Here is a 102921-nt window from a genome sequence, read left to right as displayed (position 1 = left end):
AACTTTTCAGAGCTAAAGCAAGATTTGAGCCTTGAGATTATCAGTGCCTACCAAGTACCCAGTAAGATTGATGAAAAGAGACTCACTCTTAGACACATCTTGGTGAAATTTTGGAATGCCAGTGATAAAGAGAAAATCATAAAGGCTTCCAGAGAGAGAAAATAAGTAACCTACAAAGGAGCAAGAATCAGATTGACAGCAGATTCATCACTGGCTACACTAGATGTTAGTGTACCCAGTGCAGAAAAATCTTTTTCCTTCAGTATTTTCATGGGGCAATATCCTGAAAGTTCTGCAGGAAAAAGATTTTAAACATAGAATCCTATACCCAGCCAAAATGGCATTCAATTTTGAGGGTAAACAAAGATATTTTTGGATATCAAAGAATTCAGGAAATTTATTTCTTACATATGCTTTGCAAGAATTACTGGCAGATATATTATAGCATTCCAACATGACTACAAATACAGACATACAAAATCTTTTCCTCCCAACACACACATCCAAAATCAACAGATAAAACTGGAAAATAAAACACCACATCTCTACCCAGGAAATGTAGATGTACAGCTAAAAACATACTTGGGGCTGAGGGAAAAGGAAGGTTATAAGTGCTATCTGGATGTTGGTAAAGTTAAAGAGTATATTAAGAAATGTAATGGGTAACCATCACAGGTTGTATAGGGGTAAACTTTCTATAGCCACAGAGGAGAAGGGAAAATGTGTTAGTATAACCATAGAACAGGAAAATACAGAGGGAAAGAGATAGAAAAGCAAAGGAAAAAAGATGGCAAGATAAGTAGTAGCAAATGTAAAAAGTTGAAATTCTATCAAAAGAAGAATATTTCATAAATTATCATTTATCATGGTGTATATTTTGATTCTTTGCATTTTTTCCTTTGAATATGTCTAATCTGCTTATTGATAAAATTTTCTGTTTTGCATCTTCTAAAAATAAAGATATCCTTTAAGATTCTACCTTGAAAAAGAAAACTGTTAAAGGTTTGACAGTTTTGGTTGAAACAATATTTGGTTTCTGATTTAATTAAAGTGGAGGAAAAGACTTAGCTTTTTCAAAAGTGAATTTTGTCTTTAAATAACTAAGGATACACCAACGTTAACACAAACACATAAAGTTATTTTGAGCAAACATCGACTCTTTGCTCTTTACAGTCACTACTTAAGGAAAACTTTTTACTAAAGATGGAATAATAATACAAGAAAACTTTGTCACTTCAACACAAAACTAAGTTACAGGTTTGCATTAGTGTATATAGAACCATCAAACTTTTCTTAACCTTTCCATGAACCTTCTACAACTTTCTATATCCATTCAGGGTTTGTCCTACATTTTCCTCTTTCTGTAACAATCATTCATTGTTTTAAGACAAAACAGCACTCCTTTTCCTTTCTTTTTTTTCTTTTCCTTTTAATTAAAAAAGACAGCCGACATTCTTTATATCCTTCATACTTAAGTTACCAAAATAATTTTGGAAACTGTCTCCAAGCAAACATTTCACAACATCCAATTACCATTAAAATAAAACTTGCTGTAATACACTGAATGCATTTTGAAACAGTAACAATGCTGCTATTTGCCACTTAGTTTGTGCTTACTGTTCTTTACGTTTTGGTCTGGGTTTACATCTCGGTGGGCAGCACTAAAAGTATGGCCTGGATTCTTTCTGGTGATGAAAAGAATGTTTTTTTCTTGTCCCCTGGGGTGAGGGCAAACTTGAGGCAAATAACTCTTTCAAGGAAATTTGACTTTTAGAAGGTGCAAATAGAAACTGAGAATTTGGGTGTTTAGCTCTGTAGAAGTAAGCTTTCAGGTTTTTGCTTTGGCAAACAGCCTATTATTTGGATTTGAGCACTTAATGCCTTTACTATATACCTTCCTAGAAGTAGGGTGGGATGCTCTGGTATTATTAGAAATTAATGATTAAAAGAATACTATCAATTTGGCAGGGTAGAAGTGGGGTGAAGGCTCGAGCCTGAGACTTCCATTTACTTCCTTAGGGGAGAGGGCCAGAGTGAGAGGTCGAGACAGAATATATGGCTCTTGTATTAATTTAAAAAGTAATGGCCTTTCCTGCCATGTCAAAGGGTTACCTGAGGCTTGTAGAGATGGACGTTCATTGCTGAAGCCCAAGGAGTTATTGGCCTCGGGCTGCTTTAGCCTTGAGCAGGGCTCTTGGAGAGGCCTCACTCCCCCTTGAGGGCTCCACGCACTCCTGGGCCCAGTGTGCAGCTCTTTAGCATTTGGGGCAGGGCCCTGGGGGCTTTCCTCATCATTGGACTTCTTTTGTCATTGGGGGCATGGTCACTTCCAGTGCCCTGACTCTCCTCACTGATGGCAGGTTCTAGGCGTCTTCTGACCAGAGTGTCCCTGAGGTGGCTGCTTGCCATTCACAGTTAAAGATTTGCCTTATTCCGTTCTCTGCTTGCTTTCTCTTCCTCTGCAGTCCTGTCCTGGTTATCAAAGGCAGAAAAGGCAGTATTCATAAGGTTATTCAAAGGTGTTTGGGGCCTGAAGACATCTTTTGCAGTTTTTTTCCTTTATATTTGAGGCTGACTGGCCTATAAAGTAGGTTTTAACTTAATTTGTTCTTTTTTTTTTAGAGTCTGGATTTACACTGGTATCCTCTTATAGTTTCTACTAGCTTCCCTTGAAACAGAGCATGTTTTCCCTTAATTATGCTCTGTAGAATGTTGTTATTGACAGGATTGATAATACTGTTTTTTTCCACACCTTTTATAAAGCAAGTGACTAAATGGTTCCGTCTTGCAACACTTGACAGACTGGCTTACAGAGAATGAAAAGAAAGCAGGTGGAAAAATAAAACAGGTGGAGATAGCAAACTTTTGCATCCAGCAGATCACTATCCCCTGGTAAAGGAATTGCTGAATGTATTCGGGAGGATCTGGTAAAACTGGTTGGGGGAGGGTCTGCAAGGTGTGGCGGCAGGTAAAGAAAGAGTTCTCTGAGAGTTTACCAGTGCAGCGGTGGAGAGGTACAAATGGCACTCCTGAAGAGATGGAGAAAGCTAAAGAAAGCAGGAAGGAGAGGGATGCTGGAGAAGGGCAGCCCCGATATAAGGGGGAGGACAAGGAAGGTGAAGTAAGGGAAAGAAGTGGAACGGAGGAGAGAGAGAAGAAGAAGTGGGGTAATGGGAGCAGGGGCCATGCAGGGAGAGCAGTGGGGATTTCTTTGGCTTCTCCCAATAACTTTTACCAAAGGTGGCTTCAGCCTGTGGCCAGCACAAAGAGCTGGGGCTCAGTTTCAGCTTTGCACCCTGTACCTCTCCAGCTACCCGGGGCAAACAAAAGCCAAGCAGGGAAAGAGCAGGAGGGGTCTTGACCAGGCACCACTTACAGGATAGAGGTCTGTGGTCCCACAGAAGCAGTGGCTGGGGAGGTCCCATAGCAGGCACCGTCTCCAGCATCAGATGTATGCACCACACCATCGTGCACACACTGGCAGAGGCTGGGGCATCTACTTTGTCCCTTTAAATGTTGGATGCACTGCCTATATTTTGAAAAGGAGAGAATGAGAGTGATGGAGCAATACTCACTCACTGTGGCCTGGCATTGCATATATCCATCAGCTAAGTATATCTCTGCAACACCTTCTCACCCTGGGCATCCCCATGAGGGAGAAAATTTTAGACTTCCGAAATGGGTTGCCTGGTTATACCCCTTGATTCCCAAGCCATACTCCTTACCCCAGCAGCTCTGAGCTGAATCTCTGCTCCTTTTTTCTTGGAGGAGTGATTAGATGGTTAGGCTAATGAGGGGTTGTTCCAGGTCACCTGCAAAGGAAGAGGTGTGAGAGAAGTAACAAGTCAGAGAAGCTGTTAGAAAGGCCAGGAGGGAAGGACAGAGAACATGGAGATTTTTGAGGTGGGTGGTAAGACCAGGTGCCATAGTACCTGGACCCTTCTCAAAATCTCCCTCAGACCAGACTAGAGTCACGTGAGAAGCCAAAGGCATTCTGCAAAATCTGCCCTTCAGAGCTATACCAAGGAACCACCATTGGCAAAGAAGTTGTAGAGGCAGAGATTTCATTTGGCTAAGACCTGATTTTTCCTTAGGGGTCAGAAAATGGATGAGGTTCAAGATGAACAAAGGAGCTTGTCGAGTGTGGCCAAGAGGTCAGTTGCAAAGAAGAAGGTGTGCGAGGACTCCTTGAAGGATGGTAGCCAGATAAAAGTGAAGAAATAGGACTGGGCAGAGCCAGGTTAACAAACCCAACAAAAAGTGGAGAGGGAGGAGATTGAACAGCAAAGGAGCCCGGCAAAAAGTTGCTGAGATCCGGGAGCAGAGAGGATAGGAAGAAGAGAAGGATAGAAGTGCAGAGGTTTCTTGTGAGTCTCTGTCTGGAGTTAGGGCCATGGGCAGTATGGGAGATCTAATTCATACAGTGTGGAGTGAGCCAAATGCCAGCTGGCACACAAAAGGCAATGAGGAAAGCCAGGTTGAGTATAATAGAGGCAAGTAAGAGGAGGATAAGAAGCAAGGACTGGCGTCTTATGTGAAAGATGCTCCTGAAAACTCCTGATTGCTCTTGGAAGCTCCTGTAATCTTCTCCTGGTTGGCTCACCAGAATATGTAGCTTCTGACAATGGTGCCACCTGAGCTCCATTCCAGGTTCATTAGTTCTGACACTAAAAGAGTTTAGAGACAAGAGGGTCAGCAAGAATAAATTGTTTACTTTATGAAAGAGAAAGAGAGGGAATATCATTAAATGCCCAAGGGAGGGACATACACTGAGTGGGAGTGGGTTAGCTTGCTTTATAAGAAAGTTTTATTGGTGGTAGGTTTCCATAGTAACCTTTGAACATTAGGAACTTACATGCTTTGTATTAGTCAGGTGTTTACAGGGTGAGCATTGTTTCAGGAAGAAATAACTATTGATGCTTGTGACCAGCCCATCACAGATCCAAAATTTTTCTTTGGGTAGATGTTTAACAATCTTTACAACCCCAGGCTTTCTGTTATTAACTAAGAGTTTGCTTCAGGCCCATGATTTTACAGGGGAGGTTTCAGGGCTTTAGGGGAAATTTTTGTCCCAGGAAGTTTTCAGTTGAAGTTTGCATTTTACATTAGTTCCTTTGGAGCTAGATAAGAAAGCTAAGACCATAAAATTTTTAGAAGAAAATGTAGGGAAATATCTTATAAAACTTGTAAGAGAAGGTGGTTTCTTAGATGTTACACCCAAAGCATGAGCATTGAAGAAAGAAATAGATAAATGGGAACACCTCAAAATTAAATACTTTTGTGCATCAAAGAACTTTGCCAAGAAAGTAAAAAATGCAGCCTATCCAATGGGAGACAATATTTGGAAACCACATATCAAATAAAGGTTTAGTATCTAGAATATATAAAGAGATTGTTCAACTCAACAGCAAAAAGACAAACAACCCAATTAAAAATGGGCAAAAGACATGAACAGACAGTTCTCAGAAGAAAAAATACAAATGGCTAAAAGGCACATGAAAAGATATTCAACTTCCCTGGCTATTAGGGAAATGCAAATCAAAACCTCAATGAGATATCATCTCACACCCACTACAATGGCCATTATCAATAAAACAGAAAATGACAAGTTGGAGAGGATGTGGAGAAAGAGGTACACTTATCCACTGTCAGTTGGAATGTAAAATGGTACAACCTCTGTGGAAGACAGTTTGGTGGTTTCTCAGGAAGCTAAGTATAGAACCGTCATATGATCCAGCAATCCCATTGGTAGGTATCTACTCAGAGAACATGCGGGCAAGGACACAAACAGACATTTGCAACCAATGTTTATAGCAGCATTATTTACAATTTCCAAGAGATTGAAACAGCCCAAATGTCCATCAACAGATGAGTGACTAAACAAGCAGTGGTATGTACATATGATGCCATATTTACACAGCTGTGAGACAGAATAAAGTCATGAAGCATGTAACAACATGGATGGATCTTGAGGACATGGTGCTAAGTGTGATTAGCCAGACACAAAAGGACAAATACTTTAAGGTCTCACTGATCTGAACCAACATTAATGAGTGAACTTGGAGAATTGAAGTTAAGAACACAGGTTATCAGGAGATAGAAATAGGGTAGAGATTGGGTAATTGGTGCCGAAGGAATACAGATTGTACAACAGAACTGACTGTAAAAATTCAGAAATGGATAGCACAATACTACCTGATTATAGCACAACAACATAAATACACTGAATAAAGCTGAATGTGAGTATGGTTGAAGGAGAAGGTCTGGGAGCACATATGAAACCAGAAGGAAAGACAGGATAAAGACTGAATGGCATAATTTAGGAATGCCAAGAGTAACAATGATGGTGATTAAATACACAAATTAAAAAATGCTTTTGCATGAGGAAGAACAAAGAAATGTCAGTATTGCAGGGTGTTGAAAATAGACAGTATATGGGAAAAAGTACAATCAATGCAAGCTAGAGTCTATAGTAAATGGTAACATTATAATATGCTTCCCATGAATGTAACAAAGGCATTAGGCAAAAACTAAATGTTAACAGGTGGAGGGACTGTGAAAGGGGTATGGATTCTTTGTGGAAGGAAAGGAAATATCTTCAGAGTATGGTGGCAAAGGTATGTCTATACACTTGGGCTGGATTATATGATATGTGAATAAAACTATTTAAAAATGAACAGAGAGAAACAAATGCTGGAGAAAATGTGGAGAAAAAGATGTACCTATTCTCTCTTGATAAAGAAATGAGACGTGCAGCCCCTTGGAGGGCAGTGTGGTGGTTCCACAGAAGGCTAGGGGTGGGGTTACCATATGATCCTGAAACCCGTATACCTGGAGGAACTGAGTGTGGGGACAAGAATGGATGTTTGCACACTGGTGTTTATTGTGGCAGTGTTCCTGATCCACAATGGATGGAGGTGGCCCAAGGGTACAGCAACTGAGGACTGGAAGGGGGAACTATGGTGTATACATACAATGGACTACTGAGTGGCCAAGAAGGAATGAAGCCATAAGGCAAGCAACTGGGTGAGTGAACCTTAAGAGCTGTATGTTAAATGAAATGTCAGAAACAAAAAGAAAAATATTATCATGCCTCAATCATATGGGACTAACTATTGTCAAGTTTATTTTCAGGTCTCAAAAATAAACTTGACAACTATAGTATAAAAACTCAATGAACTAAAGTCAAGAGCATGGGATATCAGGTTGGGACCTATCGCAATGGGTACTAGATTGTAAGTTCTTACAGCAGTCGCATATATTCAGAAGTTTTATCTGTTAATTCTAAATTCTGAGACACTGAGCTGTTTGTATATAACATGGTCTTTCCTGGAAACTTTGGGTATTTATGTGACACTTGAGACTCAGAGTTAGAGCTCTGAAGCTATGAAAGTCAGCAGTACCCCATACAGGAACTGTATAAAAAGTTGAAATAGTGATCAGACATTGAGTAGAGATATGAATGAAACTGATCTGGATAGGAGTAAGGTATATCAGACAACTGGGTAAAGGATGATATCATATTTTAAAACTTCAACTGCTATGTGAGACTAAAGGGACAGATGTTTATCTGGGGCAAAATTTATATTTTGGGTAGTGCCTTTCCTAATTTAACTTGCATGATCAGCTTAATTGAACACCACAATTACATGGACTCTTGAATAGGGCATGAGAACCTTGTAGTTTTTACAGGTTAGCATAATGTCATGATATATCCCCGAGTAATTTGGGCAGAGAATAAAAAAGTATTTGCAAAGTTCCCTTGGGGGACTGGGGAGAAAAGAGAAAGTATTCAACTTCCCTATTTGGAGAATTCCTGATATTCTTACAAGCAGTGGTCATAACCAATTTAATAGGCTGAGTCCCTATGAAACTTATTCCTGCAAAGGAGAAGCTAAAACTATTTGAAACTGTGCCTAAGAGTCACCCCCAGAGAACCTCTTTTGTCGCTCAGGTGTGGCCTCTCTCTCTAAGCCAACTCAACAGGTGAACTCACTGCCCTCCTACCTATGTGGGACATGACTCCCAGGGGCGTGAACAACCCTGGCAACGTGGGACAGAAATCCTGGGATAAACCAGGACCAGCCTTCAAGGGATTGAGAAAACTTTCTCCACCAAAAGGGGGGAAAAAGAAATGAAACAAAATAAAGTTTCAGTGTTTGAGAGATTTCAGAGTCAAGAGATTGTCCTGGAGGTTTTTCTTATGCATTGTATAGGTATCCCTTTTTAGTTTATGATGTATTGGAGTGGCTAGAGGGAAATACCTGAAACTGTAGAGCTGTGTTCCAGTAGCCATATTTCTTGAAGATGATAGTATAATGCTATAGCTTTCACAATGTGACTGTGTGATTGTAAAAACCTTGTGTCTGATGCTTCTTTTATCTAGGGTATGGACAGATGAGTAAAACATATAGAACATAAACAAATACTAGGGGGGATAAAGGTTAAAATAAATTGAGTAGATTGAAATACTAGTGGTCAATGAGACAGAGGCATGAGGGGTATATTATGTATGAGTTTCTTCTTTTTTCTTTTTATTTCTTTTGCTGGAGAGATGAAATGTTCAAAAAATGATCATGGTGATGAATATACGACTATGTGATGATATTGTGAGCTACTGATTGTACACCATGTATGGAATGTTTGTGTATCAAGAATGTTTTGTATGTTTGTATGTTGTTTTTATAATAAAATATTTTTTAAAAAAAAAAGAAACAAGGGATTTGCAGTTATTCTATTTTATCCTGCTTCAATACTCCTACCCTTCTTGTCAAAGAATTAAAATTTCAACTCTACTTTTTCCCATCACTACTCCAAACCTGTCAACCCCATTCTTTCTCACCTGTCCCTGTCCCCAGGCCTTGTCCTAGACCATGACCCAATCCAGTGCCTCATACCTTCCTCTCCTCCTAAGACAAAGCTTATCTGTTAAAAGTTTCTTTTAGCCTCGAAGGATTTATTTTTTAAATGGAATTCTTAGGTTTCCTTTAATGACTCAACTTTATATGCCTTGTTTATAGCTGGGGGGACAGGCCACTTATTTGGATCTAGGTCTTTTTAAGGAATTAAAGTTTACTCAACACTCCAGTTCTGGGATCCCTAATTTCAAAATTATTTTAATACAAGTATTATTAAGTATAAGGATGGTTTCCACCTGAAAGATAACTCAGGGATCTATCAAGTTAGATAAATCATACTCACAAAAGGAAAATCCATCAGAAATAGTAGAAATTGCAGAAACAAATTAGAGTTGAAGCAGCAAACCAGTGTAGACAGCTATCTGGGAAGAACTAGGTGCAGGAAAGATGAGGGAAGTGTGAGTTTAGCTTAGAATTCTTTCTACTGAGCCTGGAAATTAAGAGTGATAAGGACAGGGGAATGTTGAGGAAGGGACCATGTTTTGCATAGTTTGTCTTGTAATATCCCAATTTACAATATTTTTTTTTCCTAGTAATACCTTTACAATGTTACCATTGTATTTTTATAATAGATATATAGTAAGTGTTAGGCAAGTGTTTAAACTGGTAATTTGCAAGTCAGGCCTTTGCATTGTTCAATTGCTCCTAATAGGATTCTGGTTACTAAAATGTTTTGAAATGGGAAATTCTAAGGCTGATAGCATTTCTGAATGCAGCTGTTGGGGTATATTTGGAAAACCTGAAAACTTTTAGTTAAGAGCTTATGAAAACCAAAAAAAATGTTTTATTTCTGAAACACTGTTTGACGTCAATATAATTTAGAAGCCCAAAGAGAAAGAAAATGGCCTGGAAATGGATCTATAAATATAAATACTGTATTAATAGTTTTACTTCTGTTATAAAAGGGGAGGAAAATCCCCTTTAAGTCTTTGTATCAGAATAAGAATTTGCAGGAAAGGGTACAAAGTTATGGTTCAAACTAGAGAGTTTCCTATTTCTGTGTTCCTGCATTTGCTGTGTCTGACTTTCTATTTATATCTGTCTGTTTGATATATCTGTACTTATCTTTGGGTGTAACACAAAATTAACAAATCAAAATTCTTAGCAGAACTCTATTCAAATTGGTTAAAGATAAATAGCTGCTTATTTACATAAATTCGTACTCCTGGAGTCCCAGAAACTGGGGAGGCTGAGATTCTGGTGCTCTTTATGCCTATCCTTCCCAGCTCTGTGTCCTGTTTAGCTGAGCTCCCCTTCTATATTGATTCCCAAATCCTACTGAAGACTCAAAAAAGAAATTCCCTAAAACTTCTGGAAGACAGCAACAGCCCCCTCCTGAGTGCCCTTGACCCGTAAGGAAGCAAAGTGACTCTCAGGATAACTGCTGGGGCTGCCTCAGAAAGCTGCAGAGACTTTTCCAATTGTCTGGGTCCTTCTTTAGGCAAAATAGATCTGATAATTGGATACAAAATAAGAGCATGCAAATTCTATTCAATACAAGAGCCACTGTTATTGTTATTTATATTAAAACATTTATAACAATTAATTGAATAAAATCCAATGTCCAAAATTTGAAAGCTCCAGTAAGTAAAGAAAGTGTCTTTGAAAGCTATGGAATGGGCTTCCCAGATTATGCTTATGAGAAATTTAAAAATTGTAGTATATTATTTTCCAGAGCCTGATAATCAGTATGCTTTCAAAGCTTTTCATACTTTTAAGATACTTTAGAAACCAAGAGGTTTTTAACTTCCACAGAAGGAAAATAAAATACATTTCTTGCATTAAAAAATTACCAAATACACAACTATTACCAAAGGTTTCAGCTATAACTAAAATTCCTGGTCATTCTTAAGCAAATTTGGCAGAAAGCTCTGGTAGATACAGCTGCTAAAATTGCAGCAATAAATTCTAGTCCTATTCTTGATTCCATAATAAGTTTTGTTTCAAACAACTCTATTGAAAAGAAAAAAAAATAGAAAAATGCTAGCTACTTTTACAAGCCTGCAATTAAATCATGGCTTTAGACCAGCTCTCCACACTGAAACTGCCACATACTAACTCACTGAATAGCCCCTCCCTTACTAATTTGTTAAAGCTTTCACTTCCCTCTTTTATGATTAATGAGGGACTTTTCTAACCCCAGGACAAGGTCTTGTTTTCTTCTTTCTCCACAGAACTGGCTAAAACTAATGAAGCATGCACTGAAGGAGTAAGCCTTAAATTAAAGTTACCCTGGAACATAAAAATACCTTGTAAACAGAAACAACAGGAAAGAGAAACACCGGACCCAAAATGGAAGTGAAAAGTCCAACCATTACAAGATATCACAAGCCCGCTCATCAAAATAGAGGGCAAACAGCAATACTAGCTTACTTGCAATCCCTAATTTGAATGTATGATTGGCCAATGGTAAACCTAACTTGCAATTCTTAATTTGAATGTTTACTAATTCATCACCATGTGGTAACATCTCTATTATCTTTATCTCCACCTCCCTTTGTCTAATCTAATAAAAACCTCTCACCACTCCAGCTCAAGGAGACAGACCTGAATACTTCCCTCCCATCTCTACTGGGGTGGCCTTTGATGATTAACCCTTTTTTTCCCTCGAAATTTTGGTATCACTGAATTGACTTCTCTGCACTTCGGGCAAGAACTCACTTGAGCAGGTCCAATCTGGTGACCCAGATGGGAGCAGGGTCTTAAAGACCCCTGCCCTAGGCTCCACGGCTCCCGCAGGATGAATATTTTCAGCCACTGACCCTGTGTGGCTAACACATAGATGACTGAGACTCAACTTCGATTCCATCAGCATCATCAGCCTACAACACAGTTTCATTTCAAGAGAAGAAACAGTACTGGGAACAGGCATCTTCTGGATGAGGAACTTTACATACTGTTACTATTCTTTTGCCAAAGTCTGTTACTGGTTTGGTTTGTAGACTAGCATAAGGGACTGAAGAGTAAGATTGTGGGTTCAAAGTTCACCTTAATAGAGCCTCTCTTGTTTACTGAGTGCAGAACTTGAAGCTTAAAATTGTTAGTCCCCCAAAGTCCTCTCGTTGGTTTTGGTTTCCCATTCATTTTCTTGGATTTTGGTTTGTTTTCTTTTTATAATACTTTTTGTTAAGATGCTGGAAAGAGAAGATTGTAACCTTGGGGAATGCTAACAGTCTTGTCAACTATGGCTACAGCCCCTTAAATTGTATTATTGATAATTGGTCAACATTTGGATATGAGCCTAGAAAAAAGAAAGGAAAAATATTCCAATATAAACTAGAATTTGGAGACCAAGCCTCAAGGAAGGATTATTTAGTCATAATACCATTTTATAATAAAAATTATTTTATAAAAGAGAAGAAAAATGGGATGAAATGCCTTACGTTTGATATTTTATGTATTTATGTGAAAATAAGAATCTACAAAAGAAATGTTATATTATGATTCAAAAGGATCATAATTTTCATGACCTGACTGCTAAGAAGGAATATATGAAGGGCTCAGGGAAGTTTCAATTTGAACAAGTATTACCTGATTCAAATCCAGAGAGAGACCTCTCATTCCTACAAATTGAATTTCCCTCTGCTCCTCTACCTCCCTATGCCGGTTTGCCTTAGAGCAGGTCCTCACTGAGCCCTTCATCCTCTGGTTAGGAAGTAATGGTTTCCCCACCCCATTCATCGGGGCACACAATTTGGCTGGGAGCCTACTCAATTCCAGGCAGGGCAATCCCCACTGAGACAAGTTCCAACTGGGACTGGCGATAAAAGATACACGAAAAGATTTATATATGTGCACTGTCTTTTTTCTACTTCTTATTTATTTAATTGAAAGAATAATATGCCTTCTTACTGGAAAGACCCCAAAAGATGGAGGATCTTTTTGCTTCTATTTTTGCTACATGCAATCCAATTTGGGCAGATATTCAGACCTTATTAAACATTCTTCTCACCTTAGAGGGACGTAGGATGGTTCTTGAAAAAGCTAAATGAGAAGCTGATAGGTTACATAACTTGCAGTCAAACAACCCTATTTATGTTCAAGAAACATTAGTCATCCCATTTACAGAGCCCCATTGGAAACCAAATGAAGAAGAAGATCAGGCTACATTAGATCGTTGTAAAGGATGTATATTATTAGAATGCAGAAAGGGGCCCCAAAGCCTAAAAGCTTAAAGAAGGTGCAAGAAATTCAACCAGGACCCCAGGAAAACCTCTCTGCTTTTCTTGAACAGTTATTTGAGGCATATAGACAATATACTGATTAAAATCTTGAACATCCAGATAACATGAGGTTGATCAATATGACTTTTATTAGTCAGAGTTCTCCAGATACACGATGAAAGCCATCACAATTGAAGGGTGGATTAGGAATGCCTATGTCACAACTGGCTGAGATTGTATTTAAGGTTTTTGGTAATTGAGAAAAACTTCAAGAGAAACAGATGAAACATTAGACCACCTTGCTAGGAGCACCCATGAGTGAAGGTTTATCCGGGCCAAGAAGAGATTGGCCAACCAAAGGAGAAGAGGGATGAAGGGTAAGATCCCAGAGCCCACAACAAAAACCCCTAAGTTCACTTGCCCTTTAGGGCCATAGCACTGCACCTGTTGCAAGGAGGAATGCCACTGGAGTTGCCCAAGCCATCCTCAGAGGAGGGAGACTCAAACATCTTGCAAACTCATTTAGCAAATGCCTCAGCTTGTACGGGATGAAGTGCCCAAGAATGACAGTATCCCAGGGGCACCTTCTAGCTTCAACCATTATGTCACCATTTCTATATTAGTGGGAAAAGATTATTAGAATTTTTAATAGATAATGGAGCCACTAACCCATCTTAAATAAGAAACAAGGAATTTTTTCCTCAAAATTGTTCTTAGTAATTGGAGTATCTAGAACCATGGATGCTAAGCCATTCTTAGAACTTCTCCAATGGCAACTAGGGAATACTCATTTAAAGCACAGCTTTCTACGTATCCCTGTATGTCCTATGCCTTTACTAGGATGAAACCTGTTAGCTGAATTAAATGCACAAATACCCTTTCAGCAGATAGGCTGAATGTTGAAGTTCCCCCTGACCAGGCTTGCCTTTCAAGCAGTCCTACTGCACCTAAAGGAAAAAGCTTTAAGTGAAATACCTGAAGATATCCTTATAAAGTAAAGCCAGAGGTTTGGGGGCTAATGGGATGCAGGGAAGAGACAGGACTGTGGAAACAATTCAGGTAAAAATCTGACCCAATGCAAACATTCCTAATCTTACACAGTATCCTTTAAAGAAGGAAGCCCAGGAAGGCATAGGCCCAGTAATAGACTTTTTCTTAAATATCATATAATATGATCATGCCAATCTCAAAACAACATTCCTACCTTATTGTCCTAACACAAGTGGCAAAAAAAAGAATATTGATTTGTGCAAGATCTAAGGGCCATTAAATAGTGGAGGACATTCATCCAGTGTGAAACTACCTGTATGTGTTACTAACCACCCTGTCCAGGAAACTCTCCTGCTTTAGATTTAAAAGATACCTTTACTGTACTAGATTTAAAAGATACCTTTTACTGGTGCCATTAAACTCTGAATCTCAGGAACTATTTGCCTTTCAATGGGAAAATCACTGAACCAATATAAACCAGAAATATTGTTAGACTGTATTTCCTCAGGGTTTTAAAAATACCCCTACATTTTTTGGAGAGACTTTACTTAAAGACTTGAGGGAATTGCAACTCCAAGATGGAATGCTTTTGCAATATGATCTCAATCCACAGGAAAAGCTGAAAAAATGAGTTATGCCGCCAAGCGAACTTGAGCTAAAATATGTCAAGAAACCATCCAACCTGGGGTAAAACCTTACCACTTGCCCTGCTTGGAATACGAATAGCCCCCAGAAGTGGACTTGGATTAAGTCCTTACAAAATGACCTATGGGAGACCCTTTCTTTAAAACTGTGTTTGCCCAGTAAATGACATTATTAAATTAGAGACAGTAAAATATATGAAGTCTTTAGAAGCCACTATTTCAGCTATCCTTAACTGTGCTTCTGACAAGTTCTTTTTTCCTACTGATGCTCCCCTACATTATCTAAAATCTAGGAGTTGGGTAATTGCTTGAAAACTAGAAATCCCAATATCCCAACATTCAATTGAAAGTCCAATAGGAGGGCCTTTTCTTGTTTTACTTGTCACTCATTCTTCTGTAGAGTAACAGGGCATCAAACTATGTATCTATCAATCAAGACTGAAACTTCTCATCTTCCAAGAAGGAGGTACTCCTTGAATACAAAAGAAAATAGGAGGTCCACCTTCTCTGTCTCCAGAGTTCTCAACTCTTGAGTGCACCTGTTAACCAGTTACTGCCCTTAAACCTCTTCTCAGGAGAAAACTTTCAGGTGAACTTTAAATAGTATCAGCTGATCTGTTTACCTTTTATATATGCTTTTATATACATCATACTATATTTGTACAAGATTCTTATCCTATTGATTAAATCCTTTTCTTTTCAACTAAGGACTAAAATAGGAAAATCTCTACTTTATTATTTTTCAAATTATCCCTTCAATATTTTGATTATAATTTAACTCAAGATAGTAATCATAATGTTTTTCTCCAATGGACACACTCTTATGCTTCCTCTTACAACTGGTCAAATTGTTGGGTTTGTGGCCAGCTCTCATTGTCTCACTCTTATGATTTACATTGCAGGTTTTCGCCACTCCAAGGAATAGACTGGTTCTCTTTAAAAACTCTGCAATAGGAGCAACAAAAACAGGCAACAATACTTAACACAAATGGCATAACCAACATGGACCCTAGTCCAACAGTTTAGATAAAACTGTTCCAGGGCATAAAATTAAGTTCTGGAGAGAACTAATAGAACAAATAGTCAGAAAGTGAGAAGCCATTCATTTAACCTTACTCACTCTACTGTCAGGGAAAAAGAAGGATGTGTACATATTTGGTTATGCTTAATACACATTTATATCAAAAGGCTCCTTTGTGTTGGGAACAAAGGAACCATTCTAAACAACAAAATCCATTCCTAACTAGAAAAATAAGTTGGCTATCATCTGAACAATGCCAACAAACCATTATATTGAAAGAAAGTGATGGGTTTGGAACAGAGCAGTCTGGAAGACTGGACATTGACTGGATAGCTCCTAAGGGAACTCAGTGGACACGTGGTACCAATTTTTGGCCATGGTTTCCCCAGGATGCTTAGGGCATTGTACTCTAGGCTTGTCTTGGACTCAAGGAAATGTTCTTACTGTTTCACCTTCTACTGCAAAGTTACTCCTCTTAAAAGCATGATAGGTGCAATCAATCTTTCACTGGCATGATCAACTTACTGCAACATTTATTCCCTCACTTGGCATGAAACATGTTATAATGAAAATTAAAGCTTTCAATAAGTTCACTGAGCAAGCTCTAAATGTCAGTCTAACCAGTATATCTTTACTGCATACTGAAGTTACTTTTATACATAAAGAAGTTCTCCAAAACCCTTTGGCACAGATATTGTCACTGCTTTCTGAGGTGGAGCTTGTGCTATGATAAAAAGTAAATCTTGGGGGGTGCAAGGGTAGTTCAGTGGTAGAATTCTCACCTGCCATGTGGGAAACCTGGGTTTGATTCTCAGCCCATGCACATCCCAAAACAAACAAACAAAACAAAACAAATAAAAATGCAACAAATAGTGCTGCAATAACGCCATGCTCACATGGAAAAAGAATGAAATGTGACCCCACCATACAGCATACAAAAAAAAAGTGAATGTTGTGCCTATATACCTGATGAATCTCCAATATTACACTACCTTTTTAGTTCACATGAAAAATCAAAGTAAAATTATTGATATTCTCCATTTACATTCAATTTTTAAAAGTTGGCTTTCTGTAGGAATTGGTTCTTTGTTTAGGACTATATTATAAACAGGCATGTCAATTCTTATCTTCCCTATCCTTAGCATCCTTGTATTTAAACTGCTTTTCTATATCCCATAAATTTTGAAAATATAAAAAATAATAAAATAATGTCCCAACTAAATTTTAGAAGCTATCCTGATGATCAAACCCCAGATTACCCACCTTTTATAGAAGATACAAAAGACAGCCCTAACACTGGAGAAATTACTCCTCAACCTGATACCCAAAGAATATCTTCAATATCATGCTAAACTATTCCATTCCTTAACCCCTGATCAAAGAGCAGGAAGTAGCTTGAGTGGTGTATTAGTTAGGGTTCTCTAGATAAACAGAATCAACAGGGAACACTTGCAAATATAAAATTTATAAAAGTGTCTCACGTGACCGCAGGAACGCAGAGTCCAAATCCACAGGGCAGGCTGTGAAGCCGACGACTCCATAGAGGGTCTGGATGAACTCCGCAGGAGAAGCTCACCAGCCGAAGCAGGAATGGGGCATATCTCCTCTGAGTCCTCCTTAAAAGGCTTCGGGTGATTAGATTTAGCATCTCTAATTGTAGATGACACTCCCCTTTGGCTGATTACAAATGGAATCAGCTGTGTATGCAGCTGAAGTGATCATGACCTAATCCAATGAAATGTCCTCATTGCAACAGATAGGCCAGTACTTGCCCAATCAGATAAACAGCTACCACAACTTGGCTGAGTTGACACATGTCCCTAACCATGACAAGTGGCTTTCACCCTTTATCCCTTAGGATTGAGGTATATAACAACAAAAAGGGGGGACTGAAACTGCTATGTACTAACTCGGTAGAATAGTCCCTAACTTGTTAAACTTTTCACTTCCCTCTTTTACGACTGAGACACTTGTTTAACTCCAGGACAAGTACTTGTTTTCTACTTCCCCACAGAACTGGTTAAAATGATGCATTTTATGCATCATTTAATGGCACATGCAATAAGAAGAAGCTTGAACTTAAAGTCACCCTGGAACATAAAAATACCCTGTGAGCAGAATAAAAGTAGCAGGAACAATAGGAAAGAGAAACACCAGACCCAAAAATGAAGTGAAAAGTCCAACCATTACAATTCTAGCAATGTTTCAAGCCCACTCATCACAATAAAGGACCAATCAGCAGTAATAGTCAATTTGCAATCCCAGATTTGAATGTTTAAATAGCCAATGACAATAGCCAACCTGTAATCCCTAATTTGAATGCTTGCTAGCCAATCACCATTTGCCAACATCCCTAATATCTTTATCTCTACCTCCCTTTGTCCAATCAATAAAAATCCCTCACCACTCCAGCTCAGGGAGATAGATCTAAGGACTTTCCTCTTGAGTAGCTGGGCTGGCCTTAGCTAATAAACTTTTTTTGAAATCCTGGTATTGCTGAAATGGCTTCTCTGCACATCAGTCAAGAACTCACTTGAGTAGTTTCCAATACTTACTTCCAGAAAATTATTTCAGAAATTATACCTATTATATCTTACTAGAGTGCTGATAAAATGTAAACTGAAGAAAGCCACATTTCCAGAAACCATCCCCTGAAAATAGCTATCCTCTGAGATGTCACTAAGTACAATACAAACACATAATTTTATTCGACTTGGGAATATTCTCCCTAGATTTATCCAAGTTTACTAATAAAATAAACTAGCACTATATCTGTTAGATCTTTAAGATGATGAAAAATGTTTGTGCTTAATGAAATTAAGTTATAACTTTAACAATTTTATTTTAATAATTATTATGTTTTGTAGAATGTATAAAGACAGTGCCAAAAATTACTTTGTTGACTTATGATATGAAGGTGTGTAATGTAGACAGGGTATGCTCTGATAAAGAAAAAAGATGAAGGTTTGTTCTAAAGTAAAATAACTGGTTTTCCAAGAATAAGAAGCAGGACTGTGTAAGACAAAATCTAGGCAGATATAGAAGGCTTTAAAAAGTTTATAGAAATGGGGCAGTGTGATGGTGGCACAGTGCAGAATTCTTGCCTGCCATGTCAGAGACCTGGGTTTGGTTCGTGGTGCCTGTCCATGTAAAAAAAAAAAAAAGAGTTTATGGAAATGAATTTTATTTGCCTGCCATGTCAGAGACCTGGGTTTGGTTCGTGGTGCCTGTCCATGTAAAAAAAAAAAAGAGTTTATGGAAATGAATTTTATTTGCCATGGGTTATGCTGACTAAATTTTTTTTAATTTTTTATTGTGAAAAATAAGATATATACAAAAATGCAATAAATTTTGAAGCACACCATAACTATTAGTTATAGAACAGATTTCAAAGTTCAGTACAGAAACAGTTCTACAATTTTAGGTATTTCCTTCTAGCTGCTCCCAAACACTGGAAACTAAAAGAAATATCAGTATAATGATTCAGCAGCCATACTTGTTTGTTAAATCCTATCTTCACTATTATAACTCCACCATCTCCATTGATCTTTCTCCCAATCTTTAGGGTTATTTGGGCTATACCTCTTCCAACTTCATATTGGAAAGGGATGTTGATAATATGGGATAAGGGGATGGAAGTAGTTGATACTCTGGAGAAGCTGGCCCCTCTAGGTTTAAGAACTTATCTTGCTTAGGAACCAATCTGGAGGTTGTAGATTTCTGGAAAGTAATAATGGTGCATGGAACCTTTGTAGGAACTCAGATAGAACCCCACATGTTCTTTAGGGTTGGAACGAATGGTTTTGGTTGGGGTTTGGCAAGCCATAGTAAATAGCCATATCCAGCTGAAGCTTACATAAGAGTAGACTCCAGAATAGCTTCCCAACTCTATTTTACCTCACTTAGCCATTGATTCCTTATTTTGTTATAATTCTTTTCCCTCTTTTGGTCAGGAAAATATTGTCAAGTCCATAGTGCCAGGGCCAGGCTCATCCCTGGGAGTCATGTCCCATGTTGCCAAGTAGACTTTTGCCCCTGAATGTCATGTCCCACATAAGGGGCGAGTAATGATTTTACTTAAAGAGTTTGGCTTAGAGAAAGAGAGAGAGAAAGAGGACACATCTGAGCAACAAAAGAGGTCCTCTGAAAGTAACTCTTAGGCATTACTATAAGTAGGCTAAGTTTCTCCACCACCTACATAAGCTTCACAAGAGCAAGCCTCAAGATCAAAGGCTTGGCTCGTTGACTTGGGCAGTCCCTAATGCTTGAGACAGCATCTTGAGGTTTTCTGCTGATAAAGTGTAATGGGTCCATAATGTTTTCTTTCATCCCTCAGGGGACTTTACCAATACTTTTTGATTTTCTGCTCAATATATTCAGGGATATATCCAGGCATTACATTTAGTTATACATTATTACAAGCCCTCATTCCCATTCTGGCTCAGTGTTTCGGTTGGTTGAATGACCTATCCAGACAGATTGAGTTAGAGTATATGTTACAGAAAATTTAGGTTTGGGACAAAATAAACCTCTCTTCTTTTGGTCTCATACAGTAGGTGAAGTTCTAAAATAAATCTCCTCCTTACCCCTGTTTTCTGATTTACCTTAGTCCTGACCTGATCAGCTTCATTCTTATCTCTAATTGAAAACTGATCTCTTTTCAACAGTTGTTGTATGTGGCAATGCTGACTTTCAGAGCTGCAGAACTCCATCCTAGGGGGTTAGCAGTATTTTCACTGTCCATAATATGTCCTAATACTGATATGCATGATATTAGACAACAGTATAGTGTTTGTCATGGCTTTAGCTCTTCTTTAAAAATGTTAGCTGTCACAAAACCACCAGATTTCCTTATCAATTACACTATTTTATTCTGATGCTTCTCTTAAAATGTCTATTATCAGCTGAAGGACAGAATTTCATCTTCAGCAAAAAGGAACTTCAAAAGAGAAGCAAAGAGAACTTCCAGGAAGAAGGTGGAATAAGGAATGGTGGAGCTCACTCTTTCATCAAAAAAAAAAATACCTAGAGGAAAGACAGAAAATGTCCAAAGCAGCTGTCCTGGGGCTTGGGAGACCAGGAAAGCATTGTGCAACATCCAGGGAAGAGAGGGACAAAGAGACAGAAAATGTGAGGGAATAACTGTGGTGAGTGGCTCCATCAGTCATGGTTCCCCAGGCAAACAGCTCTGGCCAGCCCGGTTCCTCCCCAGTGGGATGCTGTGGACTGGGAGAACCAGGGAAGCCCTCCCTCCCAGGAACAGAGGGGATAGGGCACAGTTCTGATCCAACTGCTGGCTGGTAGCCTTGGTCCTTTTTGGATAGGTGCCTATGGCATCATTGCTTACATCTGTCTCAGAAGGAGAGCGGACGGAAGGCTAATAATAACCTGACTTTGTAAGGCCATGAGGCATAGATTGCTGAAGACTCCCATCTGCCAGGAAGGCTGGGAAGTGAAGCCTTGGGAAGCTGCTTTACTGACCCCCTTCCCTGCATGCATCCCCAGCCCTGTTTTGGCTAGGAAATACTGATGAACCAAGTGACAAAGAAGAGCTTTTACACAAACCAAATTGACAACAAAATCCTAGACAAGAAAAAAAAATGACCTTCAGAATGATTTCATTAATATAATCAGATGGCCAGATACCAGCAAAAAATTATAATACATAGTAAGAAATAGGAAAATACAGCCTAAAGGAACAAATTAACAAGGTGGAGGAGATACAGAATTTGGAACAACTAATCAAAGATGTTCAAACAAAATCTCCTAGCCCAATTCAAGGAATTGAAAGAAAATATGACTAAAGAGATAAAAGATATTAAGATGCTGGCCAAGCAGAAAGAAGAAATTGAAAGCATTCAAAGAAAAATAATAGAGCTTATGGGAATGAAAAGCATAATACATGAGGTTAGAAATATGCTAGATTGCCTTGTCAATAATCAACTGACCATATATTGAAAATGGGTAGTATACAGAAAAAAGTACAATCAATGCAAACTAGGGTCTGTAGTCAAACAGTAATATTGTAATATGTTTCCACAGAATGTAACAAAAGCATTATGCCAAAACTGAATGTCAACAGGTGGGGGCATCGGGGAGGGGTATGGATTCTTTGCAGAAGAAAAGGAAATGTCTTCATTTTGATTATGGTGGTGAAAGTAAGTCTATTTACTTAAGTTGGATTGTATGGCACGCAAATAAAACTGTTTAAAAGTGAACAGAGAGAAACAAGTCTTAGAGAAAATGCAGAGAAAGAGATGCACCTATTCATTGGCAGTAGGGAAGCTGAGAGGTGCAGCCCCTTGGAGGGCAGTGTAGTGGATCCACAGGAGGCTAGTGGTGGGGTTGCCATATGATTCCAAAACCTCATTGCTCAGTATATGCCTGGAGGAGCTGAGTGTGGGGACAGGTAAGGACATCTGGACACTGGTGTTTATGGCAGCAGTGTTAGTCATTCACAATGAATGGAGGTGGCCTAAGGGTACAACAAATGAGAAATAGAATGGGGAACTGATGAATACATACAATGAACAACCGAGTGGATGCAAGAAGGAATGAAGTTGTGAGGCATGCAATTAGGTGAATGAACCCTAAGGTATGTTGAATGAAATGTCAGAAACAAAAAGACAAATATTATTGTGTCCCACTCATATGGACTAACTATAAAATAAAGACTCAGTAAAATGATTTTGAGAGAATGGGTTATCAGGATGGGGCCTATTGTAAAGGGTTTTAGATTGTAAGCTCTTAGAGCAATCACATATATACAGAAGTTGTATCTGTTACTTCTAAATTCTGAGATACTGAGCTGTTTGTATATAACGTGGTCATTCTGAGAAACTTTCGTATTTATGTGACACCTGAAACTCAAAGTTAGAGCTCTGAAGCTATGAAAGTTAGCAGTGCCCCATACAGGAACTGTTTAAAGAATTGAGGAAAAGATTAGACTTTGACTAGACATATGAATGAAGCTGACCTGCATAGGACTGGGGTAGATCAGAGAACAGGGTTAAGAATGATATGATCCATATTTTAAAACTTCAACTTCTGTGTGAGACCAATGGAAGAGATGTTTATTTGGTGCAAAATTCTTATTTTTGGTAGTACATTACTTAATTTAACTTGTATAATCAGTTTAGTTGAATACCATAAGTACGTGGAATCTTGAATAAGGAGTGAGATCTTGTTGGTTTGTCCAGATTAGTGTGATGCCCCAATATATCCTAGAGTAATTTGGACAGCAGATAGAGAAGTATTTGTAAAGTCCCCTTGGGAAAATGGGGAGAAAGGAGGAAATATGCAACTTCCCCATTTGGAGAATTTCTGATATTTTTGCAAGCAGTGGGGACAACCAACTCAATAGGCTGAGCCCTCAGTCTTGGGGCTTGCCCCTGTAAAGCTTATTCCTGCAAAAAAAGAAGCTGAGTCTACTGCTATTTATGCCTAAGAGTCACCCCCAGAGAACCTCTTTTGTTGCTCATATGTAGCCTCTATCTCTGAGCCAACTCACTGTCTTTCCCTTTACATGGGATTTGACTCCCAAGGGGTGTAAATCTCCCTGGCGACATGAGACAAAACTTCCAGGATTTGCCAGGGCCAAGTATCATGGGATTGAGAAAACCTTCTTGACCAAAAGGAGGCTGAGAGAAATTAGACAAAATAAAGTCTCAGTGGATGAGAGATTTTAAACAGAAAATGTTATCCTGGAGATTATTCTTATGCATTATATAGATACCTCTTTTTATTTTATAGTGCATTAGAGTGACTGGAAGGAAGTACCTGAAACTACTGAGCTGTATTCCAGTAGCCTTGATTCTTGAAGATGATTGTATAAAGACATAACTTTCACAATGTGCCTGTGTGATTGTCAAAAACTTGTTTCTGTTGCCTCTTTTATCCAGGGTATGGACAGATGAGTAAAAAAATATGTATTAAAAAATAAATAAGTAATAGGGGGGATAAGGGGTAAAATAAATTGGGTAGGTGGAAATACTAGTGGTCAGTGAGAGGGAGAAGTAAGGGGTATGGGATGTATGATTTTCCCTCTTCCATTGAAGATTCCCTCTTCCTTAATCCCACCACCTGACAATGATAAGTATGAGTGTTTTCTCTTTATTTCTTTTTTTGGAATGATGCAGATATTCTAAAAAATGATCATGGTGATGAATACATAGCTATGTGATGAAACTGTGGGCCACTGATTGTGTGCCATGTATGGACTGTAAGTGTGTGAAGGTTTGTCAATAAAAATATTAAAAAAAAAAAAACAGAAAGGAAGGCAGGTTATAAAGGTCCATTATAGTTTGTTTTTCTCCTAACTTCTCACTTTTTCTCACCTACTCCCTCCTCTTCTCTCCCCATCACTGCTGTCAGTGATTCCATGAGGTGGGTGGTGGTGATGGGATAAAGGAAGAGGGAAAATATTAACAAACAAGAGTAATATACAACAAATATAAACAATAGTAACGCAGGTAATGGTGGAGAATAAGGGTGGATTCCTGACATCAAGGAGTTTATATCAGAACAGGGTAAAAAAGGTATGTATATTTATATATACATATATAACTAATAGCTGAACCAGGGTACTAGGTTCAAAGAGGGTAACCTTAATCCCACCACCTGACAATGATAAACTTCTTCTCTAATCCTTTTATCTTATCATACTTCACAAACTCTGTAAGGTACTTGCCCCAGGTCTTTTTTGTTAAAATGGTGGCCTTTTGGAATGGAAAAAAAAAGGATTGTCCTGGTTTATTGATCTCTTTCCACCAAGTTATCATGTTAACTATTTAATGAGCCTTGTCACATTAAAAATATAATAGACTTTTTGAAAAAAATCAATTGACCATAACAGTGCAGGTCGAATTTTGAACTTGCAATTTGGTTCCATTGATCAATATGTCTATCTTTATGCCAGGACCAGGCTGTTTTGACCACTGTAGCTTTGTAACATGCTTTAAAGTGTGAGTCTTCCTTCTTCAAAATATTTTTTATTTTCCTTCCAAATAAACTTCATGATTGGCTTTTCCATTTCTTCAAAGTAGTCCATTTGAATTTTGATTGGGATTGCACTGAATCTGGAAATCAATTTGGGTAGAACTGACATCTTAACTAGAATGCCCTTTCATTGATTTAGTTCTTCTTCACTTTCTTTTAACAATGCTTTATATATGTCTGTTCAGGTACTTTATATTCTTGGTTAGGTTTATTCCTAGATGTTGAATTATTTTAGTTCTTATTCTAAATGGAATAAAAAAAAAGTTCCTCTTGAGCATGCTCATTACTAGTGTATAAAAATGCTACTTATTTTTGCATATTGATCTTGCATTCTTTCATTCTGCTAAATTTGTACATTAGTTCTAGTAGCTTTATTATGGATTTTTAGGGAACTTTGAAATATAGGATCATGTCATCTGCAAATAATGAAAGTTTTACTTCTTTCGTTCCTATTTGGATACTTTTATTTGTCTTACCTAATTGCTCTAGCTAGGACTTCTAGCATGATGTTGAATAACAGTAGTGATAATGGGTATCCTTGTCTGGTTTCTGATCTTAGAAGCAAAGCTTTCAGTCTTTCACCACTGAATATGATTTTAGTGTGGGTTTTTCACATATGCCCTTTATCATGTTGAAGAAGTTTCCCCTCTATTCACATCTTTCAAAGTGTTTTTATCAAGAAAGGATGCTTGATTTAGTCAAATGCATTTTCTGGTTACTTTGATTTGTTAATGTGGTTTGTTATAATAAGTGATTTTCTTGTGTTGAACCACCTTGCATACCTGGAATGAAACCCACTTGATCATGGCATATAATTCCTTTAATGTGTTAGTGGATTCAATTTGCAAGTATTTTTTTGAGGATTTTTGTATCTACATTCATTAGAGAGATTAGCGTGTAATTTTATCTTGCATTATCTTTGTCTAACTTGGTATTTGGTATTCACCGAATGACTTAGGTACTGTTCCCTCCTCCTCAATTTTTGGGATACATTTAGCAGGATTGGTATTCATTTTCTTGAAATTATTGGTAGAGTTCACTCTTGAAGCCATCTTTATATGTAACCTAAATAATCGTTTTATGTAATGTTTTCTTTTTTTAGGAACAAAAATGTTATAAAATTGATTGTGGTAATGGATGCCCAACTATATGATGATACTGTCAACCATTGATTGTATACTTTGAATGGATTGCATGGTGTGTGTGCCAATTTGAAACTATCATGTAACTTAGAAAAGCCATGCCCTTTAATCCTCATTCAGTATTGCTGGGTGGAATTTATTTTTATTGTTTCCATGGAGATATGATGCCCCGATTATGGGTGGTAACTTTTGATTAGATAGTTTCCATGGAGATGTGTCTCCACCAATTTAAGGTGGTTTGCTTACTGGAAACCTTTAAGGGGGAACCATTTTGGAAAAAGCTTTAGAGCCACCAGAACCAACAGAGCCAATAAAACGGACAGAGCCCTGGGGAAGCCATTGGAGAAGACTGGAGAGAAAGCTAGCAGACATCGCCATGTGCCTTTCCAGTTGAGAGAGAAACTCCAAACATCATCATCCTTCTTGAACCAAAGTATTTTTCCTTGAATGCCTTAATTTGGACATTTCTATAGCTTTGTCTTAATTTGGACATATTCATGGCCTCAGAACTGTAAACCTGCAACATATTAAATTCTCATTTTAAAAAGCTGTTCCATTTCTGGTATATCACATTCCAGAAGTTTACAAACTAATAGAGTGTGAGACTATATCTCAATAAAACTGCTAAAAAAGAAGCAAATTAGGTATATAAATTAAGTTCTACCTGTAAATTAACATAACCCGAGTAAAAATGTAAAAGAGAAACAGAAAAAAATTCCTGCTATAGACTGTGGTAAATTAATATTAAATGCCTTGTTTCTAGAAATATCTTCATTTAGAAAATGCTCATAAAAGAATTAGCGCCTATGTTGTAAGCTGTTGCTGCAGTCACATTTGTTCCTAGGTTTTGTTATTTTCTAAATTTTAAGGTGCTTTGTTCTTTATGTGTAAACTGGTAACTCTATGGAACTTTAAGTGTCTGTGTGACACCTGAGACTCAGAACTGGAGTTCTCTCACTCTGGAGGTACAGGAGCTACATTAATTCTAGAAGATGACTCATGCAGCAAGCATTGAAAAAGCTGACGAGGGGATCAGACTTCAATAGGTAATGTGAGTGGGTCCGATCTAGTTAAGAGTAAGGTGAATGAAAATTACAGGGTACAGGATGATCTAGCTTGTATTTTGGGACTTTAATTTCTATGGAGAACGAAAGGAGGAAAAGTTTAAACTTCCTATGGCACGTGATCTCATGTAACCTGTCTGATCAGTTATTTTAAACAACCTAACTCAGTTTTATCTGACATAAATCCTAAAAGATAGGGAATGAGATCTTATTATTCTGAACAAGCTAATATAATACCCAGATACTTTTCAGTGTTTTAAGCATGAAATGAAAAAAAATGTTCAAAATATTCCTTGACACATTTAGTCCGGAGTGCTAATTGTTATTTCTGGATTTTGAGAGGCTGTATTATATATGTATACCTGGTATTTAGAGGTAAGAATTAAGCTGACCAGGTCAGGATTAAGGTAATTCAGAATACAAGGGTAAGGAAGATATTGCCTATATTTTAGAACTTCACCTACTCTTTGAGACCAAAGGAAGAAAGGTTCATTTTTTCCAGACCTAAATTTTCTGTGGCACATAATCTAACTTAACCTGTCAGGATGGATCATTTAAACAATCCAAGCACAGGGAGCGCAGAGTAATAATCCTGTATAGCTTAATGGAATGTCTGGATACATTCCAGAATATAATAAGCAGATAACCAAAAAGTATTAGCAAAGTCCCTTGAGGGATGGGAGAAAAAACATGGAACTATTAAACTTTACCACAGGGGAAACGCTGATACTGTGTCAAACATTAGGGACACCCAAATCAATAGGCCAAGACCTTGATCTTGAGGCTTGCTCTTGTGAAGCTTATGTAGGTAGTGTAGAAGCTTATCTACCTATAGTTATTCCTAAGAGTTGCCTCTGGAGGACCTCTTTTGTTGTGCAGATGTGGTTTCTCTCTCTCTAAGCCCAACTCTGCAAGTGAAACCATAGCCCTCCCTACTACCTGGGACATGACATCCAGGGGTGAAAGTTTCCCTGTTGGCATGGGAGATGACTCCCAGGGATGAGTCTGGCCCTAGAACCATGAGATCTACAATGTCATCCTGACCAAAAGAGGAAAAAGAAGCATAACAAATCAGGTATCAGTAGCTGAGAGAGTTCAAATAGAGTCGAGAAGCTGCTCTAGAGGTCACTCTTATGCAAGCTTCAGCTAGACCTTGCTACTTATCATAACTTGCCAAACTCCAACCAAAACCATTCCTGCCAATCCTAAAGAATACCTACAAAGGTTATATGAACTGGGATAATTTTCCAGAAACTTACAACCTCCAGATGGGTCCCTGGACCAGATAAGTCCTGAAATGTAGAGGGCAGCCTCTCCAAAACATCAGTTAGTTCCATCTCCTTATCCCATATTATCAACAGCCCCTTCCAACATGAAAAAGCTAGACTGGGCAGAAAGACCAAAGGGGATAGTCGAGATGTACAGAGAAGGATGGGTTTAACAAATGCGTATGAGTACTGAATCATTATACTGATATTTCTTTTAGCCTCCAGTACCTTAGAGTAGCTAAAAATAAAAACCTGAAAGTGTGGAATTGCAACCCATACCAAACTCTGAAATCTCTGAAACTGCTTTTGTGCATATATGTTATTTTTTAAAAAAGGAAAAAAATGAGAAGGAGAAATATAACAGAGAAGATAGATTTTAACAAATGAGTATGGCTGCTGAATCATTATATTGATATTTCTTTTGTTCTCCAATGTCTTGGAGCAGCTAGAAGAAAAAATGAAAAATTGTGGAACTGCAACCCCTACCAAACTTTTAAATCTGTTCATAACTACTTGTTAAAATATAATTGGGGATTTATTGCTTTTTTGTATACATGATATATTTCACAATTTAAAAATTTATATCTGTTTAGCAATTCTGGAATGAATGCATGGAATTCTTAAACTTCTCCTTGAGAGATATTCCTGCTCTGCTCTTTTCTCAAGCCATAAACACTTCCAATTTACTGAAACTTTTAAAGTCTAAATGTTAGAGCCACTTTTTTGGGATAACATAAGTTATCCCCCATTTAATATAGGGAAACTTGAGAAATAGGGAAATAATAGGGAAATTTGTGATAAGGAACTATAGAATAAATGAATCTTGCCTCAAAATAAGAAATATGCTAATAGGACAAGCCCTAGATTGTAAGGCTTGTACTTGTAACACTTATTTTTGTGAGGACAAAACTAAGCCAGTATTTATTTATTTTTAAGATAATGTACATAAAGTCATTAACCCAGTGCTTAGCAGAAAGCACATATTTAATACATGTTGTTATTTCTGTGAACCCATGATCACAGGGAGGCTAACACAACCCACAGCCAAAATTGTTCCCTAAACTATCTTACTAGACAAAGCTGATTAAAACCAAAAGTGGCCAGCCTGACATGCACAGTAGTTTAAATCTTAACCTATAGGTGACCTATACCGTATTATAATACTAAAAATCATACCCACCATCATGTTAAGGCCACCATCTTCCTACATACCTTCTGTGATGAGGCATTTAATCAATCTGTGCATGCTCAATAATTAGACTATATCTAACTTTGTCATCTTGAGCCACTGTACTCGTATCCTAAACCTGCCTAACTTTGAGTTCTATAAAATGCTCAGAATTACCACAATTTGTGGAGACAGATCTAAGGCTCCTAGTCTTTCAGTTTAAATTGTTTTGTGCTTTGCAATAAAATTCTTTCTCTCTCTTTGAAACCCTGGTGTCATAGATTGGCTATTTTGTGCATTGGGCAGAGAACCTCCACATTGATTGACATCACTGACAGGCAACCTGTCTTCTTACTCCCAGGACATTTCTCTTTGGAGACGAGAAAGTGGGAGTTTGGGTCTCTGACTTGGAGGCAATGGCACCTGACAAATTGGAAAAAATATTCATTGATTCGTCCTTTTATTCCTCAAGCCCATAAGGAATACACATTGTCGTTCAGCAGATATTTATTTAGCATCTACTGTGTGTCATAAGTATCTTTGGCATTGACGATACAACTCTGGAAACATTTCAGAAGTGTCCTGTCCTCGAGCAACTTACAGTCTAGAAGGAGAGACAGATAATAAACAAATAAAAGGACAAGAATATGTCAGATATATAAATGCTATGAAGAAAACAAAATGAGGTGATGTGATAGGGAGGGAATGAGAGACTTCTTCAGATTATGTGAAAGGGCAGCTTGTCTAAGGCTCTGCATTAGATATTTGTTATTTAACATCTGGTATATGAGCCGTGATGTGAATGGAGAGGGGACCCCTTTGTAGAATCTGAGAGAAGAATGTTCCAAGCAAAGGGGAGTTCCCTGAGGCTGAAACAAGCTTGATGTATTCAGGTACCGAAAAGAGGCCAGTGTGGCTGAAGTTCAGGGTAGAGAATCTCAAAAGAAGTAAGCCTTGAAAGCGAATGTTGGTGTCCAGGACCAAAAGGGCAGGCATGGCCTTCTAAAAGAAGGAAAGTTCTAGTCAAGGGCCACCAGTCAGAAAACAATGGGCAGTTATCCTTCCCTGTACTCATTTTCCATGACTTTCATTGACTCAGTGGGGAGCAAATAACCCTTCTGGAGATAGCATTTTTCAGGTTGGGAGCCAGGGGAGGAAAGCAGCAGCTCCGGAATTTCATGGAAAGAAGAACGGAGAAGAATTCCTCCGAGGAAAACCAGGGCTATGGAGAAGTGGGATGGATACTGGATGCACAGAAATTCCAATACCCACCCTCACGCTTACAGTTACTGTCTCTTTCAGAGTCTATCCAGCGTGGATGGACTGGACGTGTGTGAAGATTTCGAAAAAAAAAAAGACTAGAAGTTCCTGGGGATCAGCCAATGCCCAGTGTTTAGGCACGTGGTGGGTGTTTAGCACTTTATTCTTGAGCAAGTGAGAGAGTGGAAGGGACGAATGAACGAAATTGCCGCTCTTGGTGAGAGTTCCCTATTACCAACTGAGTCTTGCCAACGACTCGCAACCACAGACACTGCTGGACGCCTGGGTCACAGCAAGTCCTCTTGCCCTAAATTGCAGCGAGTGCAGGCCCGGGTGGGACAGCCCTTCTCATCTAATTTACAGACGAGGAAGCAGAATCAGAAAAACAGCGCAATTTACCCAACCAAGTAGCATAGCAAGCGAGTGCCGTCCTTGACCTTGATGGAGGCTGTTTCCGCTCTACCTCCCCACCCCCACCCCTCAGCCTTCTGCCTGACCTTCGCAGCGCCCTCGTCTGGAGCGCAGCCAGCCTCCAGCCTTAGCTGGACTGGCTTCGGACTGGTGCGGGTGCGGCTCCACCTCCCTCTCCGCCCAGGGCCCAGCGGACTTAAGTCTCCAGTAGTGAGAGTCCCGCGGCTCACAGAGATCCAAAGAGCTGCAGTCATCGTCCAGCGCTCCCTGCCAACCACAGCGCTTTGCGCCTCGGAACCGCGCTGGTGAGTCCCCACGCTTTTGCGCTCTCCGCAGCTCCCCCGGGAAGGAAGGATTTTTCCGCCTGGCGGTTTCGGAAGCGCCCGCGCTCGGGTCCCGCAGCGAGAGGGCAGCCGGACGCTCGGTCTCAGCCTCTGGGTCTCGGGGTATCAGGGTCGCGGGTTGTCTCTGGAGCAGCCGAGCTCCAAACTGGCCAAAGGTTCTCAGGGCCGAAGGAACCCGGACGCGGGCGCTGGGTGCGCAGAGCCATCGGGCTGCGTTCCAGGAGCTGTACCAGGCACTTTTCAAGAACACACGCCTACCTACCTCCGCGCGGGTGTAGGAATTATCTGTCCTAGTTACACTAGAGAAAAAAGAGGCTGGAAGAAAGGAGCAAGCGGAAGGTCAGTGGGATGGCCAGTGGCGGAGGGACAGACCCTTGGCCGCCTGTCCTTTCCTAAGCCCCTTGCCTCATTCTCAGGACTGTGCAAGGGCTCCCTGGTTGGCCAAATCTGGGGGTTTGGCCCCAGGGCCTCCTGTGATTGGAAAAGTGGGTCGTTCCAGAGACGCCATTGTTCCGGGCAGGCATCCCAGCTCTCCTGCTGGTGCTCCCTTAGACACTGAACTTGGGAAGCGGCCCTCCACTGGATCCTGCCAGATCCTGCTCCCCACAAGGGGGTTCCTGGGATCCAGCTACTAAGAACCCCTACCCCCAGAGCACATGTCCAGGCCCCTCTGTCACAAGTGTCTAGCAGAGGCGGGTCCTGCCGGTCTTCTAGGTGCCCTCAGAGGCCAAATTCCACAAGTATTTTTAGACTCGGGATTATGAGGCATGGGCTCTGGTGCCCCTACTCCTATTTCAGTCTTACTCCCCCATGTCTTTGTGACTTTTTAACTCAGGAGAGGAGGTAGCCTTGTTGAGAAAACCAGGTATTTGCTGGAAAGGCAGGACTTCTAGTCTGACCTTTACCCCCAGCCTTAGAGCTGCATTCCTTCTGCTGTTTCTGCATAACTGGGCCCAGCTGGGGGGGGGGGGGGGGATGGTGGTGAGGGTGGCCAGGGCCTGGGGGGCAAAGCTTGAGCTGGGGGCTTGGGCAGGAGGCCTCTCTAGCAGCCCCACAGCCTCCCACACACACCTTCCAGGGTCCAGGACACCAAGTGATGCCAACTCCACCAAGAGGAGGAAGAGACTGGGCAGCTTCCACATCAACTCACCTGGGCTTCTACAGGAGCTTCACTCCTCCTCCCTCCCTTCTCCCCCTCCCTGGCTCCTGCTATTTCTCTTGCCAAAGACCAAGATTGGCTCAGGCTCCTCCTACTGCTTTTGTTGAGCTCAGTTTTCCCCTGAACTGAGGGCACAGCTGCCTCCTACCTGCAGCCAAAGAAAGTTTTTTGTGCACCTTTATTTATTTATGTTTTTATATATTTTTTGTAAACTGTAACAAACAAACATACAAACATTCTTGACATACAAGCATTCTATACATAGTATGCAATCAGTGGCTCACAATATCATCACATAGTTGTGTATTCATCACCATGATCATCTTTCTGCATTTGCATTTCTCCAGAAAAAGAAAAATTCATATATACCATCCTCCACTCCTCCCTCACACCGACTACTAGTATTTCAAGCCACTCAACTTATTTTAATGTTTGTTCCCGCTACTATTTGTTTATTTTTTTAGCCATAATTTTTACTCATCTGACCATACGCTAGATAAAAGGAGCATCAGACACAAGGTTTTCACAATCACACAGTCACACTTTGAAAGCTATATCATTATACAATCATCTTCAAGAAACATGACTACTGGAACACAGCTCTACATTTTCAGGCACTTCCCTCTAGCCTCTCTAATACACCATGAACTAAAAAAGGGGATATCTATATAATGCATAAGAATAACCTCCAGGATAACCTCTCGACTCTGTTTGAAATCTTTCAGCCACTGACGCTTTATTTTGTCTCATTTCTCTCTTCCCCCTTTTGGTCGAGAAGGATTTTCTCACTCCCGTAATGCCTAGGATTTCCCAGGATTTCTATCCCACATTGCCAGGAAGGTCCACACCCCTGGGAATCATGTCCCACGTAGAGAGGGGGAGGGCAGTGAGTTTGCTTGCCGTGTTGGCTTAGAGAAGAGAGGCCACATCTAAGCAACAAAAGAAGTTTTCTGGGGGTGACTCTTAGGCCTAATTTTAAGTAAGCTTAGCCTATCCTTTGCAGGAGTAAGTTTCATAAGAAGGAACCCAAGACCAAGGGCTCAGCCTATTGATTTGGTTGTCTCCACTGCTTGCAAGAATAACAGGAATTTTCCAAATGGGGAAGTTGAATTTTTTCCCCTTTTCTCCCCATTCCCCCAAGCGAACTTTGTGCGTCTTTATTTTGTCCACAAAGAGTACATGCTCATTATAGGAAAAAAATAGAACACTGTTGTAAAATAATTATAGTCATCATCAACAACAAAAAAAATCAAAAAAGCAAAAACCTCTTCACCATGATCATCGTTTTAAGATATTTTGTTATAAATCCTTCCAGGTTTTTATGTTGCAAATACACACACACATGCAAACATGCCTTAATTATAATGGTTTGTTACCTGCTGGAGTCTTTTGACTTATATATTCCTGGGCAAGAGACAGAGAAAATGCTGCCATATCTAAGAGCTGCTCTGCTGATGTAATGTGGATGCACCATCATTTTTATTTGCTTGTCCAAACATTATAACTTAGAAGTGAAATTGGTGAGTTAGAGGAAATGAACCGTTTGAAAGGAGATTGATTTTTATTGCTAAATTTCCCTCCAGAGAGTTGGTTCCAGTTTATTGTCCTGTCAGTGGTATATGTGAATGCCCATTTTCCCATACCTAGCCAACACTGGATATTCACATTGCTTAAAATATCTGCCAATTTTCAAGGAGAAAAATAGTCCCTTATTTTATTTTTTGTTTATTTGTTTGTTTGTTTATCTATTTATTTTGGTATGGGCAGGCTCCAGGAATTGAGCCCGGGTCTTCGGCATGGCAGGGGAGAATTCTGCCACTGAGCCACTGTGCACTGCCCATCCCTTGCTGTATTTTGCATTTCTTTGATTATTTGTGGCTTAAACAATTTTTTTAATCTACTGGCTGTAAGTATTTTCTCTTTTGACAAATTTCTGCAGAGTTAGGTGAGATCTTCATGTATAAAAATGTATCAAACACTTCACTTTATTTTTCTTCTTTAGTGTTGAGCTTATAAAGCTCAGTATTTACTAATATCTTCTAATATTTTTAATGTTTTTTCTTCTATTTGATTTTATATATTTTTTAATCCAATTGGACTGTATTTTGGAGTAAAAAGTAAGCTGTGGAACTTGATTTATTTGTTTATATTTATCTTTTGGAAATTGTTAGCCAATTTTCTAGCACTGATTTGAATATGCCAATTTAGCATATGAAATGTTCCCCTCTCATTTTTTGTCTCTCTCTATATATGTGTACGAAAACACATACATTTTGAATACATATAGTTAAGAAAATTGCCAACTTTCCTCTGCTGGAAAGATAAATGCAAAAGTCCTATAGTATATTAACAAATAAAATTGGGATGCTAGTAGTATCTTCCCTTGAGGCTGAATGGGAAAACCCCTCAAACTGTAGTTCCCCCTTGCCTGCTGTTGGTGTCATCTGGTTCAGAGGAATAAATCTATCTGGTAGGCTATAACCCATTTAAGGAATGTGGCATATTTCTCATCAATCAACGAAAAAGAGGCTTGATGTCACTTGACTGGGGTCACAGAGCTGGCTAATTGCTGAAATACACTGAAGTACATTTCAAAGGACTCGATATCCAGAGTTTCTGCCACTCTTCCATGCCAGTGTGTGGGGTTTCAAGAAGGGATCCCTTGATCCTACAACAACTACCTGACCCACCCTCCCATGGTATCTAGAATTCCACCACTGCAGAGCCTTCGGATTTCCCATTGATTTTTCCTCTAGTCCTCTCACAGGGGCCATCTCTCTGCCATAAGCCGGGCTGCCCATGGAGCCACGAGACCAAATGAGGCTTGGAGGGGTTGGGGGAGAGAGAATATTTTAGTTTTCTGAGTGCTAAAGCAAATATCATGCAGTGGGTTGGCTTAAATAGCAGGAATTTCTTGCCTCATGGTTTTGAGGGTAGAAGTCCAAAATCAAGGCATCATCAAGGTGATGCTTTCTTCCCCAAGACTGTGGCATTCTGGGGCTGGCTGCTTCTTCTGGCTTCTGCCTTCTCTTCTGAGGTCCATTGACTTTCAACTTTTGGCTGTGCCCTCTGTGGCTTTCTCTGTCCCTGTCCGAATTTCATTCCCTTATAAAAGGCCCGTTCTGTTTGGGCTGGAATACACCTTACTAAAGTCACCTCATGAAAAGGTCCTACACACTTAATGGGCTCACACTTAATTGAATGGATTAAGTTTAAGAGCATGTTTTCCTGGGGTACATATCTCCAAACCACAGGCAGGAAGAGTGAGACTGCTCTAAGACCAGCTGATTATGGTGCTGACACTGCAGCCTTCTTCCTCTTCCAGGACCTTCCAACCCAGCCCTTGCTGCCATGAAGATTGCTGTGATCGGGCAGAGCCTGTTTGGCCAAGAAGTTTACAGCCACCTGAGGAAGGAGGGCCATGAGATAGTAGGCGTGTTCACTGTCCCAGACAAGGATGGAAAGGCTGACCCCCTGGGTGAGCGAGCCTCCGGGCAACGGAGAAATGTTGTTCAGTTCTAGGCACACGGGTGACAGGTGGGTGAGGAAGAAAAGTTAGAACAAGTCTTGTGATATAAATCAGTGGGTCCCCTGGCTGGAAAGTAGTTCTGCACGGTCCACTCTGACTTCTGCTTGGGAGCCAACTGACTTCCAGGACTTTTCTCGAATAAGTGGAGATCTCCTTTCCACCTGATCTGGGATGGGTTTTGTGGCCTGGAGAAGTCTGACCTGGTCCCAGGTCCTGGCTTAAAGTGTCATTGGTCAGTGTGCACCTGGGCTGGGCCAGTGCTCAGACAGCTGAGTGGGCTGTCTGGCTACTCTCAGCTTCTCTAACTCCAGCACTCTTGCTCTGAAAGGGCAGCCAGGCCAGGGGTCACTGTGGGTGGGAATTCTCAAAAGCAGCGTGCCCCAGCAACAGCTTCCCTGGGAGAGCCTGTCAAAACACCGAGTGCTGAGCCCCACAGTGGGAGTTTCTATTTCAGTAGGAATGGGGTTGGGTCCAAAAGCTTGAATTTCTAACAAGTTTCCAGGAGATGCTGATATCCCTGGTCCCAGGAGAAGCACATTTTGAGAATCGCTATCTTTTGAACTGGATATATGTGGGGCCCTCTGCTTGTATAAAGACTTTCCAGGAAGACCTGGTCCTTCTCAGGCCTCATGGACCCACAATGGGAGCAGAGCTTAAGGATAGAAGGCTAGGATTTTAGAAAAGGGGACTTTGAGGCTGGCATGATTCATTAAAGAGGAGTGAGACTCCTCAAACCAGGCTACCATAATTCTGAGCTCTGGGTTCAGCTCCATACAGGCCCTGATGCCAGGCAGGCCCTCAGTCTTGGACCTAACCACAGTTTGACCCATGATATAGCCTGGGTTCACACTCCATCTTGAGCCCTGAACTCAGCCATGCGGTGACCTTTGAAACCAGCCTCTGAGACTGGGCACAAGTTGATACTACTTGACCTTGGCCTTGACCTCTGCTGCATGATACAACTAATCTTGACCTCTGATGTCCTGTGGAGGTATCTCACTGGTCACAATGGGGACAGCTTTTGCAAGTGTGGTCCATTCTTCTCACATCATATCCTATCCATCCTCAAAAGGAGCTGGCAGGGAGAGGTGGGTCAGAGGAGGGAGGAGGCATCCAGTCCAGAATCGGGTATCACACCAGCTATTTCAAGATAATTTAGTGAAAAGAAGTGATAATTAGATTTTGAAGAGCAGAAAAGGTAAGAGGAACTTCTAAGGCATCAGAAGGTATTACAGATGGCAGCTATGACCTCTAAGACCTGAGAAATAGAGGGAAGCAGCTGTAATTATTAAAACTTGGAAACTTAGAGGAGTGTGCTACAGACCTTTGAAGGGAAGCAAACATAGCTCATCAGGTGATGGTAGGTTGAGCAGGAAGGAGGGGACCTGCCAGTTGGGGTAGAGACCTCTGGGAAGCAGACAGTGGCTGGCTGGTGCCAGTGTTGGGATGGTGAGTGGTGCTTTGAGGCTAATTCTACAAAGAATGGAAAAACTATAAATCAGATCCAGCTGCTGCTATGAGAAAGAATTGCTGCTGCTAGAGTGAAGCAGTGAGGCCAGGCTAGGGCTCAGGGGATAGACCGCCAACAGAGAGGGACAAGTCCCTTTTCCCTGCTCTAGCTGTCCAGTCTTCTAGAATCTCTTCCTGGTGGAGCAGCTGACAGAGCTGCATGAGCTTTACAGCTTCCCTGTCCTGCACATGCCAAAGCAGAGCATCAAAGGGCAAAGAGAGCAAAACTTAATGACTGGCAGGGATAGTCAAAAGGAGTAGGACAAACTGAAGAGAGGTCAGTTGTTTGGGGTTGGGCTCTAGAATAGGTTGGCACTGAGAGGTCTTGGAGACCAACATGAGACAGACTGCAGGCAGAGTGGTCCCCAGAGCTTCATCCTTGGCCAGTGCTGCCTGCAGGGTGTGGCCTGCTGGAACCCACTGGGGACAGAGGTGGGTGGTCAGAAGAATATTCCCAGAGGGAAGGTTTGGGAGCCACTTTTCCCAGAAGGTGGAGATGGCGGTGGTGTGTGAGAGTGGGCGGGAAGAGGCCAACTTCTCACCCATCATCCCACAGGCCTGGAAGCTGAGAAAGATGGCGTGCCAGTATTCAAATTCCCCCGCTGGCGGGTGAAAGGACAGGTTCTGCCAGAAGTGGTGGCAAAATACCAGGCTTTGGGTGCTGAGCTCAATGTCCTGCCCTTCTGCAGCCAGTTTATCCCCATGGAGGTCATCAATGCTCCCCGGCACGGATCCATCATCTACCACCCGTCTCTGCTCCCCAGGCATCGAGGGGCCTCGGCCATCAACTGGTAAGAGAAGGCAAAGCCATGGGGGTGGGGAGCGGTCAGTACACCTCCTCCCCTTCATCCCCAGTCTACCTTGACCATCATCTTTCCTTAGCCAGGAGCAGTTCTTCAGGTGCTGCGGAACAGGTATCACAGGCGCCTACCTTGTGGCTGCAAGAGATCAGTTGTAAAGTACACTGGGGAAATGTTGTCAATAAGAGTCAATGCTTCTTGTTCTTAATCTGAAGGGAGCACTGATGCTTTCCCCCTTTGCAGAGGAGGTTGCTGAGGCGTGGAAGCTGAGGGCATTCAGGTGGTTATGCAGCAGGCAACCTGGCCCCAGAGTCCTGCTCAGAACCCAACGAGCATTGCTCTCAAGGACCATCTTAGTTGGGAAAAAGATAAATTACTACTGGAGTGAAGCGTCCTTTAAATGAGATAACTTGAGATGCTAGGTAGTAAGAAGATAATGAAATGGGGGCAATGTGCTGGATTCTAGTGGGTGGGCCAATTTAGAAGGGGTGGCCAGGGAGGGTCTCTTGGAGAAGGAGACATTTGAACTGAGGAAAGAAAGGGGTTTGAATCTGACAGATCTGGCTGGAATTCAGGCTCTCTGACCTTCTCTGGACCTAGTTTCCTTATCTGTAAAAGGGGGGCCACAATACCTGTAATACCTGTTGTGAGGATTAAATTACGTAAGGCATATGGAACTTTCAGCATAATACCTTGCATATAGTCAGCATTGATAAACCTTACTTTCCTTCTCCCTCCTTCATCGTGCCAGTTCTCCCCAGAGGGGAAGGGGTTGGTGCTGGAGGGTGTCAGGGTTCACAAGGGCCAGCCCTGGGAGGCCACCTTTTCTGACTCTTCTGCTTTCTAGGACCCTCATCCATGGGGATAAGAAAGGAGGATTTACCGTCTTCTGGGCAGATGATGGACTGGACACCGGAGACCTTCTGCTCCAGAAAGAGTGTGAGATTCTCCCAGATGACACCGTGACCACGCTGTACAACCGCTTCCTCTTCCCCGAAGGCATCAAAGGGATGGTAAGGGCTGGGGGTTGGCAGTGCTGCTGTCCTCTCTCTGAATGCACATTCTCAGGGCCTCTTCTTTTCCCAGACACCCTCGCTAGACCTGACCCGCTGCCCCTGCGTGGAGGCGCTTGTCTCAGAGCTGGCCAGGAATCTGTTCCCCAAATTCCAGGGTTCTGGAGAGAGAGCACTCCCATTTCAGCTCATCGGAGGGGCAGAATTAGGAAAAATAATCTAGCAGGTGAAACTTTTACCTACAAAGGACAGAAATCAACTCAAAAGGCATTGGCCAAAAGGGAGACAGTTTTTGGCTTGTTTAATAAAGAAGACTAAAGGCGAAGATGGCATCTAGCTGGCTGGATCCAGAAGCTTGAGCCATACCAGTAGGACCTTCACCCTGTGAGACTGCCTTTCCCTTTGGTTAGCTTCATTCTCAGCATGGCTGCGTCCCAATGGAGGGAGGATGACAACTGGTAGTTCAAAGCTTATAACTCCTAGGCCCAGGGAAAAAGAAACCCTTTTCTATGTATTCCCCCCTAGAAAGTTCACTTGCTCACAAAAAGCAGCAAACAAAGTAGACGTCACTGAAGACTTAATGAGACAGAGAAGGGTCACATTGCACATTCCCCCAGCAAAAAACTAAAACCCATCCTTTAGAGTTGTCTCGTGCAGTGTGATAGCCATTTGCCATGTGAAGCTACTTGAGTTTAAGTCGGTGAGAAGTCATTGTAATTTAAAATTCAGTTCCTCATTCTCGCTGGCTACTTTTCAAGTGCCCACATGGCTCACTCCCATATTAGACAGTGAAGATATAAAATATTTCTGTTGTCACAGGGAACTCTGTTGGACAGTCCTGCTTTAGACATTTCTGATGCCCAAATCATTTCACCCTGGTGGCACTGAGTTTCTTCCCTTAGACCCTTACTCACTGAGTACGCTATCTCACCTGCTCTTCTACTTCCTTTTCCTTGATTCCTGCCCCTGCCTCCTTCCTTTCCTTTCCTTTAATAGAGGGATTATTCCCTGCTTCATCTCAGAAATGCAAACTTGCACCTCCAAAGCCATCATGGAGCTCAAGGTAAATTCTCCTTAAAAGGCAAATAAATTTTAAATAACAACTAAAAAGTTTGTGTGTATTATACCCATACAGAGCTTTATAGTCTATATAACCTTCTAAGATGATGTAGAACTTCATGTGATACACAGGGCAAGGTTTTTTAATGCCCATTTTGCAATTTGGAGTCAGATTCAGATTAACTCCTTTCACACATGCAACAGGTATTTCTCAAGAGCCTGTGTGTGCCAGGCATTGCATTAAGCATCCCAGAGCAGTCTGGGGCCAGAGGCCAGACTCAGTGTGAATGCAGAATCTGGGAGTGTATTAGGCAGCATTTCCCAGAAAACCAACTAACAGGATATATATATACATATTTTAATTATAAGGAATTGGCTCATGTGACAATGGGGGCTGGCAATTCTAATGTCAGGCTGAAACTGAAAAATCTGATAAAGACAATGCTGACATCTTTAGTCTGAATTCCTCCCGGTGAAGTTGGTTGGCTGGAAAATTCCAGCAAGAGCCAAGGCTGAAGTTGAAAATGGAAATGATGTTTCCAAGCTCGGAAACTCTAAGTTCTGGCTTTTAAGACCTCCCATTGATTGAATGAGGAGACTCCCCACGCTGCTGAGGGCAAGCTCCTTTGTTGATTGTAGACGCATCAGCATATTGTAGATGCAAACAACTGATGATAGATGCAAATCCCATCTGTGATATACCCTCACAGTAACAAGAAGGCCAATGCTTGGGCATCAGAGCTTAACCAAGTTGACACATGAAAATAACTATCACAGAGAGTGAAGGGAGGTTCTTAATGCTGGGGAAGACAACTGAGCCCAAGGTCTCCTTAGGTGCAGGCGGTGCATCTGATTGCTGAGGGAAAAGCTCCCAGATTTACTCAGCCAGAGGAAGGAGCCACCTATGAGGGGATTCAAAAGAAGGAAAATGCCAAGGTGAGTGCCATCCATCCACCAGGAAGCATGCTTGTGTGCTGATTTTGGGGGACAGAGGGCAAGTCATCTCCCCCAAGGTCAGAAGGTCATCTTAGAGAGGCTGGGGTTTGAGCTGGGTGGTTCAGGTTGTGATTGTTGAAGGCAAGGAGAGTGAACAGTCAGGTTGGGGGAAGCGTGAGCAAAGCTATAGAGACGAGGAAGGCAATAGCATCTGGAAGGAAACAATATCCATTCTTGGTTCTTCCTTGCTCCTCTTTAGAAAAATGGGCAGGCAGGTTCCTCCCAAGGAGATAGAAAAGCTATAGGGGGGAGAAAAGAATGGGTGGAAAATAAAAAGCCAACCTCAACTTGGAGTCTCTAAGGTGAGGTATAAGAGAGAATTCAATTTCTTGGAGCTAGAGTGGGGTAGGGGATCCTTAGGGATTCTGTGAGCTGTGTCTTTGCTCAGGGATTTTGGGGCCCTGTATGGGGATCTATATGAGCCTTGTGGCTGGGGGTAGCTGGGGGTGGGGCCCTATGGGACAAGCCTGAACACTTTTTCTATGCCGGTAAGTGTTTGTAGAGCCATGCACAGCTTAACAATTGAACATTATCTTCCTAAAACCTTTACTTAACCATGAGAGACTGGGGGTCAGAGAGCACCCAGAACTGGGGTCCCTGAGGGAGAGGCCTGGCCCAGCTTGGGGCCTTAGAATACTCTCCAGGAAGAAGCTGGGATTCCCAACTCCTTGGCCAAGGCTCAGTCTACTTCCAGAGGTCCAGATCACAGCAGAAGAATGGAGGAGACCTTTGAACCTAAGGCTCTCGGGTGGGGAGTGGAAGCCGGAGGTGCTGCTTAGGTGGTCATGGAATGAGTGACACCCCCTGAGCACACATGCCTTGATGCTGCAGATCAACTGGGACCAGCCAGCCGAAGCCATTCATAACTGGATCCGTGGTAACGACAAAGTGCCAGGTGCCTGGACTGAGGCTTGTGGACAGGTGAGGATGTAGTCGCAGCTGGAATTTAGCCAGTTGCATAGTGTGGCCCCAATGACTGTAAAAATGTCCAGATATGTTTGTACTGGATGGTAAATAGCCATGGCCCTGACTTGCCCCCTGCAACCCAAGTGCCTGCTAGCCACCTTGGCCCCTCCCCCAGGACTTGCCAGACCAAAATCCAGCAATTAAGTGATCAATGTCTGCCATTGCTTGAGTCTTCAAGCCCCCTGCAGCAATCTGACTTGCCACTTAAACATTTTGACTCATCCTTAGGCTCTTGGAGACACCAGTCCAGCTCCTCAGACTTGGACAGATGCAGACAGGGGAAGGGTAGCATAGCCAGGGCCAGGGATGGGGCAGAGGACTAAGTTTTGGTCTAGAAGGAGGCCAAATGCTGACGACGAGGTGCCCTGGGGCTCATAGGCTTTAGCATGTGGAGTTGGGGCTGACGGGACCATTTGCAGGTTGTCTCCATCTGAGTCTCTAGGCTGGGGAGTTAGTGTCCTGGTCCCAGGCCATCCAAGCTCCTGACTTCCAGTCAAATGCCCAGATTGTCTCTTGGAGTCTCTTTGCTGCCCTCCCTGCCATAGATCCCTTTGCTTTGGCTAATGCATCTTCTGACCAAAATGGCCAGCGTTTGGCAGCCTCAGCAGGGAGGCAGCCTCGCTCCATGAGCCTTTGAGCAGGCTTTCTCCAAATGTCTGTCCACTGAGGGGGTTAAAGGCAGATGCAGAGGCTCTTAGGAGTACACAGGGCCATTGTCCAGGTCCTGACTGTGCCCTTGGAAGCAGTTCCCAAGAGCCTCCTGGACCTTTTGCCTGCTCTCCCCTTCTAGCTGTCCCCTGCACCCACCACCTTGCTGTTTCCTCGCCCTCCTCAGTCCTCTCTGGGCTGCCAGCCACAGAGACTTCGTTGCATCTGCCATCTTTTGGTTTTCCTGCCCATAACAGAAGCTGACGTTCTTCAACTCGACCTTGAACACTGCAGGCCTGGTGGCTGAGGGCGAAGCTCTGCCTATTCCAGGAGCCCACCAGCCAGGGGTGGTCACCAGAGCAGGACTCCTCCTCTATGGGAATGACAACAGAATGGTAACGACACTGTTCTCCCCACACCCCTGTCTGGGGTCTCGGAAAACGAGACCTAGAAACCTAGAAACGAGATCGTGTGAACCCACACTCCAGCAAGGGAAATCCCACTATTGCCCCCGACCGCTGGGTTGTCCCTGTGCATGGACTATCTGATGGGGGTTTAACCACATCCTTCTTACTGGAAGGCTGGGTCCCACTTGCTTTTGCTTGATAGGCACCTCAGAGCTGGGTGCCTTGTGTGGCTGTCACAACACTGAATCAGGGAGAAGCTTTCTCCCAGGAAGCCCTGAACTTGGGGACCTCCTTTAGTCTTGCTGAATGTCTAAAGAGCCACTGAATGTGGTCATTTCACCTCTATACCTCAGTTTCCTTCTCTGTGATTTAATACCTGCAAAACACTTAGAACCATGCTTGGCACATAACAAGCGTTCTATAAGTATAAGCTATTATTAGTATTGGCAAGTTCTGAAACTACTATAATAGCTAATAGTTGTTGAGTACTTTCTATATGCCAGGCACGGTTTTAAAATTATAGGTATTAAATGCAATCTTCCCAACATCCCTATGACATATGTATCCATATTGTTCCCATTTTATCAAGAAGGAAATCACATAACAGAGAGTTGAGAGTTGACATTTCTTGCCCAAGGCCACTCACTCTCTTGGTGAAAGAGATGGGGTTCGAATCCTAAAATTCTAGCTCCAAAGCCCACCCTCTTAGCTATGATAGTCTTCTGATAATATTCATTCTAAGAGAGATAAGGCAGGTCTAGATTTTTACTTCCCCTTATATATGATACCAGGGGTAAGGAGAGAAGGAATATTGGAATGGGGTCTTCAAGCACTTAGAATTTCAACAAACCCAACTGATGTTGTACTTTTGGCCATCTCAGTGCAATAAAGTATGGGGTGGCTTTGCTTGGGACTGGCATGTGTTCAATCATGGGCACCCACGCTGCATGGTGTGTCTTCAGATACTCTGGCTGTTGTTGAGGCCTATGATTAACAGGGGATGTGTGGCTTAAGTATTCATATTGGATCATTGGACAATAATATCTATCTTAAGTCAGGTTTCCTAGAAATAGCATTTGTGAAAAGAATTCTTGTGCATATGATTTATTGAGGGGAGGGGAGCAAGCTAGGATGGAGGCAAAAGCTAAGTAAAGATAAGGGTCCAGAAAAGTATAGCCTCAGCCTCACCCCACAGAGAGCTCTGGAATGAATTGAACCGATTACCCACTACACATATACACACATGCATCAGTCTTACATTACGGCTGATCCTGGAGTTAGGTGGAAGGGCAATTAAGGCATAACCTTCTTGGCCTCTATGCTGGAAGCTCTCACCTGTCCTGGAGCCTCAGAGAAGGGTGCATGTATTGGACATTAGCAGTCAACACTTGCAGTAGCTAGAGGATGGTTGCACCCTCCAGGCAGAGGGGCTTTAGGTGCCCACCGACTGCCTCTGCTACAGTGTCTGTAGAGACAAGCAAAGCAAAGGAAGGCATACTTTGAAGAAACCCTTGGTCAAACCTTCTAGCTGGTCTTGGCTAAGCTTTAGCTCACAGAATACCCCAGAACCTTTAAAGGCAGCAGTGTTGGGGTCAACAGAATCATGATATAAAGAGGGAATCCAACTCCAATTCTGTCAAAATACATATGGAGGGCACCATTCTTATAGAACCACTCTTATCAATGATAGTTGTTGCCATCCACCTATGAGTCTGTTAGCTTCTCTTTTTATCTCTGTCTGCCAGAGGGAACTCTGATGATATTTGTCAGGTATTTCCAAGGCTGGTTGGGAGCTGAGCTGGTTCTATCCTGTCTTCTTCTTCCGCCACTAGGACCCTGGGATCTGACCAACTGGGTCTGACTCTTCTAGGGACTCTTTGTCAACAGTGGACAAGTAGAAGCTCCTGGCACAGCTGAAAAATCAGATGCCAAGCTCCATTTTCCTGGGATGAGAACTTGTGGACTAGGAAATTTGTTGTTGTCTTGATTGACTTTCAATGTAATACCTATTTTTTTCCAATCAGTATGCTTCATTTTTATAGAAATCATAAAGTCATACACTTAAAAAAAGTGAGATGGTAGGGGTGGGGGGTGGATAAAAGAGAAAAGTGAGTTGTGAGGCAGGGCATTTGCCTCTGATATTTATTCTTCAGTTCCCTTTGTGTCCTTAGAATTGTAACCTCACCTGTGGGAGTCTCTTTCATCATCAGAGTTTTGGAACTCCCTGCCCCTGCTTTACTGTAAGAATTAGGGTTCCCAGCTTAGCACCCTGAGGGGAATGGCTCTAATACTGAATCTGGCTGTCCTTATCACTGGTATGAACACAGAAACTGGGAAGTCATTCCTTTTGTAGCTGCTGGTCAAGAACATCCAGTTGGAGGATGGCAAGATGATCCCAGCTTCACACTTCTTCAAGGAAGCAGCTGACAGTGCCCTAGAGCTGACAGAGGAGGAGTTGGTCACTGCAGAAGCTGTGCGGGTAAGTGGCACCTTGAGAGGCTCTGTCTGGTAGGCAGGTGGTGTTCTGCACATTTATTTTGTGGATGGTGCCTCCTGGAATTGTGCTGTGCATTCTCCCTGTGGACATGTGTGGTCCCATGTATTTCGATGGGCTCAGACATGGTTCTATTCTGTCTTAAGGCTTTCTGATGTCCTCTTGCCCCTCCTTCCTCTGCCACTGGGGCCCTGGGGTTTGGCCACCTGAGTCTGAGTCTTCTGAGGACTCCTTGTCAATAGTGAGCAAATGGACAGAAGCTGCTGGAATGGCTGAAAAGTTAGGTGCCAAGTCCTATGGTCCTGGGGTGAGAATCTGTACTGGAGGCTTCTAAAAGCACTGGATTTTTGGTCAGGCAGAGCTGGACTCCCATCCAACTTTGCCTTCATGTGATGCCAGAAAGAGAATATCCTACTTTGAGAATCATGCTTCTCAATCTAAAGTTGAATAAACAGTCACTATCAAAATTAATTCTGGCCCTTCCTGTTCCCTCCACCTCCTGGCAGGTATGCATGGCTATTGAGCTTTATTGAATGGACGGTATTGGGTGGAATTTTCAGCTATTCATCACTCAGTCATTTATTCAACTATGTAGCTAATTTATTATAAAGATGTGTTACTGAGCTCTGCTAAATGCTGCACGAGACATTAAGAATGTAATAGTCATCAACACCCCTGCTCTCATGAAGCTTTCATTCTCATGGAGAGGACAATCAATAAGCAACCCAGCCAATGGATAAAATAATTGATGACAGTGAGAAGTACTATGAATAAAATAAAACTGGGTAATGGAAGAGCAGTCAGTTGAAGCTGGGGGAGAGGGGCAGATGGTGGGGTGGAGCACAATTTTAGAAGGAACCACCAGGGAAAACCTCTGAGGAAGAATCATTTGAGCTGACACCTGAAAAGAGAGAGAAGATCTGGATGAAGAACTTTAAGACAGAAAGATCTGTAGACTCCCTGAGGTGGGAGGGAGCTCACTGTATTTAAGGCAACTGCAAGGAAGGCCATGTGACTAGAGTTCACGGGTGAGGGGCATGGCAGAGGAGATAGGCCAGATTTGGCAGGGCTGGGCCTAGGATTGGAAATGATAGAATGAGAGTGGGAAGGTTGCAGCAAGGGAGGGACATGAAGGCTGTCTTAGTTTGCCAGAGCTGCTTTGACAAATATCACATGTAGAAATTTACTGACAACTGACTTGGGAGCTAGAAGTCTAACATCAAGGTTTTGCCAGGGCTTGCTTTCTCCTGGAGTCAGTAGTTTTCTGACCATCCTCCTTCAACTGGCCATCTCCCTCTCCTTTTTCCTGCTTCTCTGATTTCCAGTGACTTCTGGCTTCTTCTAACTGAGTTGAATTTCCTCTCCCTATAAAGACTCCAGTCATATGGTTGAAGGCCCGTCCTGATTCAGTTTAGCTTCATCAGGGGTCTTTGAGGATCCTAGTCATGAATGAGTCTATACCTTAATTAATAATTACATCTTCCATGGTCCTTTTTACAAATGGGTTCACAACCTAGGACAGCGTTTGGGATGGAAAGGGTCTTAATGGGGGGACATGATTAAATTCCCATCAAGGAGTTTTCACTGGTTCCTTGGGCATTGAGAAACCAAGAACTTCCTTAACTGAAAGCTAAGCATTATAATAGCTACCAAAAAGACCTATTTTTATTTAGTTAAAAAATATCCCTAGAACAACTAGCTTGTTAAAGACTCTGTTCCTGGCCCTGGGGCTTCAGAGCCTACTGAAGTATAGATTCTCACCCCAGGACCATGGGACTTGGCACCTAACTTTTCAGCCATTCCAGCAGCTTCTGCTCATTTGCTCACTATTGACAAGGAGTCCTCAGAAGACTCAGACTCAGGTAGCCAAGCTTATGGTCCAGTGGCACTTGGAATGGGATGCAGATGTCTATTTTTTAGAGCTGGGCACTACAGGTATTTCTTTTAAGGGCTGAGTAGAAAGGACAAAAACTTGACATCTTTCCAAGAGAAAAGGAATGGGGCCACAGAGAGGTTGGATTCCAAATCCTTCAGGGGACTGTTCCTGTGATGGCCTTGACCTTATGCTCATGGCCTGCTGTCACCCCTCACACTGGGTCCAGGACTGCCACTATCTGGTCTTCAGCCAGAGAGTAGGAACCGGGACAAACATCACTAGAGGTTCCTTATGGGCTCCTCTCTGGACAGGCCTCTGGGAACAGCTGTCCTGTCTTTGACTTGGCTGGATTGTCTGATGGGTCTGAACATGAGGGCTGATCAGGAGATGAGCTATATCTTTGAACAAGAATCATGATTGGGTGGGTGGTGACCACTCTATCAGCCAGGGTTCTCCAGGGAACCAATAGATATAGATGCATAGAGAGATTTACAGATAAAGATTTTATCTATCTGTATTTATAGCTGTATCTATCTCTCTGTCTATCTGTCTATCTATCTATCTATCTATCTATCTATCTATCTATCTATCTATCTACAGATTTATTTTAAGAAATTGGCTCATGCAATTGTGGGAGTTGGCAACTCTGAAATCCATAGGGGAGGCCAGTAGCTGGGAAACTCAGGCAAAAGTTGATGTTGTACCCTTGGGGCAGAATTTCTTTTACTCTGGGAAACCTCAGCTCTTTGTTCTTAAGGCCTTCAACTGATTGAAACCTACTCAAACTATTGAGGGCAATCTCTTTTACTTAAACCAACTGGCTGGATGCAAATCCCATCTACAACATACCTTCACAGCAACAAAGAGTCCAGGGTTAGACCCAACAACTGGACACCAGGGCCTCATCGAGCTGACACGTAAGATTAACCATCACAGTGCAATCATGCTTTTACTGCACTTCCCACATTCATCATTTTTACCCCAGCCCACAAGGTAGGCTGCCCAGGGATTGCTGCCTCTTCAGAGGTCTCAGGACAGAGGGAAGATGACTTGCCTTTGTTCACAGAACAAGTTATTGTCCCAGGAAGGACAAGAAGCTGATCTTTAAGCACCATCCCCTTTTTATGCCCATTGCCCCATGCTTGACATCCACGTTCCTCATTTTTGCCCCTCATTCTTTGCTGTCCCTTTACTACACCCACTCATCAGTGTCAGGGTCATTTGGGGGACAGAACCTAAATCCAGGACCAAAGTAATCCTGAGTGTGTGAGGTGGGGTTCAGGAGGTTCAAGAAGTTCTGACAGGTCCATGCTCCTGCTCTGCCCAGCATGATCATGGGATCACTGGAACATCACCTCAGAGCAGCTGGGAGTCAAAGTGAGGTGGGGCATGAGGACAGTAGCACATGTCAGATAACTCTGGGGCCAGAGGCAGTTCCTCCTTCTCCAGAAAGGTGGGCATTCCAGGTCCACACTGGAAAGGAGCAATAATTCAGAGTAGAAAAAGCTCACAATTGGCATCAGGTCATAAGGGACATCCAGGTTGCAGTTGTTAGCTGATCCAACACCTGCTTCTCATCTCTCCAGAGTAATCATGTTCTCATCAGGTCTTGTTTTTCAGAATGTCTGGCAAAGGATTCTCCCCAATGTCCCAGAGGTTGAAGACTCCACCGATTTCTTCAAGTCGGGGGCTGCATCAGTGGATGTTGTGAGGTAAAGTCAAGAGTAGAGGAGCCCCTGTAATAGCATAAGACACCTACCACTTCATTATGCCAGTAAATTCTGAGGGTCAGAATTCAGAAAAAACTCAGCAAAGATGGCTCTTCTACTCCAGGAGGTGTGCAGGGTTGGTTGGGGAGACATAGATGGCTGGGGGTAAAGTGAATGGTTGGAGCTGGTATAACTGGGAAGGGAATATCCATCTTCCAGATGGCTTCTTCATTCCCATGTCTGGTGCCTGGGCTGAGCTGGCTAAAGACTAGGCTCACCTGAGGTGGTCACCTGTAATGCCTTCAGGTGACTTGCTCCAGCATGGCAGTCTTAGGGAAGTTGGGCTTCCATCTTCCATGGCAACTCAAGGCTCTGAGAACAAGCATTCTAGAAAGCAAGGCAGCAACTGGAGCACCTTTTATAACCTAGGCTGGAAAGTCACTAACGTCACTTTCACTGGCCTTCATTGGTAGAGGTAGTCATATACCCACCCAGATTCAAGGGCACGGGGCTTAGGCCCCAGTGAGAGGAGTGTCAAAGAATTGCTGCTATATTTTAGAACTGTCAGTAAAAGTAGACATGTGTGGTGAAAGAGGAACAGGCAGGTAGAGCATGAGGAGATGAATCTGACTTTACAGGTTGCACCATCAAACAGTGTGCATATGGTGGGGGAAGGGATGGGCAATGGGAATCACGACTGCAACACTTTTTAAGTTGAAGTGCAATTTATGTGCCGTGAAGTACACATATTTTAAATGAACAGTTTAATAAGCTTTGACAAAGTGTACTCTTGTGTAACCCACATTTCAATCAAGATAGTGACATTAGCCTGACTCCAGAAAGTTCCATTGTATTCACCCCTTTCCAGTCATTCCCTCCACATCCCAAGGACAGTCACCATAGATTTATTTACCTGTCCTTGAACTTCATATGAATTATCCTTTAACACTGGTAAATCCTAATTTGTACAAAAGAAAGGATTTTTATCAGAACACCTTTGCTTGCACACAACAGATACTTAATTCAAACTGACTTAAGCCAGGAAAAAAAACATCCATGAGTATCTGCTCTCTTTAAGTATGGCTGACTAATTCAAGGGCTCAAATCATGTCATTTACACTCTCATTATGGCAGAATTTCTCCTCATGGTGGTAAAATAGCTGCACAGTAGCTTCAGTCTAATCTTTTCAACATTCCCAATAAAAAGAGGGATTTGCTTTTCCTGTCAATTTCAGCATAATGCCTGGATTTGATGGCTCTGATGGCATCATGTCTCCCAATTATGACCAAGGAAATGCACATGGGGATGCATGCTCTAATTGGCCAAGCCTGCATGATATGCCCACTTTTGGAGCCAAGAGTAGAATCAATTATATTACTTTTATGGAAAGAAGAGAAAAGGTTGTTCCTTGGGGAATTTGAATTTTATTACCAGAAGAAGGTGAAACGGGATCAGAAGGCAGAAACAAAGACGTCTACCATATATGGGGAGAAGTTTCTTGAACTACAAGAAGTCACAAATGAAATTGTGGAACTCAAGTAGAGAAAATTCATGTGCAAAATGAAGGAGGGCTGTTTCATCAATTAATATTAATATTGGTGGATCTCCTTCCCCATTAATATTTAACATTAATATGAAACTCAGAAGAATTTCAGAGAATCACCCTGAATTGACCTCCACATTTTGATTCCCTCAGCAGAGCTGAGAACCCTAGAGTGGGCAATGTTCATCAGAAGAGGAATGCATAGAATTAGATAAGAGAAAGTACTCAGGTTAGTTGGTGAAATAGAGTATGTGAAATCTAGTCCTTTGTGAATCACAGAATACTTACATGTTACTAAACCCTGCGGGGAAAAATGAGGAGGAGACTAACATTTGCATTCTGGCAACCATGACACATGGATAAACCAAAAACAGCTGCAGTTGGATGAAATTGAAAGTCCAGCTGGAGGCTGTATGGAACAACTCTAAACTGTCCTGGCTACAGATTTCCCTCCTAATTTTAATAATATATAATAAAAAGCTTCATGCACATAGTAATTGGAAGTGAATTGCATGTAGTCCACCCTGGGGCAAGTTCTGAGAAGGAATTTGGGAAGGGTTGAAGTAGAAGAGCGACTATGAAAACGTGAAAATTGGGGTTATGTATGGTATCAATTAGTTCTTTCTGAAATGATATCGATTAGTTTTTGCTACAAAACAAGCTACCCCAAAGCATGGTGACTTAAAACAATAACCATTTATTTAGCTCATGGGTCTGTGAGTCAGCAATTTGGGCTGGGCTCTTCTGATCTTGGCTCGGTTCAACTGGTATCAGCTGGCTCACTCACATGTCTGCAATCCATTGCTGGGTCAGCTGAGGACTGGCTGATCTGGGATGGCTTCAGCTGGGAGGGCTCATCTGTGCTCCACATGGCTTTCATCCTTTACAGGTCCATGTGGTTCATGTGGTGGTGGCAGGATGTTTCAAGAGAGAGGAAGTGTGCCTCAACTCTTGAGGCCTATGCTCGGAACTAGTACATTGTCTACCATATGCTATTGACCAATGCACATCTTGCTGGTGTGATGTCAGCTCTGTTCTTGGCTCTAACCCTTTCAACATGGGTCTACATGACTGTATATAGCCAGCCAATCCCTTTGGGAATGCTTTAAAGCTAGGAGAAATGGAAACACTCTGGACTGCAAAATCAGGATCCAAAGCCCTGTGGAAAGGTGGAGTTTTGATCCTATAAAGCCAGATGCTGGGTGCACAAGTCGTTCATTGGTAGAATGCTCACCTTCCGTGCAGGAGACCAGGGTTCGATTCCCAGACCATGCACCCCCAAAACAAAAATAAAAACAGATGCAATGTGGGAAAGATTGATATAACGTCCTCTTTGGAGCCATTTAGTTGTCATGTAGCTGTACCCTCCCCTGGTCTGTGATGATAGTTTTTCAAACTTGCCTTTTTTTCCATTACCTTGACAGTTTTAAGGAGTATTCATCTGGTACTTTATAGAATGCTTCTGAATTGGGATTTGTCTGATATTTTTTTCATGATTAGAGTGGGGCTGTGGGTTTTGAGCAGAAAGACACAGAAGCAAAGTGCCCTTCTCCTTACATAATATCAAAGGTATCTGCTGTCAGCATGACTTATCAATGATGATTACTTGGCTAAGGAAGTTTTTGTGAGGTTTCTCCACTGTAAAGTTATTCTTTTTCCCCCTTTCCATGCTGAACTCTTTGAAAGTAGTCACTATGTGTTGCCCACATTTAAGGGGTAGGAATTATACTTTACCTCCTTGAGGAGGTTGCATCTACGTAAATTATTTGGGATTCTTTTGCATGGGAGATTGGGAGATTTTTCTACCCTGCCCCTATTTATTTATTCAATCATTTATTTATATCAATATGAATTCATGGACATTTATTTTGTACTTTGGGTTATAATTATGGAGCGGTGCAGTTCTGCGGAGACTCTTTCCACGCTCACCCTTTTCCCATCTTTCCTCCAGACTGGTGGAGGAAGTGAAGGAGCTATGTGCTGGCCTGGAGTTAGAAAATGAAGATGTTTACATGGCAACATCCTTTGGGGACTTCATCCAGTTATTAGTGAGAAAGCTGCGAGGGGAAGCTGAAGACCAGGAGCAAGTCATTGACTACGTGAGTGCAGGGCCCTTTCTGTGGGGGAATGATTTACAGACCCTCAGGAATCCTCAACTGTGGATCCAGAATGACACATGTGGGAAACCAGAATTTCCTGAAAGCCAGGTCTCCCAAGAATCTGCCCTTCAAGATCCCAAGCCCTAATATGCAACTATGTGATGTTATTAAGAATTACTGATTGTACATGTAGATTGGAATGATTTCTAATTGTTTTGTTAATTCTTTTTTTAATTAAAAAAAAAAAAAAAAAGATCCCAAGCCCTCCCTGGCAATTCAGGAGAGCTCGAGAATGCGAGGGCAGTGGGGAAAACTCAACAGAAGAAATTGCCTTCTAATGCTCAATCTACAGCTTAGATTCTGAGTCCCAAGCCATGAGACTCGTATATTAAAAAGAGACTCTCAGTGCCTAAGAAAAATTCAATTTGTACTGACAGAAGTGGATGAAGTACTTGCAAATCTCTTTTTAAAAGAACTTCTTTAAAAATCTTCCCTGGGGTATCTTGACAAACTACCAACTCCCATAGGAATTAGCTTTGTTTAGTTTGTCTGACTGGTCGTTTGACACAAAAGCTGGTGGAGAAAGTCCAGATGGCCAGGGTGGACTCCAGGTTGGACTTGGGATCATGGGCAGATGACAGATGACCAGATTTCAGGAGAAGGAGATTTCAGGAAGGGGAAATGGAGCCACAGAGGTTCCTGCATTTAGCATGGAATTGTCTTGGTGAAACAAACCTTACTTCCTGCCTCTAACTTGCAAATCAAAAGCAAAGTGACTGGTGTGGAGGGATGCCACATCTGCTGGCTTGTCCACCTACATGAGATGAGGAGCCTTGCCTACCACCGTCTATGTGCTGAGCACTGTTACATTGCAAGTGTCGACCCGTTTGGTCCTCAGGGCACCTCTGAGGAGGCTGAGTCACTAACCTGAAGTCTCCTACCAGTGGCAGAGCTGGGATTCAACCCACACGGACTTGCGCCCCACTCTGTGCTCCTCAGCATGGCTGTCCACTTGGCTGCCTCTGCTGCTCCACACCAGCTCCCTGGGCCAAAGAAGGCAGCAGGGCTGGATCAGCAAAGGAGCCATGAGGAGGAACCCTGGCTCCCTTGGTTATGAGTGCATGTGAGTGTGTATGTGTGTGTGAGTGTGAATGTATATGAGGGTGTGTGAGAGTGTATGTAACTGCGCGTGTGTGTGTGTGAATCTGTGTGTCCATCTGAGATATCCACGTGCATGTTTGTGAATTTGAGCTTAGGAGTGTTTCTGTGCTCTATCTCTATATGTGTTTGTGTGAGTGCATGTTTGAGCACGTGTGTATCCACATGTGTGTGTCTCCTGTCCCTAGTTGTGTGTGTGCTCATGTAGGTCCATTTTTGAGGAATCCACACAACAGCTGAAGCACTGCGGAAACTTTTCTCCCCAGGTGGAAAAGTCAGTGAAGAAGCTGACCATCCGCATGCCCCACCAGCTGTTCATCGGGGGCAGGTTTGTGGATGCCGAGAACAACAAGACCTTTGAAACCATCAACCCTACGGATGGAAGTGTGAGTGCAGGACCCAGGGCCTCTCTGCCTCCTTCCTACCCCAACTTCTGCAGGGGCCATGCCCTGGGGAATCCAAGACTTTGACCAGCTTATATGAAATGGTCACTAAAAGATCCCAATTAGTCTTCAGTCTTCCCTTGACATTTGCCTCCTCCCCACCTCCCCACAGAGCCACTACAGGAATGAAGTAGAGAGAGAAAATAATGGGGTGGGGGGGCAGGCAGGAGAGACTCTAAAGGGCTTGAATCTGTTTCAAAGACTGGGAACAGGGTTAAAATCCCCAAAGGAAGCATGCAGGTCATTCCCTAAGGCTCCACACTGCAACAGTAACCCCAGCATGGGCCCCACATTTTCTAGTGTTTATTCAACTCCCCCTCCCTAACAGAAAACTCTTCCTTGAACTGAATCCAGTGTTTTTTGGACTTTGACCATGGCACTCAGTACTGTACATCATGACCCAGGACTCACATCTTGCATAGTCACATACTTATATATCAGACCTAAAAGTATCATGAAATGAAACTTATTGATATTTTTCTATCCTATCCTGTCCTATCTTATCTTGCACTATCCTATCCTATCTTAGTTTAGCCTAGCTTAGCCTGTCCTATTTTATCCTAGTCTTGCCTAGCCTAGTTTATCTTATCTTAGCGACAGGCCGAGCTGAGCCTAGCCTATCTTATCACTCAGGGTCCCTTAAGAAACAAATTGCACACTCAAAGTAATAACTTGGAGGGAGTTTAAAGAAAGAGTACTTAAAAAGCTAAGGGCAGGGTTTAGGGAAGCAGATAAAAGTGGCACAGTAGGGCGGGCCATGGTGGCTCAGAGGGCAGAGTTCTCGCCTGTCATGCCCAATTTCTCCTGCCTGCCCATGCAAAAAAAAAAAAGGTGGCACAGTACCCTCAGGGCCAGAAACAATGGCATGTTGTTATCACCTCTCCACCTGAAGGAGCAATGGGATTTCTCCCATTGCCAGGTAGTGTGCGGGGGAGGGCTGTCTGGCGGGAGCTGTGGCCCTTGGCAGGAAAGACACAGCCAACAGCAAGGAGCATGCTGACAGAACAAACCCTGGATCTCACCCCCTTCCCATCACCCAGCCTCCGTTTGGCCAAATCCAGCAGGAAGCCAGAGGCCAGGGAGCCTCTTGATACAGTGCACATGGGCTATATCTCAGAGCCCAGAACAGGGTGGAAGAAGGATGGACAGTGGATGCAAGGGCCAGCACGTGGGTTTTGTGTACCTTGACAACAATTTGTGGTGTGACTCACTAGATGAATGGATTTCCATTATCCGGTTGAAAGCTCTAAGCTGGCCCTCAGCCTTCTAGCTGCTGCTTGAGTCTGTTTCCCCTTGCTTGGGCCTCCTTGGGGATGCAAAGGGTCATCATTCTAAACATTTCCTAGGGCCCCCATCCTTCCCTTTGCAAAGTAAACTACTGGCTGAGTTTCCCCTGTGAGCCTGCCCACATGGTCCCTGGGCACCCCTGGCTCACTAGGGCTTGACAAGAGGAAGGTACGGGGAGGGTATGTCTGTGCAATGCCAAGCCCAGGAGGCCGTGTCTGCTTTGCCCCACCACAGGCCATCTGCCAGGTGTCCCTGGCCCAGGTGGCTGACATTGACAAGGCGGTGGCTGCTGCAAAGGATGCCTTTGAGAATGGATTGTGGGGGAAGATCAATGCACGGGACCGGGGGCGGCTTTTGTACAGGTAAGAGCTCAGCTCCTGTCTGTCAGCCTACACCCCCTTTAGCTCACCATGAGGCTGAGAGGGGCGTGGGTCCAAACTAGTTTCCCTGGTACTCCTCTCAAGATGCTGGAGCCTGTAGGAGGAGGTGGGGGATGGCTCTGGCCAGGTCACAAGACCTTGGTTTGGGGGTTCCCAGTTTGAGGAGGCTGAGTTTGGCTGGGGGAGGATCAGAAATGTTTCTTAGAGGAGCCAAGGGAAGCAGGAGTGATTTCACCAGATGGAAATGGCCTTAAGAGAAAGGGGACAGCACAAGCAAAGGCATAGAGTTATGAAAGCGAGGGCGTGCTTCAGATAGGAGAAGCTGACTGGTTTGCCTGGTGTGAAAACCCACACAAGAACACACTCTGATTCAATTAGCTTAGACCAAAGAATTGGGGAAGAGCAGGGCTGCAGTTGGTACCAGGGATTGTCAGACCCGTCAGGAACGATCTCCTTCTTTATCTCTGCTTGTATTGCTCCGGTGGACTCTTTTTCACAAAGATAGAAATAAGGCTGTCCCAAGCTCCTGGTCTCATATTCTCTTTTAAAAAAAGAAAATGGGGGGAAGGGATTCCTTTCCCATAGTCTCAATGCAGAAGCCTTCAAGACAAATGATTTGTGATTGCTCTAGATTATGGCCACAGAGTGGAAGTGGGGCTGATACCCTAGAATCACATGATTCCAGTGGGAGAAGGAACAGTTGCCCCCCAAAAACTGGTGTAATGGTTCCAGAAGAAGGGAAAGCCTGGGCAGGTGAACCAATGAGTATTCACAGAAAGTCTCATGATCCAGTTTAAGGAACTTGAATTTGTTCTTTGGATGGTGGGTAAGCATAGAGGGTGAGAAGCCACCTTACAATTTAATCAGAATGAATTTGTTGTCCAGCAAGAGAAAACCCCTGCCTTTACCTTGTGGTCAGAATGGCTTTCATTTCTATTCTAGAGGTCAGAAACACCAAGGCAGCCCCAGTAACTGAGAACCAGAGAGAAGGCTTGCATTCTTACCAAAAATGATAGAGTCCATAAGGTTTGAGCAGGTGAGAATTATAGAGGTCTGGTTTGCTTAGCCTGCCATATTTCAAGTTAGTTTAAAGACCCCTTGAGGAATCCATCAATTTTAGGAGTCCATTGGCTAATGACAGACAGTTCTTACAGCACCTAGAAAATCTCTACACAGAACTTTTACAGTCAGAATTGGGGAACTCACAAGCCCAGTCTCTGGTAGTGGTGAGCTTTCTGGCCCTGGAGCAATGATTTTTATGTCATTGAGTGACTGGATTAGGAAAAAAGAATCCTTTCCTCAAAACACTTTACTGTCATCTAATGGAATGTGTTGTGATAACTGTACGGATCTACATTGATAGTGAGGGGAATGGCGCCCCTGCAGAGCTGTAAGTGGAGACCTGGACTGGGTCAAGGCCCTGAGATATAACTAATCCTTGCCCTGGGCAAACTCTGTTTGAACAAGGCACATTCTCACTAGCTCTGTTGTAGCTGGTTACAAGAGAGGTTGGGCAGATTTGCAATAGGAGGGTCAGGACAGGGATTTCCCAGAGCAAAGGTTGTAGACTGCCCCTGGCTCAATCAGGAAAGTAGAATACATGGGTATTACAGAACCAGGAGTGGATTATAGGAATAAGACATTAAACAATTGTGGGAGAGACTGGAAAAACAAATCCAGAAGGGGTGGTTATCAGTAACCAGATCCCCTGTATCCTTCGTGGACAAGATGGAGCTTCCAGGGGAGTCTGGGAAGCCAGCCATACCTGGCTGCCAGGACGGGGCCATGAAGAAGAGCTGGTGGGAAAATCCAGAGAAAGCTATTGCCTCTGTGTTCAAACCACTTCTGTAGGTCCACGGCCAAGGATCTGATGGTGGGTCTTGGGCTGCTGCAGTGCTAGCAGTCAGGAAGAACAGCTAATGTAGAATGGGAGAGAGAGAGGACAAGATGGAAGCTGCTGGGGTTGTCGACATCTGCCTTTCGCTGTATCCATTATCGTTAGAGGGTAACAACTGCTGCTTCACGTCTGCCTCCCAAACTTTGTGGAACACTGCTTTGGGCCAACTCTTACCTGGCACCCTACGGCCAAGGGGATTCTGGAAAGCCTACGTACAGTTTAACCAAATTGACCGTAGAATAGTCCTGCAGATTTCCCCTGTAGGTACCTCCTAAAGAAGGTACTCAAGTGATAATTCCTTTCATTTATGTGTTCTGGGAGCTGAATTTATGACGTGGCTACATTGTGTACATTTGGCATTGACTGTCCTATAGTCAGTGGAACCCCATTCCTTAAGATGCCACCTTGTTTTATTTTTGCTCTTCGGTACATAACTTTACCTGGAAAGTGATTTACATATTTGCATTTCTTATCCAGAGAGTGACCCTTGTCACTTTATCATTTTCTGAGGCAATAGCATGGCTCTGCTCTTATTTGTTTGTGCACATTCAGTCAACAGTTTCATTCAACAAATATTTACTGGGTGCTCGCCTTGTGCCCAGTTAAATGCTAGGGGCTGGAGACACATTGGTGAGCAAAAAACCAGATAAGGTCACTGTCCTTAAGTTCCAACAGGAAAGGAAAATATTAATTAAATAATAATCTACATAAAATGTATATTCACAGATTATGGAGATGATTTAAGAAAGGCAGAAGATGCTATTAGAGGACACTTTAGGGAGATGCAGTTAGTTTGGGGATGGAGATTAATGCTGACTTCCTAGAAGATGCGGCTTTTGAATGCAAGTCTGGAAGAGACACAGAAGATGAAGATGTGAAGCAAAAGTGTGGTTACAGGGAGCAACACACAGAGTTGCTGAGGTAGGAGGGTGCCTGACTTACCTGAGGATTCCATGAGGTCAGTGTGAGGAGGTTAGAGGAAAAGTGATGGGCTCATGGTCCAAGAATGAGATGGGGCATTCTGGTAGACCAGGCAAGGCACTGAGACTGTGTCCTAAGTGCAGTAGACAGCTATTGGAAATGTTTTAGTGGAGGGCTTAGGCAGGTAAGGACAGGGCTAGATTTCAGAGTTATAAGGTCACTCCGTCAAAGGTGATGGTGGAGTTATACAGAGAAGGTGGGGTTTAACAAATGGGTATGAGGGCTGAATCGTTATATTGATAACTCTTTATCTTAGAGCAGCTGGAAGTAAAAACCTAAAATTGTGAAATTGTAACCCGTACCAAACTCTGAAATCTGTTGTACAACTAATTGTTGCAATGTGCTTGGAAATACATTGCTTTTTTTGTATATATAGTGTTTTTCCCAAAAAAATTTTAAAAGTCAATTGTGTTGATGAATGAACCACCATATGATGCTATTGTGAACCATTGATTGCATACTTTGGATGATTACATGGTATTTGAATATATAATATAATTCAATAAAATATAGTAAGTAATTTAGTAAAGAATGTTCACTCTGATTGCCAGGTGGAAAAAGGAGAAGGGAGTGAGGGAAACAAGTCAGGAGGCTTTAGCCTTGGACTGGTCACTGGGCTGTAGCTTTCTCAAGGTTTACTCTAGAGCCATGATTCTCTGCCTTTCCTCCCATCTGCACTGCACCCTTAGGGATATATGACACTCGCATCCACAAGGTTAGCACAGCGAGTTTGAGTTTGAGGATTTTAGAGCTGATCAAGACAAAATATTCGACCACTAGATGGCAGGAACACACACACTAATTATTAGAGGTAACATTTCGGCGCGTTTGAGGTAAGAGATCTCTCAAGCAGGAAGCTGTCCAGGGGTTGCTGCCTGAGGAACCATCCTGAGGCAAGCAGAGCAAGGAAAGACTGAGGGAGAGGGAGTATGGAGAAAGGTGGTGACGGCCTGTCCAGCCATCATGATGGGAAGTCTCTGAGTGAGAGAGCTTTCCGGAATTAAGCAGCTTGGGGCCTTATAACTGAAGGGTTTTATCTTATCTGCGGCTAGCAGATGTTGGGTGCGGTTTTTGTAGTGTGTGCAAAGCAGTCAGTTCCGAATGGTTAAAAATCACTTGCTTGGATTATTACTTTTGAAAATAACTGGATGTATAAGAATTTGAATTTGGCAACAGTAGACTTTTGGGTTAAACAACAGACCCAGGCTGCTGTGAAGACGTAAGCAGTACGCAGAAGTCACAATTGGTTCACGGATATAGTAGGTGATGACAGGTATAACTCACAAGAGTCACACAGCAGCATGCAAAGGAGAGGCCCATGGGTGTGACTGACCTATCCGGGTGCTGACATTGATGAACACTCAGATTCTAAATGGACCACGTGGGTGTGTGGTCTCTTGTCTCTGTACCTTAACACTCCTCCTGGTTATGGGAAGGCCATCTCTCCATTTCTGGAGAGGCTGGCTTCAAGAGCGTGCTACCCTAGATTGAACTGTAGGTCTGGTTTGGTGCTTGAAAGTCTTGTTTTCTTCTAGTTAAAGCTTTTCAAAGATAGGAAAGATGGCCTCTTGCTTGGGATGATGATCTCTGCTACAGAGGTAGGGAATGCCTCTGCAGGGTAATTTATAAAGGACATTGAGAAAGGAAAGAAGAGAAGGAAAGGAGGGTATCATCTTTCTACCTACTCAGTAAAGTAAATATTATTAGTCCCATCTTGCAGATGAGAAAGACAGAGGGCAGCAGGTTTGAGGTGGTAGAACTGAGAGTGGAGGGCAGGGCACCCTGACTCCTTATAGAATGGGTCTTGACAGAGCAGGGCTGGGCTGGGCCAGGCCTACGTGACTCTTCCTTGTCTTTCGTCCCTTGCCCAGGTTGGCAGACCTGATGGAGCAGCATCAGGAGGAGCTGGCCACCATCGAGGCTCTGGATTCTGGTGCTGTCTACACGCTGGCCCTGAAGACCCATGTGGGAATGTCCGTCCAGACCTTCCGCTACTTTGCTGGCTGGTGTGACAAGATCCAGGTGGGGCCTTTGGCCTCTTCCTACCCTTGAGACCCCATGCAGGTGGGCCAGGCCAGGCCAGGCCAGCAGAGGGAGAAACTCCAAGAAGCAGCATATTTAATTTTCTATTGCTGCCAAAACAAATGACAACAAACTTAGTGGAACTTATTAGCTCACTGTTCTACAGATCTGAAGTCCAGGCAGGCTTAGAAATGAAAGTGTTGAGTGGCTGCACTGTTATCTGGAGACTCTGAGAAAAACTCTGCTTCCAGGCTCATTCAGGTTTCTGTGGAGTTAAATTCCATGAGATTGTAGGACCAAGGTTCTGTTTCCTTGTTGGCTGTCAGCCAGGGGTTGCTCTCACTTCCTGTAGGCTGTTTTCTGGTCCTTGCATGTTGCCCCTCCATCTTTGAAGCCAGCAATTGTACATCATTCTTGTGTTATAAATATCTTTGACTACCTCTTCTGCTACCCACTGGAGTAAACACTGCTTTTAAAAGGGTCTCATAGGATTATATTGGGTCCACCTGCACAATTTTCCCAACTTAAAGTCATCTGCGCCATATAACGTACCATCATAATGGGAGTGAGATCACATCATATTCCTGAGCATGGATGGGCATTCCTGATCTGGGGTCTACGAGCTCCTTCCCCCCACATCCAGGGGGCTAAGAAGGACCAGGAGGATCATGACAATAAGAGAAGTTAGTCACCCCAGTGCTTATCTGCTACTATATGTGTCTGGACCCCAGTACCACTTCCAGCCCCTGCTCACTGCTTCAGAGACAATTCTGCCCCACCTTCACCCTTTCTCTGCCCAAATCTCTAAGCCAGTGGCCTTACCAATACCAGAAACAACTTCTTGCCTAAGGAATCAATATGCCAGGCTCAAAGGGAAGCAGGCACTTCTTCCTTTCAGGCTGCCTACTCATGAGCTCGTAGGCTTTCCACTGTCTTATGTAGCTGAGCAGTTCTGGTCTCCCACCCATCTGGATAGTACAGGAGTCAGGGCACAGACCAGACCCCAATCCTCCCTGGGCCTCAATCAGAGGCCAGCTACCCAGAGGGAGGAATTGAAGCCTCTTCTGCAGTGATGCCTTCTATGTGTCTTTCAGGGCTCCACCATCCCCATCAACCAGGCCAGACCCAACCGCAACCTGACCTTCACTAAGAAAGAGCCCATCGGGTGAGTCATCGCCGAGGGCAGAGAGCCTTGTACATACCAGGGATTTCCATGCAATCTGTTGTGTAATCCATACAATAATCCCATGAACAGTTCAGAACATCCCCTCTATCCAAGAGCTATTTATTTACCAAATATTTTGTGTCAAACATTTCAGGCACAGGAGATGGAGCAATGAACCAACCTGATGAAAATTTCTATCCTCAGGGAGTTTAGCAGATGAAAAATAGGTTTCACTTCTAAAGTACTTGCTCTGTGCTGGTGTTCTAGTTTGCTAGCTGCCAGAATGCGATATACCAGAAATGGAATGGCTTTTAATACGTTGCTGGTTTACAGTTCTAAGGCCAAGAAAATGTCCCAATTAAAACAAGTCTATAGAAATGTCCAATCAAAGGCATCCAGGGAGAGATACCTTGGTTCAAGGAGACCGATGAAGTTCAGGGTTTCTCTCTCTAGTGAGAAGGCACATGGTGAACACAGTCAGTTTCTCTCTCAGCTGGAAGGGCACATGGTGAACACGGCATCATCTGCTAGCTTTCTCTCCTGGCTTCCTGTTTCCTGTAGCTCCATGGGAGACATTTTCTTTCTTCATCTCCAAAGTGCTGACTGATGTACTCTATTTCATGGTGCTGCAGCATTCTTTGCTCTCTCTGAATCTCCTTCATTCTCCAAAATGTTTCCTCTTTTATAGGACTCCAGAAACTAATCAAGACCCACCCAAATGCATGGAGAGCACCTCTACCTAATCTAGCTTAACAGCCACTCTTGATTAAATCACATCTCCAGGGAGATGATCTAATTACTGTTTCAAGCAAGCAATGCTGAATAGGAATTAGAAGAAACAGCTGCCTTTACAAAATGGGATTAGGATTAAAACATGGCTTTTCTAGGATATATACATCATTTCAAACCAGCACAGCCAGGTATAGTTTAACCCCTTTGTAAGTATTATTTTATTTTAACCCTGATGAGCCTTATGTCAGAGAGGGCTATGGTAGGAAACAGAGCACACCCCAAGAGTATGATGATTAATGTTCATAGAAATTAAGAACTCCTACAAATCAACAGGAAAAGAAAATAAAGGAAAAGCAGGCAAAGCATGTAAACAGGCACTAAACAGAAGGAGAAATTAAAAGAAACAACCACCTAGCTAGGGGTTGGTTTTAGTTTTCCTTTCCCTGACAACAGAATGCCTTTTTCATCCAATGGAATGGCCCCACATTAGAAAGTTACTGTTTTTAAGCCACAGTGAAGGTAGAGAGAGGCACATTCTCTCATACTATTGGAGGAAGGCCCCTCAAGGTGCCTGAGAAAGGCAGCATGGCTGCCACTCTCCCCCTTCTTAAATGTCCACTCAGGACAAGGCAATAGTTGGAGGGAACCACTCACATGTGAGCAGAGGAGGCAGCTCAAAAGGATGGTGACAGCAAAATCTGGACCCACCAGGGTTCCCTTCTGCTGTTATCCAAACTAGAACCTTACTCCAGGTACAAAACCTGTTTTAGTTTGCCAAGGCTGCTGAACTGCAATACACCAAAAAATGGACTAACTTTTATAAAGGGGATTTATTTAGTTACAAATTTGTAGTTCTTCAGAGGAAAGGAAGCTGGATTTCCTCTGGCTTTCTTTATCACATGGGAAGGCACGTGGCAATGTCTTCCCTCCTGGCTTCTGGGTTCAAACAGCTTTCCCTAGGGCAATTCCTTTCTGTGTTACAATGTCTGGGTCTGAGCTGCTGAGCTCTCTCTGGCCTCTTTCTTTTATGCCTCCAGCTAATTGAATTAAACATCACTAATTGTGGAAGGCACTCCCCTAGCCCACCACAGATGTAATCAGCCATCGTTGAATTTCATGTGCTGATAATTTAAGTCCACAGCAACAGAAAAACTGGGCACTATCACCTGGCCAACTTGACACCTGAACCAAACTACTACACTTTCCAAGCTGACTTCTTCAGTTCTCCTCTACATATAAGTGATCCCCCTGTCTTACTGACCCCTCTCAGTTCCTCCTAGGCTTCTTGTGTTCTCATCCTCATGCCCAGGAGAACCCTCTCCTAGGCATTCCAGCCTGTCTGTGTTCTTATAAGTGTCTGCTTGCTGTTCATCCTCCTCATCTTGCCAAGTGCAATACTTGACCAACTGTGCCCTTAGACATGTCTTACTAACTCCCATCAAATCTGCCTGCCCAGGGTCCCAGACCATCTTGCCCTGCAAGAAATAGGAGCTTCTGTCAGATTAACTCATATGAAAGGCCAAGGACTGAGAAGACAGTGATGAGCTGTCTGTTGATGGGACCTTGGGTACCTCATCAGGAAGCCTGGCTCCTGAGAGTGGGATTTCAAGGCATGGGAAAGGGGAAGGTGATTGGCTGGTCCTCTCTGGAGAGAGAAGACCTGCTTCTTTTGTAAGGCAGGGTCTGCGGCATTATCATCCCCTGGAACTACCCTTTGATGATGCTTTCCTGGAAGACAGCTGCTTGCCTGGCTGCTGGAAACACAGTGGTGATCAAACCTGCCCAGGTGAGTCTTGCTCCATCCTGGATAGGGGTTGTGTTTGGGTAGAGAGAATCAAGAACACACCCTGAAAGAGGAGACAGAAAGCACTCTCTGGCTCCTTTGCCCACACCAGCCCATTTCTCTCCAAGAGGGGGAGGGTACAATTGATCAGACCTGGTCTCCCATGGGCCATAGCTTTCTGTGGATAGAGATATGGCATCCACTAGAAGTCAAGGCTGTTTGTGTTCTTTCTTCCACCGGACAGTTGAGACAGAATAGCTATCCTGTCTCAACCCAAGTGCTTCATCTGTTTGTGTAACTATACCCAGAGAATCCTCCATAGAACCCAGGATTCGATTTGAGGGCATAGAAAAACTCTGCTTCATGTCCTTTGACAAAACCATGTACACTAAGACAGGCCAGGGTATTCTATGAATAAAGCTGGTGCTTTGGTCTTTTGTTTGACTTCAGAGACCAAAAGTCCTGGAGGGAAGTGGGCTTGTGCATCTACCCCACCCCAGCCCCTCCCAGAGAAGCTATGTGATGTGGCATTTGATGTCCTTCAAGGCAGTATATCGGGTTCTAGTCTTCCATGTCAGTACTTGACCCCCTCTCCTGAGTCCTGGACAAGTCTTCCTCAAGCCCCATGAGCCTCAGTTTTTTCATCTATTCAATAGGAAAAGTGATCTCTACCCTGTTTGCCTCCCAGGGGTGTTAGGAGATGCTGAAGGAAGTATGCTTTGGAGGGCTTTATCACATGCTCTGGATAGGATACTCAGGAGGTCATTCTCACTCTCCCAGTTTCTTTTGAGCATTTCCACAATGAATATTGACAATAATGATAATATTGTCATATACTTTTGTAATTACTGTACTTACTCTGTCAGGCACCCATCAAACATTTTAGCATACATAATAATTATCCAATAATTTATTTATATTTACTTAATCACTGTAACAACTCTGAGGTAGGGGGAGGCTAACCATTCCCTTCAGCATGGAGGGGGTGCTCTGGCAAAGTAATTGTCCTTTGTGGCCCCCACAAGCAATTGCACATTGCCCTTGGGTACACCTAACTGCTGAGGGAGATCCCTGAAAAGTTCTAAACACACCCAGAAATAATTCCACTTGGATTAAGCCAGTTAGCCTGAAGACCCTGTGGTGGTTCGCAATCCATCCTTTATAAGGAAACTTCCCTGGGCATAAGGAAGCCAGTCAGGCAATGATTGTTGAGTGTCAAGTAAAGGGGGCATGACCCTCTTTCATTTTGATTTCCACAAGTCCATTGGTAATAAAGACTTACACACAGACACAGGGAAAGCTAAGTTCTGCCTAGGCACTGAGTGTTACCCCAGAACTCCAGCAGGCAGTGGCAGCCAAGGCTGTACCACCTTAGTAGAAGGCCTCATCCTACATCCTAGTTCTGGCAATTGCCAGAGGAGAAGCCTGGCTTTTCTGAGAGGAGAGGGAGAGGCTGCCCTGTGTAGGACATCAGCTGACAGCCTTCTGGGGACAAGATTCTACTAGATATTCCATTTGGACTCTGTGCCCCTTGAGGGCTTGGTGTAAAGAAATGAGGAATTAAATGCTATGCAGACAGGGGTCAAGGCATGGCCAAGAGGATGGAGTCCTCTGAGGAGAGAGAAGCTTTAAAGGTATCAGAGGTCAGCTGGCCCTTGATCCCAGTTCCCCACTGCAGCTGTGGGGGGGATGCAGCGGGGTTGGAAGTTCCCACTAGGATGGAACATGGACATGGCTTCTTCTGAGGAGTCTTCCTCGTGCTGAAATCCACAGTTGCTGCTCTTTGCCTGCTACTAAGGCTACTGGGAGAGGACTGGGAAAGGAGGGAAGACAGAACCCCAATTCTAAATCCCTCCTTACCCAGTCTTTTTTTCCCCCCCCCAGGTGACCCCACTCACAGCCTTGAAGTTTGCAGAGCTGACAATGAAGGCTGGCATTCCAAAGGGAGTGGTCAACATCCTCCCAGGATCTGGTAAAGGCTGTGGATGGGGCTTGGGCATGTGGGAGAGCCAGGCCTCCAGACAAGCCAAAATGCACTTAGAACATGGCCTGCTGGAGAATGTGCCCTTGAGGAGCAGGTCAACCTAGTGCCAGGGGTGTTCAAACAATTAAAGGAAGTGCAGAGCTGGTGGGGATGGCCAGGCCAGTGGTGAAGGACACGCTTGACCATTGTGGGAGAAATCTGTACCTGGAAGGTTTAGACTTCAAATGTGATCTGGAATGAATAACATATCTTGGGATGATAGCTGAGAGAATTTATCAGTAGAATATTTTAGGCTTAGAGCGTTTGGGGAGGTCTTCAAGTTTGCTGATGCTCTCTTCTGTCAGTTCAAATCTACTTTTGTGGCCTTCTTGTGATTTTTTTCATTTCAATTATTTTGCTTGTTAATTCCGTATTTTCTCCTTGGTTCTTATATTTTTAAAAATTTCACTTTTTAATTATGCATTTGATGGCATGTGACCATCATAGCTTTCTTTACTTCTTTAAGTGTGGCTTCCTTTAATTGTTTGAGCATATTTATCATGATCACCTTGAAGTCTTTGTTGACCCCAGCATCTGGGTACTCTAAATAGCAGTTTATGTTACCTGCTCTTTTTCCTGGTCAGACTTCTGTTTCTTTGTGTCTCATGAGTTGTTTTGTTTTTGTTTTTGGTTAAAATTGGATGTTTTAGGTAATAGATTGTAACAATCCTGGATACTGATTCCTGAGCCCCCTTCAGGGCTTTTGCTGTTGTTATTTGCTTATTTAGTTGTTTAGAGGACTGGCTAGACTATTTCAGTGAATACCATTTCCCCTGCAGAGTGTATCCTCTGATACTGCTCCTTATGCCTTGATCTTGCACACAGTCACCAGGGATACCATTGAATTTATCTCTCTGGCTCTTTCCCTGGTCTCTCTGTTAAGCTGTCTACCTACTTGGTATGATACCCACCACTCGTTGCTAACTGATTGCTCTATTATTTCTGACAATACCCTGGAGGCATAAATTGCTCTACAGTCTGATTCTAATATCTGGGCAAGGGTATTTTTTGATGACAGTCTTTGAGATTTGTGTGACCCCAGACTGTCTGTTCCCTGGTTCTCCTAGCCTGTGGCTTAACGCATTGCTCTCGTAGATCTACCAGTCTCCTTTTAATTGCTTTCCTCCAAAATTGTCATCGTTTTTCAGACTACCTTTAGACTTGCACCCCTCCCCCCCCATAACCCCACTATTTCAAATAGTCAGTTCCTTTGGTGAGATCTTTGGCACTCCTTGATCTTATGGGCAGCCTCTACCCCTCGGCAAAACCTCTGAGCCACTTTTCCAAGTTTTGAACCCTATAAATGAGCTAGAACTAGGCTGATGGGTCCCCAGTATTCTTAACCTCCCACTCTAGGAGGAGAGCCTCCAATTTATGAATAGGGGTTGAGTGCATGAAGGAAGTCCCCAACATCTCACCATATTCACCAAGAATTTAGTCTTTGCAATTCAGAGTTGGAAGTAATGAGAAATCCTAGTGGCCTACCCCTCTTGATAAGATACCATATGCTTGATTGGAATCTGAGAAAAAAAGGAGCCTTGTCATCTTGGCCACACCTTCCTAGGGTATAGCTTCTATCAAGCTGAACTGGGGGTAGAGAGGAGAAGGAAAGGTCATGTTTTATGTGCCACAGACTCACTGTTCTTACTAAGAGTTAGTAGATTTTCTTCAATAAATGCTTCTTCATTTGCTATATGCTTTTATACTAATCAATTATTGTAGTTTCCTTATGGAATGTGTTCTTGGGACTTAAGACTGACCTTCCAGAGTCATACAGACCCACCTTTCAAATATGTTGTGTTTATGGTTTTTATTATTTATGATGAATACAGCATCAGGGTTTTGATATACTCTGACCCAATAAGAAGACATTTTTTTTCTTAATTTCCATGTTGTTTTCATGTGTGTGTATGTGCCTCTAAAATTTTGTCCTTATGTTTCTAATTCTATTATGTCATGGTCAGAAAATAGGGTCTATAAAGTGGAGGATTGTAATCTGTTATATAATACTTTTTGGTAAATGTTGAAGGGCCATAGCATTAAATAGTAATTTTTAACAAGATGTTGTAAAATGGGGTTAGTTTCAGAATCACATATAGAAGTTTAAGTACATAGAGATAGGAAGCAAGAGCTGCACTCCAAACCTACCAATCCAAAGCCTTCGTAGGCATGGGCTAGGCATGCAGAGGAGCAGTGTAGATAGTCGGGAATGAATACATGTAGGGGCACCAGGGCTGGGTGACGAATAGGATGCTGGAAGGGAGATGCCAAGAATGACTCCCAGGTTCTTGGCATGAATGGAGAACACTGGAGGATGAGTGGTCTGAGAGGAATGATGGACAGCTGTTTCAAATATGCTGAATTTGAGAGGTCATAAGAGAGCCAAGTGAGATGACAGGGGGACAGAGGCATGAGAGAAAGAGCTTGACCAGGAATCCAGACTTAGGAGATGATGTGTACTGATATGGTATTTGAAGACATAGGCCTGGATAAGATGAGATGAGGAGACGACATAAACTGAGGAGAGGAGAAGAGGCTCCAAGTGGAGCCAGAGCACTTGTGTGTTTTAAGATTGGATAGAAGAAGAGCAGTGAGCAAAAGAAAATGAAAACACACAGTTAGTGATGGAGTAGGAAAATTAGTAGAAGGTAGAATCAGAAGCCAAAATAAGAAAGAGTTTTAAGGAGTGAGAGGTTAAACCAGAGATGTTGGGTTTGGGGGAAGGCAGTGCAAAAGAGCCTGCCTAAAGTTGCATTGAAATGAAGACTTCTGAGATAGATAGAACTGACCAGTGGTGGTTGGGAGAGTTGGGTGGTGTATGCAAGGCATGGCATGGAGTGTAGTATAGGGTTGAAGGAAAAGCATTCTAAGCAGGTAGAGCAGCATATGCTAAGGCTTCTCCATGGCTCAGCTGCTCTCCCCGACAGGTTGGACCCCTGATGGCAGGCCTTTTGGAGTCTATGATACTCAGGACACCAAGTCCCCCATGGGTCTGGCCAGGCATCCCTTGGTTCTCTGTTGGAGACCCTGAAAAGTTGGAAGCCTGGGTGCCCTCACCCTTGGGGTATACTCTAATAAGTGGAAATTCACATGGGGAGCAAGATACAGTGAGCTCCTGTGCACAGAGCTCTGGCTCTCTGGGCCTGGTGGCTGGACATTTGTCTTTCTACCCAGCACCCCCAGGGGCCACCCTGACCTGCTGCCCACCTCCACTCCACAGGCTCTTCAGTTGGGCAGAGACTCTCGGACCATCCTGACGTGAGGAAAATTGGGTTCACCGGCTCCACAGAAGTGGGAAAGCTTATCATGAAAAGGTAAGTGGTTGCAGATGTTGGGGAGAGTCCACCACTGGCCCCAGACATTGTGGCGTCTGGTTACAGTATCTAGAAGTAAGTAGCACCATTCTGCAATCTAGGCCCAGGCTTCTCAAACTTGGTAAGTGCAGAAATCACCGGGTTAAAGTGCAGATTCCGATTCAGTTTGTGCACTGACTTCTGTTGCCAACGAAATGCAGTTCTGACTATCACTACAGAGTCAGGTCAGACTCACCGGTTAAGGGCACCAGCCACAAACTCAGGGGTCCCTAGGGTTGTATGCACTTTTAACTTCGAGGGTTCCCAACTCCACCCTTTCATGTGTAATAATTCACTGAAGCAAAAATTCACACAGAACTCAAAAAAGTGCTATACTTACGATGATGGGTTTATTATAGCCCAAGGGATACAAATAAGAAGCCAAAAAAAAAAAAAGAGATGCACAGGGCAAGGTCTGGAGGGTTCCAGGGCCCTCTCCCTGTGGAGTTAGGCACATTACCTGCCTGGGGTATGGAGGTATAGGTTTTTAGTGCCAACTAGGCAAGCTCACTCGAGCTTCCATGTCCAGAGTTAAACTAGGGTTTCATCACGAAGGCATCGTTGATGGAATCAGTACGCACTCTATTTGCACATCATGAAAAAAATGAGACAGTTAAGTCTCTATGCTCACAGCAGCTACAATAACTGGGTAAGGATTCTGCTTTTGATTTATCCATTCCCATTGATTTATTTTTAATTAATTTTATTTACATAAGTCCAACATTTACAAGCACTCCAGACCCACCTGGCAGTAATTCCCCACTCCCCCTTTCCTCCAGCCTACATTTTCTCTCTATTAATTTGGTATTAGAGACAAATAGTCTAATCTACTATTAGATTAGACTCTAATCTACCTTTTGTCTCTATTAATTTGCTATTTCTAGAACTTTCTTATAAATGAAATCATATGGTAATTGTCCTTATGTGCCTTGCTTATTTCATTCAGCATAGCATTTCAAGTTTCATTCTCATCATTGCATATATCAGAGCGTCATTCATTTTTACAACTGAATAATAAATTCATTGTGTTTACAGACCACCTTTGGTTTATCCATTCCTCCATTAGGGGATACTTGAGTTGCTTCCATCTTTTGGCAATTGTGAATAATGCCACTATCAACATACTGGCATACAAATATCTGTTCTAGTCCTTATTTTCACTTTCTTTGGCAATTACATACAAATGGGATTGCCAGGTCACATGGTAATTAGATGTTTCACTTTTTGAGAAACCGCTAAACTGTTTTTCCACAGTGCCTGTACCACTTGACATCTCCATCAATGACATTTATTGACCACCACCTGCTTGCAGGTTCAGAGTATAGTAAGGGTCAAAACACACCTCTGCCCTCGCCAGGCTTATGTTCTAATAAGAGGGAATCAGAACATAAACAAAAGATTGACACCATACACTATAGAGAAAAACAAGGTAGTACAAGGCAAATGCCGTCAGCAGATTGCAATTGCACATAGGGCCATCAGAGCAGGAACTCTGTGAAGGTCACATCTGTGCAGAGTCCCAAAGGAAGTGAGGAATTGAATTGTGCAGATCCAAACATAAGTAAAAGTCATCCAAAAATGAGGGTGGACAGTGGGGAGGCTATAGAAGCAAAGGCCTGAGATGGGAGTGTGTTTGGTGTGTTGAGGAATAAGAAGGAGGTAGTGTGATGGAGCAATAAGGTGGAGAGGGGTGGAAGGTGAAGTTAGGAAGGTAATGGAAGTAGAGGAAGTGACAGTCTTACAGCTATGGAGAAGGTGTGGCATATTTTGGACCTGCTCTGGGCTCACACCATTTGGGAAGGATTCGGGCTTTCTCACACCTCTGTTCCTTTCAGCTGTGCTGTAAGCAATTTGAAGAAGGTCTCTCTGGAGCTGGGTGGAAAGTCACCCCTCATCATCTTTGCTGACTGTGACATGAACAAGGCCGTGCAAATGGTGAGATCCCAGCCTGAGGGAAAACAAGGACAGCTGTGGAGGTGGTGTGGGGGTGGTGGTGGTGAGAATGAGGGAGCAGGGATACCTTTCTCTGATTGCACAGTCAAGCCTAGACCTTGAATAGAAGGGAGCCCATGGAGTCACCCCAATGGCCCACACCCCTCCAAAAACTAATTCTCAAGTTTTATTAACTATGAGAATGACCAAAATCAGCTACATAAAATGGGAATCATGAGTCATGATTCTCTGTCCTAAAATAAACATTGTAACATTTTCTAGCCAAGGGAAAAGCAAACCGGAATTCTGAGCATGGGAGCATAGCTCTACCACCATTGGTCCCTGTTGGCCATGTGGACTGGTTTTTGCTCACCTAGTTCCACCACTCATCAGCTGAGCAACCTTTCACATGATACTTTATCTTTCTGGACCTCCATGGTCTTTCCTGAAGTACCTGAGATCATGATAATACCTGCCTTACAGGATTCAATGAATTGATATGTCTGAAGTGCTTAGAGCAGTGGCCGACCCATGGTAAGTGCCATATGAGTGTTTGCCATTGTTCTTAACATTATTATGCCTTAGTACTTATGTTTGCCTGAGGTTAATGGCTCATGGTTTTAGAGATTAGTCCACATCAAGGTCTCAACAGGCATCCCTTCTCCTGGAATCTGAGGAGTGCTGGTGCTGGCTTGCCACAGTCCTTAGGGTTCCTTAGCCTGTATCTCTTCACCCATTCCATGGCTTCTCCTTTGACTTCTGCTCAGTCATCTGTTTCTCTGTCCAGAGTCCCGCTCCTTATAAGGACTTCAGCTGCACGGATTAAGGCCCACCTACTTGGCCTCATCTAAGTAGGATTTTCCAAGATCCTATTCACAAACGAATCCACACCTTAACTAATGCTAGCATCTGGAAGGTTCTATTTGCAAATGGGTTCATGCCCACAGGAATGTAGATTAAGACTTGAGTATGTCTTTTGCAGGGGACACATGATTCAATCCCCAATAGTCCCCTGTCCACTCCTGTTGGAGCAAACCAATAAGGCCCTTTCACCCAAGTGTCCAAATATGCCCATCACCACCCCTACCTAAGTCACACCTTGGAGGATAGTATGACACCCCAGCATGGCATGAAAGGGAACTCAGCCTCAGTGGAGAAGGATACTGAGAAAGGCAAGGAACTTGTTCAGGGTCACCCAGCAAGTCTGCCAGTATCAGGATCATGGTTCCAGCGCCTAGGCTAACTGCTGCTGTCCCCCTGCCCTGAACCATGGACTGGGTCATGCCATGGAGACCGCGCAGTCCTAGCTCCCAGGAGAGCCACATTTGACCCACAGCAGACTGACTTGCTTTCCTCCCATGGCCCCCTGTATCCTCCTCGGGTTTGAAAAAGCTGACTCCCTTGGGGCCTCTGAGGACATGAGATGGAATTTCCTACCTGCTTTTACCTTATCCATCTGCCCAACCACCCTACTGCCTTCCCCATGATAACAGACACTGCCTTGCACCTTTCCAGGTTCCCTTCCAAGAGTGTGGGCTCAAAAAAGAACCGATGCCTCCCAGACCACCCCCAGGGAGCTCACCCAGTGTGCAGAAAGCAGCTTCTGTACTTTGGGGCCTCCAGGTTCTCTAATGTTTACCCTTGTTCTCTATTCTCTGCAATGTGAACAATGACCTCGTCCTCCCATGGGGGGAATCAGAGCTCAATTATGCTGACTTCCTCACTGTGTGGTCTCAAGTGATAGCTTCCTCACTTGTGCACACTCATGTCTCACTGCATTGTCAGGGTGACTATGGGGATTGAATGGTGCATACATACCCAGCGCCTGCACAGGCTGGGCATGCCTTAGGAAGTTGGTACCCATGCAATGCCTCCTGTTCCCTATGGAGGGGTTTTAACCCAGTATTCCTGTCCTCCAAAGGGGATGAGCTCAGTTTTCTTCAACAAGGGAGAGAACTGCATTGCAGCAGGCCGACTCTTCGTAGAGGACTCGATTCATGACCACTTTGTGCAGAAAGTGGTAAGTTCTGCCACAGGGTCTTGGAGATGCTGATTCACCTGGATGGTGGGGAGGAGGTAGGGGCTGGAGGTGGGGAGGTGGAATGGGTTGGGTCTGGTGCAGCTGCGTTCCATTCTTAGAGTGTACATCTGGGCCAGGTGACCCCTAGGGGGAGCTGTGCTGAATCATCACTGATTTTTATTATTTCAGCAAGAAGCAGCAACCCAGCTCAAGTTATTATAACACAAAAGGGAATGTCATAGGTCTGATCCTGTCTTAGTCTCCTAGGGCTGCTATAACAAACCAACAGATGTAACAATGGGAATTTATTATCCCACAGCCCTGGAGGCTGGAAATCTGACAGCAAGGTGTCAGCAGGGCCATGCTTCCTCTCATGTTTGTAGGGGAGAATTTGTTCCTTGCCTCTCTCCTGGGTCCTGGTGATGGCTGGCAATCCACTGTGTTCTCTGCCTCAATTGTCACAAGGCGTCCTTCCCTCTGTCTATATCCAAATTTCCCCTTCTTATAAGGTCCACAGTCATGCTGGATTATGTGTCCACCCTACTCCAGTATGACCTCACTGTATTTAATTCCACCTGCAAAAGACCCTATTTCCAAACAAGGTCACATCCTGAGGTACTGGAGATTAGGAATTCCACATTTCTTTTATGGAGAGCCACAACTTGGTCCATAAAAGGTCCCTAGAAGTAGCCTGAAATGAGAATTCACATGCCTGTGGTTTATTAGGAGTGGCACTTTTAAGAGGGGGAGAGAAGCAGGATAGGGCAGTGAAGGAGTACAGCCAGGACGTGGTCTCTGGTAAAGCCCAGCCATTGCTTACTCCATGGGGAGTTTTAGAGCGTAAAGTACACCACACAGGTGTACTTTATGACCCCTTGAGGCAAGGGAGCCAGTTTTTTATGCCCTGTATCAGTTAGTTAATGGTTGTGGGTTGGCCGTATGCTGAAGGAGGGCAGCTCTCATCAGCGGAGGACAATTTTCCAGAGAAAGAGGAACCCATGTGCTGATAACAACCAACTCTTACAGCACCTGGGGGGTGGAGACATCATGGGCAAAGGGGATTGTGCAACCCAGGTGGGCTGAGGGGGTGAGGGGGCACTGAACAGCATCTCCCAGTAGACTTACTGACTCATTTAACAAAATCCCACTTGAGGCTGGCCTCAGGATCAAATCAACACCCTTAGGAATATCTTTAATGTCTGCTTTAATTTCTCTGTAGTTAAGTTCATTCTCCCTGACTGGCCCCATAGCATGGTAATTTGGGGGCTGGCAGCTTGAGACTGACATTCTTCCAATAGAGAACCAAGGAGGGAAATAAACGTTTTGTCACCAACTTTGTTAGAAAAGTTTGTGAAGAAGGATGGTGGCTAGCATGACTTAGATTCTTGGTTCACTTCTGATCCAGTCAGTGGTGCCAGGGAATGGGAAGCTATCATTGGCTCATCTTCAGCCAAGAGCCCACCCTATGCCCTAGAAGGCAGAATCTGATCCTGACAGATTGGGAAAAAAGTGCTGGGAAGACAATAATAATCTCTACAGTATTTAGGAGGCCAGGAAAAGAGAGTATACATAGGCTGAAGACAGAGGTAGGAAAAGCATTCCCACTATATCTTGAATAATAGATAAAAACATGAAAAGCAGGGAGGAAAAGACAGGACTTCCTTGAAGGGAGTGTAACAGTTAGCTTTTGCTGTGTAACAAACTCCCCCAAAACTTTGTGGCTTGGAATAGTAGCCATTTATGTAGCTCATGATTCTGTGGGTTGGAAGTTTGGGTCAGGCATTAATTAGGTTCATCTGATCTTGCTCATGCTCATGCTTCTGCAGCTACTTTCCTGGCCAGCAGAGACTGGTTAATCTCAGGTAACTCAATTGGGATGGCTTGTCTTTGTTCTACACTGTCCCTGATTCTCCAGCTTCTTCTTGGGCTTCTTCACATGGTGGCAGTGGCAAGGTGAGAATAGAAATTTAAAAGCTTCTTTAGAGATAAGCTTAGAAATCACAAAACATAGCTGTTGCCACATTGTATCGACAATGCAGGTTGGGAGGTCTTCTCAGTCAAGAAGTGGGGCAAGAGACTTCATCTGTTGGAGGGAGGAGGTGTAAATAAATGTTTCCATTTTTTAATCAACTATTTAGGGAGCTGGACAGTCTGGCTGAGCTAGTTATGTCTCTGTGTCAAGGTCCTGACTAGGAATAGCTAAATCTGGGGCACAGACCCAGGGCTGATTGGAGACGAAGTGGAGGACAGAGGTGGGTCATGAGCAAAGGAGTGTGACTGTGGTGAGAATAGAGCTGGGCAAGCTGGGTTCCTATCTGGAGGTTGGCAAGCAAGTCTTAAAACTCCCACAGGGTAACTGCAAGGGACAAAAGCCCAAGGACAATTCTCAGGGACGAGGCAAAATAAAGGAAAGGGTATTCACAGCCAGGAAGGTTCCCATTCAGGTTGCTCTTTGCAGCAGAAAACAAAGTGAGTGGAGGACTTGGTGGCAGGACTCCACCTCTTTCAGGACAGTCCAAGGGGCAAAGGGTGCCCTAGTGGGAAGAAGCAGAAGGTGGTTCTGGGGTGCTTGAGTCCACCCTGCATCAAATGAGGATTTGTTAGGAGTGAGGAGGTGAAGTGGCCCTGGCCAAGAAGGAAGAAGAGTAATGTGACTTGAATGAGTGTGGAGATGGTTTTGTTTGCTTATGTATGGGATGTAAATGGAAACCAAGGAAGGAGCCTAGCAGACAGCTGACAAAGATGGGAGTTGCTGATTCTATCTAGCCTGGATCCTAGAAATCCTGGAGTCTGCTTGCTTGAGATGATTTTCATCTGAGTCCCCTTTTCTAAAACATCTCTCAATCTCAGCTTATTTATAACTCTCCCATTTCTAGGTCCTGAGTCATTAGTACCTTCTGTCACACCCCTAAAGGAGACCCAGGTCAGCATCTTTATCTGGCAGGCAGCAAAGCTTCTACAAAGTTTTGTGTTTGCTATGGTAAAAGGGAAGACTTCCTGGAAGAGGAGGCTTAAAGATGGTTTTGAAGCAGGTAGAAATGGATGAACTCAAGGAATAGCTTATTGAGTATTTCCTCTCTGTCTATTCTACTTTGTCCCCAAGGTATTGCAGGGTCCTTGCGATCCTGGTACAAACTGTTCCTTCAGCTTCTGGCATCCCTTGGGTTGAAGCCTTCATCTAGGGAGGTGGATGAATTAGAATTACCGATGTTAGAGACGAACCCGTGCCATCTCCCCATCCCTCCCCACTGTGGTCACTAGCCCCTGCCTCTCTTCTCCTACTTGTTCATATGCCTGCATGAATCTGTTCTCTCAACCCCTCTGGCACTATGCTTACTTTTGTCTCCTTTGGAAACTCTTAGACCTTTGCACGTAGGGTATATTTTGGAATTAGGCTGGAGGTTGGGTTGAAAACTAGTATATGGAAAGCCTTGAATAGCCTAATAAGGTATGTGAGCCTTTCTGAGGGGTCGGTGGTCAGTCACCAAAAATCAGAGTTGGGAGAGGTGGGTCAGGCAATGACCATTGTCTGAAACTGAGGCATCTGAGCAGGATGCTGATCAGGAGACCTTTCCTCAGGTAGAAGAGGTGAGGAAGATGAAGATCGGGGATCCTTTGGAACGGGACACCAACCATGGGCCTCAGAACCACGAAGCCCACTTAAGGAAGCTGATTGAGTATTGCCAACGTGGAGTGAAGGAAGGAGCCACGCTGGTCTGTGGTGGGAAACAAGTCCCTCGGCCAGGTTGGTCAGAACATTCCAGGCCCACATGGGTAAAATGAGTCCAGCAGGTAGAACGGCCTTTGGTGTCTTGCCCAAAGCCCTATCCAGTCAGGCTCCCAGGTCTCAGGTCCCATTGGGGATGTTGAAAGGGATGGGCCTTGGGTATTTGGTCCATACCCAAACCCAAGTGTGGGAATAGTGAGGTGAAGACATCTGAATTGTAAACCTTATTTAGTGTGGGTTTTAATTTGCATTGTGCTGGAATTTGATTTGCCACTAGCATCACACCGTCTTTGAAATGCTCTCTTCCCTTACATTCCATGACACTTAATTCCATGGTTTTCCTCCTACCTTTTGGTCATTACATCTCAGCAATGCTCTTTCTGAACATCCCTCTCCACCTGCTCCTTACATGTTGGTCTGTCCCTAGGTCTGCCCTTAGCTTGGAGCTCTTCTTGTGGTGGACACTTTCCCTAGATGATCTCATATCCTTCAATGGCTCAGATCCTCCAAAATATATGTCTCTAGGCTCCACCTCACCCAGAACCCCTGACCCCATACCTAGCTGCCTACTGGACACCTCCACCTGGGTGCCATCCAGGCACTTCAAAAACAATGGATACCACATCCATCTCATCATCATAGTGACTTCAACCTCACCTTGACCTTAGATGCACACAGCTGCTCCTCTAGAAGATCAGGAGCCACAGGAAGGGGCTCTCTGTGTTGCTCCTTTATTAGACCATGTGCTGAATAGAGGCAGGTACCAACCGTGTATGTCTCCTTCATCACTAAGTGCTTCATGTGTAACATCAAGTCTCACACAGAGTAAGTGCTTGATTAATGTGATACTACAAAGGAAGGAAGGAGTGAATGAATCTTAGACTCCTCCCTTTTCTTGACCCTCAGTTTTTACTTAATGGCCTAGTACTATTAAATCTAGATTTATTCTTGACTCTTCTGCATGCCTGCCTCCACTATACTGGCTCTCCCACATGTCATCTTGCCTAGGCCATCACTGCAGCCTCCTGATTTGACTTCTCAAACCCCATGAATCTTTTATTTATATAGCTGTCAAATGTCTAGTTATATCTCCTCCATTGTTAAAACATTTCAAAAATTACCTGTCCTCCTGCAGTGTCAAGTTCAAACTCCCTAACTTTGCATCCAAGGTCCTTCATGGTCTGTTGCTCATTTGTTTGCCCTCAACCATACATACTTTGACCACATTTAACTCTCCAAATAGTTCTTGTGTTTTCTTGCCCTTGACATTTGCCATTTCTCTGCTTAGAAGAGATGCCCCTGGGTTCTCCACCTGCTGACTTCCTATTCATCATGCAATGCCAGTGACGTCTCCTCTGTGTTGTCTTCCATGATACCTCTGAATACAGCCCACCCTTCTGTCATATGTGCTGCTTGGACTCTCCAGCCTCATACAACCCCTGTATTGCCATTTAGCTATTTAGCTCTCTCCCCCATCCCTACTAGTCTGGGAGTTCCATGAGGCCAGGGACAGTGTCTCAAGTGAAGGCCCAGCAGGACATGGATGGTGCAGTTCAAGGGCTGATGAAGAGTGTAATGAAGGCACTAGTTACAGAAGTGTGAGCATCAAGGGATTATGTGGCACCCAAGAACTAGCAACAGATGGAAGTTCTTATCACCATGCCTTGGCGTAAAGGAGCAAGAGGAAGGAGCAGAATTACTGAAACCTGGTGAGGGTCAGAGCTGCCTTCTGTTGGTCCAACCCAACTGGTAGCCAGAAGATGAGAGAGCTCAGCTGTACATTCTAACTCTTAGATCCCTCAGCAGGGCAGGGAAAAGTGGAGAATGAATGGGGAGGGGGGGAAACTGAGAAATGGCCAGCCCAGTCTCTATATATCTATAAATGATCACTAAGTGCTGAGATGCTAACCCACATAAATCAAGATCCATTAGCACGCAGTACACATTTTAAGAGTTGTAATTGATTTTTAAATATAATGTATACATTTATAAACAATGGCAAAAGTTTTATTAGTTATATTACTTTATAGGTTTTTTTAAAATGTATTTATTTTGTTTTCCAAGAACTAAAGGGAGAAAATTTGGATCCTCTTCTTTCTCCCTGATTCGGATAGAATTGAATTTCAGTCTAGCAGGTTCTTAGAGTGTGTCTGGGCTCTGTGACTAGAGAAGAAATAGTCACAGAAAGCTTTCCTGTCAACAGAAATAGCTATGTCCCCGCTTCCACAGCCTGTTAGGAGTAGGTGGTAGGCTGGTATATAAATTTTAGAGCCTGAGATTGTATCCTGGAAGAAAGCACGTATGCCTCTTCTGGGGGAGTCAGTGCCCATCCTCAGCAGTTTCCAGAAAGGAGAAGGGAAAACAGTACCATGAGATCCCGTCAATCAGGACCAGAATCCAAAGCTTCTACCACCAATCCTGTGTTATTTACAGGCTGGGGTAGCTGGAACTAATGGGAGAGTCATTTGAAGGTCTACACTAGCCAAATAATCTGAATATTTTTTTCAGATTTTAATACCACTAGAAAAACTCAGGTCTTTGTCATAGTTATGTGTTTTAGCACTGGACTTGGGTTCAGGTCTCAGCCCACCATATACCAGCCAAAGGATCTTCAGCCTCATTTTCTCCCACAGCATTTAATTAAAAGAGATGTAAGGATTAAATGAAATCACATGCTTGGTGTATGGCAGCCCTCCATGGAATGCTACCATCCATCACACAGGAGTCACAGAAGGCATTTCAGGAGCATGATGTCAGCTCCATGAACGGCATGTCCCAGGCTCTGGCTGGAGGGAAGCCAGGCCAATGGATGGGCCATACCCTCCATATCCACCTGCCTCTATCTCCTATGCAGGTTTCTTCTTTGAGCCAACCATTTTGACTAATGTGGAGGACCACATGTTCGTAGCCAAGGAAGAGTCTTTTGGCCCCATCATGCTCATCTCTCGGTTTGCTAATGGGTAAGAAATCCTGCTCACATTTCTGGAGGTTCCTGATTATTTTCCATGCATTATTAGGATCTAAGCATGCATTGCAGGAGGTGGTCCACGGGTGGCCAGAAGAACTCAGAGTGGGGGCAGGTGGAGGATGTGCAAATGACCAGGACCTGCTGGAACCACCTCCAAAGTTCTGTTCATATCTTCTTCACCTTTTCTGAGGAAGAGTCCCAAGTAGCCTGGAGGGCTTCTAAGTCCTTCTCCCATGGACATCAGACAATTCCCTTCCACCTTCTCTTTCTTCGCTGTGTTCTCCCTTTTTTCTTACTGAATGTCTCTTTTAGTGTATTGTTGTACAGTAAACCACCCCAAAACTTGGTGGATTGAAATAATGAGTTACTTCATTAATTTAGCTCATAAATATGCCATTTGGTCAAGATTTGATGAGGCTGACCTTATTCTGCTCTCTGGCATGATGGGACCTCAGCTGAGGCTCCGAGACAACCCTGTCCATGTAATCATAGGACCTCTCCATAGAGCTTTCCAGAATGGCAGCCTTGGGGTAACTCTGGAGCACAGAAAGTATTCTGAGAGTCTGAATAGAAGCTGAAAGTTTCCTTATAACTGAGCTTCAGAAGTTCCAGAGTATTTCTTCCAGTCTATTCCATTAGTAGAGCAAGTCATGAAGGCCAGACCAGATGGAAAGGGTGTGGAATTACACTCCTTTCTTAATAGAGGGAGGAACAAATAATCTGTGGTCAAATCTGATCTACTGTTAGTCCTTGCTATATATAGCACCTTTGAGAAAATTTTAAAGCAACACTTTGTCTTCAATATGCTTTACTTCCAACTGTCAAAAAATATCAGAGTTATCACAATATGCTGATTTTATCAGAATAAGACACTCCACTGTCATCTACCAAGTAACTATAGTAGTAAGCATTGGTATTAGTTCGCCAGGCCTGCTATGACACATAGCACACACTGGATTGGCTTCAACAACAATAATTTTTTGCCTCACAGTTTTGGAGGCTAGTAGTCCAATGTCCAGGTGTTGGTGGGTTGTGTTTTTAAGAAGTTTGTAGTGTTATGCTGATGGCTCAGTCTCCACTTCTCTCACTTGATGATCTCTTTCTCCTTTTCTGGCTTCTACTTCTGCTCAGCCATCTATATCTCTGGATTTCCTCTCCTTATAAGGACTCCAGTCATGTGGACTCAGGCTCACCCTGATTCTGTTTGGCCTCATCTAAATAGCATCTTTGAAGAGCCTATTTACAAATGGGTCCACACCCACAGGACTGGGGGTTAGACTTTGAACATGCCTTTTTGTGGGGGATGCAAGTCAATAGAAGATGTCAATAACATTCTCTCTCCCACATGGTTCCCTCATGCAGTGCTCACCTGCCCAGCCACCGTGCAACCCTGATGTTTGATTGTGCCTTCCAATGCATGATGTTGACCCAATCTATTTCCTTCCTAATCTCCCATTTCCCTGTCTGTACAATGAAGGGAAGGGTACTTGTGGCTGACCATTTGCAATTCTGTAATTTCTGCTCTCTGTCTCATCACTTTCATTTTTTATTCTTCTCTATTCTGCCCTTCTTTCTTCTGCATATTTGCTTTAACCTTGGCACATGTCTTCCTCTGAGCCCACCCCCTCTGTCACTGCAGGCCTGAGGAAGAGTCTCATGTAGTGGGGAGGTTGGAGTGGATGGAGTTCACCTTTGGGGGAGGATGCAGTGGTCTTTTTTATCTCTCCCAGGGAACCACTGCTCCCTGACAGGGCTTGGCATCACATGCCCAGAGCCTGGGCTCCTCTGAGCTTCTCTCATGGAGCTCTTCCTGGATTTTCTCTACAGTGATATGGATACCATGCTGTCTCGGGCCAATGCCACGGAATTTGGCCTGGCCTCTGGTGTCTTCACCAGGGACATCAACAAGGCCCTGTACGTCAGCGACAAGCTCCAGGCTGGGACGGTGTTCATCAATACATACAACAAGACTGATGTGGCCGCTCCCTTCGGAGGATTCAAGCAATCTGGATTTGGCAAAGACCTCGGTAACTTAATCTGGCCTGCAGGGTCGCTTTTGTTTATTCATTCAACGAACATTTGTTAGAAGCCACTCTGTGCCTGGCACTGTTCTGGGTGTTGGGGGTTGTAGCATAGAACATGAAGACTGTTAGTATGCTCGCTTTTTCCTGGAAGGAGACAAGTGTAATCAAATCACTAAGCAAGATGCTTCTAAAGAGTGCTGTGAAGGCAACAAACAGTGGTCTGGGAGAGGATGTTGGGAACGTGACTTCAGCTAGACAGCAAAGGAGGGCCTCTCTAAGGAAGTGACAGCTGAGCTTAGACCAGGGTGACAAGAAGAAGCCAATCATGGAGATTGGAGGGACAGTGCTCCTGGCAGAGGGAGAGGCAGATACAAAGGTCCTGAGAGGAGCAGTCTTGGTATTAGGGCTGCAGATGAGAGGCCCGAGTGGTTGGAATGGGCTGAGGGGAGGGAAAGATGGGTATACACATGCCCACAGGGAGACAGATACACAACACAGGCAAAACACACATGCACACGCACACACACACATATATACACACTGGACTCTTTTGCCTCTTATTCCCTGTGTCCCTCCTGCCTCCTCCCACACCAACTCTCTGATGTCCACCATGGGAGTCCACAAGGCCATCAGCTTGCTGGGAAGGTTGTAGCTGCCGAGTCCCAAGGATTGAGCCCTGTCATTTAAGTGTCTTCCCTCTGGGTTGCTCCCCTGCTCTCTCCTTCCCTTGGCATCTTTCCTGGACCAGGGCCCACAAAGGCAAGAATCTCACATAGCCCAGCTGGGATGGTCTCAGGGACCTGGGGAAACATAGCTGAGGGTGGAAATCTGAGCTGGCAGGCAGACTTCAGACCTCAGGCATCTTCCCAAATGCCTGTCACCCCAGCCAAGTGGCACAGCCAAGTCCCTGGGGCCCCAGAAGGGGTAACTTTCTGCCATCACAGCTTCATCTGGAATTAGCTAGTTGGCAGTGCAGGGGCAGAGGCCTCAAGGGGAGTGGAGATGGTGCTGGAATGTCTGGTTAAGAGGAAAGCATTAGGAGAGCCTGTCTGCTTCCCACTGGCTGATGGGATCACCCACCCAGGAGTTAGAGGGAGCCAAGGCAGGTGCTGGGTGGCTGCTTCCAGAGTGGTTCTGTATTCAGGCTGCATGGGTTGCAACCCCACTTACCTGCAGTAGTGTTAGTTGACCTCCATAGGTCTTAGTTTCTCCTATGTAAATGACAGTGAGCCGGGACTGATCCTGCAGGTTTGTTTCAAGGACTGTGTGAGATGATAAGTGTGCCTGGTTCAGAACGTGCCATGGGTGCTGCTGGTATGATGGCATGTCCCAATGGAGTGGGGTGGCTGTCTTGCAGGAGAGGAGGCCTTGAATGAGTACCTCAGGATCAAGACAGTGACTTTTGAGTACTGAAGAAAGGTCTTCGTGGGAGCAAACAGCCCTGTCTCAAAGATGCCTCCTCATCCTCCAAACCCCTAACCTGCCTTCTCCCAGAGCTATCTCCTCTGCTGGCGGCCAGATCACCCTTCCCTCCCCATCCCCAGAAGTGCACAACACCTCCACCATAGGCTGCATGATAAGCCCTGACAACTGCATTTCCTCCTCTCACCTGTCCTGGAGACCCTCCTGTCCTGTCTTAGCCTCTGCTTGAAAGAGGAAGCAGCACCCCAGGCTAATAAAGGCTACATACAGCCCAAGATACCAGCATATCTCTCCACTTAGTCTGCAGAGACCTTGGGTGGCCTGGGAAATCGTGGAGTGAAGCCAGTCCTGGCAGATGAGTGATGTGCCATGACTGTGGGAGAACCAGACATCCCAGGGAAAAGACACAGTGGTCAAAAATGGGTTTGCCTCCCCTCAGGTTTCCAGAAGGCAGACACCGAGGTAGAGTTAAGGGTGCAAGAGGAAGGAAGCAGGATTGGGCAGAAAAGCCTCAGACTGTATCTTAGTTGGCCAGGGTGCTCTGACATATACCATAAAATGAGATGGCTTAAACAATGGAATTTACTATCTCAAGGTTTCAGAGGCCAGAAATTCAAAGTCAAGGCACCAGCGAAGCCGGGCTTTCTCTCGGATCCTGTAGTGCTCTAGGGCTGACTTGCCACAATCTTTGGGGTTCCTTGGTTTACATCTCTGCCTCCCATTACATAGCCATCTCTCGCTGTCCTCTTGTGTCTCCTCTTCCAGTTTCTGCTGACTTCTGGCTTCTTTCTGCAGCTTTCTCTGACGGCCTCTGAGTTTCCTCTCTTTATAAGGCCTCTAGCCGTGTGGAGTAAGGCCCACCCTGGTTCAGCCGGCCACACAGCAATAGTATTATGTGTTATGACTCACCATAAAGTACTCAAAGATTCATCTGCGATGGGCTAACTCCCGCAGGAATGGGATGAATGCTGACACATGTCTTTTGGGGGGACCTTATTAAAGCGGCAACTCAAAGTGTCCATCATCCTAAAGGAAACTCCAGAGCCAAGACTGTCTTCCACTGGGCAGAAATGGCCAGGACCCTGCACCTTTGCCATACTCGGGCACTGATTGAGGCTGCCTGAAAGAGCATGGCCTCAGCTCGGTGGATGCTGCTGCGCATCCCCAGGGCACTGCAGCTGGAGGCAGTCAGCTTGCAGCTGTGTGGGAAACTCTGTCTTGAAGGGAGAGGTGAGCAAGGCTACCTCCTGGCTGCCAGTAGCCCCTCTTCCTGGCACAGGAGGCAAGGAGGGGCAGACAACCACTCACCTCACCCTCAGGAGGAATGAGGGCAGGTGCTGGAATGAGGTATGGAACCAGGCCAGAGACACCCAAGGGCCTCCCCGTTAAGAATATCATTTTGTGGGACTGTAAGCCTGCAAATGCTTGGAGAACAAAAGCGCAGAGTGAGCTGCAAGTCTCAGGGAATGCTTCCTGGAGGATACTCTGGAGGCTCGAGCTGGGTGTGGCCCCTGTCCATACCAACCTCAGACATCCTTGGAATCAGACTGCCTAGGCTACTGGTTACTCCACTTTCTTGGCTCCATGAGACCTCTGCTAGTCTTTGTTCCCCGCTTGCATTTTCAGACCTGGGGGAAACTCCTATTTTGCAATCTGATGTCTTCTGTTTCCCCGTGAAATTTCCTTAGATGCTGGGTAGCAGCCCATAAGCTCTCTGCCCAGTGTCCTCCCGTTGCTCCTTCTTTATCATTCACCCCATGGGAACCTGGATAGCTTCCCTCCACACCCCCACCACATCTGTATCAAACTCCATAATCCGACTTACCTGTCATTCCAGCCTACCCTCCCACAAGCTTGGTTATGCCCAGCTTTCCTGAAGGCACCTCCTCCTTCCTGTCCCCTGGTCTTGCTGCAAGTGTTCCTGCCCCAGCCTTTGCTTGTCACAACGCCATGGCTGGGAGCAATTTCCATCTTCCTCATGTGGTGGTGAATTCTGTCTTCCAAGGGCTGACCAAAAGTTTCCATTCTCCTTGAAGGCATCCATGACTGGTCTTCCTTGATTATTTCCTTCTGTTCTATTAAGTATATACTTTGGGGAAGATACTTTCAGACCTCACTGCGTGAGTGGCAATAATAGCTGATAATTAGCAGTTGTTGGTTGAGCATTAACTATATGCCAGTCAGGGTTCCCGCTTTCTGTATGTATTTATCTCATTTGATCCAGTCATTAGAATCAAGGAGTTTTTATTATTTTATTTTTGCATGGGCAGGCTCGGGGAGTCGAACCCAGGTCTCTGGCATGGCAGGTGAGAATACTGCCACTGAGCCACCGTTGTACCACCTAATCAAGGAGTATTTTTAAACCCTTTGATAAATGAGGAAATTGGGCAAAGAGAAGTTTCATTGTCTGCGTTTATACAAGTGTGAAACAGTGTTTGCTTCAGAGTTCCCCAGTACCCAGGAAAAGGCCCGCTGTGACCTTCGCTTGCTGTAGAGCTTCAGACAAGCCCTTCGATGGTCTGGCAGAGGTGGCTCCCCACTGAGGATCCCTTCTCAGTCTCCCCCAATCCTGTTTTGGGAAGATGATACTACTCTCTCCATGGTTTTGCCACCCTAAGCAGGAAGTGGCCTTTCTCTTGATGTCCCTTAGAGAGCTGTGACCTGACTGCAGCTTTCAAAAAGATTTTCTTTTTTAAAAAATACTTCTATTGACAAATCTTCACACATTTACAGTCCATACATGGTGTATAATCAGTGGTTCACAATATCATCACATAGCTGTTTATTTATCACCATAATCACTTTTAGGACATTTGCATCACTCCAGAAAAAGAAATAAAATGAAAAAAGAAAAAAACTCATACTTTCCACACCCCTCCCTCTCATTGACCACTAGTATTTCTGGTGCCCAAGGGCCGTGGCTGTCTGGGTTCAGAGAAGCTTATCCCACCTACAGACTGGGCACTTTCCATATGCACTTCCTGGCTTTTTTCTAGTTCTCTGCAGAGCTCTGGGATGTGTGCACTAATATAGGAATGTCTCAGTTTGGTAAAGTTGTTGGAATGCATTATATCAGAATTGGACTGACTTTTAACAATGGGCCAGTGGGCTTACAAGTTTAGTTTTAAGGCCTTGAAAATGTTTAAATTAAGGCATCAACAGGAGGAAACCTTTTCTAAAGACCAGTTACCGGAAAGTCTGGGCTCCTCTATCATACAGCATGGCACATGGCTGGTGTCTACTGGTCCTTCTTTCCTGGGTTTCATTGTTTCCAGCTTCTGGTTTCAGCAGCTTCCTCTCTCAGCCTGTGTGGATGTATCTCTGAATTCATTTCTTAGCTTCTGTATGTGTTTTATCTTCTTATAAAACCTCCTCAGTAGAAGGATTAAGACTGACCTTGAGTGAGGTGGGTCATATCTCAATTGAAATAATCTAATCCAAAGGTCCCACCCACAACTGGTCTGCACCCACGGGAGTGGGTTAAAAGCATATGGCCTTTTGAGGAGACGGGTCCAAGATAGCAGCTTAGTGAGGTATGGGATTTAGTTCGTCCTCCAGAGCAGCTAGTAAATAGCCAAGGACAGTACAAAACTGCTGGGACCACATCAGTGACCAGACCCATAGCGTACACTAGTCTGGACAAGCTGGACCAGCTGCAATCCCACCCAGAACTGTGAATCCCCCAAGCTGCAGAGGCTGGCGCCCCTCCCCCACCAGCTGCTTCCCAGAAGGAAAAGGAAAGAGACTTGACTAGCAACAGGAGCTGAGCTCAACCAAACTCCCATTGTGGAATTAATTAACAAAATCTGACTACTAAAAATAGATCCCCAGCTCAGCTGAACCTCAAGTGAAAGCTGAGGTTGCTAGTTTTTGCCCCAGTGCAGAGGAAGCATGGCTGACAGAAAAAGAAAGAAAAAAAAAGAGAATCTTTTTGGATTGAACAGCACAAAATATTTGAAAAGTTCTGGGCCCTAATGGAAAGGAGGAGGCACATAGGACCTGGGGATACATAGAGCAATGTGCCAACTTAAGCTCTTGATTGGCAAACCCGAGGAACACGAGTCCTGCTCTGAAAAGGATTTTTTTTGTCTTTTCTTTTCTTTTTTCTTTTCTTGGCTGTGTTCCTATGGCTTGACTGCTCTTTGAATACAACTGCAAGGCTTCTCAGGGCCCAACTGCCCCAGGTAAGGGTGGAATTAAGCTTGTCTGAGAGACAAAGACGCTGTCAGGTAATTCCCTGGAGGCTGCGCCTTCCCCAGGTGAGGGGTGGGGCACAGCTCAGGTGGAATCCCTCTCTCAAGGAATTCAGACCCCAGGGACTGGAAAACTGAAGGAATTAAAGCCAGACTAAAACCTCTTTCTGACTCAACCATGCCCCTAGCAGAAACAGTCTGCTGAAGCTAAAGGTGCTACATCATTTTATGCTGGTGGGACCCTCAGGCAGACAAGCGCCACATACTGAGCAGGATAGGAAAAGCACAAAGTCTAGAGGCTTCATAAGAAAGTCTGTCAAACTGCTGGGTCTTACCCTCAGGGAAAACTGATGCAGGTGACTCTTTCCTCCTGAGAGGAGGCGGGTCTGGTCTGGGAAAATCTGACTGTAGTCTATAATACCTAAGTAGACCCTCTTTAAGGTAAAACAAACAAACAAACAAAAACAAGTCAACTAGGTGAATTGAGGAAGGATATAAAGAAAGCAAGGGATGAATAAAAAGAAGAAATTGAAAGTTTGGAAAAACAAATCACAGAATTTATGAGATTGAAAGGCACAATAGAAGAGATGAAAAAAACAATGGAAACTTACAATGTTAGATTTCAAGAGGCAGAAGATAAGATTAGTGAACTAGAGGCCAGGATATCTGAAATCTAACAAGCAAAAAAATATATAGGAAAAAGAATGGGAAAATATGTGCAGAGACTCAGGGAATTGAATGACAACAGGAAGTGCATGAATACATGTTGTGGGTGTCCCAGAAGGAGAAGAAAGGAAAAGGAGGAGAAAGACTAATGGAAGAAATTATCACTGAAAATTTTCCAACTCTTATAAAAGACTTAAAATTACAGATCCAAAAGTGCAACATACCCCAAATAGAACAGATCCAAATAGACATGCTCCAGGACTCTAACTAATCAGAATGTCAGATGTCAAAGAGAAATAAAGAATCTTGAAAGCAGCAAGAGAAAAGCAATCCATCACATACAAGGGAAGCCTAATAAGACTATGCATAGATTTCTCAGCAAAAACCATGGAGACAAGAAGAAAGTTCCATGATATATTTAAGGTTCTAAAAGAGAAAAACTGCCACCCAAGAATTCTATGTCCAGCAAAATTGTCCTTCACAGATAAGGGGGAAGTTAAAACATTTTCAAAGAAAAAATAATTGAAAGAATTTGTGACCAAGAGACCAGCTCTGCAAGAAATACTAAAGGGAGCACTAGAGACATACAGGAAAAGACAGCAGAAAGAGGTGTGGATGAGAGTGTAGAAATGAAGACTATCAGTAAAGGTAAAAAGAAGAAAGATTAGATATGACATATAAAATCCAAAATGCAAAATGGTGGAAGAAAGTACTGCCCTTACAGTAATGACACTAAATGTTAAAGGCTTAAACACCCCAATCAAAAGGGTAGAATGGATTTAAAAACAGGACTCATCTATATGCTGTCTACAGGAGACACATTTTAGACTCAAGGACAAACATAGGTTAAAAGTGAAAGGTTAGGAAAAGATATTTCATGCAAACAGCAATCAGGAAAGAGCAGGAGTAGCTGTACTAATATCCAACAAATTTGACTTCAAGTGTAAAACAATTAAAAGAGATGAAGAAGGACACTATGTATTAATAAAATGAACAATTCAACAAAAAGACATAACAGTCATAAATATTCATGCACTGAGTCAGAGTCCTCCAAAATACATGAGGCAAACACTGAAAAGAGAAATAGACACATCTGCCATAATAGAGACTTCAATTCCCTGCTCTCATCAATCAACGAATTGAGGGAGGATATAAAGAAGGCAAGGGATGAACAACTAGACAGAGGATCAGTTAAAAAAAACAAAGGATTTGAATAATGCAATAAAAGAACTAGACTTAATAGACATTTATAGAATATTTCACCCCACAACAGCAGGATACACCTTTTTTCTCAGGTTCTCATGGATCATTGTCAAGGATAGATCATATGCTGGGTCACAAAGCAAGTCCCAATAAATTTAGAAAGATTGAAATCATACAAAATACTTTCTCAGTTCCTAAAGGAATGAGTTGGAAATCAATAACAGGCTGAGGGACAGAAAATTCACAAATATATGGAGGCTCACAACATACTCTTGAACAACAAGTGGGTCAAGGAAAAAATTACAAGAGAAATCAGTAATATTTGGAGGCAAATGAAAATGAAAACACAACATATCAAAAGTTATGGGATGCAGCAAAGGCAGTGCTAAGAGGGAAATTTATTGCCCTAAATGCCTATATCAATACAGAAGAAAGAGCAAAAATCAAGGAATTAACTGTTCACTTGGAAGAACTAGAGAAAAAACAGCAAACTAACCCCAAAGCAAGCAAAAGCAAAGAAATAATGAAATTAGAGCAGAAATAAATCAAATTGAGAAATTGAAAACAATTGAGAAAATCAACAAAACCAGAAGTTGGTTTTATGAAAAAATCAATAAAATTGATGGACCCTTAGCAAGGTTGACAAAAAGAAGAAGAGAGAGGATGTAAATAAATAAAATCAGAAATGGTAGAGGAGACATAACCACTGACCCCACAGAAATAAAGGAAGTAACAAGAGGATACTATGAACAGCTAATAAACTAGTCAACATAGATGAAATGGGCAATTTCTGAGAAAGGCATGAACAACCAACATTGACTTGAGAAGAAATAGATGATCTCAACAAACCAAACACAAGTAAAGAAACTGAATCAATCATTAAGAAGCTCCCAGAAAAGAAAACTCCAGGGTCAGATGGCTTCACATGTGAATTCTACCAAGCATTCAAGAAAGAATTAGTACCAATCCTGCTCAAACTCTTCAAAAAAATTAAAGAGGAGGGAAGGCTACCTAACTCATTCTATGAAGCTGACATCACCCTCATACCAAAGCCAGACAAAATACTACAAAAAAAAAGAAAATTACAGACCAATCTCTAATGAATATAGATGCAAAAATATTCAACAAAATTCTTGCAAATTGAATCTAGCAGCAGATTAAAAGAATTATACACCATGACCAAGTAGGATTCATCCCAGTTATGCAAGGATGGTTCAACATCAGAAAATCAATTAATGTAATACACCATATCAACAAATCAAAGCAGAAAAACCACACGATCATTGCAATTAATGTAGGAAAGGCATTTGATAAAAATTCAACATCTTTTCTTGTTGAAACACTTCAAAGGTTAGGAATAGAAGGGAAATTCCTCAACATGATAAAGGGAATATATGAAAAACCCACAGCTAGCATCATCCTCAATGGGGAAAAGCTGAAATCTTTACCCCTAAGATCAGGAACTTGACAGAGATGTCCACTGTCACCATTGTTATTCAACATTGAGTTGGAAGTTCTAGCCAGAGCAATAAGATGAGAAAAAGAAATACAAGGCATCAAAATTGGAAAGGAAGAAGTAAAACTCTCACTGTTTGCAGATGATATGACACTATATGTCAAAAAGCCCAAAAAATCCACAGCAAAACTACTAAAGCTAATAAATTAGTACAGCAAAGTGGCACGGTACAGGATCAACACTCAAAAATCTGTAGTGTTTCTATACACTAGTAATGAACAGTCTGAGAGGGAAATCAAGAAAGAAATTCTATTTACAATTGCAAACAAAAGAATAAAATATTTAGGAATAAATTTAACTAAGGATGCAAAAGACCTATACAAAGAAAATTACAAGGGATTGCTAAAAGAAATCACAGAAGACCTAAATAAATGGAAGGGCATACTGTGTTCATGGATTGGAAGACTAAATATAGCTAAGATGTAATTTCTACCTAAATTGATTTATAGATTCAATGCAATGTCAACTAAAATCCCAAAAACTTACATTGCAGAAATAGAAAAACGAATAACCAAATTCATCTGGAAGGGGAGGGCATCCCAAATTGATAAAAATATCCTGAGAAAGAAAAATGAAGCCAGGGGTCTCACACTACCTGATTTTAAGGTGTATTACAAAGCTACAGTGGTCAAAACAGCATGGTACTGGCTAAAGATAGATTTACTGACCAACTGAATCGAACAGAGTGTGCAGATATAGACCCTCTCATTTAGGAGAATTGATCTTTGATAAGGCAGTCAAGCCAGCTCACCTGGGACAGAACAGTCTTTTCAATAAATGGTTCTTGGAGAACTGGATATCCACATGCAAAAGAATGAAAAATGATCCATATCTCACACCTTATATAAAAATTAACTCAAAATGGATTAAAAAACCTAAACATTAGATCTAATACCATAAAGCTTTTAGAAGAAAATGTAGGGAAATATCTTATAAATCTTGTCATAAGAGACAGTTTCCTAGACCTTACACCCAAAGCATGAGCATTTAAGAAAGAAATAGATAAATGGGAACTCCTCAAAATTAAACACTTTTGTGCATCAAAGAACTTTGTAAAGAAAGTAAGAAGACAGCCTACACAAAGGGAGACAATGTTTGGAAATGACATATCAGATAAGGGTCTAGTATCCAGAATATATAAAGAGATTGTTCAACTTAACAACAAAAAGACAAACAACCCAATTATAAAATGGGCAAAAGACATGAACAGACACTTCTCAGACAAGGAAATACAAATGGCTACAAGGCACATGAAAAGATGGTCAACTTCCTTGGTTATTAGGGAAATGCAAATCAAAACCACCATGAGATATCATCTCACACTTACCAGAATGGCCATTATCAGTAAAACAGAAAATGACAAGTGCTGGACCCTTGCTAAGGGTCCATCAATTTCATTAATTTTTTCATAAAACCACCACTGTTGGTGGAAATGTAAAATAGTACAACTGCTGTGGAAGGCAGTTTGGCAGTTCCTCAGGAAACTAAGTATAGAATTGCCATATGGGCTGGCAATACCATTGCTATTTATCTATTCAGAGGACCTGAGGGGAAGAACACAAATGGACATTTGGACACCAATGTTTATAGTAGCATTATTTATAAATGCCAAGAGATAGAAACAGCCCAAATGTCCACTAACAAACAAGTGGCTAAACAAGCTCTGGTATATACATATGACGGAATATTATACAGCTGTAAGACAGAATAAAGAATGAAATATGTAACAACATAGATGGACCTTAAGGACATTATGCTGAGTAAGATTAGCCAGAAACAAAGGGACAAATAAGGTATGGTTTCACTGATATGAACTGACATTAATGAATGAACTTCGAGAATTTCATTTAAAACAGAGGCCATCAAGAGATAGAAATAGGGTAGATTTTGGGTAATTGGAGCTAAAGGAGTACAGATTATGCAACAGGACTGATTGTAAGAATTCAGAAATGGACAGCACAATACTACCAAATTGTAGCACAACAATGTTAGTACACTGAATGAAGCTGGATGTGAGAATGATAGAGGGAGGAGGGCTGGGGACACAAATGAAACCAGAAGGAAAGACAGATGATAAAGACTGAGATGGTATAATCTAGGAATGCCTAGAGCGTACAATGATAGTGACGAAATGTACAAATTTAAAAATGTTTTTTCATGAGGAAGAACAAAGGAATGTCAATATGGCAGGGTGTTGAAAATAGATGGTCATTCATATTTTAAAACTTCAACTTCTATGAAAGACTAAAGCAAAAAATGTTTCTTTGGTACAAAATTTATATTTTGAGTAGTGCATTTCCTAATTTAACTTACATGGACAGGTTAATTGAACACCGTAAGTACATGGAAACTTGGGCATGAGATTTTGTAGGTTTGTCCAGTGTGATGCCCCAATAAATCTCAGAATGATTTGAATAGTGAATAAAAAAGTATTTGCAAAGTCCTTTTGGGGGAATGGTGAGAAAGGGGTAAAATTCAATTTTCACATTTGGAGAATTCTTGATATTCTCACAAGCAGTGGGGACAATCAAATCAATAGGCCAAATGCTCAATCTTGGGGTTTGTTCATATGAACTTTATCCTGGCAAAGGATAGGCTAAGCCTACTTAAAATTAGGCCTAATCTAGGAGTCACCTCCAGAGAACCTCTTTTGTTGCTTAGATGTGGCCTCTCTCTCAGCCAACACAGCAGGCAAACTCACTGTCCTCCCTGTCTCTACATCGGACATGATTCCCAGGTGTGTAAACCTCCCTGGCAATTTGGGACAGAAATCCTAGAATGAGTTGGGACTCAGCATCAAAAGATTGAGAAAACCTTTTTGACCAAAAGGAGGAAGATAAAAATGAGACAAAATAAAGTGTCAGTGGCTGAGAGATTTCAGAGTCGAGAGGTTATCCGGGAGGTTATTCTTACACATTATAAAGATATCCCCTTTTTAGTCTAAGGTGTATTAGAGAGGCCAGAGGGAGGTATCTGAAACTGTAGACCCATGTTCTAGTAGCCATGTTTCTTAAAGATGATTGCATAATGATAGAGCTTTTGCAATGTTACTATGTGGTTGTGAAAACTTTGTGTCTTATGCTCCTTTTATCTACAGTATGGATAGATGAGTAAAACATATGGATTAAAAATAAAATAAATGGGGTAACAAATGTTGAAAACATAATAATAGATGGATACATGGGGAAAGATGTGTTTATTGCAAACTATGGACTATGGTTAACAGTAATATTTTTTTTATTAATTAAAAAAAGAATTAACAAAACAATTAGAAATCATTCCATTCTACATGTACAATCAGTAATTCTTAATATCATCACATAGTTGCATATTCATCATTTCTTAGTACATTTGCATCGATTTAGAAAAAGAAATAAAAAGACAACAGAATAAGAATTAAAACGATAATAGAAAGAAAAAGAAAAAAAAACAAAAAAAACCTATACCTCACATGCAGCTTCATTCAGTGTCTTAACATAATTGCATTACAATTAGGTAGTATTGTGCTGTCCATTTCTGAGTTTTTATATCCAGTCCCGTTGTACAGTCTGTATCCCTTCAGCTCCAATTACCCCTTCTCTCTTTTTTTTTTTAATTAACGGAAAAAAAGAAATTGACCCAACATTTAGAAATCATACCATTCTACATATGCAATCAGTAATTCTTAACATCATCACATAGATGCATGATCATCATTTCTTAGTACATTTGCATCGGTTTAGAAGAACTAGCAACATAACCGAAAAAGATATAGAATGTTAATATAGAGAAAAAAATAAAAGTAATAATAGTAAAATCAAAACAAAACAAAACAAAACAAAAACCTATAGCTCAGATGCAGCTTCATTCAGTGTTTTAACATGATTACTTTACAATTAGGTATTATTGTGCTTTCCATTTTTGAGTTTTTGTATCTAGTCCTGTTACACCATCTGTATCCCTTCAACTCCAATTGCCCATTATCTTACCCTGTTTCTACCTCTTGCTGGATTCTGTTACCAATGACATATTCCAAATTTATTCTCGAATGTCTGTTCACATCAGTGGGACCATACAGTATTTGTCCTTTAGTTTTTGGCTAGACTCGCTCAGCATAATGTTCTCTAGGTCCATCCATGTTATTACATGCTTCATAAGTTTATCCTGTCTTAAAGCTGCATAGTATTCCATCGTATGTATATACCACAGTTTGTTTAGCCACTCTTCTTTTGATGGAGGTTTCGGCTGTTTCCATCTCTTTGCAATTGTAAATAACGCTGCTATAAACATTGGTGTGCAAATGTCCGTTTGTGTCTTTGCCCTTAAGTCCTTTGAGTAGATACCCAGCAATGGTATTGCTGGGTCGTATGGCAATTCTATATTCAGCTTTTTGAGGAACCGCCAAACTGCCTTCCACAGTGGTTGCACCCTTTGACATTCCCACCAACAGTGGATAAGTGTGCCTCTTTCTCCGCATCCTCTCCAGCACTTGTCATTTTCTGTTTTGTTGATAATGGCCATTCTGGTGGGTGTGAGATGATATCTCATTGTGGTTTTGATTTGCATTTCTCTAATGGCCAGGGACATTGAGCATCTCTTCATGTGCCTCTTGGCCATCCGTATTTCCTCTTCTGGTAGGTGTCTGTTCAAGTCTTTTTCCCATTTTGTAATTGGGTTGGCTGTCTTTATGTTGTTGAGTTGAACAATCTCTTTATAAATTCTGGATACTAGACCTTTATCTGATATGTCGTTTCCAAATATTATCTCCCATTGTGTAGGCTGTCTTTCTACTTTCTTGATGAAGTTCTTTGATGCACAAAAGTGTTTAATTTTGAGGAGCTCCCATTTATTTATTTCCTTCTTCAGTGTTCTTGCTTTAGGTTTAAGGTCCATAAAACCGCCTCCAGTTGTAAGATCCATAAGATATCTCCCAACATTTTCCTCTAACTGTTTTATGGTCTCAGACCTAATGTTTAGATCTTTGATCCATTTTGAGTTAACTTTTGTATAGGGTGTGAGAGATGGGTCTTCTTTCATTCTTTTGCATATGGATATCCAGTTCTCTAGGCACCATTTATTGAAGAGACTGTTCTGTCCCAGGTGAGTTGGCTTGACTGCCTTATCAAAGATCAAATGTCCATAGATGAGAGGGTCTATATCTGAGCACTCTATTCAATTCCATTGGTCGATATATCTATCTTTATGCCAATACCATGCTGTTTTGACCACTGTGGCTTCATAATATGCCTTAAAGTCCGGCAGCGTGAGACCTCCAGCTTCGTTTTTTTTCCTCAAGATGTTTTTAGCAAATTCGGGGCACCCTGCCCTTCCAGATAAATTTGCTTATTGGTTTTTCTATTTCTGAAAAATAAGTTGTTGGGATTTTGATTGGTATTGCATTGAATCTGTAATTCAATTTAGGTAGGATTGACATCTTAACTATATTTAGTCTTCCAATCCATGAACACGGTATGCCCTTCAATCTATTTAGGTCTTCTGTGATTTCTTTTAACAGTTTTTTGTAGTTTTCTTTATATAGGTTTTTTGTCTCTTTAGTTAAATTTATTCCTAGGTGTTTTATTCTTTTAGTTGCAATTGTAAATGGGATTCGTTTCTTGATTTCCCCCTCAGCTTGTTCATTACTAGTGTATAGAAATGCTACAGATTTTTGAATGTTGATCTTGTAACCTGCTACTTTGCTGTACTCATTTATTAGCTCTAGTAGTTTTGTTGTGGATTTTTCCGGGTTTTCGATGTATAGTATCATATCTTCTGCAAACAGTGATAGTTTTACTTCTTCCTTTCCAATTTTGATGCCTTGTATTTCTCTTTCTTGTCTAATTGCTCTGGCTAGAACCTCCAACACAATGTTGAATAATAGTGGTGATAGTGGACATCCTTGTCTTGTTCCTGATCTTAGGGGAAAAGTTTTCAATTTTTCCCCATTGAGGATGATATTAGCTGTGGGTTTTTCATATATTCCCTCTATCATTTTAAGGAAGTTCCCTTGTATTCCTATCTTTTGAAGTGTTTTCAACAGGAAAGGATGTTGAATCTTGTCAAATGCCTTCTCTGCATCAATTGAGATGATCATGTGATTTTTCTGCTTTGATTTGTTGATATGGTGTATTACATTAATTGATTTTCTTATGTTGAACCATCCTTGCATACATTGGATGAATCCTACTTGGTCATGATGTATAATTCTTTTAATGTGTTGTTGGATACGATTTGCTAGAATTTTATTGAGGATTTTTGCATCTATATTCATTAGAGAGATTGGTCTGTAGTTTTCTTTTTTTGTAATATCTTTGCCTGGTTTTGGTATGAGGGTGATGTTGGCTTCATAGAATGAATTAGGTAGTTTTCCCTCCACTTCAATTTTTTTGAAGAGTTTGAGGAGAATTGGTACTAATTCTTTCTGGAACGTTTGGTAGAATTCACATGTGAAGCTGTCTGGTCCTGGACTTTTCTTTTTAGGAAGATTTTGAATGACTAATTCAATTTCTTTACTTGTGATTGGTTTGTTGAGGTCATCTATGTCTTCTTGAGTCAAAGTTGGTTGTTCATGTCTTTCCAGGAACCCGTCCATTTCATCTAAATTGTTGTATTTATTAGCGTCAAGTTGTTCATAGTATCCTGTTATTACCTCCTTTATTTCTGTGAGGTCAGTAGTTATGTCTCCTCTTCCATTTCTGATCTTATTTATTTGCATCCTCTCTCTTCTTCTTTTTGTCAATCTTGATAAGGGCCCATCAATCTTATTGATTTTCTCATAGAACCAACTTCTGGTCTTATTGATTTTCTCTATTGTTTTCATGTTTTCAATTTCATTTATTTCCACTCTAATCTTTGTTATGTCTTTCCTTTTGCTTGCTTTGGGATTAGTTTGCTGTTCTTTCTCCAGTTCTTCCAAGTGAACAGTTGATTCCTGCATTTTTGCCTTTTCTTCTTTTCTGATATAGGCATTTAGGGCAATAAATTTCCCTCTTAGCACTGCCTTTGCTGTGTCCCATAAGTTTTGATATGTTGTGTTTTCATTTTCATTTGCCTCGAGGTATTTACTAATTTCTCTTGCAATATCTTCTTCGACCCACTCGTTGTTTAAGAGTGTGTTGTTGAGCCTCCACGTATTTGTGAATTTTCTGGCATTCTGCCTATTATTGATTTCCAATTTCATTTCTTTATGATCCGAGAAAGTGTTGTGTATGATTTCAATCTTTTTAAATTTGTTAAGACTTGCTTTGTGACCCAGCATATGGTCTATCTTTGAGAATGATCCATGAGCACTTGAGAAAAAGGTGTATCTTGCTGTTGTGGGATTTAATGTCCTATAAATGTCTGTTAAGTCTAGCTCCTTTATAGTAATATTCAGATTCTCTATTTCTTTATTGATCCTCTGTCTAGATGTTCTGTCCATTGATGAGAGTGGGGAATTGAAGTCTCCAACTATTATGGTATTTGTGTCTATTTCCCTTTTCAGTGTTTGCAGTGTATTCCTCACGTATTTTGGGGCATTCTGGTTCGGTGTGTAAATATTTATGATTGTTATGTCTTCTTGTTTAATTGTTCCTTTTATTAGTATATAGTGTCCTTCTTTGTCTCTTTTAACTGTTTTACATTTGAAGTCTAACTTGTTGGATATTAGTATAGCCACTCCTGCTCTTTTCTGGTTGTTGTTTGCATGAAATATCTTTTCCCAACCTTTCACTTTCAACCTATGTTTATCTTTGGGTCTAAGATGTGTTTCCTGTAGACAGCATATAGAAGGATGCTGTTTTTATATCCATTCTGCCATTCTATGTCTTTTGATTGGGGAATTCAGTCCATTAACATTTAGTGTTATTACTGTTTGGATAATATTTTCCTCTACCATTTTGCCTTTTGTATTATATATATCATATCTGACTTTCCTTCTTTCTACACTCTTCTCCATACCTCTCTCTTCTGTCTTTTCGGTTCTGACTCTAGTGCTCCCTTTAGTATTTCTTGCAGAGCTGGTCTCTTGGTCACAAATTCTCTCAGTGACTTTTGTCTGAGAATGTTTTAATTTCTCCCTCATTTTTGAAGGACAATTTTGCTGGATATAGGGGTCTTGGTTGGCAGTTTTTCTCTTTTAGTAATTTAAATATATCATCCCACTGTCTTCTAGCCTCCATGGTTTCTGCTGAGAAATCTACACATAGTCTTATTGGGTTTCCCTTGTATGTGATGGATTGTTTTTCTCTTGCTGCTTTCAAGATCCTCTCTTTGTCTTTGACCTCTGACATTCTAACTAGTAAGTGTCTTGGAGAACGCCTATTTGGGTCTAATCTCTTTGGGGTGCGCTGCGCTTCTTGGCTCTGTAATTTTAGTTCTTTCATAAGATTTGGGAAATTTTCAGTGAAAATTTCTTCCATTAGTTTTTCTCCTCCTTTTCCCTTCTCTTCTCCTTCTGGGACACCCACAACACGTATGTTTGTGCGCTTCATATTGTCCTTGAGTTCCCTGATACCCTGTTCAAATTTTTCCATTCTTTTCCCGATAGTTTCTATTTGTTTTTGGAATTCAGATGTTCCATCCTCCAAATCACTAATTCTATCTTCTGTCTCTTTAAATCTATCATTGTAGGCATCCATTGTTTTTTCTATATTTTCTACTTTGTCCTTCACTTCCATAAGTTCTGTGATTTGTTTTTTCAGTTTTTCTATTTCTTCTTTATGTTCAGCCCATGTCTTCTTCATGTCCTCCCTCAATTTATTGATTTTTTTTTTGAAGAGGTTTTCCATTTCTGTTCGTATATTCAGCATTAGTTGTCTCAGCTCCTGTATCTCATTTGAACTATTGGTTTGTTCCCTTGACTGGGCCGTAGTTTCAATTATTTGAGCATGATCCATTATCTTCTGTTGGCATCTGCGCATTTAGACAGATTTCCCTGGGTATTGGATCCAAAAGTTTGGAAGATTTTTCTGTGAAATCTCTGGGTTCTGTTTTTCTTATCCTGCCCAGTAGGTGGCGCTCGTGGCACATGCTTGTCTGCGGGTCCCACCAGTAAAAGGTGCTGTGGGACCTTTAACTTTGGAAAACTCTCGCCGTCCGGGAGGTTCGCTAGCCAAAGCGGCTTGGAAGAGTGCGAGCCGGCCCGGGGTCCGAACGCGGGGAGGGCCGCTCGCCGCCGCAGCCCGGGAAAGCACCCGTCCGAATTTCCTCGTCGGCCTGGGGCGACAAGTGTGGTGGGAGGGCGCCAGCGGCAGCGGCCCGCCCGGGAGAGTGCACGTTCCCAGGGAGTCACGGGTTTGGAAGGGGCCTCCCCCACCTGTCACCGTTCTCCGTGGCCTGGGGATTTCCGAACCAATTCTCTCAGTTGGTCCAGGGGGCCACGCGTGGTGTGGCCGCCAGCCGCCGCGGTTTGAGGGGACTGCCTGTCCAATTCTCCCAGCCGGCCCGGGAAGGGGGAAGGGAGTGACTCCGGCCGCTTGCCGCCCCACCCGGTGAATCCCGCGCCCCTCGGAGATCTCACCCGAGCGGCTTCTCTCAGCCAGCCAGCTGTTCCAGGATGGGGTACGCTGTCTTTTTTATCTGTGTTGTGGCTTTGGGAGTTGTTCTGTATCGTTTCTACTCCCCTAGTAGCTGTCCTGGAGAAGAAACTAAGATCCGCATGTCTTACTAAGCCGCCATCTTCTCCGGAAGTCAACAGTAATATTTTAATATTCATTAACAATCAACAAATGTACCACACTAATACTATGGGTCAATGGGTGGGTGGGGGTGAAGGATAAGGAGTATGGAAGGATTTGGGTTTTATTTTTTTTTTTATTTCCTTTCTGGAGTAATGAAAATGTTCCAAAATTGATCATGGGGATGTATGCACAACTACGTGATGATACTGTGAGCCAGTGATTGTATACTTCAGATAGTTTGTATGGTGTGTTAAGTGTATCTCAATTAAATTGTATTTAAAATATATATATATATATAGTGGGTAGATGGAAATACTAGCAGTCAAAGAGAGGGAGGGTAAGGGGTACAGTATGTATGAGTTTTTTCTTTTTATTTCTTTTTCTGGAATGATGCAAATGTTCTAAGAAATGATTGTGGTGATGAATATACAACTATGTGATGATGTTGTGCGCCAGTGATTGTATACCAAGAATGAAATTTTCATATGTTAAGAGTGTTCATGTTTGTATATTGTTTTGTTTTGTCAATAAAAAGGAAAAAAAGCATATGGACTCCTCTGGGGTACATAGAACATCAAACTACCACAACAGACCAAGCCAGAAGAACTAACCACTTCTCAGCATGTGGGAGAGTGAAGGCACTGTGATGGCCTCTGTGTTCTAGGTGGGCAGGCAGTGGGAGTGGGCTATCACTCAGCTCCGGATTATCTAGCATGCCACAGTGGGGAGTTGGGGGTGGGATGCTGAGGGGCAGGTTCCGTACAATCTTAAAATGCCTTTGGAATCATCAGAGATCAAATTTCATTTGTTGGAATTTTACTGTTTCATCTGTGAATTTGCCATTATACACTTGATGCCAAAAAGAAGATAGTCTGTAGAGCAGACATGTTTTAACTGAAACATTGGTTGAATTAGAGTGTCCTCCCTTCTTAAGTACTCATTCATTCCTTCATCAATTCTGTTAAGGGTTGAATTGTGTTCCCCAAAGAAGACATGTTCAGTTCTAGCCCTGACCCTGTGAATGTGATCCTATCTGGAAATAGAGCCTTTGAAGTAATTTGTTAAGATGAGAGCAAACCAGATGAGGGTGAGTCTTGATCCAACAGGACTGGTGCCCTTATAAGAAGGAGACAATTAGACACAGACAGACAGACAGGGGGAAAACACTGTGTGAAAACTGATGCAGAGAA

General features: G+C 42.7%; 1 protein-coding gene across 2 annotated transcripts; it reads left to right on the top strand.

Annotated features, from left to right (window-relative positions):
- Positions 1–31215: 31215 nt before the first annotated feature.
- On the top strand, positions 31216–84792 carry ALDH1L1 (aldehyde dehydrogenase 1 family member L1). 2 transcript variants are annotated; one of them, XM_077116285.1, is made up of 23 exons: positions 31217–31351; positions 35875–36027; positions 38144–38378; positions 39235–39400; positions 41294–41395; positions 42287–42376; positions 43327–43464; positions 45830–45955; positions 49467–49558; positions 53051–53198; positions 54623–54742; positions 56321–56448; positions 61216–61366; positions 62461–62531; positions 64944–65049; positions 66931–67018; positions 70290–70383; positions 72258–72357; positions 74276–74374; positions 77954–78119; positions 80956–81061; positions 82897–83096; positions 84451–84792. In XM_077116285.1, the coding sequence occupies exons 2-23, from the start codon at positions 35901–35903 to the stop codon at positions 84504–84506; spliced, it is 2709 nt and encodes a 902-aa protein (XP_076972400.1). In that variant the 5' UTR covers positions 31217–31351; positions 35875–35900; the 3' UTR covers positions 84507–84792. The 2 variants fall into 2 exon arrangements, 1 of the variants encoding a protein (XP_076972400.1); XR_013157702.1 differs by lacking the exons at positions 77954–78119; positions 84451–84792 and having other exon boundaries at positions 31216–31351; positions 82897–83028.
- Positions 84793–102921: the final 18129 nt, after the last annotated feature.

This window comes from Tamandua tetradactyla, chromosome 9 (assembly GCF_023851605.1).
Source record: "Tamandua tetradactyla isolate mTamTet1 chromosome 9, mTamTet1.pri, whole genome shotgun sequence".
Lineage (NCBI taxonomy): Eukaryota > Metazoa > Chordata > Mammalia > Pilosa > Myrmecophagidae > Tamandua > Tamandua tetradactyla.
The sequence above is the reverse complement of the archived record's forward strand: the minus strand, read 5'-3'. Positions and strand labels throughout refer to the sequence as shown.

What these genes read in the sequence shown, in the direction of transcription:
- ALDH1L1 (XM_077116285.1), top strand. Translation starts at nt 35,901, where the DNA reads ATGAAGATTGCTGTGATCGGGCAGAGCCTGTTTGGCCAAGAAGTTTAC. An exon ending in AAAAGAAGGAAAATGCCAAG is followed by an intron (nt 41,396 to 42,286) that starts GTGAGTGCCATC and finishes TTGATGCTGCAG; the next exon opens with ATCAACTGGGACCAGCCAGC. An exon ending in TGGTGATCAAACCTGCCCAG is followed by an intron (nt 65,050 to 66,930) that starts GTGAGTCTTGCT and finishes TCCCCCCCCCAG; the next exon opens with GTGACCCCACTCACAGCCTT.